General features: G+C 49.9%; 4 protein-coding genes, 3 long non-coding RNA genes and 2 other non-coding genes across 23 annotated transcripts in view; 4 read left to right on the top strand and 5 right to left on the bottom strand.

Annotated features, from left to right (window-relative positions):
* The window catches only part of GDPD5 (glycerophosphodiester phosphodiesterase domain containing 5), an 87,305-nt gene extending 85,820 nt beyond the window's left edge, over positions 1-1,485 (top strand). For 7 of the 10 annotated variants that reach the window (XM_019449849.2, XM_019449850.2, XM_019449854.2 and 4 more), the window contains one exon: positions 503-768. In XM_019449849.2, coding sequence (XP_019305394.1) covers positions 503-654 — 152 coding nt within the window. In that variant the 3' untranslated portion in view covers positions 655-768. Of the gene's footprint in view, positions 1-502 lie in introns of all 10 variants that reach the window. The other 3 variants (XM_019449853.2, XM_019449855.2, XM_019449856.2) reach the window with 2 other exon arrangements.
* The window catches only part of KLHL35 (kelch like family member 35), a 140,203-nt gene extending 125,102 nt beyond the window's left edge, over positions 1-15,101 (top strand). Inside the window, exons 1-7 of one of the 2 annotated variants that reach the window (XM_019449847.2) lie at positions 3,297-4,472; positions 7,367-8,248; positions 9,402-9,586; positions 11,258-11,376; positions 12,028-12,216; positions 13,559-13,747; positions 14,626-15,101. In XM_019449847.2, coding sequence (XP_019305392.2) covers positions 4,174-4,472; positions 7,367-8,248; positions 9,402-9,586; positions 11,258-11,376; positions 12,028-12,216; positions 13,559-13,747; positions 14,626-14,814 — 2,052 coding nt within the window. In that variant the 5' untranslated portion in view covers positions 3,297-4,173 and the 3' untranslated portion in view covers positions 14,815-15,101. Of the gene's footprint in view, positions 1-3,296; positions 4,473-6,906; positions 8,249-9,401; positions 9,587-11,257; positions 11,377-12,027; positions 12,217-13,558; positions 13,748-14,625 lie in introns of those variants that run through there. The other variant, XM_053900107.1, reaches the window with a different exon arrangement.
* Positions 15,102-22,381: 7,280 nt separating this feature from the next.
* On the bottom strand, positions 22,382-29,286 carry RPS3 (ribosomal protein S3). Its single transcript, XM_053900106.1, has 6 exons — positions 29,173-29,286; positions 27,828-27,958; positions 27,464-27,557; positions 26,908-27,002; positions 25,312-25,499; positions 22,382-24,850 (listed from the first exon to the last, which is right to left on the bottom strand). Exons 1-6 carry the CDS (start codon positions 29,200-29,202, stop codon positions 24,657-24,659), a joined length of 732 nt encoding a protein of 243 aa, XP_053756081.1. The 5' UTR covers positions 29,203-29,286; the 3' UTR covers positions 22,382-24,656.
* LOC128776309 (small nucleolar RNA SNORD15) lies at positions 24,958-25,102 on the bottom strand. Its single transcript, XR_008421386.1, has one exon. It is a non-coding gene; the product is annotated as a small nucleolar RNA SNORD15 (small nucleolar RNA).
* LOC128776310 (small nucleolar RNA SNORD15) lies at positions 28,115-28,263 on the bottom strand. Its single transcript, XR_008421387.1, has one exon. It is a non-coding gene; the product is annotated as a small nucleolar RNA SNORD15 (small nucleolar RNA).
* Positions 29,287-51,593: 22,307 nt separating the features above from the next.
* LOC109267098 (uncharacterized) lies at positions 51,594-53,766 on the bottom strand. The gene is made up of 2 exons (XR_002079949.2): positions 53,562-53,766; positions 51,594-52,264 (listed from the first exon to the last, which is right to left on the bottom strand). It is a non-coding gene; the product is annotated as an uncharacterized LOC109267098 (long non-coding RNA).
* Positions 53,767-63,863: 10,097 nt separating this feature from the next.
* ARRB1 (arrestin beta 1) lies at positions 63,864-139,824 on the top strand. 5 transcript variants are annotated; one of them, XM_053900103.1, is made up of 17 exons: positions 63,864-64,488; positions 94,174-94,321; positions 115,192-115,222; positions 116,672-116,732; positions 118,212-118,256; positions 119,056-119,252; positions 120,531-120,590; positions 121,438-121,505; positions 123,745-123,880; positions 124,743-124,827; positions 125,267-125,339; positions 126,420-126,557; positions 127,740-127,823; positions 129,064-129,087; positions 131,282-131,352; positions 132,092-132,143; positions 133,498-139,824. In XM_053900103.1, exons 2-17 carry the CDS (start codon positions 94,269-94,271, stop codon positions 133,607-133,609), a joined length of 1,290 nt encoding a protein of 429 aa, XP_053756078.1. In that variant the 5' UTR covers positions 63,864-64,488; positions 94,174-94,268; the 3' UTR covers positions 133,610-139,824. The 5 variants fall into 5 exon arrangements, with proteins under 5 accessions (XP_053756078.1, XP_053756079.1, XP_053756080.1 ...); XM_053900104.1 differs by lacking the exon at positions 129,064-129,087 and having other exon boundaries at positions 63,865-64,488; XM_053900105.1 differs by lacking the exon at positions 94,174-94,321 and having other exon boundaries at positions 63,866-64,488.
* LOC128776185 (uncharacterized) lies at positions 71,680-77,273 on the top strand. Its single transcript, XR_008421222.1, has 2 exons — positions 71,680-75,963; positions 76,047-77,273. It is a non-coding gene; the product is annotated as an uncharacterized LOC128776185 (long non-coding RNA).
* LOC109267209 (uncharacterized) lies at positions 87,118-96,269 on the bottom strand. Its single transcript, XR_002079981.2, has 3 exons — positions 95,630-96,269; positions 93,229-93,449; positions 87,118-87,373 (listed from the first exon to the last, which is right to left on the bottom strand). It is a non-coding gene; the product is annotated as an uncharacterized LOC109267209 (long non-coding RNA).
* Positions 139,825-140,450: the final 626 nt, after the last annotated feature.

The raw sequence follows: 140,450 nt of genomic DNA, 5'->3' as shown, positions 1-140,450 counted from the left end.
TGGGGCCCACAGATAGTGACAGTACAGGATGCGATGGGGCAGGGGGAAGCAGGGGCTAAGGTGGACATGAGGAGGTCCCATCCCAGCGTGGGGGGATCAGGGGAGGCTTTTAGGGAACCATAATAACAGAGATGAGAAAAATTGAGCCATATTTTAAGAAATAAAGTACCGATGGGGAAGTCACTCCCAGGAGAGGGACCAGTGTGTGCAAAGGCCCTGAGTAAACACATGAGCACCAAGCCCAGGAGGGTGCAGGTGGTTTTCTGTGGCTGGGAGGTGGAGTTCCAGGGGAGAGGTGAATGGGGTGTGGCCAGAGTGTTTGCAGAGTCCAAGGAGGGCCTTGAATACCAACCTCAATAGCACACCTGAACCCAGTGATTTCATCAGCCTCCAAGTGCCTGAACAGGAGCTGTGTGTTGCGAGTTACCCTTCCCCCTCATCTGCCAGCCATCCTCACTGAACTCTCTTCTCCCTACTCACGTTCTGCCTCCCTCTGGCCCAGCAGAGATCAGCGATGGCATGGAGGTTTCCGATGAGCTCTCTGTATGTTCAGACAACAGCTATGACACGTATGCCAACAGTGCTCCCACCCCTAAGGACAACCGAGGGAGTGGCAGCCGCACCAAGACTCTCACAGACCGGAGTGGGCGTTAGCCGAAGACCTGTTTGTCCCAGCCTGTACCTGTACGTGGAGACCAGGGGACCCAAGAGAGCGGGCAGAAGCATGTCTGGACCTGGAGTGCTCTGGGAGCTGGCTCCACGGCCTCCTCGTTGGCTCCGGCCCCCGTCAGCCATGGCCCCCCTTGAAGGGGACTCCCCTCTCTCCTGAGGCCCAGCCAGGTCAGAACTCCAGCCTCGCAGAGGCCCCTGCTGGCCTGGGGCCCCTTCTGGGAAGTCTGGGGCCCAGGGCCTGGTCCTCCCCCGGAGGCCTTCCCTTGCATCCTGATCTGGAAGCTCTGATGGCTCGCTGCTGGGCCGTGTGGCAGCTGAGGATGTGGGTGTCCGCGTGTGTCCATCCTCCCGTCTATGCTGAGGTAGCCGACTTCTCCGGTGTCTCCTGCCTTGAGGGCCTGGGCTGGGCCTCTGCCCCCAGCAGCTGTTCTTCACATCAGTCTCAAAGCACAAGGAGGTTCAGCCCAAGAAGAAAGCCTGCTGTGGTGGAGACACTCCTCCCTGACCAGCCTCCTACCACCACTGGCCCTGCCTCAGGAGAGGGACTGAGCCATGTCCCCAGGAACAGCTGGAGATGGCCAGGAGAATAGGCCTAAGGCTGCTTTATCCCTCGCCCTCGTGTCCAACAGACTTCTAGGGCAGAGTGGCACAGAGGCCCAAGAGATCTGCAGACTGATACAACCTCAGGTTTCCACATCAGTGGCCACAGGGCATTGGCCACCTAGGAAGAGTGTCCTAGGCATGGCCAAGGAGGCCTACAGCAGAGCAAGCCTGACGGCCTTGGCCAATATGATTAAAGCTGCCATCCTGACACATGCTGTCTCTGAATGGTCTGTGGGAGGATGGGGAGAGAACTTGCTGGGTTTGGGATTCAGTTTTGGCCAAAGGAGGAAGCATTTTCAGAAATGAGTAGAAGAGTGGCAGGGTACTTGGGCCCCTACCCAGTATCACCATGACACCAGGGGTTCCTTAATAACCCTGGGGTTGGGGACCAGCATCCCCATACTGTGGTGGGGAGATGATCTTGGAGAGAGAAAGTGACCATCCAAAGCCACATAGCTTAGAATGGGCAGAGGCAGAATCCTGCCCAAGCTCTGGCCCCAGAGCCTATGCGTGCGTGCCTTCCATAACCAGCCAGGAATGGCAAGGCAGATGGGGAGACCTCCTGGGTCCAGTGCAGGGCTGGGTGGTGGAACTAGCAGGTCCCCTCACAGCCATATGGAGGTGCTTCTAGGAGCCAAGGGATGTACCTCTTCTGGACAGAATTATTGGGGTCTAAGCAATTCTGGTACCTTCTTGGAAGAAAGGAAAAGAAACCCCTCCCAAAATCTGAAATCCAGACTGTGACCCCCACATTAACCTCTAGGGCCACCCTCTGGGAACTGTGAGGGGATTCATACTCCTTCCCTCCTACTGAACATATACCAAGTGCATCCCTTGAAGGGACAGAGGTCAGCTCCCACCTTTCCCTGGGCACAAAGTATAAGAGAAATCCTGAACAGCCAGGTCAGGGATGGGCTGCACTGCTCTACACAAAATGCCCCAGTAACCTCTCCAGCCTCTGGCAGGCCCACCCAGGAAAGTGGATTTGACCTTTCATTCCAGCCCTTTCCCGTCCAGCCAGTGCCCCTGGCCAGGATGTCCCAGGTTCATGGCCACACTTGGGCAACTTGAGACCTCCCAAAGTCTTCAGGAGCAGGTAGAGGGGGCTGGAAATTCAGAGTGGGACAGCTAGTCAGCATCCCTCACCGGGGCCCTACAATGTACCCACCTCCCCAGTGCACAGGCAGTCCAGCTGCCTCCCCTCATCCCCCAAAGCAGAGGGAGCATGGAGACCATTCCCTAGGTGGGCAGAGGGCCAGTCCTGTCTCCACCCTCAGCTGAACCTGCATCCTGTGGTCAATGCTGTCTCCTGTCCCTTGACTGAAGAATTACTGAGAACCCAACCTTCCTGATGTCATCCCCACATCCTCCCCTGGTCTGTGGAGGACAGACTGACTGCCCTGTTCACAGGGAAACCGGAGACAGGGTCCCTCCCCGTCCCACTCCTTCCCTTGGACCTCAGGGACACAGCCTCCCCCGGGTGAGCCTGCTCCAGGGCCATCCTTCCCAAGTACAGATAAAAAGTGACCAAGGGGTGCCTGAGTGGCTCAATCAGTTAAGTGTCCGACTCTTGGTTTCAGCTCAGGTCACCATCTAAGAGATGTGGGATCGAGCCCCATGTCAAGCCCCACGTCAAGCCCCATGTCAAGAATCTGCTTGAGATTCTTTCTCCTCTCTCTCTCTCTCTCTCTCTCTCTCTCTGCGCCTACCCCCTGCTCATGTTCTCTCTCTCAAAATAAATAAATAAAATTTAAAAAAGAATCTCCCATAACCTATGACACATCGCAACACATACTCCTTTCTTGGGGGGAAGGGAGATAGACCATTCCCTGGCATGGGGTTCTGGGAATAGACTCTGCCCCCAGGACGCCTACTTGGCCAGCATCATGGTGACTCCTGCCATCCCAGCTCCTTCCACAAACTCAGCCCCAGGCCTCACTGACTCCACATGGCACGTGGCTTTCACTTACAGACCCCCTCTTGAGTGTCACAGCAACCCAGTAAGAGTGGCAGAGCAGGAACTGTGAGCATCCCTACTGCCAAGATGAAGAGCTGGGCCAAGGGATGAGCAGGAGTCTGCCCCAGGCTGCATGGCAAGTCACAGCAGTTCCAGGACCAGACCCCAAGTGCCCTGGGCCTATCCGGGTTCTTGTCAAAGCAACCTCCTCCCAGTTGCTGACCTCTTCCATGAAGGCAAATCTCCTCACCCGCCTCTCAAACACTAGGCCCTGTGGTCCTTTGTGGAGGCAGCAAATGATCTGGGAGCAGCCTATGGGGTTGCCTCCTCGGGGTCCACGAGGCCAGGCCAGCCCAAACCTGCCTCCTCTTGTCCATGCCAACCAGGCCTGCTCAGTACCACCACGCCCCACCTCACTGGGTCCCCTCCGAGGTGGGTACATTGCTGAAAACTACCTCAACTCATACCGTGCCACACATATAGGACACACACGATCCACAAGGCACAGCTTCCTGTCCTTTACAGACAGACCCATGTCAAACACAGAAACAACCACTTAGAGATGGACACTAAGAGGGACACACCAGGCAGACAACCAGACACATGCAGTCCCTATAAGACAAAGTCTGCTGTCAAATAGGAACACAGATAAAGCAGAGCCACACAGAAGCAGGAGGAAAACGGGAGACCTCTAAGCTATGCAATCACATTCTTAGTCACACCTACAGCTATACAATCACACCCACCCCGGTGCTACACAGTCACCAGGTCCCCATGCACTCCCACACTCACAGGGACCCTGGAACACCTGTACACTCACAACCACCCGATTACACCCCAACTTCCTAGGGCAATCTCCCCTACACCTTCACATCCATGCATTTATTCAGGGGTACAACCAGTGCCAGGTCACCCCCAATCCAGGTACAACATTCCCTGAGATGTATGCACAGTCAATACCACGCTTACTCCCGCCTCCTTCCTTCCCCCCGTCCCTCCCAGTGCTGGTCCAGGAATGGAACAAAAGCCCAGCGTCCCCTCCTCCCCTTCTCCCCCTCTCCTCTCCCCTCCCCCCTGGCGTCCAGCCCCTTTGTCCTCCTGTAGCTGAGCCGGAGCGGGAGTCCAGGCAGAGCCGCAAGGACATTGGAGCCGGGACTGCCAGGGGTGCGGCAGCAGGACAGAGAGGAGTGGTCAGTGCCAGCGCAGCAGCGACAGAGCACCTGGGTGAGGGCATGGCCAGGTAAGTTCCAGGTACATCCGGGACTTAGACCCTCACACGGCAAGGCTGTGTGGTGTCTACAAGTCTGAATGTGTATTTGTGTGAGTGGCTGTGGATGTGAACAAGAAACAGGGTAGCATGTCAACTTCTAGAGGCTGGATTCCCCAGTTTGCATCAGGACCCTCGGCTGGAGGTGCCTAGATTCTTAGCTGGGATGGGAGAATGCCCAGCAGGGTCCTCCCTGGGAATCCCTACCTTCCATGTTGCAACCGGGTATCCTCCGGCCCCCAGACTGGGAATCTCCAGGGTGGAAACTGAGTCTGATGTCCCAGCATGACCACAGTGCCCAGTGCACTAGACGGCAGTTAGAACGAATGAAAAAGTGAAAAAGTATTTGTGCACTTCCAGGAGAAGACTCCCTCTCTGCCCCACCAAGCAGCCCCTGTGCTGCAGGGACAAGCCCCTCTTTACCCTGAGGAGGCCTGCCCTCTTGGATCTCAGCCCAGGAGGTGGCTGCTTTCTTAGCAAACAGCCTGCAGAGAATGGAATGGGGGCCGCGTGCTCTGCTGACCTCTCTCACCTCCCTCTGCTGATCCTGGGCTGCTCCTCAGAACATCCCCTAACCCTGGCAAGTGTGGCTGAGCAGCTAGGCATGCAGAGTCGGGAGCCAGGTGGATTCGGGGCCCAGCCCCTCTACTTGGGCATAGTTAGCTTCCTGGGACGCTGCCCACCGGGGAGCACATTTCTGTCATCCTGAGACAGGACGATCCAGCGCCAAGAATGACCGGAGCATGAGCAATGAAAGCCAGACTAACACTGGGCAAGATCTGACCTCCAGGGCAATGCAACCTCATGCAGTGAGCTCCCAGTCCCTGGAGGTGTGCAAGCGGAGACTGTATGTTCATAACGGCCAAATCGCAGCCAGCCCAGTACCACCCTTCAGTCTCTAGAGTGCTTTCGCGAACACCTTTCTTTTCATCCTCACAGCAACCACTGAAAGGCGGATTCCCTGTGTGCTTTTGCTTCCTTATGACAGACTCAAAGAAGGGCAGGGGCATCTAAAGAAACGTTCAGGGCTGTGAGGATCAAATGAAATTATGTACATAAAAGCAACTAACACACCTGGTGCGCTTCCTTCCTCTCGTGTAAAAACATGTAAAGAAATGTTAGCTGAGTTTGTACTATGTACCTAGCACTTTTCAAATTCCACTTGATAGTCCCAAAGTCACAACAATCCTTCTTCAGAGGAAGAAACTGAAGGGGAGTGACTTGTACAGCTCACACAGAGACTCAGTGACAGAGGCAGGGTTAGAACCCAGATCAGTCCTTAGAGCTAGCTCCATTTCCCCACCGTGCTTCTTGAAAACGCAGAGAGAACTCACTAGAGAGAGGGCCAACTACCCTCTCAGCGGGGCTCTAGCCTCCTGCACTCTTTCTCTCTGGGCCTTAGCAAAAGTTCTTCTCTAAATGGTGACAAGCTCCCTGCATTGCCTTCCCTTCCCCTGGCTAAGTCCACCTATGCTTCTCAGTCTGCACACCCCTCCTCAGGAACACCTTCCCTGACTCCCCTCCAACTGGGTTTAGTTGGCTATCGGCTCCCACACTCCCCCATGGGACCCCCACCAAGCTGTGAGATCCAGGAGGGCAGGGTCTATGACTATCTTGTTCACTGCCTGTCACAGAAAAGGCTCTAAATACATGCTAGCTTAATATATTCACTCAATCTTAAATAGGTATTAATTGAGCACCTACCACGGGCCAGATCCTGTACTGATGGGGGAAACATGGATATTAAATAGAAAAATCAAGGCTTGGGGACACTTGGGTGGCTCAGTTGGTTGAGCATCTGACTCTTGATTTCGGCTCAGGTCATGGTCCCAGGGTCATGGGATGGAGCCCCAAGTCAGGCTCTGTGCTGAACATGGAGCCTGCTAAGATTCTGTCCCTCTCCCTCTCTCTCTCTCTCCCCCTCCGCCCCATTCATGTGTGTTCTCTCTCTAAAAGAAAGAAAAAAAGAAAAATCAGGGTTTAGTCAGTGTGGAGCACCCACAGGAAATCAGGAGACAGGATGGGGTGACAAGTGGGAGCAGAGTTATACCTCCCTACACCACACTGGGTCTCTGTGGGGCAGTCTGAATCCCTTCTACAGCTCCTGTCAGGGGACCCCCGCCCCCTCCAACACACACACAGATATTTTGTGCAGGTTCCAGTAACCTCCCAGCCGTCCTGTTCCAGACCTTGGAGAGTTAAAGACTCCCTGCCGTTGGCAGCCACGTGGCACTGCTTCACCCCTTGTGAGAGGCCCTAAACACGATGTGTTTGTAAACCGTTCCCTTATTAGACTCTCCTCCAATTATCCCATTTGAGAGCTTACCATCTGTCTCCTGCTGTTATTAAGAAAAAGTTTAGTGGTACCTGGGTGGCTCAGTCGGTTGAGCGTCTGACTTCTGCCCAGGTCATGCTCCCACAGTTTATGAGTTCAAGCCCCACATCGGGCTCACCGCTGTCAGCACAGAGCCCGCTTTAGATCCTCTGTTCCCCTCTCTCTCTGCTCCTCCCCTGCTCGCTCGCTCTCAAAAATAAACATTAAAAAAAGAAAGAAAAAGCTTAACGAGTTTGAAGAAGAGAAAGAGTAAAATGGCTTAAGTGGGTAAGCGAGGGAGAGGTAATACAGCCGAGGCAGGGCCTAGCCCTTCAGGTAGGCAAGGACTAGATCACTATAGCCATTAGGGCTCTGGGTGGAGGAATGGAATGACGAGCAGCTGGATAAATGAAAGCACACGCGTTACATTCATGCACACCTGTGTGAGCAAACCGGACAAGGAACCAAGGATGAACGGACGAGGGGCCTCCGGCCCTCTCGCCAGGCCCAACCCGGTGGATTTCTGACGCCGTTTGTGCTCTTTACCTGGCAGGATGCTGGAGGGCCCGGTGCCAGAGGAGTCAGAGCACAGGTCCCAAGGGCCGTGCGCTGGGTCTTGCCACGCGCAGCGCCTTCTGCAGACCCTCAATGCGTACCGACTGAGCGGCACCTTCACCGACGTGGTGCTGCGCGCCGGTGGCCGAGACTTCCCGTGCCACCGCGCGGCACTCAGCGCGGGCAGTGCCTACTTCCGCAGCCTGTTCGCCGCGGGTCAGCCGGAGCGCGCCCTGGCTGTAGTGTCTGTGGCGCCCGTGGCCTCGGAAGCGCCGGGCGCGGGGCCGGGCGTGGCGGCGGCGGCTCTGGCCGTGGTGCTTGACTACGTCTACGGGGCGGGGGTGCGGCTGCGCGCTGAGGACGAGGCGGCCGCCGTGCTGGCGCTCGCCGAGCGGCTGGGCGTGGCGGGCCTGCGCGAGGCCTGCGCCAGCTTCCTCGAGGGTCGCCTGCGCGCCGCCAACAGCCTGGCGCTGCGTCGCGTGGCCGCCGCCTTCTCGCTCGCCTCGCTGGCCGAGCGCTGCGGCCGCGTGCTGCGCCAGGCCTTCGTCGAGGTGGCGCGCCACGCCGACTTCCTGGAGCTGGCGCCCGACGAGGTGGCGGCCCTGCTGGCCGACCCGGCGCTGGGCGTGGCACGCGAGGAGGCCGTGTTCGAGGCGGCCATGCGCTGGGTGCGCCACGACGCGCCAGCCCGCCGCGGGCAGCTGAGGCGCCTGCTGGAGCACGTGCGGCTGCCCCTGCTGGCGCCCGCCTACTTCCTGGAGAAGGTGGAGGCCGACGAGCTGCTGCAGGCCAACCGCGAGTGCCGACCGCTGCTGCTCGAGGCCCGCGCCTGCTTCATCCTCGGCCCCGAAGCTGGTGCGCTGCGGGCCCGGCCGCGGAGGTACGGCCCCCATTCCCTTGCCTTCCACCCTTCCGCATCCCCGGTTCTTCACTCATCCCTGTGGCATCCTTTAATCCAATCACTTAATCGTGCCTCTGGAATGAGATGCGGTCATGCATTCGGCACACATTTCATGGACTTGGTACTGGGAATGCTGCCCTTGAGTTCAGGATCCAGTGAGGGAGGGGTGGGGATCCACACCCTACACATATCCTTTGCCTTGCCCATCCATCCATCCATAATTCTGAGTGCTTCCCTGCGTGCAGGTCTTGTACTGGGTGCCTGGGACTTGGGAATAATTGGAAATAGCATTTACCTCGGAGAGCTCAGTTTAGTAAAGGCTATAAATAGGCAGGTCCTGGAAAAAAAGGAGAGGCTTAGGGCCAAACCAGGAGATTTTGCATGGAGTAGTCCAAGATTGTCTGTCACCCTCCCAAGGATAGAAGACAGGACGCCTCTGTCTTCCCACACTGTGTCTCCCAACACTAAGCTCAGGGCCTGGTACAAAGAAGATGCTCAATATTTGTCAAAGGAATTAGGTATGAAGCTGGTGGCTTGGCTTCGGAATTCTGGTATGGTCAAAAGCCTGAGGGGTTGGTTAGTGGAAGGGGAGAATGCTTTGCTGAAAGGGTGATGGAATTAGTAATTAGGGAATGGGTTTTGGAGATGATTACAGTAGGAGGGAGGCAGCAGAATTAGGCAGTCTTCATTAGGGATGAAGGGCAGAAAAGGGTGAAGAGAATGAGTTAGTGGCACCCAACCTGGGCTTGCATTCCAGCTCTCTCACTTACTGGCTCCATGACTTCTGGCAAGCCAAAGTCTGTGAGCCTCAGTTTCCTCCTCTGCCAAAGGAGTAGTAATCCCTGCCTAATAAACTATCATAAGGATTAAACAAGGTGACTTTTCTAGGCAAGGGCTCTGTAAAGATTCTTTCTCTGTAATTCAGAGGTCAGTAGATTGGGGTTAAGGATTAGTGTGACACTCTTCCCATCAAGAGCTGGAAAGGAGGTTGGAGGTGTCAGAGTCCAGCACGGGACTGGAGGACAAAAAGGCATGGAAGGGCAGCAAGTCAGTACAGTCTGGTCATCGGGAGGGTGAGGAGGGCCAAAAGTTGTGTGCGGGTTAACAGGCATTGGGCTTATCACCATGCCAGATTCATGGACCTAGCTGAAGTGATCGTGGTCATCGGCGGTTGTGACCGCAAGGGGCTCCTGAAGCTGCCCTTCACTGATGCCTACCATCCAGAGAGCCGGCGCTGGACCCCACTGCCCAGCCTCCCAGGATACATGCGCTCAGAGTTCGCCGCCTGTGCTCTGCGCAATGACATCTATGTTTCCGGTGAGGGCAGGTCCGCAGCGGGAGCCCCACAGGATTGGCTCTTTGCCTCTCTTGTGCAGGTCCCTTGTTTTAATCTTCAGTTGTGAAATGGGGGTGGGATATTCTTGATGACCTGTGGTTATTGGCTGAAGTGGCATGTAGTCCTGCAGAGCCCATCACTAGTGTGATTCCGACCTTTATTCACTAAAGTCCACTTCAGTTTGTAGTACTATTAATCACTTCTATTTAGCAGACCACATGCAGGATATTATGCTGGGCAGCTTACATTACTCACTCAATTTCCCCTCCAGCCCCATTTCACAGGGAGGTTAAGAATTTTCCCATTATCTCAAAAATGGCAAAGCTAGGAAGAACACAGATTGTTTTGATACCAATGGATTGTGCCCTCCCTGAGATTCAGGCCCCAGAGACTTAAATAAAATAGTCCCTGCCTCCCCAGGGGTGCCCTGGAGAGGCACTGAAGGCAGAGACACTTCACTTTACCACCAGACTTTTCAGCTGGATCTTGAAAATCTGGAGGGAACAGCATAGGACAGGAATGTGCAGAAAGGAACCCCAGGTACTCCGGTCTCCAAAGTGCAGGTTGAGTGCATCTGGGAGAAGAAGGGAGGTATTGTGGATGAGGCAGGAAAGGGAGTCGAGTCAGGTCAAGGAAGCTTTGATTCCAGGTCTAGGCAGACAGCACTGTGGTAGGGAGCTATGGGTGTCTAGGAAGGATAAGGAGAAGAATGAACCAGAAAGGTCTCAGGGACAATCCAGGCCACACTTTATTAGTGGATAACTTCTCTAAGGCTCCTGATGGCCTGTGAGCAACCACATGTTGCTGGGCCTCTGCTGGGAATACACAGAAGTAAGAGCTATAAAACAGAGTTGGGGCTTGAGTCATGGGCTCAGGCTAAGGGATGCAGTCAGGGTTGTCCCTGGGAAGGGTGCTCCTGACAGGTGAGTCCCTGGTCAGTAACCCCAGGAGGAATGGGGAAGGAGAGTCCACGGCCTGCATTCCAGGGCCTGGCCTCATAGGCCATACCAGTGCCCAGCTTCAGGGACTAGAAGTTCTGGATCTGGTCACTGATCTGGAGTGAAAGGCCATATGTGGTCTTCAGCGGTGCATTCTTGGTTTCTAAGCCGCATCTGGGTTTCCTATCTGTAAACTGGGTACAGTAACCCTAACACCTCATGGAGGGATAACAGACATGAAATTGTGAAGGTAAAGGCAGAAATGAGGCAGGGTTCCTAGGTCACTCTCTACCTTTACCCATTCCAGAGCAGGTGGCTCTGTTTTCCCTTTGCCCCCGTCACCTTCCTGATGCTTGTCTTGGGCACGCTTTGCACTCATATCTAGTTGAGTTCTAAGTGCCCCCCACTTTGCTTCCCTGAGCACAGAGCCTGGCATACCACCATAAAACACCCAGTGAAGATCAGCTTCTTCTCCCTGAGTCTTTCAGGCCTCTCTCCTCAAAACTCCTGCCCCTTGTCCTAACTCACACCTTCCCACCATTCAGTCAAAGCACACTGTCCAGGTGACAGGCCTAGAGCCTCACACCAGCACAGTGGGGGGAGTCTTTCCTGCTTAACACTTCCTTTGCATCTGGGGGCCCTTATTTCTGGGTCTTGAGGGGTGCTGGGGTTAGCAAGAGGGCCTGGGGTCAACAGCTGCTTCTCTTTCCCTAGGAGGCCACATCAACAGCCATGACGTGTGGATGTTTAGCTCCCCTCTGCACACTTGGATCAAGGTGGCCTCGCTGCTCAAGGGCAGGTGGAGGCATAAGATGGCAGTCATGCAGGGGCAGGTAGGCACACCCAGCAGCTGCTGCCCTGTGAACCAAGGTACAGATCAATGGACTTACTGGGGGAAGGCCCTCTAAGACACTGTCTTTGAAAGAAGGGATCTTAGGCACCAAAAAGCAAAGCTACTTGCCTGAAGTTAAAAATAATGCTAGTGCTAATACCAATCACCATAATAGTACAGTCTAGCGGTCAGGGGTCAAAGGTGTGGGCTCTGGGCCAAACAGACTAGTTTGAATTTTGACTCTGCCACTTAAAAAAAAAAAAAAAAATTGCTCATTATCTCTATAAGCTACATCCCAAACTCAGAAAATAGAAGTGCTTCTTAGGACCACTGAAGTGACCTGATAAACTCTCAAAAAATTACTAGCTATTATTATTAAGCATCAGCCTGGTGCCAGATATTTTACAGACAGATTTAATACCCACCCCAGAGACCGATATCATTATTCCCAGTTAACAGAGGAAACATGTTCAGGGAGGTTTGGTAAGTGGATGGAGGCCACCCAGGCACTGGCAGTGCCGAGATGCACATGATCTAGGTCTGGAGAAAGTTTCTCTGCACAGAGTGGAGCCCGTGGGGCTGGCACACACATGGCTCTGACTCCCGCTGGAAGTTGCCGCCACACCTCATCCTTGCCTGTCCTCACCCGCAGCTGTTCGCGGTGGGCGGCTTTGATGGCCTTCGGCGCCTGCGCAGCGTAGAACGCTATGACCCCTTCTCCAACACCTGGGCGGCGGCAACACCTCTCCCAGAGGCTGTGAGCTCAGCTGCAGTGGTGGCCTGCGCCGGCAGGATCTACGTGATCGGGGGAGCTGGGCAGGACGGTGTCAGCACCAACAAGGTGGGCACAGACAGGGCATTAGAGGTCTGCTGTGTGCCAGGCGCAGAACTGGCACCTTCATGTCCTCGTCCATTTTCTCACTCTCAACAACCCTGAGGAGTGACCTGCTGGTTGCAGGCAAGGAAGTGAGTTCAGAGAGATAGATGACCCCAAGGTCACACGGTGGGTCTGACGTGAATATTTTACCTGGTGCCATAGGGGTTTCAAATACATTTTAAAAATTAAGTGAGGGCAAGGATGGGATTACTTAAAATGTTTTTCCTCCATTTAAACAACCACCACCACGCAGTACTGAAAATTTAGAAAACAGAGAAACAGAAAAATATCACCCATGACCCCACCACCGAAGGATAACTACTATTAATATTTTGGTACATTCCCTTCCAAGCTTCTTCTGAATCTTTTGTGTTTTAGTTTTGTGTTTACCCTTAGTAAAATTTTGCATTCTTTTTATTCTCATCTAAATGTAAGCAACTTTCCACATGCTTACAAACTCTTCACAGCCATCATTTCAATAGTTCTCTGGGTGGGTGAACCATAGTCTATCAACCAAATTTTCAGTTGTTGAACATTTAAGCTGTGAATAAAAATTATTCCTCCTCTCCTGATGGCCTCACAAGTCTGTGGTCCTGGGACCTGAATCTTTCAAAAACTAGGATCCCTCACCCCTCCTTATTCTGACCCCATTCTCCGCCCCACACACACACACCTTCCTGGGGCTGGCTTGGGGAACTGCCCTTTAATACCCTTTTGTGCAGCACTGATGTATTATAGACCATTCCAGGGGTCTCCAAGGAAATAATTGAGGAAACGGAGTAAGGGTGAACACAGAGGTGGGATAAGCCCTCAGAAATTGTGGAAGGTGTTGTCAACACTGGTGGGGCTGGGAAGCCTGTGGGTAGCTGTAGGAATGGGGACTACAAGACAGCCCAGATGGAATCTTGTCATGAGCTCAGAGCACCAAGAGCAGGGAAGAGGGTTGACAACGTATGCAACAAGAAATGCATCTCTATTTGGGGGCCTGCTCTCTGAGACCTTCTCTAGCACTAATGAAGATGGTACTTCCATCTTCTGGGACACAGACCTTTCCCAGACCTTGAAAGATGAGGAGGCTTTGGACAAAGGGAGGAGTCCAGAGCTGGGGCTAGAATGTGGAACCAGACTCAGCACACTTGAGGGCAGGGACAGGGGGTCTCCTCTATTCTTGCAGATGCTAGCTCAGGCCTGGTGGACACAGGTAAATGTGTCGAATGAGTCCCCCCAGCCAGAGAGATGGGAGGATGTGGGTAGGAGGGCAGTTGGGGGGTGAAGCTTCACCACAGCCCCTCCTCCTGCCCCTCAGGTGCAGTGCTTTGACCCTGAGGAGGACCGGTGGAGCCTGCGATCACCGGCGCCCTTCTCACAGTGCTGTCTCGAGGCTGTCTCCCTTGAGGGCACCATCTATGTGGTTGGAGGCCTCATGAGCAAAATCTTCACTTATGACCCTGGCACAGATGTCTGGGGGGAGGCAGCTGTCCTCCCCAGCCCTGTGGTAAGTAGATGCTCCTGGGCACAGCCTTGGTACTGGTGGCAATCAGGAGAACAAGGTGCCATGTCTAAGGATGTGAATCTCAGAGTTTGGGAGTCTTATCTCTGACTTCATGCTAGGCAGTTATATATAATTCCTTAGCTTTGTCCTCGTTATGATAATCAGCCACGTGTTCCACAGATGAGGAGACCAGCCTTAGAGAGGTTGAGGCCTCATCCAAGGCCACCAGTTAGGCCGTATGAAGGCAGAGCATGGAACCTTAGTCCCAAGTGCTTTAGCCTTGAATGGGGGTCTTGGTCTAAATGACTCTGCAGTCTCTTCTGTTCTGAAGGCCACCAGCTGGTAGCCTATTGTGGGGAGATCAGGGTGAAGGGACTTGGTAAGTTCCCCTGCCCTAGTAATATTAGAGGAGGGAGGTCCAGGCCCTAGATGTTCTGGCCCCTGCATTCCTTGTCTCCCCCATCTCCTGTCCCCTTCCCTGAAACTCCAAAGAGACTACATAGCGGTGTGGTTGGATTGCTGGTCCCTGCCAGTTCTGACCTTCAGTGCTTCTAAAAGCCTGAGATTTCTGGCCTGAGTCTGAGATCCTAGAGCGGTCATGGTGGTTGTGATTGTTATCACTGTTACTGAAGTTCTTACTATCTTCCTGGAACTATGTAAAATGTTTTAATTGCTTAACCCCATTAACTGTTAAGGCAACCCTTAGTAAGGGTCAAGCCAGAGCTTGAACTCCGATTCATCCAGTCCCTGCCTTCCTGCCATCTAGACTGCCTGCTCATATTCTGTGGATCGGGGTTTTACTGTCTGGCCTGGCCAGCTAGGGACAGAGGGAGCTCCAGGCTGGACCCCATAGCTGATTATCTTTCTGTTTGTCCACCCAGGAGAGCTGTGGTGTGACTGCGTGTGATGGGAAGGTCCACATCCTTGGTGGGCGGGATGATCTTGGGGAGAGCACCGACAAGGTCTTCACCTTTGATCCCAGCAGTGGGCAGGTGGAGGCCCAGCCATCCCTACAGCGCTGTACCAGCTCCCATGGTTGCATCACCATCATTCAGAGCCTGAGCAGGTGACACAGATTTGAACAGCCTGAGCCAGGAAACAGAGAAAGGAAGGAGAACTTGGGTTCACCACTGCTCCCCTCATGGCTCCTCCATGTAAATAGCCCCTTAACTTATTGCCGCCCTCCCTTCTCATAGAAATAAAACCTTCAAAGGTTGGGTCTGTGTTCCAGCTCAAGCCTGCTTTGCCTGGAGAAGTAATGCCCAACATCTACTCCCTGATTTGACTCTTTACAAAGCACCTTCATATATCCACCTTCATGATGGCAGTATGGACATATTAAAAAAATTATGAAACATTTCATGCATAAAAAGAATATATTTTTGGGGCGCCTGGGTGGCTCAGTCGGTTAAGCGTCCGACTTCGGCTCAGGTCATGATCTCACGGTCCGTGAGTTCGACCCCCGCGTCGGGCTCTGTGCTGCCAGCTCAGAGCCTGGAGCCTGTTTCAGATTCTGTGTCTCCCTCTCTCTGACCCTCCCCTGTTCATGCTCTGTCTCTCCCTGTCTCAAAAATAAATAAAATGTTTAAAAAAAAAAATTTAAAAAAAATAAAAAATAAAAAAAAAAAAAGAATATATTTTTATACAGTTTAAGAATTATAATAAATATCTGTGTTTCCACCATCTAGCTTAAGAAACAGATCTTTACAAATGCCTTTGTAGACACCTCCATTCCTAAACCCATTCCTTCCCACATCTATCCCAAAGGTAATCACTGTCTTTACATTTGAGATTACTGGCATTTTTGAAACTTTTAATAAGCTAGTTATTAATATTTGTATTTTACAGAGAAGGAACTGCCTTAAAAGATGAGAATCACCCAAGATCATATACTTAGTAAGTGGCAGAGTCCATGACTCAAGATTTCGTGAAGCTTCAGGAATCCATGAAGCAGTTCTGGTCAGGATGGTTCTCTCTTTCTAAACCACCTTCTCCAATTCACTTAGCAATGACAGATAAATGCCAGACAACTAAAAAGACAGAGGCTTAATTGTTGGTGGGAATGCAAACTGGTGCAGCTATTCTGGAAAACATTGTGGAAGGTCTTCAAAAAATTAAAAATAGAATTACCCTAAGACCCAGCAGTAGCACTGCTAGGAATTTATCCAAAGGATACAGGAATGCTGATTCATAGGGGCACATGTACCCCAATGTTTAATAGCACTATCAACAATAGCCAAATTACAGAAAAAGCCCAAATGTCCACCAACTGATGAATGGATAAAGAAGATGTATATATATACAGTGGAATACTACCATTTGCAACAATGTGGATGGAACTGGACGGTATTATGCTAAGTGAAATCAGTCAGAGAAAGACAGACACCATGATTTCACTCACATGTGGAATTTGAGAAACTTAACAGATGATTATTGGGGAAGGGAAGGAAAAATAAGATAAAAAAGAGAGGGAGGCAAACCATAAGAGACTCTTAAATACAGAGAACAAACAGGGTTGATGGGGGTGGGGGGTTGGGAAAATGGGTGATGGGCACTGAGGAGGGTACTTGTTGGGATGAGCACTGGGTGTTGTATGTAAGTGATGAATCATGGGAATCTACTCCTGAAGCCAAGATTACACTGTATGTTAGCTAACTTGACAATAAATAAACAAGTAAACAAATAAATGTAAAATAAAATAAAGACAGAGGCTTAGGCTTATAAGTAAGTAAACATGTCTGAGGATCAGAAACAGAATTATAAAACCATGAGTAAGGGAGAAGCTTCAGCTTTAGGGTTCAGACTCTGGGATAAAGCTCTAAAAAGGATAACAAATAAGGCTCACTGTTAGATGCTAGGGCCAAGGTGGGGTGCCCCAACTCACAAACGCAGCAGAAACAGAACAAAAACCATCATGGTACCCTCAGCAGCTCTGAGGCCAAGCTCACAGCAAACCGCAGGCTCAGGGTGGCAGGCACCAGGGCCCCAGCCTGAGAACCCAGCCAGCCCAGCTCCACACCTGGACTTTCGAGTTCCCCAATGTCAACAGAGGGCACAAGCTCCTCGTACCATCATAAGCACCTGGGTGGCCTGGGGCTCTATGGGCAGCAAAATAAAACTGCTGGAGGGGGAAGGATGAGCTCAGAGCACAGACAGGGGACAAAAGATGTCACATATTCTGTGAGGCAGAGACCCAGTGGTTCTGGTCCTATGCCTGTGTTTCTGAGGCCCAGAGGAGCTGGCCAGGCCCCATCTGGGGCTCCCTCTCTCGTGCACTTAGATTGCCTTTTGAAGAGCTATCATCTGCTCTTTGCATCCCTTCCGGCACAGGGCCAGCCCCATTCCCCTCCCCATCTTCCAAAGCCCCAGGGCCCTATCTGTGGGGTCTCTCCAGCTGGGACTGGCCCATCACAAAGCCCTGGGTTCCAACTAAGCTGCTACCCTCTGATTATCCCAGATTAGGAAGCCTGTGACCATCTGGACCCAGCTGATAATGGCAGAGGGGAGGGGCAGGAGAGTGGAGACCCAGCCTCTCAGAGCCTGCTGGTCCCTACCCCACAGATAATACCCAGAACAAAGCAAAAAAGGTGCTGTACTGCTTGCCCACCCAGGCAAAAGTCTGAGTGGAAAAGGTAAGATCTTGACATGGGCACCTCACCTGGGCTGGGCAGTTCCTGTCCCAAGCAGACTGCCCCATTTCCCCAACAATGACCCTTCATGCCCCCAGTGCTCTCCTGTGCAAGCGCAATGCCCTTTCCTGCCCTCTCTGCCTGGGCAGATCTGATACCCTCCATTCCAGAGCTGATCACTCTCCTTATGCCCCTTCCTTATCAGCCCCTCTTTTTTATCACCAGGCATATAGCCAGGCCTATATATGTGATATCTCTAGTTTCCCTTGACATACCCACAGAATGCTTCTTGAGGCAGGAAAAGTGTCAGCTTTACCTCTGTATCCCCCAATGCTTGGAACAAGACCTCCCACTCAGTACCCTATACAAAGTTTCCTGGATTTCTGTATCATAACACCTGTGAGGTAGTACTATTTCCTCCCTTACCAATCAGGAAAGAGAGACTCAGAGTTATGAAGTGATTTATCTACTAATGTCACTGGTCTGGTGAGTGGTGACAGAGGCAGGATTCCACCCTGGGTCCAGCCATCTATAAAGTGTGCTCTCTCCATGCAGCCTTGCCCAGGCTCTGCTAAAAGAGTGTTGAGCATAGCACAGGAGTTGTTTAGAAGTGGAAGATAGAATAGTCCCCCCTTATCTGTGGGGGGATACATCCCAAGTTCCCCAGCAGATGCCTAAAACCAGTTGGTACCAAACTCTAGGTATGCTATGTTTTTCCTATACATACATACCTATGATAAAGTTTAATTTACAAATTAGGCACAAGTAATAGATTTAAAATTAACTAATAAAGATTATAATACACTATAACAAAAGTTGTGTGAATGTAGGCTCTTTTTGTACTAACTTACCTGTCTTGTGATGATGTGTGATGATAAAATGCCTACAGGATGAGATGAAGTGAAGTGAATGACACAGACATTGTGATGCAGCATTAGGCTACTATCGACCTAAATCAGAAGGAGAATCTGCTTCCAGAATACAGCTGGTCTTGGGTAACTGAAATCGCAGAAAGTGAAACCATGGATAAGCAGGGGTGGGGGTGGGGGTGGGGGGGACTATTGTGCATCATTTCCACCATGGGAAACCCCAGCCTGATGCGATACTGTCCCTGCCCTTAGGGGCTCCCAGTTGGATGAGGGGAGACGTGGTTCATCTCCCTCGTGAGTCAGGCTCACCAGAATACAAGCAAAAGATTTTACACTAGTGTCCTAATTTTCTAGGACTGCAGGTTAGACCAAGACCATATACAGAGGGCCTCCCTGGCTCCTAGCCCACTGCTTTTTGTGCCCCGCCCCCCACCCCAGGCTGCCTGCTGAATGGGACTGTTACTGCCCAGGAGGAAGCCAGACCAGGAGTCCTGAGTATGACTCCTTAGGTAAATGGGTTTGCCATCCTCTCCCCAGCTGAGAACAGACTTAACTTTCTGTATACCATCAGAAGCCACTGGACCCAGATTTAGTTTTTGAGTTTCGTTTTTTAAAAGTTCTAACTATTTGTAAGACTTAGTATTTTATGACTGTTATTCTTTCTTAGTGGGCTTCCAAAGAACAATGAGAAATTTACTCACTTTTTAAAAATAATAAAACTCATTCTATCTTGCACTGACCATACAGATTCATTAGATTCATCTATAAATCTAAAATACATTGAGATCATGATGAATTTATTTTTCCTGTATCTTGAAAAATTTTGCTGTTTAATCATCCTAAAAATTATTTCACATTACTCATCAGTTATTCCCAAACAAGACTACAATGATCAAATGGAAGAATGATGGTATTGCCTAGAAGGAAGACACAGTAGTGAATAAATCATTACTATTACATCATCTTTCAGTTTCCATACTAAATTTCCTATAGTGCATATCATCTTTCAAGAAGGTATAAAAGAAGTCGAGACGTCAGCTGAGAACTCAGGATCTTTCATTCTCTGCCCATAATGACAGAATGCCCAAGAGAAGGAAACTGACAGAGGACATTTCACACTTAATACAGACAAACCAGAAAGTAAATGCAGGGACACGGCAGCACTCTCATTTCTGGGGATGCAAACTGGTCAGTCACATAAGCAAAACCCCGCATAGATGAATTTTCTCAAACCCAAGAATTGGTGAGTGAACAACCTATTTCTAAAAACAGAAAAGACATATGGCATTTTAAGTCAATCAACAAGAAGGATTTCATCACACAGTATTTGACAAAGACCTGTACCATCCTATTTTGTACAATACTCATCTTTTATGATGCCTGTGCCCCAACATTTACTTGATATAGTTTGTTACAGTTCGTTAAGTGGAGACATGCTGAGGCAGTTGTGTACTAAGGTGACTATAGGGAAACAGATGCTGTAGATGTTTTAAAAATTCATTAGATTGGTCCTTCAAATTGATCTTTATAAACCTAAAATCAAAAATGTTTTAAAACTATGGAGCAAAGAAAATGTCTTTTCAACATTATGAGCCATCAAAAAATTGTAAAGTATTCCATGTAGACAATGCAAGTGCAAAACTGAACAAAACATAAACCAAAAACCCAGAAGCAAGAAGCTAGAGCCTACTAGAGATATATGTGAAATCTGGGATCAGTAGTTCCAAGATGAATACATTCCAGCTTCACACAGGGTGGTTGACGAGCATTTAACCACGTTTAAGAGATGGTGCTCATTTGGGGTATGTTGTCTCCCAGACAAGGAAAATAAAAAATTGTTTAATTCATTTATGTATATACATACATAAACATAAATACCTATTTTCATGAATATATGAATGAGTTTTATTGACATGTAATTCACATCCCATAAATTCCACCCATTTGAAGGGTAGAACTCAATGGTTTTCAGTATATTCAGAATTGTGCTAATACTTGCTAAAATTTTAGTATTTTTAGAGCCACCTGGGTGCCTCAGTTGATTAAGTGTCTGATTCTTGATTTCAGCTCAGGTCTATATCACTATTCTTGGGTTCAAGCCCTACACCAGGCTCCTTGCTGACAATGCAGAGCCTGCTTGGGATTCTCTCCTCTCAAAAATAAACTTTAAAATTTTAGTAAACACTTCAATACTTGTAAAATATATAACTGTTTCCCACTTTCCCTTTATTCTTCCGTAAATTACTTGTAAAGTGACTTAAAATTTAAAAGATACGGTGTCTATTGGACCTAGATGGTAAATAGCGATGGCTAGTCTTCCTGTCATATTGAAGGAAAACCAGTGAGGAAAGCTCCATCACCTCTGTTCCTCTGTCCCTGATGGGAAAGCGGTCCCATTGCTGGGTCTATGCTCTCCCTCTAAACAGCAAAAATATTCTCAAAGACAAGGGAAGCCCTCTACACTGTCAACAACTTACAATTCAACACTCCAGCTCCTCTGATTCACCACACAAGACTGGCAGGTACAGGCTGGTCATAGGGGCAGTCCATGGCCAGCCAGTGAGGATGGAGGGTGAGATGAACCCATCACAGCAGCACTCCTCCAACAGTGGACAAAGGCCCAGCTGCACCTGGCCAGCTGAGCTGCTAGTACAATACAGGACTGAGCAGCAAAGGTGTGGTCTCATTTCAATTTCAGAGCCACTGGAGCCTCTTACTTGTAAAAACTTGAGTTTAGAGTAAGTTGTTCCCAATCTAGGGCTTCATGTCACTTGTCAAACCCTAAGTAGGATCTTGAGATAGCCTAAGAATTTTCCAAAGCCGAAGAGAAATCATATATTCCTTCCTCTAATATGTATCATGTGGGCTAAAGTTGCTATAAAATGAAATTAGTGACAGAACTAGCCCATTGTAGGGATGTTCAGATTAATGGAATGTTTACAGCAAGCTCAGGGAATATAACAATTTTCTCACCAGTCATGCTGCTTAACAAGTTATACATGTAGTTTTTGATCAATAACAAATAGGGAAATGGTTTATTTCCTGGATAAAATAACATCAAAATCTCATGTCCCTGAGGAGGAAAAAAATAGTTAAGAAAAACTATTTTTTTAGGTTGAAAATGTTGACTCTAAATGATACTTAAATGACTTACTGCTCTGGTGTTGGCAGGCCCTAACACAGAACAGCTACATTTATACACAGCAAACTCAGGGCTCAGAAACAACCACTAGGTGGGATGTGGCATGGTAAAAGGCCAATTTCAGCACCTGCAGAATGTGGTAACACCTGATCAGCTATGCCCACTTCCCAGCAGAAGCAGAAAGCCGTCTCTATGGTCAAGGATCCAATACCATGAAGTTAAGCTACTAATCATTTCTAAGAGGATTTGCTTAAATACTAATAGTAACAACATCCAGTACACTCAGAGGACTTCCTATGGGTCAGGCACTGTGCTATGAAATCACATGCTCAAGGCTGAGATGACATTGATGTGCCCATGCTCATACTAAGAAGTTAACCTGGTTTTGAATGACTCTGGCTGGACGGCCTGGGCTCTCAGCTGTTGTCTCTAGAGATAGTACACTAGATGATATGCTACAGACAGGTATTGTTAGATCTTCAACTCCAACAGACTGGAGATACACTGATGGGAAAGATTCACCAGTGCCTGTGTCAAATTTGAATCCAAGTCTGACTGCAAAGCCCAGCATCTTCCCACGTCTCCTTTTTAAAGCACTCTGCAGAAAAAGGTTATCCCCATCCCCACCAGGCTTGTACATTCCTGTAAGCCTTTGTCTAATTTCCCAATTAGATGAGACTGGCTGACTGGACGTAGGGGCTGAAGGTAACCGACTCCACACATTATCACTCTGCTGTGGGATAGAGCAGCCTGTGACAACAGTGACCTTTCTGTCTGGATGCTGACCCCCCCCTCCCCCCAAGAAACCCCTTACCCATTGTCCTCTGGTGCCAACAGTTTTTGTACTTTCCCTGGTTCTCCATATTGAGTGTTGTCCATTGATCTGGGACCCTTGCTTGGCCCCTGGGCCTATTCTCAAATTCTCACATTCCAGTTTTCAGCCTCCCTTTCTTCACCTGAGTAACTCAAGCTTTACACATGCACACTAATAACCTGCTACTTTATTCAACGCATTTTATTCTTCCCCAAGCATCTACTTTGGTACTTATTTCCTGCTACAGCACCCCCTGGTGGGGTTACACAACAGCATGACTGAACCCCACACACCAACTTTCAGTTTTAAGTGGATTGGAAGTTAAGGAATTTAATCACCCCATCTAATATACAAAGACCTGTGACTGGCTGTGCCAGTACTAGATACTGAGGTCTTAGATGACCAGGACTGCCTTAATCTGTTTCTAGCACCAAATATTCTGGATGCTTATATTAGCTGAACTAGTTTCACAACAAAAATCCCCTCACAACCAAATTACAGAAGTCCAAAAATACAAGAATTAAATAGCCTGGCTCAACATTTTCAGTAAAATTGCAAAATGCCATTAGTTTTACGCATAAAGGATAAATAAGACTTTATGATAGCTGCCTATACTGCATTAGATTTGGGGGTGGGCACAGACTCACTTAATCAAGGCACTCAAATCTCACTTTACTTGTATATAGTTACTGAGGAGGCCCAATACCAGGCTTGCCTGCTCATAACCACCTCACCCTCAGCCCTTCCCAGAAAACTTTCATCAGCTTGAGAAACTGTCACCTCAAGTTGAGAAGCATGGGGAAATAAACATTCATTTTTGTATTTAGGCTCTGCTTCCTAATGATACAATACATTCCACTCCCTAGAACACAGTAAGCAGTCATTAGCACATTAGCTACCCTAGAGGTTAGAGACTTCCAAAGGGGAGTGTCTCTACTAAAAACTGAAAAAACAATGAGAGGTTACTTCTAGATAAAGTAAGGATCAACATCAAAGGCCCCTGAAAGGGGGAGGGCAGAGACACATTTGTCACTGCGTTCCCAATGTAACTCATGCACTAGTCACGTAGGATTTTCCTGCCAGCCTATCCTGCACTAGTTTCACCTGAAGAAACTAGAACTCAATTTGTTAAAGCCCATCAACAGAAAACGCTTCAAATATGACAAACTGTAGACATGTAAATGTTCTTCTAGAGTGTAACAGCTCAGAGGACTGAGCATAGAAATGTGGATTCTAATCACAGCTCTATGCTGCTTAGGAAAATGTATTTCAGCATTTTAGGCTCTTCAGTAGCACAAGCAAATTCCCTTTACACTTTAGAGAGACTCAGGATTAAATGAGAATAATGTAGAACACTACCTATAGTGTATAATGACCCAAAATATAATGGAATGGGCAAAATAAAACACACTCATTTTCTATGTGCAATACAGATTCCCTTATACATCAGAGGAAAAAAAGCCATCTTAAACATATCCCTCTTCTAAACCTGTAACACCAAACTGCAGGTGAATGAATCAAAGTGCTGTCCTATTAACCATCAGCCTTCAGCTTTCACCAGATTTATGGGATATTGGGTCTGGTTAACTCTGCTTGGCTCCTCCTGTTCTGGCTCCTGCCTCATAAGCACAGCTGAAACCAAGGATTTCCTGGCAGCCGAAAGAATCAATCAAGGAATATTCCCTTGGGGCAACAGAATTATCAGTCCAAATAGTGGACCTACAGTCCATTCAGGCCATGCGTCTTTTTCAAAGATTTTATTAGAGGTCTTTAGAGAGCAAAATCCAAACTCCAGATCCAGCTGCCAAGACCCTGAAACAGAATAAAGCACAACAATAAGAACAGAATCTTCACCTGAATATTGGGTTCTTTCATTTCCCATTTAGGGTTTGTGTGAATATATACACAGAGAACACCTAGAACACACAAGAGGTGCTGGGCATAGAAGAGGCTTGATGTTACTATTTTAACTGAAGAGGCTGCTGAAGAACAGGCAACTAATAACTAACAAGAGAGCCTTGATGATTTTAAGCAAATAAAGGAAAACTTATTTCAAACGCAGTAAACATAGGAATTTTTTGAGAGACCATGAGCAGGGGAGAGGGGCAGAGGGAGAAAGAGAATCTTAAGCAGGCTCCATGCTCAGCATGGAGCCCAACACGGGGCTCGATCCCACAACCCTGGGATCATGACCTGAGCTAAAACCAAGAGTCAGACACTCAAATGACTGAGGCTCCCAGGCACCCCAACAGAGGAACTTCGTTAAGAGATGAAAGGCAAATACTCCTAACAGAATCCCTGGGTAAACAGGCCTCTGGATCCAACCTGTGTCGTAAAGCAAGTATAATCTAATTTTTATGTATCAAGTGCTTACCACAGTGTGGGATATAGAATTATTAATAGGAAGACAGGGAATAGGGTCTTACTCTACCCCAAGAGGTCCCTGGAGACATACCTATTATGCTGTGGGTACTGGTTGAGGCATGGCAGGCGGCTCGGGTTTCCCACCTTTCTGTTCTGAGATGGGGGTGGTGGGAAGGATCTCATCTTTGGGTTCCACAATGCTCACATGATCTGGCAGGGGCTTCTTAGGGCCAATCTTACCACTTGGGTCCCAGGGAAGCATGATCTTCACTTTGATGCCCAGCACACCTAGAAGATGCCATAGTTAGAATCTAGCTGGGGCTGCACCGATCCCATGATAAGACAGGACAGAAAGAAGAGGACAGTAGGTTACTCAAGCACCCCTGAGTCTGGTCCCTTCTCAGACAAATGCCTCTAATCAATCAATGAACAGGACACTTTTGCAAAAGGAACCCATGCACAGCACCACAGAACGTGGCACTGACAAGGACCAAGAGCAGGATGTGACCTTTCTGACTCGTCATCGTATCATCACCGAAGGGTACACAGGTGGCTAAGAGCAAACCAACTCTCGGATCTGACTGATCTCAGTAATTCTCACAGTTCAATACAGCACATTAATCAGTAAACCCAAGGAGTATCAACATGCTCCACTACTCCCAAAATGAACTCCCCAAACACTGCAGTGTGCGTGGAAAGCACATCTATCTGCTAAAAGCCCTTTGCCCCAAGCACTCCCAGCTGCTTACCCTGTCTGAGCAGCACATGGCGCACAGCAGTATCAACATAGTAGTTAACAGGGTCCCCGCTGTGAATCATCAGGCCATCCACAAACTTCATGGATTTAGCCCTCTGTCCTCGGAGTTTCCCAGACACCACGACCTCACAGCCTTTGGCCCCACTCTCCATGATGAACCGCAGCACACCATAGCAGGCCCTTTGGGAGAACAAGAGACAGATACCCACCTATCATCACCAAAGACAGGGATTGTTCAAGCCCACCACACCCCACCATGTTAAAAAACAGATACAAAAAGCACAAGACTTATTAGTCTGCACTATCTTCAACTTTAATGGAGAATAAATTTGACCAGAGCCTGGCAATTCTCCTTCATTCCCATCACACCTCATCTTAGGCTAATTCCTTAGGGAATATTTACCAAATCCTTCTAACCACATGCTTCCCAGCCTTGGTTGCACATTAGGATCATCTCAACAAGATTAAAATAGAACAAAAAAACCTGTGAAGTCTAGACCTCACTCCAGGCCAATTAAATGGTGAGGGTGGTAAAACTCAGCATTTCACAATCGGGTAAGCACTCAGTTTAAGAACCCAGAAGTACCCCAGTCATTGAGTGGCCCCTTATCTCCAGAATTCACATTCATTAGGAACCCTAACTACTAATGTGGGTTCCTAGCCACCTTGACTAGAGTGCTGGAAAAAGAGGTTTCTAGGCCTATACATTGACAGTAAGCCTTAAAATATCATGCCCAACTCGTTTATCACCGCATACCCTGGGAAATACTAATTGGGAGAGCTAGATGCCACTTTAGACAGGGAAGGTAGGACCCGGCACTCTAGGATCTAGGCCCCTTTGCATCATCTCATGTAATCACCACAAAAAGGAGAGGTGGATGTAATGACCTCCATTTACAAATAGGAGATCCGAGGGTCAGAAACTCAGTAAGAGGCTCAGGTCTCAGAACTTCCAAGTCAAACTTCTCTGTGTACGAAAAATTACCTGGACCAGGTTGCTGGGCCACACCCCCACTTTCCACTTCAGTGGGTGGAGACTGACAAGTTTTATTTCTAACAGGTCCTCTGATGATGACAGTGACGCTGGCCCAGGGACCAAGCTTTTGAGGACCACGGTTCTAAGTGGAGTGGCTGGTATTCAAACCAGGCAGGCAGCCTTTTTTAGAAGTCCTGCGTACAGCCATTCCTGCTACCTATTTCCCCATCAGGTCAACGTTCCTAAAGCTCAGCTCTCATGCCCTTCCCCTGCTGAAAAACCTGCCAGGGCTCTGCATGACGTACTGACTGAATTTTAAACACCCAAGCAAGGCATTCCGACAACTTCACAAATAGTGAAACTACACAAAGAACTCCTACTGAAATTTTACCAGTAGGCCCAGCTCCAGAGCCATCTAGCCACCTCATGGCTTTACAGTCCATCCCTCCTCACAGCACTATCTACATACATACATACAGATAAGCTCTCCCATCAGGACTATGTCTCACCTCTTTATAATCCCTGCACTTAATGGATCTGAGTAACTTCACCAAGAATCTTAACTTACTCTCCCTGGAGTTCCCTAATCATTAAAAGGTTCAAGACACTTACCTCCGCACAGCGAGGCCTCCTAGGAGTTTGTAACGCAGAGACTCTGCCTGGGCAATAGCACACAGACCTCTTGTGGCCACTTTTTCAGCATAAAGCTTTAAGAAGGAAACAAGTCACAGCCTTAAACCAGTGTTTTCTACAAAAAACGAGTTCATTCATCATGCCAGCATGTATCACTGTTGGCATCCCTCAAGTACTAAACACTTCTGCTACCCACGAGTAACATGCACTGTGATATAGTTCGAACCTTTCCTTATTGCCCTCCCACCCCTAGCTCCTTCTACGGCTACACCAACTGACGGGGTAGCCAATCCATTATACCATTATCATACCCAAACTGAATGTAAAAATCCCTTAACCACCAGAAACAAGCAGAACAGGCCTATAAACTGAAGCCCACTGGATATTAAGAGACCTTCAACAAAATACCACTCCATTTATAAAATTTAGTGATCATAACTAAGATCTACATGACGTTAAGAGTTTATAGAAGTACCACCCTAAATAACCATTTCCAGGACCACAGTTATCTCTGGCGTAAGCCAAGATCACTCACCTCTACACTGCCCTCAGGAAAACCAAATCTCTTCTGAACCACAGCGGTCAATTCTCGGATCCGCCGGCCCTTCTCACCCAGAACATTCTGCGTCCTTAGGAAAATAAAGAGGGAGAATTTATAACTCTCACAAAATTCCGGACAGGACTTTAAATCTTATATGCATGTGGTAGTAAAGTCTCATTCATCTGACACAAGGATATATAAATTCTAGATAACAAGAACTAGAATTAGATTTAAAATGCCGTTAATAAAAACCGGACGTTTACTAAGGCCAACTCACTGGTTGTCCCCTTAAATTTATAGAATACACCGTCCTAGCATATACAACTACAGGTGATAACCAGGAAAACTGAGTCTTCACCTGGTGGCCAAGATGATGATTTCTGTCCTGGTTGGTGTAACTCGGACCTCAACCCCGGAGTAGCCATCTTCAGCCAGCTCCCGCGTGAGAAACTCGTTCAGTTCAGCTTTGAAGATGCCATCAGCGACAAACTAACCAAAAGATAAAACTTGCAATTAGAACATGGATGCAGGGTCACTTTTTCCTGCCTAGTCCTTCTGCCAGGGCCCCTCTCATCAAAATTCCACACCTCTAACAACCAGCCCATCACCTCTCTATTACCCTTGTTCCATCTGGAACGGGGCAACCCTTCTCAGACAAATGCCTCTAGGTCGTCCTTTGGAAGTTACTTTAACCCGAGGGCCCTTAAAACTGCCACAGAACGCGGCACGAAGTAGGGGCCCCCCGGACAAAGAGAAATCCTCCAGTCAGACTCGTCATCTTCTCTTCATTGAAGGGTTTTTAAGACGTGTTTATGTGGATGTACGTATACATGCTGAACGGAAAGCTGCCCCGAAAGGGCACATTTACCACTCACTCACTCAGAACAGCAGAGACACTAACTACCCTCGGAACTGGTGAAAATACAGTGACTTAAGCAGTCCCACATAGACACAACTTGGACCATCAGAAGAACCCCAGCCACGTTATCTTGCGGTCAAGTAAGTACCTGTGGTCTTACAAAACTGGCAAGTCCTAACTCGAAAAGAGTGTGGATCTACGAGATGTTATGCACACACAAAAACGACAAGCTGCCTCTTTCTAAAGCAAATGGGTCTTTACACAGTTCTCGCCCACGGAAAAGCGAAAAGTTAAAGCTCGAAAAGTTCAAGTTCTCCCCGGGTCTCCTTCCTCTCTTCCTCCAGGAGTTTCCTTTGGGCCCCAGACGTAGCAAGAAACTGACAGTAGCTTTTCCAATTGAGGTCTTTGGGGTCGGTCAGAAGGCGGCATCCTGCCACGAATAAAGCACGAATACGCTGCTCCCTCTCCTACCCAAAGCCACAGTGTGAGCCGTGGTGGGAAATGGCTCACGCTCCCCACATAGCATTCGTTTAGTAAAGCTATCTGTCGACCAAAAAATGCTCACAAGCGCTTTCTCCGGCGCAGGAGGGGCGCCCGGCGCTCATCTCTGCTCTCCGGCCAGAAGCGGCAGAAATGTCTCGCTGCCTGACTTCCGCCGCCGAACTGCGCTCGCCCGGCTCGGGCCCCGCGTTCCATCCGCCGCCATCCGCAGCCCGCGGGAACGCCACGCGGCCACGGCCGCTTCCCGACGCAGGACCCAAAGCCGCAAGTCTTGCGAAGGCATCGCCACCAGCCCCGACCCGCGCGGCGCCACGGTTCCCCGGACCGGCCCTCAGGGTCTCACCTTCCTCTTCTTGGAAATTTGCACCGCCATTTTACCGCCGCGCACCGCCGAAAGGAAAGGAAGTGGCTCGCCGGCGGAAGTACGTATAAAGGGCGCGGGCGACGACAAAGAACTGCGCGACGTCAACGCCTGTGGGCCCTCCTGGGAATTGTAGTTTTTAGGAAAGCGTTAAAGGGGAGGCGGGGAAGAAGGGTAATGGAGACCCCTATAGGCAGAAACAGGAAGAGTAGCAGATCAATCAGAACTTTGGAACTGCAGGGGAGCTTACAGTCCAACTCTCATTAGCTTAAAAGTGAGCAACGTGAGACACAGAGATGGAAATTACAGTTACAAGGTCATACAGCAACAGCATGGAATCCTGGTCCCTACACTATACACTGTAATAAAAAGTCAGCTGAAAGCCCTCCATGAAATCCGTTTAGGTGCCCAGCTCTTCCAATTTGTGACCATTTCCTGTTCCAAATGATGACACTAATAATATCTAATATTTATTAAATATTCTAGGGACCGTTCTATGCCCTTTATGTTATGAACTCATTTACCTGTACCTTGCTTTCATAAAGTCCGTTAAAACTTGTAATGGAAGTCGCAAAAATAATAGTTCGTGGACTCACAATTATTCTTCAACTAAAAAATTTTCCCCTTACATTTTGAAATTTTCAAATGTACAGAAAAGTGGAAAGGATTGTGCATATGTGCATCACCAAGGCGCTCCAATTGACCTTTGCGTATTTGCTTTATCAAGCATCTATCCATCCCTCTATCCACCCAAGAGTGCATCATTTGATGCATTTCAAAGTAGGGGCACCTGGGTGGCTCAGTCAGTTAAGCGTCTGACTGCGGCTCAGGTCATAATCTCACAGCTCGTGAGTTTGAGTCCCGCATCGGGCTCTGCGTTGACAGCTCGGAGACTGGAGCCTACTCTGGATTCTGTGTCTCCCTCTCTCTCTGCCCCTCCCCCGTTCACACCCTGTCTCTCTCTCTCTCTCTCTCTCTCTCTCTCTCTCTCTCTCTCTCTCTCTCTCTCTCTCAAAAAATAAACATTAAAAAAAATTCAAAGTAAATTGCAGACATCAGCACACTTCACTCCGAAACACCTCAACAACAGTTTTATTGAGAAATAATTGATACACATCACTGTATAAGTTTAAGGCATACAGTTTTATTTACAAATATTGTGGAATGATTGCCATTGTAGTTCAGCTAACACCTATCATGTCATATAGATACAATAAAAAGAAAAGGAAGAAGAAGAAAAAGTTTCTCTGTGATGAAGGTGGGTTTTTTTTTTTTTTTTGCAGATGCATTGCATTTTATTTAATTGTGTTTTTTTAATTTGAATTTTAGTTAGTTAACATACACTGCAATATCGGTTTCAGGAGGAGCAGTTTTATTTTAAATTTGAATAGTTTGCCTACACTTAAAATCAGGACATTTCTCTGTAAAGCTATTTTAGGCTTCTCTTAAAAATAGATCTAGCAGAATACTAGGCCCACATTTCCTCATGCAGCACTCTCCTTCCCTGTTAGATGGTGAAGGGCTTTCCAATGTGCCACAGCCCCTGGCAGCTTCGCTCATTTATTGTCTGGCCCTAGAAGCCATCTGAGATTTTCCCCAGCACTAAAACAACTCCGATGCAAAGATCTGTCCTATAATCACAGAATTACCAGAGTTCTGGGGGGGTGGGGGGAGTGGAGCAGAGAGACCAGGGAAAATGAAAAGAAGTAAATGAGCCAAAGAGATAGTTAGGCTGTGAACCCATGTATCTTGGTGATGGATTGCGGTTGAGGGGGAGTTGAGAATGATACCCCAATTTCTGATGCCAGCAGTGGGCGCTTGGTGACAACCCTCACTGAGATGAGGCACCCAGGATCAGGCTTTTTTCTCCCTGGGTCATCTCCCTCTGCTCCTCACTCCCTTCCTCATCCAGCTCCATGGTTTGTTGATTCGGTGGTGCCAGGCTGATAAAGCGTCCGCCCTGATGAGTCTGCCTACCTGACTTTTCTGTGCCCTCACACAGGACCTGGGTGCTGTGGGACAGCAGCAGCCTTGCATGCTGGGGTCAGAATATTTTCTCGTCCATATATGCCCCTCATGCTCCCATGGTGCCTGTTGTAAGCGTTGCCAGACCAGAGCCTCCCCTCACTCTCAGTGATCAGCTTCCCTCCTAACCCCTGCCCCTGGGTAGATTGTACAGGCAAGAACTGCCCCTCACCCATCCTGTGATTGTGTGTGCCCTCCTCCCTGCTCAGGAAAGAGACCCTCTTCTTGCCCAAGGTCGACCACCCCTCTGTGTTCTGGTTCAAGTTTAGTTCTGTTCCTTTGAGACCTTGCTCTAGCAGTCATGCCTTCTCTTTCCTGTGATACTGTTCTTTTACTGGCTCTTTCCTTCCCCGTGCTAAATATGTCACTTCTTCCTTGTCGATCCCATAACCACCACACCTCATTTCACTGGGTTGGAATGGCCTGCTTATGTCCCACTAGACCGTCAGGACCAAGCCTGTTTTGTTCGTTATAACCAGAGCTTGGGATATGGCCTGGCTCGAGCCCAGTGTCAGTAAACTTTGACGAGCAATCAAATCAATGCATGAATTCTGGTTTTAGATCCTTTCCTAGTAGCATGGTTCATACGAATTTGTTTGCAAGTGGCATTTCTGAACCAGGCTCTGGAGACTCAAAACTGAGCATCAGACCATGGCAAGTTCTTGGAGGTAAATCCACCCTGAGGCTCCACGGTAGCTCCTCAGCGACACTAGGAGAGGCTGCCTGCCTGGGTATTGCCCTCTGGTTCCAGAAGGAAGCCCGTGAAGGGAGCCTTTGTCTTTATCATGATGCCTTACATTTTATCTAAGACCATTATAAGAAGATAATGTATTACTCAAAATAACACCACAAGAATAATAGTGGCCACAATACCCTGAACTCTAATAGAAGCAGGGACTGTGAGGATGCCTTAATCTCCCCTGGGACATCCAAAGTATAACCAAGGCTCACTGTGTTGAGCCCCCAGTGCCACAGAAGTGTCCTCGGAACTTGGAAGAGGGAGCCATGGGCGGGAGAACACATATGGCCTTTTGGCCATGCAGGCAGGCCATGCCTGGGCTCTGTGAGTGCCACACAGATACCGTCCTGAAATTCCAGAAGACCAAAGGTGTGGTTTGCCCTGGCATATATCCATGGAGGTAGGTGCAAGAATGCTCATTATGGGCCACCTGGGTGGCTCAGTCAGTTGAGGGTCTGACTTCAGCTTAGGTCATGATCTCATGGTTCGTGAGTTTGAACCCACCATTGGGCTCACACTGCCAGTGCGGGGGGCCTGCTCAGGATTCTCTGTCTCTCTCTGTCTCTCTGTCTCTCTCTCTCTCTCTGCCCCTCCCCCACTTGCACCCTCTCCACCATCCCCCCTGTCAAAAATAAATAAACATAAAATAAAGAATGCTTGAGGTGGCTCAGTCGGTTGGATGTCCAGCTTGGGCTCAGGTCCTGATCTCAGGGTTCGTGGGTTCAAGCCCCACGTCAGGCTCTGTGCTTTCAGCTCAGAGACTGCAGCCTGCTTCGGATTCTGTCTCCAGCTCTCTCTGCCCCTCCTCCACTTGTGCTCTGTCTCTGTCTCTAAAATAAATAAACATCAAAAAAATTTAAAAAAACAAAATAAAGAATGCCCATTATAGCAGTGTTATTAATAGTGAAAACATGGGGCGCCTGGGTGGCTCAGTCGGTTAAGCGTCCGACTTCAGCTCAGGTCATGATCTCACAGTCTGTGAGTTCAAGCCCCGCATCAGGCTCTGTGCTGACAGCTCAGAGCCTGGAGCCTGTTTCGGATTCTGTGTCTCCCTCTCTCTCTGACCCTCCCCCGTTCATGCTCTGTCTCTCTCTGTCTCAAAAATAAATAAATAAATGTTAAAAAAAATTAAAAAAAAAAATAGTGAAAACATAAATTAAAAACAGCCCCGGGGCGCCTGGGTGGCTCAGTCGGTTGGGCGGCCGACTTCGGCTCAGGTCATGATCTCGCTGTTTGTGAGTTCGAGCCCCGCGTCAGGCTCTGTGCTGACCGCGCAGAGCCTGGAGCCTGTTTCGGATTCTGTGTCTCTCTCTCTCTCTGACCCTCCCCAGTTCATGCTTTCTCTCTGTCTCAAAAATAAATAAACGTTAAAAAAAAAATTAAAAAAAAAAAAAAAACAGCCCCAAAACTGTAGGGAAATGGCTGTGGAATATTATGTAGTCATTAAAGAGAATGAGGTGCACATATGAATAGAGCACCAAGAGATACTGCTACACCAGAAAAACAAATTGCAGAACAATATGGACTGTGCAATATCTTTGTATGGTAAAATAAAATATATATGCATATAGATACATCGAAGGATCTCTACCCAACTGATGGAGAACTAAACCTACTTCTGGGAATGGAACAGTATTGAGGGAGGTGAAAGGGCTATTTACTTTATTGCTTCCCTTATAATAAATATATATATTCATTACTTATGGACTTAAATACAAATAACAAAGAAAAAAAATGCAAGGGCCACATACATTTTGTATTTCTGACCACACGACCACTTGTGAAACAATGTGAATGCCCCAGCCTCCAGCACCAAATGCCATAATCCTTTCTTCTGATAGTTTAAGGTAAAGAAAAAAGTTTCTTTTCTTAAATTCTAAATCTGTACTGTCCCATACAGTAGCCACTGGCCTCACGGGGATGCTGAACATTCGAGATGTGGCTGGTCAGAGTGAACAGTAAGTATAAGTATACGATGCACACCAGACTTCAAGGTATATATAAACGAAGAAATTTCCATTAATAATTTTTATATTGATTATATGTTGAGACAATAACACTTTAGACACGTTGGGTTAAAATATACTATTAAAATTAAGTTCACCTGTTTCTTTTGCCCTTTGGGTGGCTCAGTCAGTTAAGTCGCCGACTTCAGCTCAGGTCATGATCTCACAGTTTGTGAGTTCGAGTCCCACGTCTGGCTCTGGTGCTGACAGCTCAGAGTCTGGAGACCGATTCAGATTCCGTGTCTCCCTCTCTCTCTGCCCCTTCTCTGCTCATGCTCAGTCTCTCTCTCTCTCTCTCTCTCTCTCTGTCTCAAAAATAAATAAACATTAAAAAAAGAAGAAAAACTGGAATTACATATATGGCTCCCATCTGAGACCCTCAACGTTTCCACTGGATAGTGCTGCTGTACTCTTTTCCATTGCAGAGATCAATGGTGTCTGTCTTCTTGTTTTCTTGGGATTGGGCACAGTGACTGGCAGGGCACGGGCAGTCAGCAACTGCCCACAGACTTACAGAACAGAGGAAAGCTCACTTGGAGTGTTGACGTACCAATCTTGTTTCTCTGTTTGCCTGGGGCGTTGGGAAGCTCAGAGCTAAATTTCATGCTCAGTTGAGGTCCTAACAATGTGGGAAACAAAGGCAGAAGAAAAAATTAAATTTCCTGACAACTTACAGTCCACTGACAAGTCCTCGAGACGGGCAGAGTGACCTTCCTCTGGGAACCCAGCTGCTTCCATGATGACACTTTGCGAAGGGCAAGATGTGATCTTAGCCCAACCCCCGGGATCCTGTAAGTCTACTTTAACATATAAAAATTCCTTTGGAAACTTCCTTTATCTCTACCCGCCCCCACCAACATATATGTTGGCAATCCTACTCCAAGCTTATGGCCCACTGATATGCATCTGAAGGATTTCATGACTGAGGTCAGTAATAAATGACCTTTTCCTAACACTGGCTAGCCCCCTCAAGGTCCTGGAAGCCTTGATTCCAAAATTCCTTGGAGACTTACGTTATCCCTAACCTCTCCCCACTTAAAGGTATGTAATCAATCACCCATCACAACCCCCATGCAGCTCTTTCTGCAGGACACGGGTCCTGTCCTTGTGCTTTAATGAAACCACCTTTTTGCACCGAAGATGTCTCAAGAATTCTTTCTGGGCCACTGGCTCCAAACCCCAACCTTTTCCACATCACTAGGACCCCACTCTGGCCTGGACCCACTCTAGACAGGTGGAAGAGACCCATCAGGGGGCATTCAGGATCGTTCCTGCAGCTCTAGCACCAGGAAAGTAAGACCATCACAGCCCTTCTTCCACATACATCTGCTCTCTCTCTTCCATAAACCGAGCCCACGTGATCCGGTGAATGAGTAAAGGTGAACTCAGCGTTCAGGTTTTTCTGAGCGAACTGCCTATGTGGCCCCTAGACCCACATGGCAGGCTGGGGTATGGATTTAAATCCTTGCCTTTGGGGTTAGGCAAAACATTTCTCAGGTTGAATGACACTTTGGAGAAATTCCAAGTTTTCTCATCCAGCAGAACTTTTCCAAGCAACTTTTCAGGGTGGCATAGTGTTTAAGTTCACACACTTGAGCCAGACAGTCTAGGTACCCACCCCTGGTCTGCTGGTTTACTAGCCACGTGGCCTCAAACAGGTTATGCCTGCATCAATTTCCTCCTCTATTAAATGGATGAAAATAATAGTAAACCCACCTCAACCTCATGGGGTGATTGTGGGGTGAAATGAATTAATACAGGCCAAATGCTTAGCACACAGTTAAGCACCCAGAACATAGTAAGTGCTCAATTAGCATTAGTTATTCCATGGATCCACGGCTTATGCCAGGTCCTGGGGAAACTGATGAATCTGACCCAGCCCCTGCTCAGATCTGGGATGAGGTGGAGGATACAGACAAATGAGTGTGATAAGCATCATAAGTGTCATGATGGGGGCAATAGAGTACTGAGAGGACAGGATATTTGAAAGGATGTCACAGGGGCGCCTGGGTGGCTCAGTCGGTTAAGCGTCCGACTTCAGCTTAGGTCATGATCTTGCGGTCCGTGAGTTCGAGCCCCGCGTGGGGCTCTGGGCTGATGACTCAGAGCCTGGAGCCTGCTTCGGATTCTGTGTCTCCCTCTCTCTCTGCCCCTCCCCCGTTCATGCTCTGTCTCTCTCTGTCTCAAAAATAAATAAAACGTTAAAAAAAATTAAAAAAAAAAAAGAAAGAAAGGATGTCACAGAGATCCAATCCTTAAGCTGAGGCTCACAAGACACGTAGGTGTTTGCCAGCCCAGTGGACACTTCGGGCAAAATGAAGGGGCTGACCTCCCTCATTACGAAAATAGCTTTCTTTTCTGATTCAAAAAATAAAATGCATTCATAAAAAACATGGAAAAGAATAAAGAAGGAAATAAAAATGATGCTGTACTGGTTAAGCAGTGTAAACATATCGGGGCACATTTCCCCAGATCTCTCCTCAGGCAGTGGGATATATTCTCACGAATAGATGTGCAACTGCAGCGTCACGCAAATGGTGTCACCACAATGCACGGGGGCCATGAAGGATGCTGGAGCCCTGCCAGAAGGATGCTGAGGGGATGGAAGCAGGGTTAGAGGGGGGCATTGGGGAAATAACGAAGCCTGCTCGATCTGTTTCATATCCCAATGCTGCCACTTACAGGCGTTATGATCTCAGGCAATTCATTAACCTTCTGAAGCTCAGATCCTTCATCTGGAAAGAGGAGACATCATCAGGCTTCCTGCAAGGGCATGGGATCAGCATGTGGTCTGGAGAGGTGGGGCCCAATGACAGCTGTAACAAGGACGAGTAAGGGGAGGGCAGGCAGGTATGAAAGACCAGCTAAAGCCTTTCTGAGAGGGTGTCACCAAACCCAGCTCGAGGATGGGGAACACAAGTGGGGCACTAGACTCTGTCTAGTTTCACTTTAGAAGGGGGAAATCTCACCTTTCTGAACCTGCTCTTCGAAGCAAAGCTTTGCTTACTTTGCCCTCTGGCGGCCACAATCTGCAACTACAGCGCTTTGCTCAAGCTCTTTCCCAGAAGGGCGCGGGGCTGGGGGTCTTCCCAGCGGGTACTCCTTACCTCTTCTCCTGGTCCACTAAGCAAGTGAGCATCTCAGGTAGCCAAATGCAGGGGGCTGAGAATGTGGGAGAGCACATAGCCAGGTAGGTGGGCATGCTCCACAAACAAGAGGCAGGAGGCTGGCTCCCCAGGATTGGACTAGTGAAACCACACATAAAAGACTGAACTTATGGACTCCACTGAGGTGATGGGAGGATAGGAACAGGATGGTAAGAAGCCAGTGCTACCAGCTGCCCAGTTCCCTGCCCACAGCAAAGCCGTGTGAACGGCGGCTGGTTAGCTTGGAGACAAAGAGGGAAGGCAAGAGCCAAGAGCTGGCATGTAGCCAGCGGTGCTCAGGGGCAGGAGCCAGGCCTGGGGTATGACAGGGCTGGCTGTGAGCAGAGAGAGCTCTTTCTCAGAGATGGGTGCTTTGGGCTTTTGTAGAGCGAAGCCATTAGAACCCTTTGATCTAGTTCTCCGGGCCCTGATCCTACAGGCACGGAAGGCCTGGAGTTCTGGCTGCAAGCAACCTCTGCTTAGCCTTGCACTTTCCCAGGGAGACAACGGACATAGTTGCTTCCTGAATGTTGCAGACTGCACACAGTCATCGAGCACGGGGGAGGATTGGCAGCAATGGCGTTGGCCCTGCGCTGCGGGGGGGGGGGGGGGGGGGGGGGGGCAATGTCAATTAGCACAGCTGCTTTGGAAAGTTCAGTATCCTTGAGGAATGTCGATCGTGCATCCCCAAACCTCAGCAATTCCACTCCTGGGTAGGCAGCCTAGACCCCGGTCTTGAAAATTTTGCGCTCACGTTCTCCCTACAAGAATTTGAAGGATGCGGTGATTCTTCGTACACTTCAAGTTATGTAGAACTTTAACATAGGTAGAACTTTTCGCTGTAAGTTTAAATAAACTTGCAAAGACTATAATTTCCATCATCATCAGAATGGCAGCACCTTAAAATATAGCAGTTAGTCACTCTTTTAATATTATCCATAGGCGGGGCACCTGGGTGGCTCAGTCGGTTGAGTGCCTGGCTCTTGATTTCCGCTCAGATCATGATCTCACGGGTTCGTGAGTTCGAACCCCGCGTTCGGCTCCTTGCACTGACGGTGCAGAGCCTGCTTGGGATTTTCTCTCTCTCCCTCTCTCTCTCCCTCTCTCTGTCCCTCTTGCATACACTGTCTCTCCCAAAATAAGTAAATAAACTTAAAAAAAATAAAATAAAATAATCCATAGGAATATGAATGCCACAGTGATTCGATACCCACAATTATCCACTTAAAAAATACACAAACAAGTTTTTCTTGAACAGCTGCATATTTTATATTGTTTCATCCTCTCTTTGAACTTATATTTTTATTGTGCACAACCCTGTGAATGCCTTCGTGCACCCTGACAAATCCAGAGTTCCCTCTGAGTGGATCCATGACCTCTTTCCGGCAACTCTCCTTGCCCTCATTGGCCAAGCTGACTCAGGTTTCATTTAGCTGGGTGGTTTTCCAGGAAGACCCCAAACCAGCTGGGTGTTTTCCTGGCTCAGTGACCTACTGAAATCCTTTCTTCCCATTACCCCCTGTTTATTCATCAAAAAACGTTTGAAATAAAGTCCTAGCATACAGGGACATAAGCATCTAGTGACAACAGTCAGAATATCTCTGCTTGTGTAAAGAACAAGTAATTTTTAAAAAATGTTTATTTATTTTGGGGTGCCTGGGCGCTCAGTTGGTTGAGCATCAGACTTCTGTTCAGGTTATGATCTTGCATTAGTGGGTTTGAGCCCCTCATTGGACTCTGTACTGACAGCTCAGAGCCTGGAGCCTGCTTTGGATTCTGTGGCTCCCTCTCTCTCTCTCTGCTCCTCCCCTGTTGGCGCTCTGTCTCTCAAAAAATAAAATAAAACAGTAAAAAATTTAAAAAATGAAATTTTAATTATTTTTTTAGAGAGAGGGCACACGCACAATTGGGGGGGGGGGGCAGGGAGAGGGGCAACAGAGGATCCAAAGTGGGCTCCGTGCTGATGGCAGAGAGCCCTCCATGGGGCTCGAACCCTTGAACCCCGAGATCATGACCTGAGAAGAAGTCGGAGGCTCAACTGACTGAGCCACCCAGGAGCCCCAACAAATAATTATGTATGCAATATCTCCACATGTTGAGAACTTATAAGAGAACCAGGCACTATGCTAAGTACTTTATATACATTTTCCCCCCAAATCCTCACAATGCACTTTATGACCTATTTGCCATGATGCTAACCCATTTTGCCAACCAAAGGAAACTGCCTTCTAAGACCAAAAACTCTAGCCTCCTCAAGAAAATTACTTATTAACATCCAGGAATTTAAAGGGTTATGCAATATTGATAATTTTCCACCAGCCAGAAGCCACGTTGGAGAAGGGATACCTGTGACATCCGAATTGTATGCAGACCTGTTGAGAAGATAGGAACTAGGGACCGGGACATTTCTTAAATTCTTTCTGTATGGCAACTTTGAATTAAAATCAAAACTAAAATGAGGGGCACTTGGGAGGCTCAGTCAGTTAAGCGTCCAACTTCGGCTCAGGTCACGATCTCATGGTTCGAGCCCTGCATCAGGCTCTGTGCTGACAGCTCAGAGCCTGGAGCCTGCTTCAGATTCTGTGTCTCCCTCTTTCTCTGCCCCTCCCTCACTCATGCTCTGTCCGTCTCTCTCTCTCTCAAAAACATAAAAAGTAAAAAGTAAAATCAAAGCAGGATAGTACGTGAGTGGAATAAATGGTTTGGGACCACAAAGAGTTTCAGCATCCCAAGTCCAGTCCAGCCCAGCCCAGCCCAATCCCACCACAAAAAGGTCAGCTTGGAAGAGGAACCGCTAGAGGGCGGCAGAGCGCAGCGAACGCACCCAGGTCGCGGGGAGTCGCAGCCTCTGTCCTGTTGTCTCAAATTAAGAACGCTGGTGGGGGCCGCGTGCACCTCTGGCTGACAGGTCCCCGTTAGACACCACCACGGCTTCTCAAGAAGCGGAAAAGAGGCGGGTGCCTGGGGGAAGGTTATGGATCAGCGCCGTCCAGTAGAAATACAATGTGAGCACATAGATAATTTCAAGCTTGTTGGTAACCACTTAAAAGGAGGAAGAAGGAACGGGTGATGTTAAATTTAAGAATATTTTTCATTTAGTCCTGTATGTCCAAGCTGGTATCATTTCAACGTGGTATTATCATAAACATTATTGAGATGTCTTACTTTTCTAATTATGCCTTTGAAATCCAACATGTATTTTCCATTTACAGCGCTCTGAACTTGGATGAGCCACATTTCAAGGGTTTAATAGCCGCTTGTAACTATAGACATTTAATTTCCATCGGGTAAGTACCTCTTAGAGGATAAGGGCCTCATGAAGATTTGAGTAGTTTCCCAGAGGGTCAGTCCAAGGACCTCTTGGCCTTGGCCTGCTGCCCCTCCCCCACCCCCCTACACCTGCCTGTAAATATTTCCCCTGGGGCACTATGGAACCTCTCCCTAAAATGCAAGTCAGGGATCCTGGGTGGCTCAGTCAGTTAAGCCTCAGACTCTTGGTTTCAGCTCAGGTCACGATCTCCCTGTTCGTGAATTTGGGCCCCACATCAGGCTGTGTGCTGACAGTGTGGAGCCTGCTTGGGATTCTCTCTCTCCCTCTCTCTCTACCCCTCCTGCTTGTGCTCTCTCTCTCTATCTTTCTCTCTCTCTCTCTCAAAATGAATTATTGAACTTAAAAAAATAAAATGAAATGCAAGCCAATGTGTCATGCCCCAGGTTAGGAGCCTTCTGTGGCTCCCCATCCCCTCCGTTCCCCTCTGCTCTGAGACCAGAGCTGTTCAGGCTTGAGGAGGTGTGACAGTTTCCGTAAATTCACTCCAAAAGAGTGCAGGGATTGAGAAGACGGCCACTTAATTCTAGATCCAGTTGCCCACTGAGAGAGACAGACCCTCAGAGAGGTAACAGGGGTGTTCCCTCATCTGTAACCTGGGGATAATAAGCCTCCAGTAGGCTTGTTGGGAGGTTTAAATGGTGGGCTTTTAACAGTGCTTGGCACATAGTAAGAGCTAAATCAACGTTAACTCTAAAAAACCCTACATTTGCATGACTGCATTTCAACATTCTTAAGCAATTCTTTTTTTGCCAAAATACGTAAACTTCTGGGAACTCTGTCAGCTGCTGTGCTGCCAGAGGGGCCTGGCATGGCTGTGATCAAACCTTGACAACCGTGGTCCCTGGATCAGGCTGTTCTGACCTTATCTCCTGTCACCTTCAGCTAAACGGACCGCATCATTACCAGTCTGCCAACTAAACTTTTTAAACAATGCGAAGGAAAAGATTACCCATTAAAATACCTCCAAACACGATTGACTGTGAGTTATGCTGGAGCCTAGTTCCTCATTCCAGGGTGTCAGCCTCCTGCCTGGTGACAAGGCCTAGGCCCAGCGGAGGCAGCCAAACAGGCCAAGGTTTGACTTCTGGCTCTGCCATCCACTCCATGGGTGCCTTAAACAAATGGCTTACTTCACTTTGCCTCACGGGTGTCACGAGTGTAGTTCCTGACACATAGTAGCTGTTTTATAAATCATGGTTTCTTATCATCAGAGACAATGATTGTAATATATTTTTTCTGTGAATTAAAAAGTAAGACAGTTTCTTTACAGTCATGAAATGACATGATCAGCAAACTGATGCGGAATGCAATTCGGTTACACGCTTAAATGCTTCAGGGGCGCCCAGGGTGGCTCAGTCGGTTAAGCGTCCGACTTCGGCTCAGGTCGTGATCTCGCGGTCCGTGAGTTCGAGCCCCGCGTCGGGCTCTGTGCTGACCGCTCGGAGCCTGGAGCCTGTTTCAGATTCTGTGTCTCCCTCTCTCTCTGACCCTCCCCCGTTCATGCTCTGTCTCTCTGTCCCAAAAATAAATAAACGTTAAAAAAAAATGCTTTAAATACACTTCCCCTTTGACCTAGCTCTTCTACTTCTGGCAAATTGCCTGCAAATGTATTCCTCTATGTGAGAAACTGCATATGCACCGGAATGCACACTGTGACAGAAGATTGGAAGCCACCAAAGTGTCCAGCGCTAGGGAACTGTTTAAACCAATTGTGATACCTCCAGCAGATGGGACTCTGTGAAATCATGAACAAGAATGAAATGGTTCTGTGTCTAGTGGAATGAACCACGTTCCAGATTAAAAAAAGAAAAGAACCAGGTGGGGAAACAGTGTGGAAAATGTTACGATTTGTGGAAAAATTAAAGAGAAAGGTTATATATGTGAGCACTTACAAGTGCATTGAATATCTTTGGATGGAGATGCCAGACCGCGCATCTGGATGTGGTCTCTGGATGGAGGGTTGCAGAGCGGGGCTTCAGACATGGAAAGGAGGCTGACTTTTCACTGAACACCCGTTTTGAATGTTGTAGGATGTGCATGCATATTGAGTAAATTTTTCATTAATTTGAAAACAGAGATGAACCCCTGAAGATATCCAAGCTCAGGTGTAACATTTTCTTCAAAGGTGATAAACACATGGCCAATGGACACATGAAAAGATGCTCATAATGTCATAATCTTGCGGTTCATGAGATCAAGCCCCACATCAGGCTCTGTGCTGACATCACGCATCATCAGAGAAACGCACAGCAAAACCACAAGAGATACAAGCAGCATCTCATGCCTGTTAGAATGGCTATTTGTAAAATAAATAAATAAATAAATAAATAAATAAAGACAAGAAATATGTGCTGGTGAGGATGTGGAAAAAAGGGAACCCTGTGCATGGTTGGTGAGAATGCAAACTGATGCAGCTAGTATGAAAAACAGTATGGAGCTTCCTCAAAAAATGGAAAAAAATTTTTAACTACCAGGGGCACCTGGATGACTCAGTGGGCTGAGTGTCTAACTCTTAAAAAAAATTTTTTTTAACGTTTATTTATTATTAAGAGACAGAGAGAGACAGAGCATGAGCATGGGAGGGGCAGAGAGAGGAGGAGACACAGAATCTGAAGCAGGCTCCAGGCTCTGAACTGTTAGCACAGAGCCCGACGTGGGGCTCAAACTCACAAACCGAGTGAGATCATGACTGAGCCGAAGTTGGACGCTTAATTGACTGAGCCACCCAGGTGCCCCTAACTCTTGATTTCAGCTCAGGTCATGATCCCAGGGTCGTGGAATCAAGCCCTATGTCAGGCTCCATGCTGAGCGTGGAACCTGCTTGGGATTCTCTCTCTCTCAAATAAAAAAATAGGGGTGCCTGGGCGGTTTAGTTGGTTAAGCGTCCAACTCTTGATATCAGCTCATGTCATAATCTTGCGGTTCATGAGATTGTGCCCCACATCAGGCTCTGTGCTGACAGCATAGAGCCTGCTTGGGATTCTCTCTCTCCCTCTCTCTCTACCCCTCCCCCATCTATGCTTTCTCTCTCTCTCAAAATAAATAAATAAACATTAAAAATTTTTAAATAAAAAAATAATACTAAAGAAAATACAACTACCACATGATCCAGTAATCCTACTTCTGGATATTCATCTGAAGGAAATGAAAACACTGTCTTGATGAGATATCTTCACCCCCATGTTTAATGCACATTATTTACAATAACCAAGACATTGAAGTCACCCAAGTGGTAGCTGATGAATGAATGGATAATGAAATGTGATATACACTTATATAATATATATACATATCCATACGTGTACATATATACACACATGTACATATACACATATACCTACACAAATATACATATATACATTCACATATGTACATATATAAACGTACATATCATTCAGCTGAAGGAAGGAAATTCTGCCATTTGTAACATGGATGGACTTCACAGGCATTATGCTAAGTCATAGGAAGGAAGTCAGAGGAAAACAATACTGGGTGATCTTACGTACTTTTATTTTTAAAGATTTTATTGTTAAGTAATCTGTATGTCCAATGTGGGGCTCAAACTTACAACTCTGAGATCAAGAGTTGCATGTCCTACCTACTGACCCAGCCAGGAACCCCTAGTGTGTGATCTTACTTATATGTAGAATCTTTTTAAAAAGAAAATAAAAAGCCAAACTCATAGAAACAGAGTAGAGTGGTGGTTATCAGAGACTGAGGGGTGGGGGAAATAGGTAGAGGCGGTCAAATACTTGGACTTCTAGTTATAAGATGAATAAGTTCTGGGCATCTAAGGACAGCATGGTGACTATAGTTAATAATACTGTATTGTACACTTGCAGTTGCTAAGAGTAGATCTTGGAAGTTCTCACTACACACACGCACACACACACACACACACACACACACAGAGGATAACTATATGAGGTGATGGATGTGTTAACTAACCTAATAGTGGTGATCACTTCAAATCATTACACTGTACACCTTAAACTTACACAATGTCATATGTCAATTATATCTCAGTAAAGCTGAATAAAATAGTTGTAATAAGGGAAGTGCAAATTAAAACAATGAGATTATACTTTTCACCCATCAGATCAGCTAGCATTTCCAAGTGTGGCATCAAGAGTTGGCTTACACCGGTCCTGTCATTCCTTGTTGGTGGCAAAGTAAATTGATAACAGCTAACTCTAAAACAACCTGGCAGTAACGAGTTGAATGTACTTGTCCTATGGCTGTATAATCCCATTTTCCAGCGTCCGTTCAAAGCCAAAGTTAGACCTGGGTCCCTCCAATGGCTCCGCATTAGCCCCGCAGGAGCAGTTCTCTCTGTGGGGGCTAGGCCCAGATTGGATGTGCAGGTCAAAGACACTGGCCTTGCTATATTATTTCCAGTGTTTTCTAATACAAGGAGAATGTACTCATACAATACTTATGTAATGAAAAGTTGAAAATTTTTGAAGTATTTTATAAACATGGTTTTCAAGAGGTGTGTGAGAAAAGAAAAAGAGATGAGGAGAGGGGGAAAAATATTTCCATTGCCTAAAGTAACCACCTTGACCTTTTACGTTTTCCCTCCATTGAATGTTTTTGTGCATAGTTTACTCTTGCACAGTGTCCAGAGGGAATACAATTTTGTATTCTGTTTTTCCCATTAACCTCATGACTTGGCATTGGTCAGCACCTGTGACAGCACCATGAGTTTCTCTCCACAACTTTTTTTTAAATGTTTATTTATTTACTTATTTTGAGAGAGAGAGAGAGAGAGAGAGAGCAAAGGAGGGGTAGAGAGAGGAGGAGAGAGAGAATTCCAAGCAGGCTCCGCACTGTCAGAGCAGAGCCCAATGGGGGTTTGATCCCACAGCCATGAGACCATGACCTGAGCCAAAATCAAGAGTTGGACGCTTAATCCACTGAGCCACCCAGGTGCCCCTCTCCACATCTCTTTTTTTTTTTTCAATATATGAAATTTATTGTCAAATTGGTTTCCATACAACACCCAGTGCTCATCCCAAAAGGTGCCCTCCTCAATACCCATCACCCACCCTCCCCTCCCTCCCACCCCCCTCCACATCTCTTAATGGCCTGAAGGAAGGAAAGCAGGTGGGCAGGGGTAAGAGGTGGAGGTAGAGTGGGGAGTTCTGTGTGCTCTGGGTACCCATAAGGAGAGGTCCATTGTGGTCTGGATAATTCTTTGTTGTGGGGAACTTTCCTCTGCACTGTGGGATGTTTGGCAGCATCCCTGACCTCCTCTCCAGTTGTGACAATCAAAAGTGTCTTCAGACATTGCCACTGTCACCCGGGAAGAGGGTTGCCAGATTTAACTAATAGAAATAAGGCAGCCTAGTGAAATTTGAATTTCAGATAAATAAGAAATAATTTTCTAGTATAAGTATACCCCAAAGACATACTGGGAGGGGACATACACTGAAAATCTACTTGTTTATCTGAAACTCAAATTAGCTGGGTGGCATGTATTTTACCTGGCAACCTAGGGGTGGGGATGGAGGGATAACCCTCTGTTAAAAGCCCCTGCCATAGGGTGCCAGACAGAAAGGAGCAGACAGAGGAGATCCTTGCTCTGTGGGGCTTACAATCTCATGCAGGATGCTGCTGAGAAGGCCACTAAAGTCCCTCAGGTGCCTGGCTGGACTGGGCCCTTAACTGTTGATTCTGCTTCTCCCTCCTCTTACTCAAACAGCTGTCTGCAAAGGGTTCCATGATCCATTCACACTCTGTCTCCTGCAGGGGGAATTCACTGAAACTCAAAGAATGACACTAAGCCTCCAGTGGACAAATGTAAAGGTCCAGTGCCTCCTGGGGTCTGAATCCACTCAGGAATGAGGCCAGACTCATGGGACCTCCCCTGCCCAGTGTTTGGGGAGGTGGGGACCTGGGGGGACCATCCACTGAACTTGGCAGGGGTCACTAGGAGAGGCAAGCAGACTCAGAACCTAGAAACAGAGGATGAGACTGTCCAGTCATTTGATAATGTTTATTTATCGAGTGCTCACTGTGTGCCAGGCACTGTGCTAGGTGCTAGGGAGGCAGCAGCCAACAGGCAGAGCTGGTCCCCATTCAGGTGGGCAGGAATGGGAGGCCTAGGCAGGGATTATGGTCAGTGTTGTCTGGGAGAGGGCATCGAGAGGACCAGCCTGAACTGGTCTGGGGGGCAGAAGAGTGATTAGTGGGTGGCGAGTCCAGCTCTGGATATATGTGGAGTCAATGGTACCGGAGACATTGAGGTCGAAGGAACAGAAGAACTGGGGGTCTGGGCTAGGAAGAGAAACGTGCTCAGAAGCCTTGGGTGAGGGTGGGATGGCAAGAGTTGGTAGGAGAGAGAGAAGAGGGTAGGGACAGAGCCTGGGAGCCTCTGTATGCAGGGGCAGTGAGGGGAAACAGTCAGAGGGCTGGGTAGGAGTTGAGTCCAGAGGGCCAGTGAAGCAGAGAAGAGAGGTCCCAGGAGGGAGCAGTGGGCAGCCAGCAGCACTGCTGAGGGGGCAGGTGGGCTGGAGGTGGGGGGGGGGCACTGGGGATACAAGCCAGGGCAGTTCTGGGCATCACACTTCAGGACGAACATTCATAGGAAGAGAAGATCCAGGGAAGGACCAGGTTACATTTGTGGAAATGTTAGAATGAACTGGGGAGGTCAGCATGAGAAAGGAGCTTCCCAGGGTCATGAGTACCCCATAGTTGCAGCCCCTCAGACTCAGGGTGCCTGGGGTTGCAACACTGACACACCCTCTGCCCCTGGCTCTCTCTGCTCCAATCCAGTTGGCCTCTTCGCTGCTCCTTTGATATCCCACCCCAGTGCCTTTGCACCTGTTGTTCCTTTTGCCTGGAATACTTCCCCAATACATCCTCACCTCCTTTAGGTTTTTACTCAAATGTTATCTTCCCCATTAGGGCTTCCCTGACCTTCAATTTAAAATAGTAACATCCCCTCCAAGTGTTACCTAATTTTCTTCCTCCCTTCTCTATTTTTCTCCATAACATATTTATCACCACCTAATAAAACCTATATTACATTAAAAATTTTTTGTTTTGATTTGAATGAGTAATATGTTCTCACAGTTCAAGATTAAAAGTTGTGTCCAGCCTTTCACTAGTACAAATCATACTGCAATGAATAACCTCATGCCAACATCATTTCACCCTGCAGATGAAGCACTGGGCTATAATCATAGAAGTGGGACGCCAGCTCAGGGAGTAAATACATTTCTTTTTTGAAAAAAAAATTTTAAGTTTATTTATTTTGAGAGAGACAGAGATAATGCGAGTGGGGGAGGGGCAGAGAGAGGGACAGAGAGAGAATCCCAAGCAGGCTCCGTGCTACCAGGACAGAGCCTGAGACGGAGTTCAAACTCACAAAACTGCGAGATTATGACCAGAGCCGAAACCAAGAGTCCAATGCCCAGCCTACTGAGCCGCTCAGCCGCCCCCGGGTAAATGCATTTCTAGTTTTATCTTACTTATTTTTTTTCACCTGCTCTCCCCACTAAAATGTAAGCTCCATGAGAGGGCAGGAATTTTGTTGGATCCCCAATGCCTCAAATAAGGTTTGCCACAGAGTAGATGCTCAATAAGTACAGTTGAATGAATGAGGAACACATTCCTAGAAGCCTGAAGATATGCCCCTGATGACCATCCCAACACCTGCTTTCTTCCCAACCTCAGGGCTATGGATCCTTAGATATCCTTGAACACAGCACCATAGTCTGCACCAGTCCCACACCCCCTTCAGATATCAAAAGCCTTTTCCTCAGCAAATGTTCTAAGCCTGCCTTTTCTCTCCCTCTGCTTCCCCTACTTTATCCAGGAAGGCATTTAAAAAATATGTCTACAAAGCAGCATGCATAATTTCACCTCTAAATTCCCTTCCCTGATGACAATTTTCTCTGTAAAATTTTAGAAAAAATTTACAAAATCACTGAATGCTGGAAGACTTATCTGGTGGCAGAGAGAGTAGGCTCATTTTCAAAAATGGAATTCATCCACACAGTGTTTATGTTGTGCCTGACCCCATACTGGCAATGAGAATGAACGAGAACATGATGAAAAGCATTTCTGCCATCAGAGGTTCATCATTCACAGGCAGAGAGCACTTAGGAAGCTTCCTTGAGGGCAGGGACTCAGTGTCTGGCATGTTCAAGCTAGACAGTCCCCACCCCCACCCCACCAAGCCCCCAACACACACACAGATTAGCTGGTTAATGTTTGAGTCCCCCAGGCCTCTAGCACAATAGTGAAGAAATCGACTTGATAATTCTCCAATTTTTCCTCACCTGTCGGAGAGACTGTTTTCTGTTGGTCGGTTGGTTGACTTTTGGTTTCGTGTTTCTGGGAGTGTCTGTTGACATTTGTCTGAGTCAACGGTTTAACTGCAGGAAACATGGCCATTCTGACCGTAGGCAATCCCCTTTGGGCCCCTCTGGGAACACCCAGGTCCCATTAGGACTTTTCCCTTTGGTTCCCAGATTTCACAGGGCTGGGGAAGGAGGAGAAGTGAGTACAATATGGACCTGGACTAACCTGGGGTCCAAACCCTGGTCCACCCGCAGGTCACTGTGAGGCCTTGGGCCACTGAGATCGAAACTCCCTTCCTCTTGTGTTCCCAGCACCACCTAGAATCAACCACTTGATACAGAGAAGGGAAGGGGTAAAGTCCAGCACCTAAGACCCCGGCATGGTTGGATTGGAGTCAGAAGCTTCCATGATGGCTATCTGTGTGTCCCAGGCTGGGCCACTCCTTCACCTTCCTGGTCAAGTGAGCAATTTATGACAAAAACTGGGACCCACGGGATCATTCCTGGGGGGATTTTCCACTTGTAGCTCCAAACACCTTTTGGCTCCTAACCTAGACTTTCTGAATTTTCTGAGAAGTCCAGATATAAATTAGAGCATTGTCTGGATCTCTTTAATCTCATCCGGCACTCAAGTGTCCATTGCATATTTATTTATTTATTAAGAGGAGCTCTTAATAAACTTCAGTGAACAGAAAAGTCCAGAAGATTTCTAGACATTAGACACCTGCCTCAGTGTTTATGCTAGAATGGGGAATCCCACATTTCCATGTGGACCGGATCACCAAGAAAAGTTCCTTTAAAACCTAAAGATAAAGCACCTGGATATTCTTTTGACTCTAAAGAAACTGAAGATTTGAGAAAGCTTGAAGCAGCCTGGACGTGAGGATGACCCAATGGTTATTTCAGGAGATGATATTGATTAAGACAAAGGATTTGGCCTTAAAACAAGAACAGAAAAACCCCTGCAGATTTTAGGTGGTGACTGGGTCAGTAGGGAAGGAAATGTCATTTCGGTCCCTAGACTGGTGTTGCCCAAGGCGGAGCAGCCCAGGGGGCATGTAGGAGACATAGCAACCAAATGCAGTATACAGACCTTGTCTGGATCCTCATTTAGACAAATCAACTGTAAAAGAGAAAACTCTAGGTATTTGAGATAGAGCAGATCTTGATAACCATTGAAGCTGAGGGATGGGTACAAGGGGCTGAATTTGCTATTCTTTCTGCCTCTGCATATATTTGAATTTTTCCATAAGTAAAAGTGAAATAAAATAAGGCCAAAAAAAAAAAAAAAGAGTATTTCAAATGTTAAGACCAAATAATTTTCTTTCCTTACATATCATCAATTGTTTAAAACCATGCCACATTTTTGTTTACTTCATATTTGAATCACAATTTTCTGGTACAGTTTTGTGCTTTTCCTGGAGTTTTTTGGCATCTTTCCCATTCCTTTCTGAGAGAAGAAACATGCGCCTTCTTTATCATATGATTAGGAGTTTTAAACTTCTTAATTGTACAATCTATTAACTGGAATTCACTTCATTGTTGAAGACATTTTTAAAATGCTGTTACCAGAACCTGTTTTCCTGTTCCAATTTAAATGAAATACTTCTAGGCAAACAGTTATTACCCATTCTTTTCAATGTGTGTATGAGTTAGTTCTGTTGTTTCTTGGCTATTAGATCAGGCTACCCAGAAGCAGAGCCTGAGGCAAGGATTCTGGTGAAACTGAGACCACTCCCACAGTTAATCACTATCACCAGGATAAAGCAGGGGAAGAAAGCTAAGCAAGGAAATATTCTTGGCTGAAGACTAGCTTCAGCAGGGTCCCGCGAAGACTCTGGAGTCTGTCTCGCCTTGAGACTGGGGTGAACGGGGAGTGAGGGGGGCATTTTATGCAGCAACTCACAGCAGCCGTGTGGTAGGTGCACCAGACTGCTGAAGATTTGGGAACACCATCCACCAATCCAGTGGTTCTCAAACTTGTTAAAACACAAATCTCGGAGCCCACACTCAGAGTTTCTGATTCAGTAGGTCAGAGGGGGGGGCCTGAGAATTTGCATTTTTAACAGCATACCAGACGCTGCCCTGGAGCTACACTTTGAGAATCAGATCACAACATTATATCTTCCTTTTTTTGGTTGTTTTCCTGGAAGACAAGCTCAAGTAACTTTTTTTTCAGCAAGAGTGCATGGGTGGTAAACATTATTCATTCTCACAACTCTATTTGGACCCTACACTTGTTTTTTAGTTTGGCTGCTTCAAAAACATCGGCCCCAATTTTGCAAGCCATTGTTTCATAGCTTCTAGCTCCAGAGAAGCCTGATGCTAACTTGATCTTTATACCTTTATAATCTGTTTGTTTTCAATTTCCAGGAGCTATTAGGCTTTCTGATACCTCATGAGACCCTAAGCATGCATGTTTTTTGTTTGTTTTTTATTCTCCTCTGTATTCAGTGTGTACTTTTAATCTTAAAGACGTGATGTTTCTTCTCTGGGAAAATTTTATTCTATCATTTCTAATTATTTTCCTGCTTCTATTTTCCCTTTTCTCTCTGGAATATTCATTATACAAATACCAGGACACTTGAAATGATCCTTTGTGATACGATTTTTCCCCCTCTCAAAAAAAAATTTTTTTTCTCTATTCTTGGAGAATTCCATGACTTTTGGTTCTAGATTTTTAAATTTTATTTTAGAGAGAGCACGCGCACATAAAGGGGGGAAGGGAAGAGGGAGAGAGAAAATCTTAAGCAGGATCCATGCTCAGTGCAGAGCCCAACATGGGGCTCAATCCCATGACTCTGGGATTATGATCTGAGCCTAAATCAAGAGTTGGATGCTTCCAGATATTTTTCAGGTAAACCTTTTATTTGGGGATAATTTTAGATTCACAGAGAAGTTGCCATGATGGCACAGGGAGTTCTCATATACCCTTCGCCCGATTTCCTCTAACATTAGCATCATACGTTCCCATATTACATCAAAACTAAGAAATGAACATTCATACATTACTATTATTGAAACTCCAGATTCTTCATTCAAATTTCAACAATTTTCCCACTAATATCTTTTTTCTCTTTCCGGACTTAATCCAGTATAGCGCATTGTATTTAGTCACGTCTCCTGAGTCTCTCCTGTGACAGTTTCTCAGTCTTTCCTTGTTGTTTTTTGTTTTTTGTTTTTGTTTTTGTTTTTTGGTCTTCTTTTTTAAATCACCTTGACAGTTTTGAAGAGTATTAGTCAGGTATTTTGTAGAACATCCCTCAGTTTGGACTTCTTCCCATGACCAGACTGGGGTGGGTTGCTTTGAGGGAGAATACCACATAGGTGAAGTTCCTCCTTCGTCACGTGATATCAGCTGGTGACTTGATACCCTGGTCACTTGATTAAAGCAGGTGTTTGTTTGTCAGATTTGTCTCCTGTAAAGTTACTATTTTTCCCCTTTCCATACTCTATTCTTTGGCAGTGAGTCACTCAGTGCAGCCACATTCAAGGGAGAAGAGACAATTAAGCTCCATCTGGAGGGGAGAGCAGCTACATATGTTATCTGGAATTCTTCCATAAGGAAGATTTTTCCCCCCAATTATTTATTTATTCAATCATTTAGGTCATCCTGGACTCAAGTATATTTGCTTTACACTTTGTGTTATTCTCCAATACTACACTATTTATTTTGTTACTCAGATTTTCCCAGGTTTGACCATTGAGAGCTCTTTCAGGTTGACTCTTGTGTCCCGCTGACATGTCCCATCCTGATTAATTTAAGCACTTCCGTACTTTCTGGCACAAGCTCCTAGACTTTGACATTATATTTTTTGCTTTGGCAATCGGAGTCGTAATTTCCCAGAACTCTGTCCTGATTTTTTTTAAAAGAGATGTATTTCTTGTTTGATGAATCCACAACATAACATTGTAATCATAACATTGTAAGGGCTATTTGTTTACTGGATTTAAATGCTCTAGATAAAGCATGAAAGACTTAATTATGGTTATAAAACATAGGTAACTATAACTCTTGGCAATGTAAAAGTAATAGTAGAAGTGTTGGGGCCAGAATAGGGTAGAGGAAAGGTAAAATAGAGTATGGATGCTAATTTCTTCATGTTACATGGTAGAACGTGTGAGATATAGCTAACGTGGATGAAACTGGAAATAAAGATTGTAAATGATTGTTGAGCTTGAGGAAATAATCAGTAGAAGAATAAGCTAACACTATAACCAATACAATGGGGAAGGGATTGGAAGATGAACAGTAGTATAAGGGAGCACATTTCTTCATTTTTTCATGAAGGGAGTCCATAATGATTCATCCAGTTGATCAAGCAAGACATGAAGGTAAATGCATACCAATCAGATTTGGGGTGAAAGTCACCACATCTAAAGTTAGAAAAGCTTGCTGGTTTCCTTAGAAGAGGGGACATAGGGTAGGGTGAGGTAGGGTGGAGCAAAACTGAGTTTTTCCTTAGTAACATTCTGTATTTAAACACTTAACAAAATGTAGTCCTTTTATGAAAATAACTTAAATGTATGTGAATGCTGAATGCAGAAACAAACGGGTGCTTGGTAGAAAATGTGGGGTAGGCAGGGATATGACAGGGTTGGATGAAGTGTGCTGTGTGCAGGGTGGTGGCTGCAAAAAACAGCCCACCTTGGGTAGGCGGGCTCCCCAAGGTAGGACCCCTTTGCTCCTTCGGCGTGTTCCTTCCTCCGGCAACATACCCAGGCCTTGCTGAGCTCCATCCAGAGCCCGTCTTGGGCTGAGAATGGAGGCATCTTTGCTCTTAACATCTAACCAAACCTTACAAGGTTGCTCACCTGGGAGCTGGCATTCTCCACTGTGGCCAGGATATAGTGCACTTACACTTTCCTTCTCAGAGTGAAGGTAGTTGTGGGGGGAGGATTCCCAGGAGGGATGGTGACCAACCATCCAGGTTTGCCCACCACCGTCCCCGTTTAAAACGGAAAGTGCTAGGTCTCAGGAAACTCCTCTGTCTAGGGCACATCTAGGTACTTGGTCACCCTTTCCAAGGGGACAATTCTAGCCCTGACTCTCACTCCTCCTCCATCTTTATTCTGCTGGAAGAGACCAAAGAACCCACGGCTTGTGGGTGTCACCTCTAGAGCCACTAGCATTATGCGCTTTCTGAATTCTAGAGGGTCTGCAATAGTTGGGGGGTGAGATGTAGGTCAGAAAGCTGGTGATGCTGATTTCTGGATGGAGAAGGGGAAGGGGAAGAGAGGACTCTGAGGAAGGGAACTAGGAGATGTGGGGCAAGATAGGTTAAGGTAGGGTAGTTGTTCCCCCTCCAGAAATTATGTCCAGGTGGGGGGCATATAGTTCAAACTTAGAAGCCCAGATTTTTTTTTTTAAGTTTATTTATTTATTTTGAGAGAGATCGAGCACATCGTATGCAAACAGGGGAGGGACAGAGAGAGAGGACAGAGAATCCCAAACAGGCTCCGCGCTGTCAGAGCAGAGCCCGATGCGGGGGCTTGAACCCACAAACCATAGTCCTTATTGCAGTGGCTAGGATCCCCGCTGTTGCATTCAGTAGAAGTGGTGAGAGCTATCTTTGCCTTGTTCCTGATCTTACGGGAGAAGTATTTAGTATTTAAAGGGGACGTACTTAGTATTTCAACTTTAGCATGTTAGTTGTAGGCTTTCCATAGTTTCCCTTTATTAAGCTAGAGGAAGTTCCCTTCCATAGCTAATTTACTGAGTGAGTTTTTATCATGAATGGATGTTAAATTTTGCCAAATGCTTTTTTCTGCATCTATTGAGATGGTCATATGGCGTTTCTCCTTTAATCCATTAATGCAGTAAATTACATTGATTTTAAAATGTTAAACCAACCTTATGTCCTGAGATAAATCCCACTTGATCATGATATAGTGTGTCTTTTCATCTGCAGTTGGATTCAATTTGCTAATACTTCAGGATTTTTTTTTTTGAGCACCTACTATGTATTATGCTCTGCTAATAAAACTACATTGCTTTCATGTATAATGAGGCTCATGTGGAATACTTAACTATAGTTTTGTGTTTTTTTTTTACTTGTAATATCTTTTAAGTTTTGGTATCAGGATGATTAGGGTCACTTAAAATAAGTTGGGAAGTGTTCCTTCATTTATTTTCTGAATATGTTTGAGTAAGATTAGTATTACTTCTTCCTTAAATATTTTTTATAGTTCACCATTGAAGTCCTTTAGACCAGGAGGTTTTTGGTGACAAGGTTTTTGATAATAAAGTCAGATTGGATTAGAATTCAGATGTTCTATTCTTTTTGTGCCAGTTTTGGTAATTTGTGTTTTTCAAGGAATTTGCCCATTTCATCTAAATTGTTGGATTATTGGTGTAAAGATCATAATAACCTTTATCATCTATATAATATCTGTAGGATCTGAGTGATATTCTTATATTCATTCTTAATGTTAGTAATTTGTATTTCCTTTTTTTAAAAAAATCAGTGTTGTAGGGATTTCATAATCTTTTTTTTTTTTTTTTACAGTGCCAACTTTTGGCTTTGTTGATTTTTCTCTATTCTTTTAATCTCATTGATTTATATTCTTATATTTATCATTTCCTTTCTTCCATTTGCTTCGGGTTTAATATGTTCTTTGTTTTCTTGGGTTTTTTTTTTTAAAGTTTATTTATTTTGAAAGAAAGAGAGAGCAAGCACAAGCAGGAGAGAGGCAGAGAGAGAGGGAGGGAGGGAGAGAGACAGAGACAGAGACAAAGAGACAGAGAGAATCTTAAGCAGCCTCCATGTTCATCACGGAGCCAGATGCTGGGCTCAATCTTGCTACCATGAGATCATTACCTGAGCCCAAATGAAGAGTCAGATGCTCAATCAACTGAGCTTTCCGGGCACTGCCCGCCCCCCCCCACCCCATCCCTTTATTTTCTATCCATCTATGTCTTTATATTTAAAGTGTGACTCTTGGGGTGCTTGGGTGGCTCAGCCGGTTGAGCACCTGACCTGGGCTCAGGTCATGATCTCACAGCTCGTGAGTTCGAGCCCTGCGTCAGGCTGTGTGCTGACAGCTTGGAGCCTGGAGCCTGTGTCTCCCTCTCTCTCTGCCCCCTGCCCCCACTTGCATTCTGTCTCTGTCTCTCTCAAAAATAAATAAAAATTAAAAAAAAATTTTTTAAGTGTGACTCTTGAAGGCAGCATGTAGTTGGATCTTATTTTTTTATTCTTTTAACTGAAATATTTATTCCATTTTTATTTAATGTGATTTTCTATATGGTAGGATTAGGTTTACTATTTTGCTATCGGTTTTCTTTTTCTGTTCCCTCTCTTTTTTTTGTTCCTCTGTTTCTCCTTTCCTGTTTTTTTTTTGGTTTAGTCAAATACTTTTAATACTTCATCTTCATTTATTTACTTTTTAAGTTTTAAGTGCTTGTTCTAGGGATCATAATATGCATCCTTAACTTATCACAGTCTACCTAGAATAAAATATATAACACTTGCAACAATATAATTCCATTTACTTCTGTCCTCTATGTCCTATTGTCCTAATGTTGTCATATATTTTACTTCTACATGCCTTAAAAATCCCATAGTAAAATGTTATTAATTTGGTATTTAACAGTTAAAAGTTAAGGAAAAAAATGCCTTCTATTTTGTCCATATATTTACCATTTCTGGTGTTCTTCATTCCTTTCAAAGGATCTACCTTTTCCATCTGGTGCCATTTTCCTTCAGCTCAAAGAACTTTCTTTAGCATTTCTTGTAATGCAACTCTGCTGGTGATGAATGCGGTCTGCTATCATGTATCTGAAAATATCTTTATTCTGCTTTCATTTTTTGAAATGAAATTTGGGGTTGACAACCCCCCCCCCCCTCCTCTAGCACTTTAAAAATGTTATTCCATTGTCTTCTGGCTTCTCTTGTTTCTGATGAGATGTCAATCTTCATTTGAATTGGTTTTCCCTATATAATTGTGTTTGTAACGTGTCTTTTCTCCTCTGGCCACGTTCAAGATTTTCTCTTTATTTTTGGTTTTCTGAAATTTGATTATGATGTACTTAGATATGATTCCTTTGTATTTATCTTACTTGGGTTTTGCTGAGCTCGTTGGATCTAGAGGTTGATTTTTTTCACCAACTTTGTGAAATTCCCAGTCATTATTTATTCAAATGTTTTTTCTGCCTCATTTTCACTTCCTTTAAAAAATTCTTATTCTTGGGACGCCTGGGTGGGTCAGTCGGTTAAGTGTCCAACTTCGGGTCAGGTCATGATTTCACAGCTCTTGAGTTGGAGCCCCGTGTCGGGCTCTGTGCTGACAGCTCAGAACCTGGAGCCTGCTTCAGATTCTGTGTCTCTCTCTCTCTCTCTCTCTGCCCCTCCTCCCACTTGCTCTGTCACGCTTTCAAAAATAAATAAAAAATTTTAAAAATTATTATTCTTTAAGATTTTTTAGAGTGATTTTAGGTTCACAGCAAAACCACAAAGTGGGTACAGAGATTTTCCACATCTGCCCCCCCACCCCCCACACATGCATATCCTTCCCCACTATCAACATTCCCTATCAGAGGAGTACATTTGTTACATTTGATGAACATATATTCATACATTATAATCACCCAAAGCCCATTATTTACATTAGGATGTCTTACATTTGAAGAGTTGGGACAAATATATAATAACATGTATCCACCATTATAGTATCATAGAGTATTTTCACTGCCCTAAAAATCATCAACCACTGCTCTTTTTACTGTCTCCATAGTTTTACCTTTTCCCGAAGGTTATATAGTTGGAATCATACGGTATGTAGCTTTTTCAGATTGGCTTCTTTCACCTAGCAATATGCATTTAAGGTTTCTCCCTGCATTTTCATGGCTTGATAACTCATTTATCTTTAGCACTTATGAATAATATTTCATTGGCTGGATGTATTCCAGTTTATTTATCCATTCATCTACTGAAAGACATTTTGGCTGTTTCCAACTTTGGGCAATTATGAATAAAGCTGCTACAGACATCTATGCAAGTTCTTGTGTAGACATACGTTTTCAGCTTATTTGGGTAAATCCCAAAAAGCATGATTTCTGGATCATATGGTAAGGGTATGTTTAGTTTTGTAAGAAACTATCTTCCAAAGAAGCTTGTCTTCCAAAGTTGTATTCCTACCAGCAATGAATGAGAGTTCCTGTTTCTCCACATCCTCACCAGCGTTTGATGTCTGTATTTCAAATTTCATCCATCCTAATGGGTGCATAGCAGTACCTCATCGCTGTTTTTTTTTTTTTTTTAAGTGAGCTCTATGCCCAAAGTGGGACTCTTCAAACTCATGACCCTGAGATCAAGAGTCACATGCTCTACTGACTGAGCCAGCCAGGCACCCCTCATTGCTGTTTTAATTTGCATTTCCCTCATGTCATAAGATGTGAATCATCTTTTCATTTACTTCTTGGCCTGCGTATATTTGCTTCGATGACCTGTCACTTCTTTTTCTGGGGCTGAAACTACATGATTTTGCCCATGTGTCAGAGAGGACTTGAGAACAATCTATATGAAGATTTGGGGTCTTGGCCCCTCTAGTTCCCTCCTTTCCAGGATTTTCCCCTCAATTTCCAGCCATTCTAGCAGCCCCAAATTCTTTCCTCTGATACCTCAAACAGCTTTCAGGTCCCTCCAGGTTTCTGCTTGATTTCAGCTTCCCTACACTGCCCAGACTGGGAAGTGCCCTCAGGGGAAGAACATATAAAAGCAGATTTCCCACAGTGTGGTTCCCATCTTTCAAGAGCAAAATCTCCTCCAGTTTTGGACAGTTTTTGTTTGCACTCCAGTACCTTTGAATTCTTTTGTTTTTTAAATTTTATTTTATTATTTATTTATTTACCTATTTACTTATTTACTTATTTATTTATGAAAGAGAGCACACATGCAAGGGCGGGGGGTCAGAGGGAGAGAGAGAATCCCAAGCAGGCTCCACACTCAGCACAGAGCCCGACGCAAGGCTCAATCCCATGATCCTGGGATCATGACCTGAGACAAAATCAAGAATCAGATGCTTAACCAACTGAACCACCCAGGAGCCCCCAAATTCTTGTTTTTATATTTTTTTCAAAGTTTATATTGCTATCTCCCGGGGGTTAGTCAACTATAAGATACTTTACCACTGCTACAATCATATCTGCTGTCTCTCTCTCTTTTTTTGAAATTTTTAATGTTTATTTTTGAGAAAGTTACAGAGCATGGGCGGGGAGGGACAGAGAGAGAGGTAAACACAGAATCCGAAGCAGGCTCTGAGTTGTCAGCATAGAGCCCCATGTGAGGCTCGAACCCATGGACCATGAGATCATGACCTGAGCTGAAGTTGGACACCCAACTGACTCTCTCTTTTTTTTTTTTAATGTTTATTTATTTTTGAGGGAGAGACAGAGTGCCAACGGGAGAGGGGCAGAGAGAGAGAGGAAGACGAGGATCTGAAGCAGGCTCCAGGCTCTGAGCTGTCAGCACAGAGCCTGGACGTTGAGACTTGACTCAGGAACCACGAGATCATGACCTGAGCCCAGGTTGGATGCTTGCTTAACTGACTGAGCCATCCAGGTGCCCCTCTCTTGTTTAGAAAGCGTACGATACTACCACAACCTGGCAAAGGCCTCTCTGTTAGCAAGGGTATCTGTCCCTTCCTGTCATCTTCTGGTTCTGAGCTGTTACTGTAACTCATTCAGCTGCATTTCACAGTAGAGTGGGTACTTGTAATTTTTGGCTACTCAGCCTCTAAACTCCCTCAAATCTTTTACCCTGTAAGTGTTGGAATAAGTTAAAGCCTGCCTCTCAGTATGGGAATCACAAATGCCAACAACACGGTTTCTCAGTAACCTTGCAGCAAAAGCTGCAAAAGGATCACATGACTAGGCTCAGCCAATCATGGGGGATTTTGATGCATGGAGGCCTTTGACTCTGAGATGTAGGGCCAGTGAAGAATCCTTTCTGGTGACAGAGGTGGCAGTGGCCATACCTAATTTCTGGGGCTAGGTTTGATGCTGGCAATAGTTGGCGATCCTCCCTCGGCAGTAACAGCGTCTGAATATCCTGCCAATAAGTTCTCTGTACGTTTAAGTCAGCTAGAATTGGTTTTGTTGATTACAAATGAGAACCTTGGATTGTCCACTTAGTGATAGTTTAATACCAACAATCCCACCATAAGGAAGTCTTGTTAGACAAACTGAAGACCTCTTTAAATTTTTTTAAAAAAATTTATTTATTTTTGAGAGATAAAGGGAAGCAGAGTGCAAGTAGGGGAGGAACAGAGAGAGAGAGGGAGACACGGAATCCGAAGCAGGCTCCAGGCTCTGAGCTGTCAGCACAGAGCCCGACACGGGACTCAAACTCACGAACTGTGAGATCATGACCTGAGCCGAAGTCAGACGCTTAACCGACTGAGCCACCCAAGTGCCCCTAGATCTCTTTAGATCCTGCCATATTGGGGAGCTGACCCAGCTATGAGCCTGCTTCCTCAAGATATAGCACCCATCGTCCTTTTCAACCCCTTTCAACCTGTCTCTGTGCTTTGGCCACAGATCCATCTGAATTCTTTCAGAGTTGTGCCCTTTCCTTCCTGCCTGGTTTTGCAGCTGTCGAATGTCCTCTCCCTGGAATGCGGTTATCATCCTTCCTCTAAACTGCCGACAAGGTCCCTCCCTTTTGCATCCCCTCTGGCTCATGTCCAGCCCATTCTTTACACAGCAGCCAGAGCCATCTTCTGAAAATGCATGTCTGAGCATGTCACCACTCTGCTTAAAATCTTTCAAAGCTTCTTCACTGATCTTTGGATTAAGACCAAATTCCTTAACATGACCATCCAGCCCTGGCATGGTCTGGCTCCTGCCTACCTCTTCAGCTCTACTGGGAGACACTAGGAGGTACATGTCTGAGACTGGCTTGATACTGACCAAGGGAGGCAAAGGGGAAGTCAAAGATGATACCTAGATTTCTGGTTGGGGCAGAAGTAGGGAAGCTCCTTAGTTTATTAATCTTTAACATCTCAAAGGCACGCATCAGTCAGCCTCACGTCCTTTGTTGAACAGGAAGCTAAAAACTTCTGCCCACCCACCTGCTCACTCCCTCTTCAATCTGACCTTCAACTACCTGACCAGCTAAACAGAAGCTTTAGGTTTGAGCTGCAACTCTACTTTTATTTGCTATGTCCTTGGCTTAAGCACTTTCCCTCTTAGAGCCTTCTTTTTTTTTTTTTTCCATCTATAAAGCAGGAGTAATACTTCGTTTCTCTTTCTCTTTTGCTAAGGAATTCTTTTTTTTTTAATGTTTTTATTTATTTTTGAGACACAGCATGAGCAGGGGAGGGGCAGAGAGAGAGGGAGACACAGAATCCAAAGCAGGCTCCAGGCTCTGAGCTGTCAGCACAGAGCCCAACGCAGGGCTTGAACTCAGATTGTGAGATCATGACCTGAGCTGAAGTCAGACTCTAAACCGACTGAGCCACGCAGGCGCCCCTTGCTAAGGAATTCTTACTGTGAGTGGTAAACCTCAGGCATGTGACTGGCCCAAGCTGGGTCATAGTTGGAGATGACCGTCTCCTATGAGCCTCAGCAGTAGAATCTATTTGCCTGTTAGAAAGGCCAGTCTGGATCTCAATGGATTGAGATAGGAAGGAGGGAGCCTCCAGGACTCTCAACCATCAGTGCCCTTGAAGGAAGGTGCAGGGAGGTGGCCTGCATAAAGGGTGGAAGAAAACAGACCTGTCCCAAACCTCAGAGTAATCCTGGGTCTTCCACCATCCACAGTCGATACCTCAGCAGGTGCTCTGCCTCCAAATATGTATGAACCCCTTTCTTCTCCTTTCTGCTGCCACCACCATAGTCCAAACCACCATCGGCTCTCTCTTGCCTACTTTGGTAAGGGGGTGCCCTGCCTCTGCTTGTCTGGATCGAGACATCTCCAGCCAACAGCCAGAGTGACCTTTAAAGATGTGTGCAGTTACCGTTTCTCCCCTCCTAAGTCCTCCACTGGCTCCCCAAATTCCTCAGCCCAACCACAAGCCCTGTATGATCTGCACCACTACGTCCCTGTTCACCAAAACCCAGGCACCCTCACCTTGTTCCTGGGCTTCAGAAAGGCCCAGCTAAGGACCGCCCATCACTGGGTCCTTACCTGCAGGTTTCACCCAGAGGTCAAGAGCCCATTTCTAAGTACCCTTGCCCCCATCACCCTGTTTCATTTCCTTCATGATACTTATTACTGCCTGAAATCAGATCGTTTATATTTATAGAGGTCTCAACATACCACTTTCACAATTTTGTTCATTTTAACTATACTAGGAATATAGTATTCCTAGTATATAGTATAGAGTATATATACTCTCTCTATATACACCCCTTCACTCCTCTTCCCCCATCCTAGACCCCTCACTTGAATGACAGCTCTGTTTGTCCTACTGATCACTGATTTGTGAGTTCCTAGAGCCATGCATGGCACATTTGACACAGAATTATTGAATGAAGAGTCGATCGAAGGTCAACGTCTAGCTCTACTACATACTAGCCTCCCTTGGGGGGGGCGGGGGCTGGAGAAGGGGAAGTCAGAGGCCAAGGTCCGCAGGAGGCTATGGATTGGGGCAAACTTCTTAGCTTCTCCAAGCATCAGTTTGCTTATTTATAAACCAGGGAAAAGAATTTATCAGTGGGGATGTACTTGAAATCCTGCGTATTGACCGCTCAGTCTACCAGTCTGTTCACTGTGCCCAAAACATTGGGACCATGCTTTACAAAATGGGCTGAGAAGAGCTGTGTTGGGGTCGGGGTTACCTGGTACCATCTGACGCGTCTTCCTGGACTGTTTGTTTTACTTGGAAGTGATTTACAACATTATGTTTTATAGTAAACTAAACACAAATTATTTATGGAATCAAACGAAGAATTTGTCTGCATTTTAAAATCCAGGTGCTTTGGTCATGACCGCAAGGAGCGCCATTGAAGATTATACAGTTGGGTTGCCCCTGTGTTTTCTAGGTGGGGAAACTGATGCAGAGAGTGGCAGGATCTGGTCTCTCCATCCCAGTTAGGGTCCTCTCCAGCTCACACAATGAGCCTCCTGTCATCACACAGGACTCTCAGGTGCCCCTCTCAAGATCCCTGGCCTCAGGAGAAACAGCAGGTGGCTTCCTCTCCTTCCCCTGTGGGAGTGAGGCTGAGGCCCAGTGGCCAAGGCCAAGAGGAAAGTCTTGGGTCTTAATCCACACTCTTTTAATTCCTAACATTGCCCAGACCCTGGACCACCCTGTCTGCCCATCAGCACACCCCTTCTCAACCACCCCTCTATCTGAACATAATTACAGTAATTATACTGGGATATCTTTACCCACCTATATATGACCAGCATAGGTAACTACTTCTGAGCATAATTACTGGAGATGTTTACAGACCCACAATCACAGAAGAGTAAATGATAGCTTCCTTTCCTCCCAATAGTATGCCAATATTAGGACTGTCTGGTCCAATTAGCCAAATCCCAGCACTGAGCGGGGTGGGAAAGACTTCACACTCTCCCACTGAGCATAGAGCAGGAAGAGGCCTCTGACAAAGCAGAATCCCAGCCAGGGTTTTCCAGGACACCAAGATGTCTGCAGAGGGATAAGCTAACATCTACTGGGCGCCTACTGAGTGTCAGGCACTCAGGGGAGGCCAGCAAACACCTGTGAACAATTGTGCAGGCTGGTATCTCACTCTCCGCCTTTGGAGCCCTTTTGAAGAGGGCTCGTGTCCAGTGTCACCCATAAACAAGCCATGAAGCTTGGTAGGGGCCTTTCCATTGTGCTAACCCGGCAAGGTCAGACTCCCAGTCCACAGCAGGCCAGCTCTAGGCTTCTTTCTTATCTCCTGTGCTCACTTCTTCCTCTTCCTGGGCAGCCACTGCCACCACCCCTGCTGGCCTCCGGTCCCCTCCCACCCTCATCAGTTCCCCAGCGTTGACTGCTGCCTCCTCCTGCCCCCTGGGCCCCTTCTTCCGGTCCCTGTTGGGTTGTTGGGTGTTATCTCTCCAGAAGGGCGGGGAGTTGGGGTGGGGGAGGGTGGAGCATAGCGCTAAGGTCGTTCCAGGCACCCGGGGTCTCCGACAGGCCCCCACCCCCACCCTACCAGGGGCGCCGCAGGGAGGGAGCTCTGCCTTGGGGTGGGCCGACCTTGGGCTTCCACCTTCCCGCACACACAAAGGCTGCCCCCGGCGTGCACGGGAGAGCGCTCCTGCACATAGACACAACTGCACAAAGACGTGCACACCGTTCCATCACACAAACACACTCCCTAATCTGCCGGCGCACACGGTCGTGCACACGCACCGGCACACTAGCGTGTCTACACGCGCACGTATAGACACCCCAGCGTGCACCCTCACGTACACCACACACACACACACACACACACACACAGCTGGGCGCACGACCGTGCGGACCCCCAATGCCGACCTCGGGGCCCTGACGCGCCAGCCGCCCTGCCCTGGCGCGCGACGCAGGCACACGCAGACACACGCGCAGGCACACGCACCCTCCCGCACTGTTCCACGCCCCTGGCCGCGGCCCGGGCGCTGTGCGGCGCGGCGGGCGGGCCCGGGGCGGGGGCGGCGGCGGCCGGGAGAGCGGAGGAGGCGGAGCAGGGAGCCGGGAGCCGGCTGGCCCGCGCTCCTCCTGCCGGCCGGGGATTTTCCAGCCTGGGCGCTGTCGCCTCGGACCTCCTGCAGCCGCGGCGGACCATGGGCGACAAAGGGACGCGGTGAGTGCGGGCGGCGGCCCGGCCCGGTGCGCGTGGGGGGCGACCTGGGCGAGGGCACGGGCGGGGGTTCCTGTGGGTCACGCCGGGGAGCGCTGACGCCTGGCCCCGCGGCAAGCAGCTCTCCCGTGCCCGAGGTCTCCTGTGCGGTCGCTGGCGGGGCGGTGGGGCGGTGGGGCGGTGGGGCGGTGGGGCCCGTGGGGCCGTGGGGCCGTGGGCGGGGGTACCGAGAGGCGAGGACCCGGGGCCGCCCTATCTGGCTCGCGGCTTCTCGCCACGGACACACACTCACACACACTCACTCGCTGCCGACACCCAGCAGTGGCCAGCAGACGCAGAGACACAAGGGGGCAGGTTGGCACACAATGGCACACGCGCTCACATGGACACACGGACACACTCATCCGCGGGCACACTCACGCAGGCACACACACTGACATTCACTGCCACACACCGATCGCGTACACACTGTCACGCTCACTGGTACCCACTTGTGAACACATTCTTACTGACAGGTTGGCACATACAGGTCACGCTCCAACACATATCAATTCTACGCCTTCATCCAGGCACACGCATGTTGGCCTACACTGATACACGCATACACTGTCCCTTGCACTCACTGTAATGAACACTCTCACTGAGGCGCACCCTCACGGACATGGACACTTGTGCTGGCACATGTCTCCCCAACACAGTGTTTGCAAGACCACCCCAGCCCCGACCCCCACAGAGACGTCAGGCTAATGCCTCCACAGACTGGTACCCCCTGGTCACAAGCCAGCAGGCCCTGGGGCTGCTGACACACACACTCCAGTCCCCACGTGGCAAGAAGTGGCACACACACATCACACGGGGTGGCAGGCCCCCCGGAGCCTAAGAAAAATGCATCCTGTCCACTCTGTTTCCTTTCCCTCTGACCTCTGGAGGCCTGGGGTGGCTGGCCAGGATCTCTTTCAGGCTGGGGTGGGAAGAGGGGTTCCTATCTTTGTAGGAGCTTGCCCTGGCTCAGAAAGGGAGAGGCTTTGCCTCTGAAATGGAAAACTGGGACCAAAAGGTGGAGGAGGCTGGGGTAGGGCAGCCCCTGGAGACAGCCCCTCCAGACCAAGACCAGCCCTGATCAGGCGCCCAGGTTTGTCACCCCATCTATATCCCTTCACTCTGTCCACTCCCTTAAGTGCTAGTAGAAGCTTCTCCCTCATCTCCCCCCCCTTACCCCTCTTACACCCCCCTTTTTCATCTTTTTCTTTCTTTACCTTCTATCCTTGTACCCCACTTCTCCCTCTTCTCTTCCCTCTCTCCGCCCTCCCGGTCTCCTTGCCTTCAATAATTATTTATTGAGTGTCTGCCGTGTACTAGGCATAGTGCGGGGATCAAAGATGTGTACGACCTATTCCTACCCCAAAGGAGCAAATAGACTAGGAAGAAATGACCCCAGTGGTCATCACGTTTTGTTACCGCGACCAAGCAATTTCACACTGACTGTCATCTGGCCCTCTTTCTCGACGGCATGAGAAAGATCCTCCAGGGATTATTTCCATGTTTCAGAAGAAGAAACTGAGGCTTGGAAGTAATTTAGAAACTGCTTCCTAGCCATCCTCCTGACGGCTCTTCAAAGAGGTTAATTTTCTTCTTCCTGTTTTCCAGAAGAGGAACCAGAGTGTTAGAGGTTACCTGACTTGCTTAAGGCCGAGAGGCACCGGAAGCAGGGCAGAGGCTGGAGTCTACTTGGTCCATTTCTCTGTGGCCTGCCCTTGGGCCTTGCCAAGCCCTTCATGGGGTAAAGGCCAGAGTGGGGTGCCCTGCTGTATGTGTGGAGGCCCAGGCTGGTGGGGGAGGCTGCAGGAGATAGAGAGGTGTCTGCATTCACCTTGATGACTAGTCCTCATTGCAGCTGGCTGGCCGGTGCTGTGGCCCAGGTCTCTGTCCTCGGCAGGAGGATGTGTGCCTCTGTCTTCTGTGTCCACGTACCCCAAAGCCAAGATCTTCCTCACCATTGAGGTTAGACTTTTCTCCCCGTGAGGGTTAGCAGCCCTGGGTCTTCTCCTTTATTCCTTGTATGCTGCTTCGCCATCAGGGTGACTCAGCCCCTCTTGGGCCCTGGTTTGCCTCTCTGTGATTAGAGGAGTGTCATTGCTCCCCTGCTGGTGTAGGTTGTCAGCGGGATGGGGACACCAGGAGCAGCCAGGTACCTGTTGGAGACCTTATCTTTGGGGTCAGGACCTTTTCCATGTCTCCCTCTGCTTGCCTCTAACTCATTGGGGGGACCTCGGGCAATTGTCTTCACCCTTCTGGACCTTAGTTTTCCTATCTGTAAATTGGAGCTGTCAATACTCAAAAAAATGTCAAGGCTCTCTTGAGTTTATGGAATTTGCTGGGCAGGGGAAGAGGTGCTGCCTGAAGCCTGGAGTCCAGGCTTGGCTAAACTCCACTCGGTGAATGGTGGCCCTGCTCCCTCCACCCCCTCCGCCCTCTCCCCCTCTCCCCAGTAGCCCCAGGAAGCCTCCCTCCCGCTTTCAGACAGGTTTCTTGAGTCATTTGGAAGAGAAGGGCAAAATCAGTAATGGGCTGTGCCTTGCCTTGTTCCAAAGGCCATGGGCTTTTACTTTGTCTCTGACCTAGAAGAAGAAACTGCAAATACCCAGGACTCTATCTAGATCAGGAGTCATGGCATCCATCTCTGTATCTGGGCTCACTCCCCATATGAAAGTGACAAAATTAGTCAGAAACTGTCACTGCCCCCTAGGAACTCCCAGGGTCAAGGAGACTCATCTGCCTGGATGGGATTAGTTACAAGGCAGATGTATGATGACTGCTCCAACAAGGTGCTCTGGGAGCAATCGTACATCCATTCAACAAATGTTGACTGAGTGTCAGGGGCTGGGGCTTCAGACAGAAATGGCCCCACTCTGTCCCCAAGGGACGTCAAGCAGAGCAGGTGATTATAATGCAGGGTGACATGTGCTGTGGCAGGCCTAAGGAGGAGTCCCCATGCCAGTCCCAGCAGGGGGCATGGTGAGGGAAGCTTTCCCAGGAACCAGGTGGCTTTGGAGCTACTGAACTTCACCTGGAAGGCCGAGGAGGCCCAGGTGGTGGCACTGGGGATGTCATTCCTGGCTGAGGGCAGAATGTGCGAAGCCTGGGAGGCATGAAGCAACGTGTACAGCCTGCGGGTTGGGCTGGCGATGATGGGTGAGCCTTAGAGATAAACACTGACTAGTCAGCCACAGCCTTGAATGTCAAGCTAAGGAGAGAGGATTTTCTCCTGAAGCACGTGGTGATTCAGAGGGGGTTGTGAGGGGAGGGATGGGAGCAGATTTCCCTTCCAGAGGGATGTGGCAGGGGGTGGATGGCAGAAACAGGGAAACCCGTGAGAAGGCTGAGGAGGAGCTGGAAGAGGGAGGGATCTGAGCTAAGGTTGTGGAGAGGAAGCAGCTGAGAAATAAGAATAAGGAGGTGGTGTCCATTAGCCTGACTGCTTGGGTGTCTGATATGTCAGGAGACCTACGTGCACGGTCTCATTTGGATCTCCCAGGGTTCCTGCTGCTGTAGGGACTGTTATTCCCTTTCACAGATGAGGAAAGAGACTAGGATGGATTAAGTAATCTGTCCCTTGCCGTGCAGCCAACAAGCTTCTGAACCCAGCCCTGTCTGTTCGCCGAGCCCTCTGCTGCACGGTGCTTTCACGCAGGGGGAGAGGGCTTGTCTGGCCCACGGTTGGCCTCCCCGCCTCCCCGGCAGCTCCATTCTCAAGTCGTGCATCCCTTCTGGTTCTTGATGTTTCTCCTAACTCAACTGGCAACAGGATCAATCAGAGTTGGGCAACAGGTGGGACTTCCTGAGCCACAATGCGATGGAATGGAATTCTCTTTCCTACAGATGTTTATGAAGTTTTCTTCGCTGGAAGGGGAGGAGGGTGGGTGTGATGGGGACACGTAATCACCAGCTCTCTGAACCTTGGCTGTCATCTCTCTTGGCGGTTAAGCTCTGTGTGACCTATCTTGGCTGGAAGATGGGGAAGTCCTGTGGCTTTGGCCAGGGATGCTTCTGGGGCTGCTGGGAGTGGGAGGGTTGAGCCTGACTTACCATCTCTGGGCCCTGATTCTAGGCTGGCTTCTGGGCTTCTCCACGCTCTCCTCCGTCCAAGTTTGGGCATCCTTGCCCGAGGCTGAAGCTTTCCATTGCCATTGGTTCAGGGGGCTTATTACCCCTCGGGGCTGTGACAGTGGAAAAACAGCAGGGGTGGGGGGGTGAGGGGGAGTCAACACAACCCAAGTGGCCCCCTGGCCTTGGCCAAGCCATCTTCTGCTGCTTTCGCAGTGACCTTGCTGGGCCATCTATCACTCTGAGGCCTGCAGGGAGGGGGCAGCTTGGCAGGGAGCCAGACTGGAAGTTGAGGAAGACACCTTCTGCATGGATGGGTCAGGCTCCTGGGGTAGGGATGGAGGAGGGAGCTGGGGATTTGAAAGTCTTGGGTTTAGAAGTGGTGCAGGGAAGACGTATGGTGTGTGAAGAGAGGAGAATTAGGGATAGCTGGGGCCTTGGAGAGCACTGATGTCTGAGGGGGGAGAGGGGACGGACCTTGGGAGAGACTCGTGGGAGTTGGCTAGAAGGCAGTGGCTGGTGACTTGGGGACAGGGCTTTGGATGGGGTGAGGGCAAAGCTGGGCCACAGGGGCACAGGGGCACAGCAGAGGGGAGGACTCTGCTATTCCTCATGCTTGGAGCTGGGGTGGGCCTCTTGGAGGAAAGCCCTGGGCCCCGGGTGGTGGGAACCAGAGGTGTGGGAACCTGGGGGCTCAGGCTCAGCTGGGAGTGGGAGGGACATTGCAGAAATGTGAGCTGGTCACAGGGGAAGCTGTCCGTGCTGGCTCTTGGCATCTGATTCGGGCTGGGGGTCTTGGGGAAGCCTTCCCGGAGGAAGTGCACTCTGAGCAGGTCCTGGGGCATGGGGAAGGCCAGGCGATCTAGAAAGAAAGTGCAGACCATGGGTGCAGGTGCAGTAGTGTATGGGGGTGTGGCCGCTAAGGGTCTTGGCAGCCCTGGTGAGTAGGCCTTGGGTGCTAGGGTGGGTGAGTTTCGTGGCACTCTCTCACAAATTTATTCATACCCCAGGTGTTTTTATTCCCCAGTTGGTGAGCTCCTTGTGGTTTGGGGCTATTTCTATTTTCTGTTTGCTGGACCATTTTCCACCCCTGGATCTGATTCATTGGAGATGCCTGGCAAGGATTTGTTGACTGGACTGAACTCCTTCCTCCCTTCTTGCCTCTACTCTCAGCCCAGGGGCATCCTAAGGGCTAATATTAGGTCTTTTCCATTAGAGAATTCTAAGGATGAAAGCCATGTTTCCCACGTTAGACTAGGTTGGGGGAGGGGGGAGGAACAGTTTCCTCCATCCGATTGTGAAGTCCTTAGGGAAGGGGATGTACCATCCCTATCAGAATGGGGTTCCTGGGAGTGAAGCCGGTTTCTCCCCCATCAGACGGGCTTCTGCGGGAGGAAGCCCTGTCTCCCACGGAGGATGGGGCGTGTCTCCAGTGTGAGCCCTGGGATTAGAATAGATATTATCTCTGATGGTTTCAGGCACCCTCTCTCTTTCCTGTGTGCAGGATTCGTCCTGCCCCAGGAATGGCTTGAGTCCTAGTAGGGGGGTGTACAACAGTAGGGGGGTGGGGCAGGACAGGGTGGCTGCTTTTGAGAGGGGAACAAAGGAGTCTGTTGTCCCAGCCCCCTCCCTCCCTCCCCAAGGGGCCCTGGCAGGGTCATCTCTCTGGAGACGTCTCCTCCTTTCTGGGACTGGCCCCATCTTTAGCCCACTTTAGAGGAACTGCTTGTTCCTTCCCAGGAGACCTGGTGCCAGATGAGGCCAGGCTCCAGGGACTGGACCAGACAGGTCCTGGTGTTCTGTGTGACTGAAGTCACGACAGCGACTGAGTCTCTGCCTAGGGCTGGGCTGGGCCTAGCAGCTGATTCCAAGGGACCCCCTCGTACCTGGAGAGGGATCTGTCTGTTGGTCTAAAGAGCGTGGAGCAAGGTGGGGTGCTGTGGCTGATGTCAGGCCAGCAGGAGACACGCTCCTCACTCAGGGTCTGAGCGTTCAGTCGCGGGACAGGGTGCAGCCTCTCTCCAGAGCGTATGCAGAGGTCCAGAAACTGAACCGATACAGACCTGGATGAGACTGAAGATCTCTCCCATAGTGGCCATGGGCCTCTGGCCCCACAGCGGGTCCTCCTGGTTGTTTTGCACCTTTACCCGCCCCCCCCCCCCTTCCAGTACCATTAGTGGGCAGGCACGGGGTGGGGGCAGGAGTGGGGAGTGGACAGCTGGGATGTACCATCTCAGGAGGGTCCCAGAGGTATGCTCTAATGCTTAATCATTGCTGTGTGACCTTGGGCACTACGTTCACCCTCTCTGGATCTTGATATCCCTTGGAAGTCAAATCAGCCATGATGGGCAAGGAGGTAACTCTCCTTGAGTTACTCCTTTCCTGTGTTCTGCTAGTGAGTGTAGGGGTGACCTTTCTTCCAGGGGGTGCCAGAAGTGGGGGACTGGGCAAAGCTCACGCCTCTGTCATAGGCCAGTGAGACTGAGACTTCAGGGGAGTTGGGTCTGGGTGGCTGTGGGTTGTGCCTTCAGCCTGATTAGCATAGATTGATTAGCATAATAGTGGGTAGCCTTTAGGAAGAACCAGGGTTCCTGGGTTCAAGCGCCTGCCCCCCCCCCCCAGCCACTTACTAACTCTGTGGCTTCCCCTATTATTTAACCCTTTCTTTGCTGTAGCAGAATGGGGTGCTCTGCACAATGGGGTGGTGATAGTGCCTGCACCAGGTTGTCTGGTGGATTAAATGAATTAAAATAGGTAAAGCTCAGAGACAAGTCTCCTGATGCAAGGGCAGTGTTATTTGAGGTTAGCTCTTAGCTGACCTCTCACTGGGTCTGCCTCCCTGGAGGCCTCAAAGGTCTCAGCACAAGCCTGTTTTGTCATTGGCCCTTAGTACACAGGTGGTGACCTGACCCAACACAGTGCTCTTCCTGTCTGTCCTTCAAGGCCTGGATCATATATGGCCTCCTCCTTCAGGAAGCCCTCACCGATTTCCAAGTGCTTTGTGACTTTTTTTTTGTTTTTGTTTTTTTGCCATTCTCTCTCTCTCTCTCTCTCTCTCATTCTTGGCATCGATCCCCTCCCTCCCACCCCCCATGGGTCCTGTTTATTTACACACTTGTGATGTCCTCTGTGTGAGACCAAGGACACCTGCCCTGTGTGTCTGTTGTCCCTGTTCCTGTGCAGACCTGGCATGGCACCGAACTCCATAAATATTTGCTCAGTGAAGGAGGCCGAATGTAGGCATTTCACTGGGAAAAGATATACTTGGGGGTGGGGGGTGGGCAATGTGGTTGATGAGGACAATGGGACATCTTTGCTGGTTTTGAAATGTCTACAAGTGACTTTGTGTGTTTGTGACCCAAAGGGCGGAGGTCAGTGGATGAGCAGCTTTACCTTGCTAGGTGAATGTGCTTTCTGGTAACCAGAGCTATCTGGCACGGGGATCGGTGGCTCATTCCAGCCTTCCTGCTTTTGCTTCTGCTGCTTTCCCCATTTAGAATGCCATCCTCGCTTCTCACGGCTTGTCCAAATCCTGCTTCCTCAATAAGTGCCCTGGCCACGAAGCCATCCCTTCCTGGCCCCCAGAGTGTGGCATCCGTTCATCATTCCCATCCTCAGACATTTCCTGAGCCTTCCTGGGTCTGGACTGTGGCATGGGTGAGTACGGAGTCTCTCTTTAGGATGGACATCTAGATCTAGCTACAGTATATCCAGTGTGGTTTGACCTGGCCTGAGGCAGGGACCATGGCTTCTGATGACCCACCAGGGATCAAGGAGCTCTTTATGCAGCTGGAGAGATCTACCCATTGGCTTCCCACTGGGCAAGTACTCAGAACCCACCTAATTACTGGGGACAAGCTTCTGGGCACTGGATCCAGCAGGCTGTGGTCATAATCAGCTAATTAAACCACCCAAGAATTGCTCATTGGCCCTGAGGAGGGGAAGGAAGGAGGGGGGGTGGGTAGGGAGGCTCAGAAGAGCGTGAGAAGGCGAGGGATGCTGTGAAGGAGGCTTCAGACACTGGGCCTGCAAGGAGAGCTGCGAAAAGAAAGCAGGAGGTGGGGAGAGAGGGTGGGGGAACAGGGAGAGAGGCAGACACACAGACAGATGAGAGAGAGTGCTATCTGGGGACAGCACCCAAGTGAGATAAATCAAGGACAGGGGCTCTGACGTTGGATACAGGGACCCCACTTCTTCACCATCCCTCTGATACCATGGATAAGCTGCTTTTCCTCTTTGGGCCTCAGTTTCTCCATGTGTCAAGCAGGAAGGAGAAAGGGCTTTGGCCTAGGAGGTCTGTAGGGTGCTTTCCTTCTCGGTTCTGCAGCCAGAACAGGAGAGAGCATAGAGGGCAGGCTGTGCTCTGTGCTTGATAGCTTGGCCGCTTGCAGCCCTGTCTTCTAGAAGGGGCAGGCAGTGTGTGGGTGTCTTCCAGCCTGAGATTGAGTGCCTGTAGCTTCATCAGGATGGAAGACTATTGGCAACAGGAAAGCCCTCGGCCTCTGTCATGCTCTTGTCCCTGTCCTCATGACTGTCCTGTGGTTCCCAAACTAGTGTCCTCAGCAAGTGACCAGTGAAGGCCGCACAGTGTCTCTCAACAGCCTAGGCCTTTCCCAAATAGCATCCCCCAAAGGTAGAGCCATGGGGTCAAGTCACACAGACTCGGCTTTGCTGTCCAGCAATATCGCACACTAGCTACGTGACTGTGGGTAAGGGTCTTAAACTCTCTGGGCTTCAGTGTTCTCCTTTGTGAAATAGGTGTGATAATATCACCTATTGCATGTGGTTGCTGTGGCTGAGAGGGTCAGGATTCAATGAAGTCGTTGCTATCATTCAAGACCAGGAGTGGATCTCTGCTGTCCTCTGTGCTCCCCTCTCTCCCACATCCCCTCCCTTCTCCTGTCCTGAACAGCGCTGTGCACATCGCTGACTATGCGGAGGTGGGGGGTTGCACTGGGCCCGAGAAGAAGTTCAGATGACTTCGCGAAAGGGAAGTGAGATTGCCCAGGGCCGGGGAGGGGCAGAGCAGCGTGGTGCTGGGGCAGCCTGAGCGTCCCCACCTTTTGGCCCCTCGCTCTTGCAGATTCTGTAGGAGGAAGCAGGGAGAATTTGGGGGGCAGGAAGCGGGGGGCAGGGGTGGGCCTCGTGGAGAGCCCCAGGCCTCTCTCCCTTACCCCATGCGCCCAGGTGCAGCGGTGGAGTCTAGAGTCAGGTTTTCTAGCAGGGAAGCCAGCAGGCCACTGTTTCACACATTCAGACAACAACACCCCTAGCAGGGGTGCCTGCTTGGAGCTGAGGCGCTTGGAAAGCAGCGCCTGCCTAGGAGGTCTGCTGAGGTCTGGAGGAGAGACAGCAAAGGAGGGAAGAAAGCCGCCTCCCCCTCCCCCAGCCTCTCCCTGCAACGCTAGGCTATGACAGACAAGCTAGGGCCTCTGACTCCAAGGAAGCTGGTTACATAACACAGCCCAACTCCCTGCTTCCTTCTTTCATTCCTCCCCAGAGGGGCCCAGGAGGAGGCAGGCGCTGCTTTGCTCAGGATTCCTGGGCCTGAGAGGTCAATGTGACCATCCCCTGCCTGGCTGGGTGGTACGTGCCTGCCCACACCATTTCGGGAGGAGGGCCGTGTGTACGGCCTTAGTGTGGGCCGTGGCCACTGAGGTTGGCTCTGTGTATCACCATCGCCCCCCCCTCCCACATTCCTGGGAGCAAAGCCGCAAAGGGGAGAAGCCTCATTAGAGGAATAGGCCGTGTCCTGAGATAATTTGCGTGTGAAGTGCCCCCAGAGGGGACCTGGCCTCTCTGCAGCCAGAAGAACAAATAGCAGCTTTTGGTCTGCTCCACTGGGTTCCACAGACATTTCTTGAGCACTCAACCTCCACTCAAGGCATGTCCCCAAGCCGCCTGGCCCACCCCAGTGGCCTGCCTGCCTCTCCTGGTGGGAGGCTGATTTAGGGAGCAGCTCTGCTCCTGTCTCCCACCGAAGACCCTTTCTCAGAAGCTGGGGCCTAGCCCTCCTGGGTTTGGGGTGGCAGGGAACTTCATGATAGAGAACACCGTGGGGGTTCCTCTGGGCTGCGCCTTTTCAGGCTTGGCTTATTTCTTTCACCCCCCCGCCTCCCGAGGAGGTACCTGTGGACAAATTCTGAGTATCTGCCACATTGCAGGCCCTGAGCCGGGTACCGGAGGCGTGAGGATGAAACAGGCGAGTCTCAGCACTGGTGCAGCTCCTGTCTTCTAGGGGAGAGGAAATAGATCATCACAGCACACTGTAAGAAGGGGGTGACGTGGATTAGTTTCTATCGGGGGCAGAGCGAGCCCGGTGGTTAAGGGTCAGAGGCGGCTCCTCGGAAGGGGGGCACCGGAGCAGGCTTTGGATGGTGAGGTAGAAGCGAGCCAGAGGCGTATCTGTGATGGCGGTTTTCAGCCAGGACTGACTTCCTTCGTCAGATACATGAGAACCCTCTATGTACCAGGCACGGTGTCAGACACTCACTTCCTCTGCTGTCGGTTAGGGGTGTCCTGGGGCTGCAGACTGCTTGAGGACACAAAATCTCGGGTGAAAGTCCACGTTCTGTTACATGGCATCACTGTGAGTGGGCCTGGACAGAAGAAACGGGACGGACATAGGAGGAGACACCAGGTCCGGCCACGAGGGTCTGCCCAGGTCTCTTCTGGTGGAAGGCCACTGGAGCAAAGGCTTTCCTCCGGTGGAGGAAACCCGGCAGAGAGGGTCTGATGACTTCCCAGATAAGCGGTGGCCGTGAAATAGGAAACCGTGTCATCATCTGAGAAACAGCTCTAGGCTCTGGGGCTGTGGGGTGGCGGTGGAGGTGGGGACACCTCTGAGCTCTGAGTGACGGCTGTTTCTGGGAACATGGAGGCCAGAGGCCAGTGGCTGCCTGGTGGAGAGAAGCGGTGGGCTGGGGGTTCTCACCTCCCCTCTACCAATAGCTTTGGGTGTCACGTCTCCTCTACCAAGAGCTTTGTGAAAAGCTACCAATAGATTTTCAGCCTCTGGGCATAAAGTTTCCATTCTTTCTCTGTTGTATCTGTGCTAATGAAAGCAGCTAGCACATTAGCAGGATGATTTTATTATGGGTCTTTATTGCCCCAGGGCTGTGGAAGAAACCTGGAAGCATTTTTAAGCTCAGTAATGAGAACTTTTTCTTTGCAAGGGATTTTTTTTTTAATATCCTAAAAATGACAAAGATGATCACATGGCATAATGGAGTGGTTAATATGCACATATTCATTTCTCATTTAGAGGGCTGACTTCAGCAGCAAGGCACTCAGTATGCACACTTGAAACAATCTGGTCATCTCTGATGTTCACTATTTTGCAGTCAGTTTTGCCCTCCTGCTCCCCCAGAAGAGGTAAAGTTTTTTGGTAAGGAAAACTTTCAGGGGCGCCTGGGTGGCTCAGTCGGTTAAGCGTCTGACTCCTGGTTTTGGTGCAGGTCATGATCTCACACTTCGTGGGATCGAGCCCCATGTCCGGACTCTGCCTGGGAGTGCGGAACCTGCTTGGGATTCTCTCTCTCCCTCTCTCTCTGCCCCTTCCCTGCTTGAGCGCGCGCTCTCTCTCTCTCTCAAAATAAACATCAAAAAGAAATAAAAATAAAAAAAGAACTTTCAAACAAAGAACCATGACTCAGTCTCAGATTGAGTCCTGTCCCAGGCCACACAGCAACCTGGCTCCCTCAAGCCTCAGTTTCTGTTGGAGTGTTTGGGGACAGGGGTGTGCCAAGCTCCATGGAGAAGAGAAACACCAACCCTAACCTTCAGGACACCCAACCAGATGCTGACGGATACGTGCCCCTATCACTGAAGTGCCTTTCTTCTCCCCATTCCACTGCCACTGGCCCAGGCCAAGCCCCGCTTCTGGCCTGGACTGTTACACTAGTCTTCTGACTGCTGTCCCTTTGCTCAGTCTAGACGCCCCCAAACCCTCCTCTTATTCTGAAATTCATATCTGACTCTGTTTCCCCCCCACCCCCCGGCTTAAAAACTGGCCAGTTTTGGGGTGCTCAGTCAGTTAAACGTCCGACTTCAGCTCAGGTCATGATCTCAAAGCTTGTTAGTTTGAGCCCCACATCAGGCTCTCTGCTCTCAGTGCACAGCCTCCTTCAGATCCTCTGTCTCCCTCTCTATCTGCCCCTTCCCTGCTCACACACACACTCTCTCTCTCAAAAATAAATAAACATAAAAAAAAACAACTGGGGAGCACCTGGGTGGCTCAGTCAGTTAAGGGTCCAACTCTTGATTTCGGCTTAGGTCATGATCTCAGGTTTGTGAGTTTGAGCCATACGTCAGGCTCCCCACTGGCAGTGCAGAGCCTGCTTAAGACTCTGTCTCCCTTTCTTTCTCTGCCCCTCCCCTGCTCGCTCTCTACCTCTCTTTCTCAAAATAAATAAATAAATAAAACAAACATTAAAAAAAAAAACCTGGGGGCGCCTGGGTGGCTCAGTCGGTTAAGCGTCCGACTTCGGCTCAGGTCATGATCTCACGGTCCGTGAGTTCGAGCCCTGCGTCAGGCTCTGGGCTGATGGCTCAGAGCCTGGAGCCTGTTCCAGATTCTGTGTCTCCCTCTCTCTGCCCCTCCCCCGTTCATGCTCTGTCTCTCTCTGTCTCAAAAATAAATAAACGTTAAAAAAAATTAAAAAACAAAAACAAAACAACAAAACCTGGCTTGTTTCTGTAGGATAGTCCACATTCGTGGGGTGCAGGGTGGGGTGCATTGGGGGGCCTTTCATGATCTTTGCCAAACTTCCTTCCAGTGCTCCTGTCTCAGCTCTCCCCACCACACAGCAAACACTCTGGCTGCACTGACTTTTTTTTTGGATGTTCCTCCACAGTCTTCACACTTTATCCACACTGTGCCTTTGTTCAAGCTGGTCTCTGTCTGGAATACCTTCTTCCTCTGACGATATCTCCCTTATATTTTCAGGTTGAACTTAACCTCAGTGCAGTTCAGTTGATCTGTTGTACGGAGCACCTACTGTACACTTAGGCATGACTCCTTCCCTTGACTTGGTGCTCCCTGCCCAGGCAATCAGTGCCCTCTTCCGTGCTCCCTTGCACCATGATGCATGGTGGCTCATTGATGCATGGTGGCATCATTCCATGATGGCTCATTGCATCATCATGGTTAGCTGCTGACATGTCAGTTTCCCATGTTAGAGTGCAGACAAGTGTTTGGTACCTCTTGGACCCCCAGTTCCTGATAGGGCTGGCCCAGCCAGGTGAGGCCTAGGTTTGTAGAAGTGAATTGAAGCAAGAATACAAGCACCACATGCATATTTGCACACACACGCCCATGTGTGCATGCACATGTGCACACACATACACACACTTGTGATACACGTGGCTGTTGTACTCAAATAAGGTAGGGCCAGAATTAGGTGGGGGTGTGAGTCACTTAAGATTCCCTGGAGGGAGGTGCCTGGGTGGCTCAGTCAGTTCAGCGTCCGACTTCGGCTCAGGTATGATCTTGTGGTTCATGAGTTTGAGCCTGCATTGGGCTCTGTGCTGACAGCTCAGAGGCTGGAGCCTGCTTCGGATTCTGTGTCTTCTTTTCTCTCTGCCCCTCCCCTGCTCGTGTTCTTGTCTCTCTCAAAAATAAATAAAAATATTTTTTAAAAAATTAAAAAAAAAATTCCCTGGAGGAAGTGAGCCCTGAGCTGCTGACCCAAAAGAGAAGCACTCTTTCCCTCTTCTCACTTCCTTCCTGGCCCTGCTGCTGAAAGAAAACAGCTGACACTGGCTATGAAAAGGGAAATATATGTATTTTGAATTGGGGGTTGGGATCTCCTAGCCTGAAGGTGATTAAATCAGGCGCGTGCTTCCCTCCCTTCCTGCCCTGCCCTCCCTCCCCCTCTCCCTCCCTCCCCTTAGTCCCTCCCCTTCCTCCCTCCTTTCCTTTCCTGTCTCCTTTATCTCCTCCCTCCGGTCTCTCCCCCCCATTCCTCCCCTCTGTCCTCCCTTCCTCCCCTCCCTGCCTACTCCCTCCCCTCCCTCCCTCTCTCCCTCCCTTCCTTCCACACACATTTTCTGAACCTCTAGGACATGCCAAATACCGGGGGCTACAAAATTGATTAAATAAAACATATCTTTATATTTTTCTGTCTTCTTAATGTTCATGCTAGAACAAACCTGCCCTTTCTTTTATCTGTCTCAATGGATCAGAGTTCAAGTCTTGGCATGTCACTGATAGCTCTGTAACTCTGGGCAAGTCAGGTCACTTTTCTGAGCCTCAGTTGTCTTATGTATACCATGGAGATGACAATACCTTCCTCCTAAGAGTGCAGTTGATAATGTGCGTGAGGTGCTAAGCAGGTGCCTTTGATAGTTCTTCATTGAGTGAGAGCCACTCTCCAACTGGAAGCTTCCCGAGGGCAGTGACCACGTCCAGTGTGTCCTCAGTGGCCAGCACAGGGCCAGGCACACAGTAACAGTACATCAGCGTGATCTGTTATCCCAGTTTTCCTGGGACTGTCTCAGTCCCACATCTTGGGAAACACCTTGGTCCTGGGTAAATGGGGACAGTGGGTCGCCCTACACTACGTTCTCCATGAGGGTTTGTAGAATGGATATAGGAGTGAATGAATCATGAAGGAAGGACCAAGGTAGGACTAGGGCAGGCAAGAGCAAGCACTGGGCAGCTGGCTTGTCAGGTGAGAGGTGGTCCTGTGAAGGGACTAGAAGACCTGGCAGGTGCAAGGTGGGAGGTGGGCATGGCGCCCTCTGCTGCGTGGCAGCATGAAAAAAGACACAGGTCCTGAGTCTGTGAGGCTATTGCCTTCGAGCAGGTTTCAGGCTTCCAGGGCCTATGCACTCTTCCTCTGACACAGCCAGAGAGAGGAAGGCAATCGCCGATCCACTTTTGCTAGAAAGGCCTGTGAGAAGCCACCAGCTGCTCCTCTGCTTTGGAAGCGGGAGGCCTCATGTTCCTCACTCAGCCCACTGTGATCCAGCCTGTCTGCCTTCTGAGCTAGCCACTCCAGACTGCGAAGAGACTGCACAGAGGTCTGGGCTGGGGGATGGGAGAGCAGGACTGCAGCCCCATTCTCAGGTCCTGGCCCAGAGACCGAGCTAGGCCTCAGTTCCCCACCTGTTGCCTGGGGATCAGCCCTTCCTGCCAGGGTGTCTGTGAGTTGTGACTTGTGGAAGGCCCCTTGGCACGTCTAGCACAGCATAGGTTCAGTGAGTGCCATTTGTTGTCCCTTTTTGTAAGTGGGAACAATAAAACTGGCTCTGCATACCTCCCAGGGCTGATGTGGGGGCCAAATGGGATGTGGGATGCGGGAACACTTGATAATCAGTGTTGTATCCTTTGAATATTTGCGGATGGGGCTCTTGCCAAGGCTGTTCCTGCTGGCCTGGGGTTCCAGGCACAGGTGGGGGATGACCCTGCCCACCCGGGCATAGAAGATCCTCCTGGCGATGTGCTCCAGGATCACAAAGAAAGCCAGCGGTGCTATCCGTGTGAGCGTACGTACTCTGTGGGTTGGCCCTGTGCTCAGATGATCTCCGCTTCTTCTGAAACCATGGCAAGAGGGAGACAGACAGACAGACGTGGCCCAATTGCAGGGAGGTTTTAGTAGCAGCAGGACGCGTGACAAGAAGAAGGAATGTCCTCCGGAGCCTCCTCTGTCTGCTGGGCTGGAGGCAGGGCCTTTGTGAAGGCGGGTGGTGTTCGGATCGCCTCTGGGCCCTTCCTCCAGCCCAGAGGCGGGTTCACCATGAGGCTGGTGCAGCTTCAGCTTCGGGCCCTTTGTGCTCCAGGGCCCGGTCCAAGGCCTAGCGCTGTCCACGTGCTTGGACGCTTTGTGAAAGGCGCCAAAGGAAGACATTTTTGTACTCTTCTCCTTCTCCTTCTCCTTCTCCTTCTCCTTCTCCTTCTCCTTCTCCTTCTCCTCCTCCTCCTCCTCCTTCTCCTTCTCCTTCTCCTTCTCCTTCTCCTTCTCCTTCTCCTTCTCCTTCTCCTTTTTTAAGAGGAGGATGAGATGAGCTCATCCAAGACTGGATCTGCCCCTGCTCAGGCCAGGTGGTCCTTTGTGCCAGGATGTGGGTGCCGCGTCCCTACGTGTGCTCAGAGCAGTCTCACCCCACGCGTGTGGACCTGGTCATCAGTTAGAGTCCTCACTGCTGAGGCAGGACCTGAAAGTCTCCCAGAGGGGAGCTGGTTCTGGGACAGGCCCAACTGCGGATCCTACTTGCTATGTAAAGAAGAGCCTGGAAAGGTCCTTCTGCCCTCAGTCTTCCTCATCTGCAACATGGACACAATACCTACCTGAAAAGGCTGTGGAAAGGTTTAAACAATGTACCCCAGATGAAACAGCCTGGTACAGCCCCAGGCTTGTCATGCGGGAGCTCAGTAAATGGTGGTGGAAGCTGGATGGAGATGGGCAGGGGTGCGGTGGGGAGGGTTAGGGCGCTGGGGGTGGGGTCGGGGGCATTGGGGTGGAGCCAGTCCACTGCCTGTCAAATTCACCTGCACCCTGCTGTGCCTCTTGCTGGGTGCTGGGGACATGAGCTGCTGGGGTGGGGTGGTGGTGGTCAGATGAGCTAAGACGTTGGAAAGTGTTTATAAGCTGTGAAATACAGTTCCCTGGGAAGGAACAGTTGTAAACTGAGTGGCCTTTTTGTGGGAGAGGTCAGAATAGAAGTCTGCTTCTGGGGGGGGGGGGGGAGGGAGGGGGGTTGGGTGGGAGGTAACCAGCCTGACTGGTTTTGTTGGAAAGCTCTGCTGCCCTGGCAGGCAAACTGACCTTTCTGGCTTAGGAAGGAAACCCGGCCAGCAGGGTGCGCTGTTTCCCACGTCCTCCACCCTCGCGCCGAGGTGGGGAGAGGTGAAGGGAGCTTACTGGTGGTTGCCTCGTCCCTCCCAACTTCGGTGCCCCCTTCAGAGAGGGAGGAGCAGTGGGGGTGGGGAGAAAAGAACATAGGCTTTGGTGTAAGGCCAGGTTTCAAACACTACCACTACTGCTTATGTCTGTGTGCTTGCGACAGTAGTGTAATCTTGCTGCGCCTCGGTTTTCTCATCTTTAAAATGGGTGTGATAATATTCTCTCCCCCTGCCCGGATTGTTGGAAGGCCTAAATGAGATAATGTAGGGCTTAGCACAGTGCCTGGCACATAGTATCGTGCTCAATAAATACTGATTATCCCTCTGTCTTGCCCCATGACCCTCATCAACCTGTCTTGCATTCTGTTCCTTTACCCATGTGTGCATACCCTCAGTTGGATTGGGCTCCCTGGTAGAGAAGGTCATGCTTTATTCACCCATCATTACACCCCCAGCCCTGACACAGTGTCTTCAAGACTCCCTGAACTGCTTGGCGACAAGCTCCATTGGCTCAAGGAGAAGAACGCGAAGTTTTAGCCAGAAACTCACTTATTGCACACCTACTACGTGTTTCTGCTGGAGGCATACTGGGTGGTCTCTTCCCCTCAGAGCTTGAATGGCCACTTGTAATTTGCTATCACCCTCTGTTACAGTGACTTTCTTTTCTTTCCTTCTGGTCCCAGTACCTGGCACGGGGGATTCACATACATTTTTGTTGAATGAATGACTGCCTTCCCCCCCACTATTCTGAAAGCAGGCTTGGTGTCCCTTCCAGCCCAGCCACTTTCTAGCTGGGGCAAGTCACCCTGCCTCTTTCAGCTTCAGTTTCCTCCCCTTTAAAATGGGGAGGGGCGCCTGGGTGGCACAATCGGTTGAGCGTCTGACTCTTGGTTTCTGCTCAGGTCATGATGTCACCGTTCTGAGTTCGAGCCCCACGTCAGGCTCTGTGCTTGGGATCCTTTCTCTCCTCTCTCTGCCCCTCCCCTTCTCCCTCTCTTTCTTGCAATAAATAAATAAACCTAAAAAATAAATAAATAAAATGGAGAAAATAGTGGTACCAAATAATCAGGGGCTCAACCGTGCCTAGGACAAGGTAAGCACCCAATAATGGCAGCTGCTGTTTTTCAAATGATCTCCAGGGGTCTTCCTCTTCTGGTTGGGAGAATATTCCATTCCTGCAGACCCTCTCTGCTGGCCTCACAAAGGATTTGGAGCTCTGTGCAAACTGTTTATGTTTTCCCGGCAGAGTTTATTACCCAGCCGGGCCTACTGCAATTAATTACAGGCAGAGCAAATAACTTGTCCCTGGGAGGCTGGGCTTGGCATAAACATTTACATCCAGCCAGGGGCCAGCTCAGGGGCTTGGCTCTTTCCTCCAGCCTTTAGAACACAGAGAGATCAGGGGATCAGAGATCAGAGGTGTGGGATGGGGTGGGGTGCCAGAGAGAAACAGCTTTCCTTCAACTGCTTTTCCTGGACTGTTCCTTAGCCCTTGAGGTGCTGGGCGAATGCTTTCTCTTTTCATCCTCCTCATTACCCACAAGCCGACTCCCTGTTTGCAGATGGAGAAATCGAGGCTCAGCGAAATGAAGCAGTCTGTTTAAAGCCACACAGCTCACAGGGGAGGCAGGAGCTGAAGGTTCACGTGGCAGCTGTGTAGAAAAACAGACTGGAAAAGAGAGGCCAGAAGTTGGGAAATCACCAAGGGATTGTGTGTTCGTGCGTTCACTCATTCATGCACTCGTCCATTCACTACATAGTTGTCAGGCCCCTGTCCTGTGTGAAGGGGGCCTAAGGAGACAGTGGTGACTATGAGTCACTGGGCTGAGTCCAGATTGTCTCCACATTGAATGCCAGAGACTCCCTCAGGATGGTCCCATTAACAGGCAAATGTGTGGCAGAGGCGGTTTCTTGGAGGGCCAGGCAGGAGATGGCCTCTCTGGGTGTCTACTGTTCATAGCCACACCGTCTTACACAGAGAGGTGGCCTGAGGGGAAGTTGTCAAAACGAAGGGCTGTCTGAAGTCAACTCACTCCTCCCAACCTAGAATCTGGAATTCTAGATTTCCAAGCCCCTACCTCTGTGCAGAGAAGGCTCAGACGAGGTTTGGCTCAAAGTTACAGCAGGGACGCATAGTGGGCATTCCTGGCAAAGGACTTTTTCTCGTGCATTTATGTCTGAGAGGTGAAATGACAGATTGGCAGGGCAGACCCTCATGGCTGTCCTGATCCACAGCTCCTCCCCACTCCATGCTGTGAGTCCTGTGTTTTCTGGAGGCCCTTCCAGCTCAGCAATTCCTGTTCTGCTCGACAGTCTCGCTGTGAAGCACTCTAGAACATTCTGCTAGGGGCCATCTTCCTTCTCTCCAGGGTAGAAAGCTAAGACCCAGGGGGGAAGGAGCAGGGTCCTCCTGCCCCTGTACTCATTTTGGACATGGTGTGCCTGGATCCTGGGACCTCTGGGCTGGGCAGGAGCCCATCCCTACAGCTTCAGGCCCTGGTGGACCCTGGGGCCTAGCCTGAATCATCCACTCTGGGTGGTCAGCACCTGGCCCGGAGCCTGGCATGTGCCTGGCACTGATGCCCAGGAAAAGTGTGACTTGCAGGGCGAGTGAGTGGCTGGTGGGAGACAAGGAAACTCTAGGGAAGAACACCTAGTTTGGCAGGCCGGGGCTTCCAATGCAAATCACCGGTCTACCACGTATGAACATCAGTGTTGCTTCTAGAAGCGAGATGGAACAATAGTCCTCACCCGCAGAGTCATGGTGGGGTCAAAAGGCAGCAGAAAGTGGAAACAGATGGTCCAAATATGCATCAGTGGATGAAGGGCTAAACCACCTGTGGTCTGTCCAAACCATAGAATAGTATTGAGTCATAAAAAGGAATCACATACTGATACATGCTACAGCATGGACAAGCCCTGAAAACATCGTTCTAAGCGAAAGAAGCCAGTCACAAAGGTCACGTGTGTATGAATCCATTTATATGAACTGTCCAGGACAGATCCATCTGTAGACACAGAGAGCCGACCTCGGTAGTTGCCAGGGGAAGGGGGAGAGGAGGATGGGGAGAAGAAACTACTTACGGGTGAAGCATTTTACTGTGGAGGGATGGAAATGTTTTGGAAATAGAGGAGGAAGTTTTGCATGCTGTGAATGCACTAAATGCCGCTAATTGTTGACTTTGGCATGGTACATTTTATGTTATGTGAATTTCACCTCAATGAATTATATTTTTTTAGTTGCTAAGAAGACAAGGCAGCATCGGTTAGGAGGGGATGCTGGAGGTGAGACAGGGGTGTGGGGGCGAGACTACTGCAGAAAGGATGGTGTGGGATTGAACGCCGTGACAGGTGCAGGTGTCCAGTGGGAAGCAGTATGGCGGACCGGTTAGGACCAAGGGTTCTAGAATAAGACTGACAGGATTCAAAGCTATGTGGCCTTGGGCAGGTTGTTTAACCCCTCTTTGTTTCATTTTCTCATCTGTGAGATGGGAATAATGAAGTTCGTATTATGGGGATCTTCATCTTTTATTATGGAAATTGTAAAATTTTCTGGAGCGTTAAATGAGTTAATATTTGTAAAGTGCTTAGAATAGCACTTGGCACAAAGTAAGTACTGCGTGAATGCTAGCTGCTGTTATTATGGCCCATTCACATTTTTATCTATGTGCTCGTTACTGAGCACCAGGCCTAGGCTGTTCTCCGAGGCTGGGGCCGTGAGCCGGACCCAGGGCCTGTTCTCTGGAGCGCCGTCTCGTCTTGGTGCAGGAATCAAGCCTCCTCCCACGCTGCTTGCAGCTCCAGCTGTTAATGAAATCACCTCACCTCCTGCTTTTCAGAGCTGCCTGAGTGGGCACTGTTTCCCCTATAGGACCTGGCAGGCCTCCTTCATGGCTTTTGAAAACACCCAGGTCTTGGGGGCTGGTGCCTTGGGCTCTCGGGAACCTTAGTAAGGCTATTGTTTGCCTGCTTGTCATGGAAGAAGTCAGGGGGCTGCGCTCTGGGGTTCTCAGTGTTTTCTAACCTCCAGGCCTCTGAGCCTGTGTTTGGGATGGGTCTGAGGTGTCACATCTGTCGCAATTTTATTTATAAAAAGCGGACGGTCTTTTTTGGGCTGGCACTCTGGACAACCAAAGTAGGGCATTGCAGTGGGAGTCGGGGTCCCTCCTGAGCCCCAGCCTTCAAGCTTCTGCTTCCTTTTGGGCCTGACCAGCCCCTGTCAGCCTCCCTGGCCCCGCCAGCAGTCATTCAGGCTCTGAGTCTCATGGACTGAAACAATCCGATTCCAGCCGCTGCCTACCCCCCCACCGCACCCCGCTCTGGCAAGCCCTCCACATTGGCACCCCTCCCAGGGCCATCCTCAGTCTGTCACTCGGGCACAGGCATGTGCCCCATCCCTTCACTGTGACAGTCAATACATACGGAGTCACCTGGTCATGGTCACTTCCATTCACCCCCAGCAAAGTCTCGCTCAGCTCTGGGGCCTCCCACCCAGCACTGCCCTCTCCAACACCTGCATCCCCCAGCTACCTCTGACCACCTGCCCTCCCATCCCCCAGAGCTCTGCCTTCACCTGCTGGCTTCCCTGCCAGATTCTTGTCCCAGAGGTTGCCCCAGGGCAGCCGAGCAGGAATGTCATTCCAGGAAGGCGCTTGCCTTCTCTCTTCTTGTAAAAACAAAACTACATCGTAAGTAGCTTGAGTCAGGCCTCCTGGAACTCCTCCCTGGGGGTGGGAGGATGGACAAAACAGGCAGTCGTGGATGAACTGGAGGGCCTCGGGAAGAAGGTAGAGCCAGAGTCAGGCCAGGCAGAGTTCTCTGGGTTCTCAGAGGGCCCCAGTGTATTCATATCCCCCCTTTTCTCTCCCAGGCACGCGCACCACACTCCTTCACATAGACTCTGGCCCTCGAGGGCTTGGCATGCCGTGATCAGGGAAGGTTCTTTTGGTAGAATACTCATTTATTCAGCCTTTCATTCATCCATGGGCCTTTGCTCAGTGCCAGGCCCTGTGCTGAACCCCAGGGAGAGTAAGACCAGACCAAGTCCCTGCCTGAGGGCTGGCGAGGGAGGCCCTTGGGCACTCAGAAGGATACAGTGCAGTCTGATAAGGGCCATGCATTCATTTGCTCGTTCAGCAAAGACTTGCCAAGCACCTGCTACGTACCAGGCACCATTCTAGCACTGGGCCACCAGCCGTGAACAAAGCAACAAAGCAGGCAGGAACCCTTCCCTTCACCAGGCTAACCTTCTAGTGTTGTGTCCTCTTAGAGACAGAGTGACCAGAGTTCTGATGCAGCATTTAAAAAGAACTAATACTTATCTTTCAGTGATTATTTTTAAAAACACAAAACCTTCCCACTTGGACAAGTAGAAGATAGCAATCACCCATAATCTCATCACTTTGGAAGGTCATCAAAAAAATTTTTTTGTGTGTCTTCCCTCTTTGCTTGTATGTGTACGTGTACGTGTGCATGTGCCTGTGCCTGTGTATTCAAACCCAGTTGTGCTTAAACTGTATGTGACATTTGGATTACTGTTTTTTTTTTTCCTCCAGCATTTCCCATGCCATTAACCCACCATTAATAAATCCGTATTTATTAATGACACATAGAGTTCCTCATTGCAAATGCTCCACAGTTTATTGAATCTTCTCCTTATTTGGCATTGATGTGACTTCTAGTTTTTTTTTTTTTTTTTTTTTGCTATTGTAAATAATGCTGAGATGATTAGCTTTGAAGCTCTCCGATGGCTCTCCGAAGGCAGAATCCTGGAAGTTGCAAACGTCCCAGGCCCAGCAGCTGCCTGCTGTACTCTGAGCACCTTTCTTGTGGCTAAGGTGCAGCTTCTTGGGGGAGGGGAAGTTCCTGCCAGGTAAATTTCAGTGAGTTGTTGCATTTGTCTTTTGCTGCATAAACAGTCGCCCAATAACTTAGTACCTGGAAATGACAACATTTGTTTTTTTATCTCTCCCCGTTGCTGTCGGTCAGGATGTGGGAAGGGCTCAGCTGGGCATTTCTGGCTCAGGGTGTCTCATGCCCTTGCGGCTGGCACAGGGGCTGGAGTAGCTGGGTGCTTGCAAGGAGACCTTATTGATATTATCCCTGGAGTCTGGCCATGTCTCCCTCTCTCTCACTGCTACCTCTCTAATGTGGGCCACCTTCATTTCTCCCCTGGATGAATGATCCCAGCTGAACACACACCGCACTCTATGGGCCAGGGGTCGTTCCAAGTTCCAAGTTCTTCACATGCGCGAAGTTGCTCATTTAATCCCCGCAGCAACTGAAAGAGGCAGGTGTTCTTGTGATCTCCCTTCCAGCTCATAAATGGCAGATCTGGGATTTGAACTCAAGAGCAGGCTTATTATTGATCCTGCCACCTAACTGGTCTCCCTGTGTCTACTCTCGCCTCTCTGTCCTTCCATTCACCACCCTGTGGCCAAAGTGAGCATATTAAAGTGTAACTACATTGTGTCCATCCCTTGCTGAAACCCTGCCAATGTCTTATCGTGGTGACAATAAAATCCCAACTGCTGACCGAGTCCACCTGGTGACTGGGCCCTGCTGCCCTGCCCTTGCTGGCCTCGCCTGCCCATACCCCTCAGGACCTTGAATGAATCCTGCTCCTTCCTCAGAGCCTTCCCACAGCAGCTTTTGTTTATTTTGCCTCAGTATAACATGCCCACACCTTGCCCCTGTCAGAGTTATTACCGCTTCTTCTTCAGCTCCTAGCTCAGATGTCACTTCTTGGGGAAGCCTTCTCCACTTCTCAGGCTGGTCAGTCACTTGTCCTGTGTTCTCGGAGCACTGTATTTGAGAGCACCTATTGTTAGAGTCACTGTGTACTATTGATTTCTTTGATATCCGTCTTGCAGGGGATGCTGTTGGCATTGGGGTCCGTGCCATGGAGCCCCCTGGTGCTGTGCAGTGTGGAACCCTGCTGTCTTCCTTGCTAGAGGGGAAACTTTGTATAGACAGGATCCATTACACATATCTGCCCATTTGTCCCTGGCGGCCAACAGCGTCTGACACAGAAAAGGCACTCAATAAATATTTGTGGAATATTATTTTTTTTAATTAAAAAAATTAATGTTTATTATTTTGAGAGAGAGAGAGAGGAGAAGATGAGCGGGGGAGGGGCAGAGAGAGGGAGACACAGAATCTGAAGCAGGTTCCAGGTTCTGAGCTGTCAGCACAGAGCCCAACATGGGGTTCGAACCCACCAACTGTGAGATTGTGACCCGAGCTGAAGTTGGACGCTTAACCCACTAAGCCACCTAGGTGCCCCATGGAATATTATTAATGATAGTAAGAATTAATAAGTATTACTAAGTGCTAGGCACTACATTTAGTTAATCCTCAGAATAACATTATGGGGTAGGCCCTATCGTCATCCCCTCTTTTTAGAAGAAGACACAGGCTGAGGAAGGGGAAGTCACTTGACTGCTGGACTGTTGTCCTCTAGCGAGTGGAAGGTTCAACCAAGCCAGACTGGTTCCCTATAAAAAAATAGATGAAAGAAGGACCCCTCAATTCTAGCAGCTTAAAGCCAGCCAGGTGAGGGAAAGCCCAGACAGAAGTTTCAATAAAGCTTCTCAAGCAGTGGTGAGGACGTGTTTGTGTGGGAAGGGTTGTTTTCCTCCGCTAGGGAGAGAGGAAGGAGAGAGAAGGCTCCTGGACAGGAAGTGGATTTGCTTTGGGGCCACTCTCCCATTTGGACACCAGGCCTGGCTGCCTACTCTCGTGACCACAACCTCTGTCTCCCAGGCTCGCTGCACCCAAATGGAGGCCTGAGGAAAGCAGGTAGCAGCCAGGGCAGGGATGGGGTGGGACTCTAATATGTGATGAAGTCATGCCCGGGGCCTTCGTTCTTACTTGTGTGGAAGCCTGTCCTTGACCTGATGTGTCTCCTGAGAGGCAAGGGGATAAGAGAGTTTCCATTATGGAGGTGAGGGAATGAAGAGACCCAGAGAAGTCAAGGGGTTTGTCTAAGTCCCAGAGCCGGGACCAGAATCCTGGTCTCTGGAAGCCCCTCAGCCTTCAGCACTCGTGTGTGTGTGTGTGTGTGTGTGTGTGTGTGTGTGTGTGTGGAGTGGGGGTGGGGGACAAAGATGATGCCTCCTTCTTCTTCAGTCCCCCCAGCTCCTCCTGACTCCTTATCCCAGCAGTGTGTCCTTCTAGAGGACAAGGCCCCCATCAAAGCTTTGTGGATGGTTCTGAAATGCCTGCCAGTCCTGGTTGTCTAGGAGTTCAGAGTCACCTCGGTGCCCACGCTCCAACCTTTGAATGCCTTGGCTTTCCTACCAGACTGTAGGCTTTCTAAGGGCTAGGCCTTGACTCCACCATCATCAGATCAGTTTTGCTGCACAGTATTTTCTGAGTCTGTGCTAATCCTGTGTTGGAGCCCAGCCCAGCCCAGCCCAGTGGTTGCTTCAGGTGCTTTGAGAAAAGCTGGTACCTGAGTGGGTCTTGGAGGAGCAGTAGGAGTGACCAGGTGGAGTCCACATCACCTTCCTCCCCGAGCCCCAGCTCTGTACCCACAGTACCTGTGGGTACAGAGCTGGGCGGGCCCTGCTGATTGATGGGGCCTCCCCACTAACCACCCCCCACCCAATCCTTAGCAGGGCTACCTAGTCCCTGAAGCTTCCAGAGGCTCCTGTCCTGGGTACCTTCCCAGCCACCCACCCCTCTGAGGCCCCAGCTTCTTTCCCTGTCTCCTTCCTCACAGGTCTGTCTGCTGGGGATTCTGTTTTGGTTGGAAAGAGGAGGCGGAGGTGTTTGCGTGTCTGGCTCTTTCCTCCTTTCTGATTCCTCCTCCCTTCCTCCCTCTTGCCTCTCAAGATGTTTCCTCCGCCAGCCTGGCCACACTCCAGCCTCTCTGCTCCTCAGTGGCCATCCTCTCCCGCCTAGGGCTTCCGTGGGCTGTGGCTTTCCCTTACTGCCTTATGTCTCCGGAGGAAGGGTCCACGGGGCACGTTTTTCAGGGTAAGGCACGTTGCCTTCTCCTTCCTCTGCTGTTTAAAACCCACATCTCCTGGGACAGCAGGTTGCAGGCCCATTCTAGGGCTGCTTCCTGCTCTGAGTGGTACTCTGGGCTCATCCCTTTCTGTCTCTGGGCCTTGGTTTCCTGGGGAGCCCATAACCTGCCCATCACATAACCTGCCTTGTGTTCATTCGGTAGTAGTTTTGTGCTCTTTGTCAAGGATCTGCACTCCAGGCGTGGGACACTGGGGAGCTGCTTCCTACAGCCTCACAGTGCCTGGAACATAGAATTTGTACTACCTTCCAGGCCCCCAACCATCTTTTCATATCCCCAGCTGTGGTCCCATCACTCCTTGACGACCCTCACCTACTCCTTCTCTGTCTGCCCCTCCTGGCAGAGGTTCACAGGGGGAAGCAGACCCACACCCAAGCCTGACGGAGCTCAGCTTGAGCTTTGTATCCTCAGCACCTTGCACTGTGTCTGGAGCAGGGCAGATAATAAGTATTTGTAGAATGATCTTTGGAGGTACAGCCAGGGAAGCTGACAGTGGCGTGATAGAGGGGTGAGGATGGTCAAGGTGCTGAGGGGGCACTTCCTAGTAGAGGTGATGTGGGGTGTTTAGGGATGGGTAAGAGTTGGACAGATAGCAGGGTGGGAAGGGCATTCCAGGCAGAAGGAACAGATGGCGTGTGATCTGGGGCTTAGAGCGTGTGTGAGTAAGTGGAAAGAAGGGAGGCTGGAGAGAAGGGCCTGGATTGGGAGGAACCTCTGATCTCAGAATGGGTGTCCTGGCCTGCTGGAATGGTGCCAGCACTTAGCCCCCTCAGCTGGGTCCCAGGTCTTTGTGCTGCAGGCTGGGGTTTGTGGGGGCAGGCAGGTGGTGGAGGGGCAGGGCCCTGGAGGCTTGCCAGGCTTTCCCAGGGCTTGGGACTGTGTGAACCCAAGGCTATTGGCTCTGCTTCCCCGGGCCGAGCAGGTCATGGGATTAGAACTTGACAGGGCCAGCTGGTTGAAACAGGCTTGTGGCAACACATAAGTTTGAACCAGGTTCAGTTGTGGTCTCCGTAATTTCCTGACTGTGACTCTGGGCAAATCATTGACTTGTGTATGCAGGGGTTTCTTCTACAATAAAGATAACAGAAGCTGCCTCTCAAGATTGTTACAAAAAATTAAGATAATTTGTGCAAAGTTTTCGTTTTTCCTCCCCGCTTCTCCCTGCCTCTCCCCTTCCTCTCCACCGCACCGCCGCCCCCTCCCCCCACTCCTTCTTAGTAGGGCTGGTCCTTTCCACTTGAGGCCTGGGTACGGTGGGACGGATGTGAGGCATCCTCAGCCCTGATAGCCTGCCCATAAATCTCTCCTTCCACAAAACCCTGGATTCAGAATGCCCCTGCTAAACATACGTTCCTCTGGGAAGTGGTTCTCAGTGTCTTAGGGCCATTGTATCAACCTCACCTTAGAAATGCAGCCGTTGGAAATGCATATTCCCAGGTCCACCTCACCCCTACTAAATGGGAAGACTGAAGGTGGGGCCCAGCAAGCTGGGTTGTAACAGGCCTCCCATGCGATTCTTTTTTTTTCTTTTTTAATGTTTATTTATTTATTTATTTATTTATTTATTTATTTATTTATTTTGAGAGAGAGAGAGAGCATGCAAACAAGCTGGGAGGGGCAGAGAGAGAGAGAGAGAGAGAGAGAGGGAATCCCAAGCAAGCTCTGCATTACCAGTGCAGAGCCTGATGCGTGGCTCAATCCACAGTTCCTGAGATCATGACCTGAGCTGAAATCAAAACTCGGATGCTTAACTGACTGAGCCACTCAGGCGCCCCTCCTCCCATGTGATTCTGACCTATGCTCAGTGTGAGAACCACCGCCATAGGGCACTGATGCCCAAGGGCCTCTCAGAGGAGCCTGGGTTTGGGCCGGGAGTCAGAACACATGGGTGCCCAAGGGGGCTGGCTTCAGGGGTGGGCGACCTGTGCGGTCACCTAGGGCCCCAAGCTCAGGAGGACCTCTCGATTGGTTAAATGCTCTTAGGGGCCCCGCATCCTGCACTGGGCCCACAGATCATATAGCCGGTGCTAGGTGCTGGTCCCAGCCATGTACCAGGTTAACTGGGTATCCTCGGGGAAGTCACTGTCTGTCCTGGTCTCATGTGCTTATCTGTCCAGGAGGATGATAACCCCCACCTCCTAGAGTAATCGTGGGGATTAAATGTGCAGCTTGGGATCAGCAGTTGGCACAGTGCCTGGCCCAGGCAAGTGGAGAGTGGCTTCCTGAGGCTGCGTGCCAGTACTGGGCATACCTCTGGGGAAACCATGGCAGCAAACAGACACTATCCTTGGCTTCATGGGGCTATTGGTCTGGAGCAGGGGGACAGCCAGAGTGCCCACTGTGAGGGATACCCTGAGAGTGCCTAGGAGGGGGCCTGACCTCATCAGGGGTCACCAAAGACTTTCTGAGGAAGTGCCCAATGAGCAAATATCTGAGATAAAGTGGATGTGAACTTGGTGTGGGGGTGGACAGCCTTGTCCAGACGGAGGCAACGGCGTTACCATGTGTTTTTTTCATAGTTATTAATAATGGATCTCTGGGGAGCCGAGGGGAGGTGAGAGGGCCTGGAGGGAGGAGATGGGCTGCTGGGGCTGCAGGCAATTAGGAGGCTGCCTCAGGGCCTCATGGCAGCTCTGGGCTCCTCCTCTAGAACCAAGGCTTTAGAATAGGAACAGCCCTTGCCCAGAGACCTTCTGGAGCTGTAAGAATGTGGCCTTGCCAGCTGGTGTGGCAGGCAGGTCACTTACTTTCCACAGACCTCAGCTTCCCCTTCAGCAGGATGGGTCTCCCGGTCCCCTCAAGTGGCTGCGCAGAGGTAGAAGTCATTGCACAGAAGCCCAGCACAGTGTCGCCTGCAGGAAGAGTGCTCAGCGCCCAGTGGCTCCTCTTGCCTCCGTCAGTGTGGAAGTGGAGAGCTCAGGTTTTGATCAGGAACCCCTCTAGCCCAGGCTTGATCCCTTAGAGGAGTCCGTTCTTTAACTGGAAGGAAAATCAGACTGGTAATTTCTTTACTAGAGATGACCGCTGAGATTAAGGACTCACCAGCTGTGGGGGCCCAGAAGCAGTGGCTTTGCAGACAGCCGAGTGTCCATCTTTCTGGGTGTCCCTCCCACCCCGGCCTCAGGGCCCAGCGTGGGGGTGAAATTAAACCCGCTATATCACACAGAGGGATGAGCTCCCCCATCCAGTGCCTTGAGTTCAGGCCGTGCTCTCTCAGTGGTGACAGTGGCTCTCACTTACCGAAGGCTTCCCTGCACCCGGTCCTCTCCAGGCATTCACCAAGAAAAGCACTGTTATTATTTCCACTTTATCAGTGAGGATCAGAACGGTTTTCTCTTTGCCCAAGGTCACCCAGCTAGTGAGTGGCAGAGCCCAAAACACTGCCCCAAACTGACCTTCCTAGTGACATGCTTGGGGCCAGGGGTGAGTCACGTCCTTCTCTGGGCCTCAGTGCCACCACACATGCCCTGAGGACTGGAATCCAATGTTCTCGGAGGCCCCCTCAGCCCCAGTACCCTAGGATCTGCATTTCTGGGAGGGCCCATCCCCCTGAGAAGTTACCCCACCACACCCTGTCCCACGTCCAGGCTGCTCTTCCTTTACTGTGTAGGAAATGATCGATTCACTCAGGCCCTCTCAGTTCCGGCCTGCCAGGCCTCCTGCCACCTAGGGCTGACCTCTGGCCCTTTTCCCTCCCCCTTAGCCACAAGAAGGAATGGGTGTGGCCAAGACCTATGGTTTCTCCACCGTGAGTGCCGTGAGTGCCGTGTGGCCTGGAGCTGGCGAGGTGGGAGCCCCATGGGAGAGTCCATAGTTGCAAAGAGTTTGATGTTTCCAGGGAAACAACCAAGGTCAGTGGGGCTAGAGCGTATGGGGGGCAGGGGAGTGTAGTGGGAGGGGAGATCAGAGGGGTGGGTGGGCCCAGATTGTGAAGAGCTTGTGGGGAGCAGTGAATGGGTTTGAGGCAGAGGAGGGACTTGACCAGGTCTGCCTCAAGAATGACTGAGAAAATGCCAGGGACAGCAGGTGCACACAGCTCAATAGCTATTAGTCATGTTTTCCTTATGTTGATCATCATGAACACCCAGATTCCACTTCTTGCCGGCTGTGAAAACTTGGGCCAGCTACTGACCCCCAGGGCCTCATCCTGCTCACCGGTCATGTGGGAAGAAGGATGAGGAGCCTTCCTCTCAGGGATTTTATCAGGAGCAAAGAGAGATAATGGGAAAATTTCACCTAATTTTGATAAATCCTGCAAGTTCTTGGCCCGCTGAGCCCAGCTACATGGCCAGCACCCCTTGTCCCTGTCCCGTGCCTCCCTGTGTCAAGTTGGGGCAGGGTAGGACTCAGTCACTGGCTCCAGAAGGCCCTAGCCACAATCCACAATCCAAGTCCTTGCAGGCAGAGCTTTAACCTTCCCCAGATCCCATCCCTACTCCTGTCCTCAACCTTGGCCCTGCAGTGGCAGACCCCTACCTCCTCCTCACACTCCCCCCTCCTCCCGCCTTGAAGCTCTGGCTGAGGGGCTCCCAGCCTTGACAGCCCGTGGAGATTCCCAGTAAGCCCAGTGTGGTGTGGAGGGGAGCGTGTAGGACCTGAGGAAGTCACGTGCTTTCCCTGAGGCTGTTTCCTCATCTGCAAAACAGGAATGGGAATACTTCCTTTATTAGTCTCCTATTGCTCCTGTAACAAATCACCACAAATTTAGCGGCCTGAAACAGCCCAGATTTATTCTCTGACGGTTCTGGAGGCCCAAAGTCCTAAAGTAAGTTGGAGGGCTGTGTTCCTTCTGAGGACTCTAGGAGAGAATCCATCCCATTGCCTTTTCTAGCTTCTAGAAGCTGCCTACGTTCTTTAGCTCCTGGTTCCACTCTCCATCTTAAAGCCAGCAGCATAGCATCTTCTAATTTCTCTCCTGATGCCTCTATCAGCACGTCCTTGCCTTTTCTGTCTCTGACCCTCCTGCCTCCCTCTTATAAGGACCTTTGTGATGGCCCTGGGTCTACCCAGGTAATGCAGGGGAAGCTCCCTATCCCCAGAACCTTAACTAAATCTCATCTGCCAAGTCCCTTTTCCCACGTAGGGTAGCATATTCACGGTTCCAGGGATTGGGGGATGTGGGCATCTTAGGGGGGCATTCTTCAGCGTGCCACACATACCTTGCAGGGTAGTGGTAAGGATCCAATGAGACAAAGGACGTGAAAGGCTCCAACAGTGCCTGGGATGTGGCAGTCAGCTCCCAGACATACTTCCTTTCCCTCCTCTCTCTGGACCTCTGTCTCCCCATCCAGAAAAAGAGGCCCATCCCAGCTCCAGCAGTTGGATCCCACCTTATTTAGAGCCAGTGGTAAGGACAGGCAGACTGTGCTCTTACCGCAGCCTGGGCTTCATCGCAAGCAGCAGAATGGAGCCCTGCCCCCAAGACGCCCCCAGTGGCCCTCAGAAAAGCCCGTGTTCTCCTCCTCCCTCTCTGGGGCAGGCCTCTGCTGGTTCCTGGCCTGCCTCGCATTTCCCATCATTCCCAGGGATGGCTGATGGGAAAGGCTGAGCTCACTGCTCCCTGGGGATGGCGAGGGGTGGAGGGAGGAGAGGGAGAGGCTGGCGGCAGCTGCAGCTGCGAGAGAAGGGGAGAGGACAGGCTAGGAGAGGAGATTTGCAGTGGGAGAGGTCGGGGTTATCAGTGCCCTGGGGGGAGTGGGGGAGGGTAGGGCACGGCCTCCAAGCTGGGCCTCATGAAAGTTCAGATCTTTCTTGGTCTCCTTGGAAGGCTGCTCTGTCCCTCTGCTGGCCACCCTTCTGAAAGGCCCTGGGGCCCGGAGGAGGATGCATGTATGTCGGGGATGGGAGGAGGGCATCACAGACCAGCAGGGGCAGGAAATGAGGGATCACTGACCTATGAGAATACCGCCCCCTTCAAGACAAGAGAGCCATCTCAGCCAGTGTCCCTCCCTCACTCCTACCCTCTCCAGAGAAATCAGTCACTGTTTCCCCTTGGGCTCATCATTTGTCTTCACTGGCCCTTACTTTTCTTACTTGCGCGCATGCGTGTGTGTGTGTGTGTGTGTGTGTGTGTGTGTGTGTGTGTGTGGCAGGGCAGGTAACCCCATTGTGGTATTTGAGAGTATCAATTGGGATGGTGATTTTGAAATGATTTTGAAATGTACACTCTGCTATTTAGGTTTGCGTCATTCCATGCATTTGCACGTCACTTTAATGTCCTCTCTTCTGCACCTTGATGACCTGGCAAACTCTGAATCATCCTTCCGGTCCCACCTCAGATGTCGCCTGTTCTCTGTAACTTTCAAGCCACTCCCTCTCTGGAGTTACGGTCACCTTCTTTATAACGCTCCCTCATAGTGCCTTTTGCAGATAGTTTTTGGTTTGTGCATCTGTCTCCTTTACCTGTTTCAGTTTTGGTCATGTATATGTTTCTAGGAATTTGTCCATTTCTTCCAGATTGCCCATTTTATTGGCATATGATTGCTCATAACATTCTCTTACTATTTATATTTCTGCTGTGTTGGTTGTGATCTCTCCTCTTTCATTCTTGATTTTATTTATTTGGGTCCTTTCCTTTTTCTTTTTGATCGAACTGGCTACGGGATTATCAGTTTTGTTAATTCTTTCAAAGAACCAGATTCTGGTTTCATTGATCTGTTCTACTGTTTTTTCGGTTTCGATAGCATTAATTTCTGCTCTGATCCCTATTATTTCCTATCTTCTTCTGGTTTTGGGTTTTATTTGCTGTTCTTTTTCCAGCTCCTTAAGGCGTAAGGTTAGGTTGTGTATCCGAGATCTTTCTTCCTTCTTTAGGAAGGCCTGGATTGCTATATACTTTCGTCTTATGACCACCTTTGCTGTGTCTCAGAGGTTTTGGGTTGTGGTATTATCATTTTCATTGACTTCCATATACTTTTTAATTTCCTCTTTACTGCTTGGTTAGCCCATTCATTCTTTAGTAGGATGTTCTTCAGTCTCCAAGTATTTGTTACCTTTCCAAATTTTTTCCTGTGGTTGATTTCAAGTTTCGTAGTGTTGTGGTCTGAAAATATGCACGGTATGATCTCGATCTTTTTGTACTTACTTAGGGCTGATTTGTGTCCCAGTATATGATCTACTCTGGAAAACGTTCCATGTGCACTGGAGAAGAATGTATATTCTGCTGCTTTAGGATGAAATGTTCTGAATATATCTGTTAAGTTCATCTGGTCCAGTGTGTCATTCAAAGCCATTGTTTCCTTGTTGATTTTTTGATTAGATGATCTGTCCATTGCTGTGAGTGGGTTGTTGAAGTCTCCTACTATTATGGTGTTACTATCATTGAGTTTCTTTATGTTTGTGATTAATTGATTTATATATTTGGGTGCTCCCACACGTGGTGCATGAATGTTTACAATTGTTAGGCCTTCTTGGTGGATAGACCCTTTAAGTATAATATAATGTCTGTCTCCCCTACCATATGTGGGCAATACATTCACTACAGACCCCTCTGCTTGTCAAGGTCCCTGGAGTTGTGGTAGAACAGAGGCAGGCTAGCAGAGGCACTAAGGGAGCTGGCCTCCTGGGATCTGACCTGGGCAAGGTCTCCATGTGTCAGTCCAGTCCTTAGAATTGAGCAGGCCCCCATGACCCTTTCCGTCAGATGTACAAGCATCTAGGTTGGGCGGGTGGAGCTGGTTGGGAAGTTGTCAGTGCAGACAGATCGGTGGCTAAAGAACGGGCCAGCACTGTTCCTCCTGGCAGGCTTCTCAAAATTCCCCAGACAACGGAGGGGAATCAGCATGAGGAGTGGGTGGAGAATTTGGGGTGGGTGTGAGGGTGTGGATTACCAAGCCCCAGGGTGTGGTTTGGGGAGAAGTTCAGAGACACCCCCAGTGCTCCTTCCTGCTTCTGCCTCGCGGAGGACAGCTGCTCTTGGCTGGCCTTGCCATGCCCACCTTATCCGTAGGCCTCTGTGTTCTTGGAAATAATGGAAATTCATTTCTTAAAAATGCTTGATATTTCAGCCTTGTTCTCCTAACATGCCTTTGTCTCTGACCTCCAAGGAGCTCCTCATACCCATTATCTCCTCTCAGCTGCCCGGGCCCATCAAGGTAACGTGACCCCCATTGAGAGCTGGTGAGCCAGCTGAGGCCAAGATGGGCTGAAACCTGCCCAAGACCACCCAGTGAGTCTGATTATTGTGGTGGTGGTGGTGGTGGTTAGTGTTTACACCCCTTGTACAGAGCTCTTGGTGCCAGGGCCTCATTTAACACTCCAGACAGCTGAAGTGCAGGCTGATGAAGCAACAGTCGCCTGACCCCAAGCCCTGAACTCCGTTGTGAGGCCCCTTCTCTGGGCCAAACACAGCCCCACCCTGGAACAGCTCCCAACCTGGGCAGGGCAGACATCTGATAGACCAGGCCCACCAAGGAGGTGTAGGAGATAGGCACCCTCAAGGGAGAAAAATGCCTTTTCTTCCTTGAGTTGGCCTCAAGATTAAGCAGGATAAATATGCGAAGTCCCTAGCACCTAACACATAAATGATAAATCTTAAAACCATTGCCATTGTCAGTTTTTCTTGTTTTCTAAGTTTTAATAAAACTACTCAAAGTTTCTAAAGAACTATGATTTTGAGATAACCGAGAAGCACATGTTTTACCTTTGTCATACTACTCTTTGAGAGAACTTCTTACCTCCTGACCATACCACGATAAGTCTGATAATGAATGTATTTGGTTTGGAACACAGGATAAATTGTATCTTTCAAAACGATCGAATTCTTTTAAAATTCAGAAGCATTGGGGCGCCTTGGTGGCTCAGTTGGCTGAGTGGCTGACTTTGGCTCGGGTCACGATCTCACGATTCATGAGTTCGAGCCCCGCATCAGGCTCAGATCCTCTGTCCTTCTTTCTCTGCCCCTCCCCTGCTCGCTCGCTCTCTCTCTCTCTCTCTCTCTCTCTCAAAAATAAATAAATAAATAAATAAATACACAAACATTTAAAAAACTTCAGAGGCATTGTTATTATATTTTTACTTCTTAATTTATCAAGCAGATGGTTTGACCTGCTTCCATTTCTTTTCTGCTCTGTGACTTTGGGCAAGTTACTTACTACCCTTTCTGTGTCTAAGTTTCTTCCTATGTAGAGTGTGAAGAGGAAGAGTATCTACCTTACAGGGTTCTTGTGAGGATTAAATGAGTTGATACAGTGTTTAGAAAAGTGCTGGGCTTGTATTAAACATGATAAACATCACTTATAACAACAATAATAGTTCTTAATAAGAAAATATACCCAGATTAAGTTACCAGATTAAGGTAGCTTTTCAGTGAACATGTATTCAGCTAACATTTACTGAGTGCTGGCCCTGGGCTTGTTTGGGCCTTGGTCTTGGGGCTCCAGTGTTCTGTCACTCTGCTCAGTGGCCTGGGTCCCCAGCTCCATTTCCACCCCTTGCTCCTAGCCCCGAGGGCCCTGGGTGTGAAGCTCATAGACAGTGTCATCAAAGCACTTTGTGGATCAATGCTAACTAATAGCAGCTCCCTGGAGCTGGCACACGTAGGGAAAAGGATTGTGAAGGCAGCTTGGACCAGGCTCAGGGACGGCACCCGGCACTCAGGGCGGCCAGTGATGTCCTCTGGGCGGGACCTGGGAAGGGCCCTGCTGTCCTTCCTCTCCTGTGCCTCCTGCCACTTCAGCCAGCAGTAGGTGATGGTAGAGTTTGGAGATTGGGGGTGGGAGGGGTGATAGTGGCCACAGGGGGAAGAGGTTTGCCCAGCTGGTGGCAGAGCCAGGAGCAGAGACCCATCCAGCCCACATGTCTGGTCACATCCAGGCCAGGGCTGGCCTGACCGGGCGTCCTCTTCTCAGGGCTCTCCTAGTCGCCCCCTTCAAAATTTCTTGAGAAGTCTACATTCCTGGGTTGGGACAGACGGCCAGTGGCCTCTGCCCAGACACGTGGCCATCTTAAGTATGGCAAGGCAGCTTTGGTTCAGTTGAGGGCATGAATGGGAACTTGGCATGGGACCCTGTGCAAGGAGGATTGGGCAAGACTCCCCCCAGTTCTGCCCCAGAGGGAAGCCCTTCTCTGTGTCTTAGACTGAGCTAAAGTCTGTTCTGAGGACTGTTGTGGGGGCAGCAGGTGGGAGTGTGCCCTCTGAGAGCTCCTAGTCTAATGGAGGAGGCATGGCCCCATCCCCCTGGAAAGAGACTCCTGTCGGATGGGGGGAATGTGGCTTCTATTTCCTGGGGCTCCCTATTTAAAATGGAGGGAACTAGCCCTCTTATCCTCTGGCAGCTCCATGTTTAAGGAAAGAGGCATGATCTTTGTCCTGCAGGAACTCCTGTGATGGAAAGTCATAGCCATTTCCCTAAGGGAAATCTTTATCTGATAGAGGAGATCTGCCCTCTGCCCTCAGGAAGGCCTCTGTCTGATGGGGTAGGCTCATCTTGTCCTTTCACTCAAGAAGCCCCATTTTATGGCCTCTGCCTTTGTCTCTCTCCTCCCTGCTTCCCACCCCCTGCCTGATTTATGGGGAGCCCAGATCTACAGGCACCAGCCACAGAAAGCTGGGCAGAGTAATGGGCTCAACTGCTGTGGGGCAGGGAGGAAGGGGAGAAGGGGGACTATAGAAGGACTCCATAGCAAGTGAGGGTGACATGGAAGGCTTCCCAGTGGAGGTGCCTTTATGGGACAGTCTTATGGACAGGAGGTGCCTGGCTGTGATGAGACTCCACTGGAGATAGAGGGTTGAGGCTCTTCCAGGCTGGGAAGGGACACTTGAGAGGTCACTCCAGAGAGCCCCTGTCTTCATGCAGGCCTGACTGCTTGGCGTGGGGGGGAAGAGTCCCAGGGAGACCCTCACCCTCTGACTGCACAGTCTGAGTGTTGCCAGCCCAGAGACATCCGCCCTCCAAGGCCTGACTGAGAAGCCCAGAGGAGGAGAGGAAACAGGACGCGTATCAGGAACGCCTTTTCCTTTTCTTTGTAACTAACCCCCTCACTCGGGGCCGGCAAGAGCTGATCCTGAAGGGCCTGCCCTGGCCTGGCTGCTGCTGCCTGCAGCCCCCTGCTCTGGGTCTAACACAGCCTTACCTGTCTGTGCCCACCCCCCCCACCCCGCCCTCCTTGGCTGCAGCTTCTGGGCCAGTCCCTTAACTTCGCCAAAACTCAGGACTCTCATCTGTAAAATGGGGTAAGACTTCCTCTCTGCCTCACAGGGAAGTTTGGGTGTTTTGGGGTTTTTTTTTTGTCTCTTTGTAGGATTTACATAATTTTTTCCTTTATTCATGAGATGTGCATTGAGCACCTCTGATCTTTGCGGTGGGCAGGGGCAGAGAACCTAGGCAAGGAACAGGTGTGGACAGACAGAAAGTCTGTTTGGGACTTGTCTGAGGAGTTGAGGGACATCTGAGTAGAGATGTCACAAGGCTGGCGGGTGTGGGGGCAGAGAGGGTCTGGCTGGAGGTAGAGGTTTGGACTTAACCAGCATCTAGTAGCAGCCAAGTGACTGAGTGGGTGGAGTCACCCAGGGACTGCTTGTCATGAGCTCTGGGAAGGGGTGGAGGCCAGACCCTGGAGGCCACAGCCAGCTGGGCTCAGCTGACAGAGAGCTGGGCACAGAGCAGGGGTAGGGAACCACTCAGCCGGGGTTCCAGAGGCCAAGAGGAATGGGCACCGAGACAGGACCACTGGATGGTATTCCTGGGGTGGGGGGGGGGGGGGTTGAGCCATTCACCTTAGCAGGCTGGTAGGGAGGTGGTGTGTGGGGGAGGGGGGGCCACAGAGGCTGAGGAGGGAGTAAAGGTGAAGGTACTGAGACATCGAAGACTGTGGTCAGTCAGGTTGGCATTCTTTTACTGTTCTCATTCTATAAGTTCTCTGCTAGCTAGAAGGCTACTTACATGTGTATTTCTGTGGTGTGTATTTGGCATGGGGGGGGGTGTTGTGCGTGAGTTGTGTGTTTCAGTTGCACATTGTGCTTATATTTGTGTGAGTGATCTGTCTGCAGTGTGTATAAGTGTCTGTGGGGTACATGGGCGCCTGAGGTGTAAAGCAGGTATGGTATGTGTGTGCGGTGTAGGTGAGTGTGATGTGTGTGTGTTTTCTACGCGTGTGGTGTGTGTGATGTCTGTAGGTATAATGTGGAGGATGTGCGGTGTGTGTGTGGTATCTCTGGATATGTGTGGAGTGTGTGTGTCTGTGCGTGTGTGTACGATGTGCATGGTGTGTGTCCGTGTATGAGATGTGTACTTTGTGCATTTTGCCACGTTTAGATCCTTGTTCCACACCGTGTATAGCAGGCTGGTGCTGAGCCACCTACCTGGGTTGGAAACTTAGAGGCATTTACCAGGCTTGTGAATTCCCTTCTCTGTTTAGGGCTCTGCCCAGTGGCGTACTGGTAACAAGTGGCTGTTCAGGAAAAAAACGGGGGGTGGGGGTGGGGATGGTGTAGTAATTGCCAATTTCTGTGGTGTAAATTCTCCCACCAAGGATTTCACACTATTAAAGTGGTGTCATCGAACACGGACTTGGGAAGAGATGCACGGTAGGGCACCATTATACGTTAGTCCCACCGTACGGATCTAGTGGGCATCAATAGCCTCAAGAGCATCGTAGGGAAATTTAGTGAAATAGTAGCAAGTGGTAAGCTTTGATTATGTCTTCCCTTTGTTTTTCATATCGTTTTTTTTAACTTACATAAGCTTAGATCTGGATTTCTCACCATCAGTACCACAAACATTTGGGCTGCCGATTCCTTGTTGGAGATGGGAAGGCGGGTGACCTGTGCATTGTGCAGGCAGCGTCCCTGACCTCCACCCACTGGATGCCAGTAGCACCCCTCCTCCAAGTTGTGACCACCCAAAATGTCTCCAGACATTTCAAGTTGTCCCCCACGGGGCACATTCACCCTCAGTGGCGAGCCTTGGCGATGGCTGTGTTTAACCACCAGCTCACAAAATCTACAAACACGGCAGTAGGCTCTTATGAGCCTATAGGAGCCCCCTTCAGCACATCAAGGACACTATGTCTGGCTAAATGTAGGGCATGGGCTTTTCCCCCTAGAATTCTTTCTCAGAAAAGAGCCGCCACCTTAGGGCATAGCTTACGGTCTGAACAGAGCCCCAGACCCCAGAGGGCTCTCAGCCTTTGACCCGCCCCCAAGGTGGTCGACAGAGTGGGTGAGGCATTGCCATGGTGATCTGTTCTGATGTTTAATGAAGTGTAAGAGGAGGAAAAAAGTAATGCTTCTGAATTAATATCTCATTTTCATATGTTATTCTATAACCCTGGAAGTCTGTATGTTCAGACTGCCTAAAACAAAACACCAAACCCAGACAAATGAAACTTTAAATGAAGTCTTCCGCTGGGACAATCTGACCCCCTGTGCCTGGGGCCACCCTGTGTGGCCCGGGCCCCTGCTGAGGCCCATGCGGCGCGTCCCATCCTGCAGGCCAGGCTGCCCACCTCTGACTGGCCACTTGGCCCAAGTCCTATTTTTCCCCAGCTTCAAGCTCAGGGTTTGGCTCTCCTCGATTCATTCATTCAAAATATTTACTTAGCACTGACTATGTACCAAGGAAAATGAATGACTGAAGGAAGAGGTTTCTGCTCTCTGCATTTTTTCAGCATTCCGTGACTGTCACTGAGGCGAGGAGAGGCGTAGGCCCATGTGGATGCTGAGGGGACACGGGCGCTGGAGAGAGGAGAAGAGGGGAGGGGCGGTAATGTGTGTGGGTGGCTGTCTTATGCCTGGAACCGAGCTAGACATCGTCCATCGTCTCATCCCACCTGCCCGCCGTGCTTCTGAGGGAGGGTCTGTGTATTTATGGAATGTCTGCCTCCCTGCTCCAGAGTGTAGGTGCCCTGAGGACAGGGTGCAGGGGCCTGTACCTGCAGGAGATAAGAACAGTGCCAGGCCCAGAGACTGGAAGATAAAAGGGAGAAAAGAAAGGAGGGAAGTCAGAAAGATGGATGGAAAGAGGAGAGAAGGGAAGGAGGGAGGGGAGAGGCGCAAGCAAAGCCCCTCTGGAGATGAGAGGACTCAGGGCAAAGGCACTGACTGAAGCAGTCAGGAAAGGCTTCTTGGATGAGGTGACATAGGGAAGAAAGGATTGCCGTTGGGAGAACCGAAGGAGAAGCTTCTATAGAAAGAAGAAATAGGGCATGTCCCCAGAGGTATATGAAATGTGAGGGTCTAAACTGGGAAGAGAACATTATATTATAAACTATTGTTTTCCATCTGAGACTGGGAGGAAGACAAAAAACTTCCCTGTCTCCAGCAAGGGTAACATAACCATCTCTTCCCACCCCAAGGCCTTCTCACTTGAGGGACATTTAGGCAGGAACTGTCCCCTGGGCACCAAAAGCAAGGCACAGTGTTGGCCAGTGGAAAGGTGGTAACAATAATCATATTACCAATGATGTTGGCTTCATTTGATCAATTCCCTACTGTGTACCAAGTCTTTCTATGTGCCTTCAACCTGTGAGGTAGATATCACCCCAATATTCCAGATGAGGGAAAGTATGCCTCAGAGAGGTATTAAACTGGCCTGAGGTCACACAGGACTCAGGCAGGGTCTGCTTGCTTTTAGGGTCTGCACTGTTTCCTGCGCCAGCAGCCCTCCCTTCCCTCTCTCAACCTTAGAGAAGACTGGAGAATGTTCAGGTGCTGTCTGCGGGCTCTTTGGGGTCCAGCTGCCAGCCCACTCATTGAAATTTTTATTAGCCCTTGACTTTCAAGTCTCCAGCTTCTTAGGTTACCAGCAAATGGGCCATGCTCCTCCGTTAAGAAACTCTCCCTCAGTTCACGGCCACCTGCTGGCTCCCCTCCTTCCTCACCCTGCACCCCCTGGAAATCTCCACGAGTATGGATCATGGCCGGAAAAGCGAACATGTGAATGCAGACAGGGGACTGGAAGAATTGCTGTGTGCCCAGAAGCCAATGTGAAGCCCAGAGCCTGGGAGCTTGACTTGGTCAGGGCCCCCGTCCACCACCCCTCGCCTCTCAGCCCTGCCAGGCATGCCACCCTGTGCCCAGAGAGCCATGCAGAAGCCCAAAGGAGCCGTGCTTGGTTTTGAGCTGCAGTACAACAGGAGCACCGACAACCGGGGGCTCTCTCCTCCCTGTGACTCTGCACTCCAGGCCCCGGCACAAGACTCTTCCCTCCCTTGGGGTGTGATTTCTCCATTTGGCAAATGGAGCAGCCTGTAGCGTGCTCCCTCAGGCTCTCCAAATCTGTGAAATGAGGGTGACATTTCCTGTCTTCCTGTCTTCTTCCCCCTTCCGGGCTGTCCTGACAAGCAGGTGCACTAATGGTGGGTAAACAGGCAGGCAATGTTCTGACACAGGGAGGGCTTTTCAATTCTGGCAGAGCAGACAAGCTCGTACACAAATAACTCTGCTACCAGGGAGTGTGTGATAAGGGCCCTAGAAACCTCTTTGCTGCCATAGCCACCTGCTCCTCACGCCTCCCTGCTCCCTGATGACTGCTCTCACACCCAAAAAGTGGGTCAAAATGTAGGGCAGAAGGAATGCCCCCTTGTGTGGTCCCCACCCTACCCAACTGAGTCATGATTGCTATTGGGGCAGAGGTGGAGGAAACTTATGGGGTTAGGGCACGTCTTCGTCCAAAATACAGCCCTGGCCAGTCATTCTCCCTCCCCCAAATGCCCATGGCTCCCTGTTGCCTTCTGGTTATGGTCCAAGTCCCTTAGCTTGGCATTGTCAAGACCCTTCACACCTAGCCCAGGGCCTGGCGCGTAGAAGTGCTCTGTGAGTATCTGGGCGGGGAATGGACCCTTCTCTGGCCCATCCTCCTCCCTGGTGCTCATCCCAGGCGCACAGGACACACTTCAGCCACACTAGGCTGCCTGCTGTCTCCCAAGCACCCCGTGGACTCAGCCACCTCTTCATCCCTGAATGTTCTTCAAGGCCTTTCTCATTGCTGCCTCCTCCCTTGAAGACCTTCCTGCCTTGCCAGACAGAACCACACAATCCCACTTACAAGGTACTATTATTGTGTGAATGGTTAGAAGTGTGGTCTCTAGAGCCAGACCGCCTCGGCTCCAGTGTCTAGCCCTGCCCCTTACTGGCTGTGTGACCTTGGGAAAATTTGACTCTCTCTCTGTGCCTCGGTTTCCCCATTGCTGAAACGGGGATGTAGTCGCACCTCCTCTTAAGGTTGTTGGAGGAACAAATGAGTTCATCTTTATGACACGCTTACTTAGAGCAGCAACTGGCACCTGGTTTCTCTCCTGTGTGAGTTTTCTGATGTTGACTGAAGACTGAGTAATATTTGAAGGTCTTCCCACATTCACTGTATTCATAGCATTTTTCCCCACCACGAACTTTCCGATGCTCATAAAGGAATGAACTGTTCCCAGCGCTTCCTCAGTTCACTGGTCGTGAATGCACACTCGTGAATAGTCTCTCCAGGATGAGGTTCCCGCTGTTGAGTAAGATGCGTTTCGTTTAAATGATTTCCCATAGGCGGCTCATTCATGGGCTTTCTCTCCTATGTGTATTTTCTGACACTGACTTCATGACTTTGGATAAGTTATTTATTGGAGTCTTAGGTCTAAAAAATGGGAATATTCAGATGGAATAACATAGTATCTCAAAGCGTGTGAATTGCTTAGCACTGTACCTGACTCCTAAGGAGAGCTTAGTACACCGTGGTCATCGTGCTTGGTGGCTTTCTCTAACTGGGCTGTATACCAGGGTCATTCATCAGCAGGGACAATGAATTGTTCACCTTAGTGCCCCCAGAGCCTGGCAGCAGTAGGGGCAGTGTGCATGTGGGTAGGTGAGTGGTAAGTGGGAGAACTTTATCAAAGCTGAGCAGGGGCCCATTTTAGATACATCGGTTGTATTCCTGACTCAGCCTGACGGGGGCTGGGACACTGCCCCTGTGAAGCATTTTCTAAGCCTGGTGCCCATTGATCCTGACAGCCAAAGAGAAGTATAGACAGAAGAAGAAATCTCTAGAGTCTGCTCACCTAGAGCAAAGGATCATCACCAACCACCATCTTTTTAAACCTTCTCCATCCTCACTGTTGACAGTGTTCTCTTAGAGCATTTGTTCATTCAGCAACATTCAACCCATATTTATTTACAGAGCCCCTACTGTGCTCCAAGAACCATGCTGTGCCCTGGGGATCCAGTGTCAATAACACAAATGAGATCTGTGCTCTCATTCATGTTAAGTGAAGCAGAAAGTGAGCAAACAAACCATCACAAAGTGTGGGAGATGCTGTGACTCCCCACTGGGTGTGGGACTTAGAGGGAGTCAGGGAAGGCTTCCTGGAGAAAGAAATAGCTGAGCAGAAGACAGCACAGCAGGCCTGGGAGGGATCATATCACAGATTTATGGACTCTGGATTGTAAAATTGCAGAAGGAGAGACTCTAACATCAAAGGATTCAGAGTAATAGGATCCATATTTCTCTACTTTACTAGCAATGTTTTTTTTTTTCCAGCCTCTCCTTTCACCAAGACCTGAGACATATCTTGTTAGGGAAAACCTGGCGTCTTTGCAAAGTAATTTATGCTTATTATACAACATAGAAAAATAAGATGTATCAAGGAGTGGGTTGGTGGGTGGAGGGAGTCTCCTTCAACCCCTGTTAATATTTAGTATTAGGGTTTGTTTTAGTATTATTTAGTATTATTTTTTATTTTAGTATTTTATTTTATTTTATTATTTATTTATTATTTATTATTTTATTATTTATTTTAGTATTATTTAGTATTATTTTTTAATTGACATAAAATTAATTTATATACCATCATATTCCGAATTTTTGCATAAAATGTAGTGGTGTGGTTTTTAGTATATTCACAAGATTGAACAACTGTCTAATTCCAGGACATTTAAAAAAATGTCTATTTTGGGCGAGAAAGAGAGAGAGAGAGACAGCAAGAGCAAGCACACACATGCATGTGCAGGGGAGGAGCCGAGAGGGAATGAGAGAGAGTCCCAAGCAGGCTCCACGCTATCGGCCCAGAGCCAGTGACTTGGGGCTTGGCCACTTCACACCATGAGATCATGACCTGAGCCAAAATCAAGAGTTAGATGCTTAACTGACTGAGCCACCCAGGCGCCCCGAATTTCAGGACATTTTCATCACCCCAGAGAGAAACCCCATACCCATTAGCTGCCACTCCTCATTTCCCCCTCACACCAACCCCGGCAACCACTGATCCGCTTTCTGTCTCTATGTGCTTGTCTGTTCTGGACATTTCCTGTCAATGGAACCACACAAATAGGTGGTCTTTTGTGTCTGACTTCTTTCATGTGACATGTTTTTAAGGTTTGTCCATGTTGTAGCAGGAATCTGTATGCTATCTCCTTTTATAGCTAAATAATATTTCTTTGTATGGATATACCACATTAAAAATACATTCATCAATTGCTGCACATTTGATTTTCTTCCTCACCCTTTATGACTGTTATGAACAGTGTGTGCTACGAACATTTCTGCACTAGTTTTTGTGTGGGCATCTATTTTCAATTCTTTCAGGTATGTACCTAGGGATAGAATTGCTGGGTCATATGGTAACTGTGTTTCACTTTCGGAGAAACTGCCAAACTGTTTTCCAAAGTGATCCCACCGGGTTGCATTACCACCAACGATGCATGAGGAGGGTTTCAATTTCTCCACATCCTTGATAACACTGTTACTGTCTTCTTTTGGATTGTAGGTATCATAGTGGGTGTGAAGTGACTTTGATTTGCATTTCTCCGATGACTAATAATGTTGAACATCTTTGCATGTGCTTATTGGCCACTTGTTATATCCTCTTTGGAAAAAGGTCTATTCCAATCCATTGCCCATTTTTTTTTTAATTTAAAAAAATTTAATGTTTGTTTATTTTTGAGAGAGAGCGAGAGAGTGGGAGAGAGTGGGAGCTGGGTAGGGGCAGAGAGAGAGGGAGACAGAGGATCCAATGCAGGCTCTGTACTTTCAATTCAGAGCCCGAGGTGGGGCTCAAACTCACGAATTGTGAGATCATGACCTGAGCCGGTCACTTAACCGACTGAGCCACCCGGGTGCCCCTGCCCATTTTTAATTGGATTATTTGCCTGTTTATTGTTGAATTATAATAGGGTTTTTATATATCCTGCATACTAAACCCTTATCAGATACATGATTTGAGAATATCTTGTCTATTCTAGGCGCTGTCTTTTCACTTTCTTGATAGTGACCTTTGAAGCTTAGAAGGTTTTAGTTTCAATAAAAGCAAGTTTATCTCTTTTTTGTAAGTTGCCTATGCTTTTGGTGTCATATCTAAGGTTATCATTGCTTGATCCAAGGTCATGTTGATTTACACTTAAGTTTTCTTCTAAGAGTTGCATAGTTTTAACTCTTACATTAAGGGCTTTGATCCATTTTGAGTTAATTTTTATATATGGTGTGAGGTGGGGGCTAACTTTATTTTATTCTTTCATGTGGATATATAGTTGTCCCTGCATCATTTGTTGAAAGACTGCTTTGCGTTTTTTTCCCCCATTGACTCGTCTTGGCTCCTGTGTCAAAAATCAATTGACCATAATTATATGGGTTTATTTCTAGACTTTCAATTCTGTTCCATTGATTTATGTGTCTATCGTTATGCCAACATCACACACTTTTGATTACTGTAGCTTTGTAGTGACTTTTGAAGTTGGGAGTGTGAGTCCTCCGACTTTATTCTATTTTGTTTTTTCAAGATCGTTTTGGCTATCCTGGGCCTTTGCATTTCCATATGAATTTTAGGGCCAGCCTGTTCATTTCTGGAAAAAAAAAAAAAAGTCCGGCTGAGATTTTAATAGGGATTGCACTGAATCTGTGGATCAATTTTGGAAGTATTGCCACCTTAACATTAAGTCTTCCCATTGTTTCTTTTGGTATTTGTTGAGTATAGGGTTGAGCTCGTGCCAGATATATTGTTTTGAATCCTGACTTGTTCTGCTTAATATTCTATCATAGGCACTTCCCTGTGTTACAAAAGATGCAAGAATAATTTCAGTGCTATGTAATATTCCATTGTTTGGCTGTACCAAAACCTGTTGGTTTTTGGGTAACCTATCATGGAAAGTACTTTGTTCTGGTACCTTCGTGGCGCAGGCACAGATGGACACTGGGAGGACAGGTGGCTCCCAGAAGGGCAGCAGAATATTAAAATTGATCAGCAAGTATCCCATGCTGCAGGTAGGGAGTGGGACTCATTGGAAAAGCCAACGTGCTGGTTACTGGAGAGCTGACCTGCCTCCCTGCGTGGTAGCACCAGCCTGAGGGAATTAAATCAGGAAACAGGATCCAACCAACTGCACAGGCATTGATAGAACATGTTCATTTTAGACGTGTTTCTCTAGAACAGTGGATTAAAACATTAAAACATTTGCAACATGAAATTCATCTAACATTGTAACTCAGCTGACCTAAAATGAAAGTTTCACTAAATAATACTTTTTGTATCAGCCCAGAGAAGTGCAGTAACAAACAGCACCCATTTCTTAGCGGTGCGAGAGCTTTCTTTTTCTGTCACGTTACACACCTATCATGTAACAGGAGAGCCCTGGTATTCAGTTGACAGAATCCACTCGTTGCTGGTTTCAGTGGCAGTGGAAGGAGGGCAGGGTAGGCAAAAGAAATGGCTCCCCAAATATGTCTACATACTAATGCTTGACACCTTTGAACATGTTATAAATCCTGGCAAAAGGGAAATTACGCGTGCAGATGGAATTAAGGTTGCTAAACCAGTTCACCTCAAATTAGGGAGTCAAATGTACTCATAAAGGTCTTTAAAAATAGAAGAAGGGGGGCAGAAGAGGTCAGAATGAGGCAATATAATAAGAACGCAACCTGCTGCTGTTGGCCTTGAAGACGGAGGAAGAGGCCGTGAGACAAATGTGGGTGGTCTCCAGAGGCTGGAAAGGGTGAGGAAAGAGATTCAGCCCTGGAGTCTCCGGAAAAGAATGTGGCCCAGCCAACATCTTGATTTTAACCCAGTGGGGTACATTTTGAACCTCTGAACTACAAAGCTGTAAGCTAAGTATATGTTGTTTTAAGCCACTAAATTTGTGGCCACTTGTTACAGGCTCCACAGAAAACGAATACACGCACTAGCCCTTAAATGCTTCTGCCCGGAAGTGACATGGGGGCACTTCTAGTCCTATCTCATTGGCCAGAGCAAGCCACATGGGCATGTCTAATTTCACAGGGCTGGAGAAATTTGCCCAGCCTTAGAGGGAAATGGAATATTGGTAAATATAGTAATATCTACTACGCCCTTGTTATCTGTGTCTCATGCTTTTATCTTCTATTCTGTAAGTGCTGGTGGCAACTCTTTAAGTTGATTTCATTATCAGCTAATGGGTTGTGACCCCCGATTCGTAAAACACCGCTCTATAAGCCCTCCTCTGCTCAAGCCTCGTGGAACACATGACACACCCTAGACAGAGCTGATTGGTCCGGGCATGGGGCACCTGACCCAAGCTGATCAATCAGATTCCTTTCCTGGGAATTTGGAATTGGGCCATTCAGCCAGTTAACAGTGAGAAGCTGAGCGAGAGGCAGAGTAGAAACAGGGTCGGAGTGAGAGCCACATGCAAGCCAAAATGATGGAGGAGCAGAAAAGCCCTGAGTAAGCAGAGAGAGTTGGTCCCCAGAGACCATGGAGCAGCCGACCGGAGAGCAGCGTGAGAACATGCAGCCCCAGGGGGAGAGGTGGAGAGAGAGCAACCGCCTCGAGGGCTGATGGCTTCCCCGTTCCTGACTCCAGCACTCCTGCGTTCTGCCTGCACATCTTTCCCGTGAGATTTTTGTCTCCTTCTCATACTCCCTCCTCCTTTCCTCCAGCCACCCTTGTTGGGTTTCTGTTCTTTGTCTCCAGTGAGCTTTAATTAGTGAGGACACCACTGGTATTTCTCTTAGGAGACCCGGCTTTGACTCTGAGAATCAGGCTGGCGGGGCATGGATGGGTCTCAGGGGTGAGGCAGAGCCAGCCATTCCACAATCCGGAAGTTTGGTTTCGACCACGGTCTTGCACATTTTGTGCTTGCGCTTCGCAGTAGACCAGCAGAAGCCATCCATATGGTGCTGCACAAGGGCAGGGCCCGGTGAACTGGAAGCACCCCCCTCCCTGCCCCGGGGTGGGGTCAGGAAGCCGGTGGGTTGTTTCACGGAGGGCTTGGCTGGGCAGCAAAGTGGAAAGGATGTGGATTTTGGAGACAGAGTTCACCTCTCAGAGCCTGAATTTCCTCATCTCTGAAATGGGATTGTTGAGTGGTCAGCAGTGTTCTGGGAAAAATACTCAGAGGCATGACTAGGGCGGAACAGGTGCTCAGGGTATGGGAAGCTGCTGTTGTTGTTTGAAGAAACCGTCAGAGTCCCAGCTTCCTGAGCAGGTGGCCCCAGGGACTGATTGAGTTATCGGGACATTCCCCACCACTGGCCACGTTTCCTGCCCTTGTTGCCCTCGTTCTCCTTCTTGATCCTTACTCACCCTTTCATCTCTCCCCCCTCCCCTCCCCAGTTCTCATTTCTCCTCTTTTCTGCTTTTCCCCAAAGCTGATGAAAAACACTTGCTTTAGGAAAGCAGCAGTGTTGGCTATAAAGGGCCCAGCCTCTAGACGCAGACGGAATCGGGTCTGAATCCTGACTAGCCTCTTGCTTGCTGTGTGTTCCTGGACAAATGATCAGATGTCTCTGAACCTCAAGTTCATTATCAGTAAAGTGGGAGTTATAATGCCCATTTCACAGTGTGTTGTAAGAAACAAGTAGGCACTCAGCAAATGCTAGTTCTGTCTTACTGCCCTTTCTCTTTCTGTCCCTCCCTTCTTGACTGTCACTCCTCCCAGCCTGGCCCTCAGCCCCCTCCCATGGTGAGGGTGCCCCTTGGCCCTCTCAAGGATCACTAGAATGGCCTGCCCTGACTCAGTTATTTCCCTGATTCAGTTATAACTCAGGCATTTGTGATCTCTCCTTTCTGTATGACCCCAGGCTCTTGAGTTAGACTGAGGTTTCTGAAAGCAGTTGGGGGTCCCTGTGGCCCTTCTCTGGTCTCCTCCGCAGGTCCACTTGGGAGCTGCTGGTTCAAACCATGTGATCTGTATTGTTTCTCACTTTAGCAACTATTACACCCCAGCTGACTGTGGCATTTTCACACTCCAAACACTGCTAAATATTTATAAGGAGGAGAAAAGCCCAGAACCAGGGGAGGTGGGGGAGAGATGCACCAGGCCCTCCTTACAAGCCAGGCTCAGACCTGTCTGTGGTCCCTTGAGCCCCAGAAGTTGGAGGGGATGCTGTGGAGGCAGCACGGGGCCACCCCCTGACACCCCCCTGGGAGGAGCAACTGTCACTGTGGCACTGTGGGCCTCACCCTGCCTTGCCCTGGATACCTGCTGCGCCCCCTGCCCCTGGGGACCCATGTGGGTTGTGTGGATCCTCTGGGCCTCTTGTGGGCCTGCTCCGTCCCTCCACTCCATTGCTCTGTTTGTGAGTTTCTCTTTGTGTTCGTTTGTTTGTTTTTTCATCTCTCGTTCCATCTGTTATTTTCATGCCTGCAGGACAGCATCCCTCTCCCCTCCTCTCCCTTCTCCCCTCCCTCCCTGCTCCCTCCTCCAACACCTTCTCTAGTCTCTGAGGCTCTGCCTCTTTCATTTTTCTTCTCTCCTCCCAACAGTGTTGTGAGCAATTCTGGGGCTAGATGATGGGGGCTAGGTGAGGGGGTCTCAAGCTCCCAGGCCCAGCGGGGAGAGAGGATGGGGTGGGGGCGCTGATGGGGACCATAGTGTGCTCTAGAAGGCCCAGCAAGCACTTTGCAAGGGTTGGGGGCCGCGGGTCTGCTTGATGCACATCCAGTGCTCTGCTGTGTGGCCATGGGAACATCTCCTACCTTTCCTGGGCCTCAGTTTTTCATTTGATTCCTTCACTCATTCATTCATTTACTCACTCTATTAATATTTGTTGACTGCTTGCTACCTGCCATGCATGAACACAGATTTATTAAACACCTACCAGGGACGCTGTTCTAGATGCTCAGGTCAGGATATTTCAGTGGAGAAGAAAGACCCCAGACCTCTGCCTCGTGGACCTGACATGTTAGCAGTGCAGACAAGCGTAAATTAGCAAGTCGCTCGTGTAGTAGGTTGGCCAGTGGTGAGTGCTGTGGGAAAGAAAATAGAGCCAGAGGAGGAGAGATGGTGAGAGGGGAGGCCACAGTGAAGCCACGTCACAGAAAGGCATGGGGCTGGCAAGCAGATCTGTTGTGGGGACCATGCCCGGGGGAGTGGACTGCCAGAGCAAAGGCCCTGAGGCAGGTCCCACCCTGGTGTGTTGGAGGCAGTGTGAATGGAGGGGTGAGGGAGAGTGGGAGGTGAGCCCAAGGGTAAAGGAGGCAGGGGACACCACACACAGAAGCTTTTCCGCTGCCTGAGCTGGGAGGACTTTGAGCAAATGAGTGGTATTCTATGACATGTCTTTAGAGACTCCCTCAGCCTGCTGCGTGAGGAGGAGGCCGAGGGGCCATGGCCAGATCCCACAAAAGCTGTGACGGCAATAAGGGAGGTTTGGGTGGGCGCCGGAGGTGCTGGGATCTGATTATGCCAGACACTGTTCTGGCTTTCAAGGCTTGGATGGTGCCTGGAAAGCCCTCCAGGCCCTTGCCCTCTGTCCTGCCCAGGGATGGCCCGCAGGAGCCTTCCCCTGGTGGGATGCGCTAATCCTGGCTTTCTCTTGCTTTCTGTCCGCAGGGTGTTCAAGAAGGCCAGCCCAAATGGAAAGGTGAGTCTGTAACAACCGCACCCCAGCTCCTCCCTGGCCCCAAATGTTTGTCCTGCCTTGGCCACTTCTGTTGCCCATGCAGGACCCCACACTCCCCGGTCTGTCCTTAGGAGCTATCCACCTCAGGGAGAGGGGCCTTTCGGGAAACTTTTCTGTCTGTGGGGGGTAGTTCAACTCTCCCGGACTTTAGGGAGCCACTGCTCTGGTTTGAGATACAGCCTATCATAGACTTCAGTGTGAGTGTGATAATTAGACTAAGCGTCAAGGGCCTCGGGGGCACTGATTCCCCTGGTGTGAGAGGTGCCTGCAGCCTCTCTACTGAACCCTGCCATCACCTAGTTATCCAGGGCAGCTCCCAGGGTCTGTCCTGCTTTCTTTCTTCCCACAGGCCGCAGGCTCCATCCTGCTTTCCTTTCGGTTCAGCAAGTAGATATAACTGACATCATTCCTTGTCGGGTGCAGGCCAAGCCGGCGGGGACTGGGCTAGGGTGTTCCAAGACAAATAAGGCACACCCCGTGCCACTCACGGTCAGATGGGGGAGGCAGGCACAGAAACCGGTCATTTCAATAGGAAATGGCAGGTGTGGGATAAAGTGATGCCCAGGGGCTACGGGACCCAGCCTGGGCAGTCAGGGATGGCTTCTCTAAAAGGGATGGCTTGTTTTCCAGGCAAGACAGGGTGAAAAAGGGCATTGTAGGCATGAACATAATTCACAGGGAGTGTGGGGGAATGAACAGCAATTGAATCTGAGTGCCAGGAGGAGGCAGGGGGAGCGGGAGCCAAGGTGGGACAGGTTGTAGGGCTCAGGAGCCTGGACTCCTGGGCTGGCAGATAGTACCACGCGTGCTCCCTTGTCTCCCTTCGTGCCCACAGCAGACATCGCCAGTCACTGCTCACCCTTTCCTGCTGAGCCAGGATTCCGCCTTGGAGTCCTTCTCCACCCAGAGCCCCAGGCAGCCCCCATCTATCAGAGTTGGCATTTAGAATGAAATCCATTTGTCATCTTACCTCTGGGCCCTGGGAGCCATTAGAGGGTTTTTAGACGGGAGTGGCATCATTAGATTTGCATTTTAGGATGACTGGTCTGGCCTAAGGAGAGGAGAAGGGCCTGGAGCTTGCGAGGTTGCAGGCCACAGACCATCACGGGGGCTGGTGCGTCTGGTGTGCCGTCCTCAGTGTTCTCATCTATAAACCAGGAACACTGATAACTTCTTCATTGGGGTTTAGGATAAGCAGGTACTTTCAAAATTGTACAAGGGTTTGTTGATATTAGGGCTGGAGCTCGGGTCCAAGTCCAGTTAGGACTTTAATGTGTGTTAAGGATGGATGGGTGTAGGTGTTTCACAGGCAGCTCCCAGGTTCTCCTCCAGAGCAAGGGCCAGTGGCTTTTCAGGGATGTGTCCCCCGGGCCCACAGCTGCTGACACCCCCTGTGCTTATCTTCCCCAGCTCACAGTGTATCTGGGAAAGCGGGACTTTGTGGACCACATCGACCTCGTGGACCCTGTCGGTGAGTCCCTGCAGAGGCCAGGGAGGAAGGCGGGGGAAGGTGGGGCCGATCCGGCCGCTTCTAAAGAGGGTTTGTTAGAGCCACCTAGGAATAGCTCTCAGGTCTCCAGAGGGGCCTGGTTTCAAGAACAGGGTGTAAGCGGTTTCCTGTGTCAGTTGGCAAACATTGACCACATTTACCGAGCAGCCCCGTTCCCTTCAGTGAGGACCATGTGAGGGGAAAGTGTGGGCGGGTTGAGGGGAGAAGCAGGGAGGGTGGCCTGACGATGACGATAGCAGCCGCCACTCAGTATAAGGCTTCTTACACGCCAGACACCTTTAAGTCCTGGCTCCCACTTCCCTCCCCCAAGAAGCCTTCCCTGACTGATACCTCTGGTTGGGGGAGTGCCCTCTCCACTGATTTGTTTATGGAGTCCCTGGTGCTCAGGCACAGAGGGAATACCCATGGTAAAAGGAGGGGAGATGCCCAGCAGGTTCTGGAATGGGGTGGGCATCCCCTGGCCAGGTATCCCTTGGACCTGCCCAGGACCAGGATAGGACCAGGAGCCCTCTGGCACTGACTTCCAGATGTGGCCTCTGAGATTCCCAGAGAGATTGCTGTAAGGCAGCATTGGGAGAGGGTGGCAGTGGGCTAGAGTTGGGGAGAGAGAATTTTCTTGCTCAGTGGGTATGCGTATGGTTGAGTAAAGTTTGACCAGACGTGACCAGGAATGCCAGGCAAGGAGGTGACCCCTGAGCCAGAGTTTCTGGCTTCCTGGGGTTCTGTGCAGAGAAAATGTCCTTTGTGTCCAGCTGGACTCTACTGGGTCAGGGCCAGGCCATGGGACATTTTCCGTGGTAGCGCATGAGCCAGGCACCAACTAACCCTTTAAACATATCAACTCACTTAGTCTTCGCAGGAGCCCTGTGAGTTTGGTCCTACAGGATCACAAGTCCCAATCTGCAAATCCCAAGTCCAAGAAACTCTGGAAATCTAAACTTGCTCATACGTTTGACGTGGGATTCACTTAGACGCAAAACCTGACCTGAACCCATAGGGAGCTCTTTACACTTTAGCCTCTTGATGAAGATATCCATGTTTCCCTGCTGAGGTGTTAAGGGATTTGATCATGGGGCCCCAGATCCTGCAGAGGGTATTACAGAACATATGGAAGGTATACCATGGGGCCTTTCCACAGTTCAGAACCTCTCAATTCTGAAGTATACCTGATCGTAGGGGTTTCGGACCCACATCGTCATCCTTATTAACAGAGAAGAAGCAGAGAGGTAACGTGCCCCAGGCTACCAACTGGATCTGTAAGGCCGGCCTGAGGGCAGGGGTTGGGACATGGTAGTGCTGTCCCCTAGGTGCAGGCCTCCCCATTTCTCTCATGATTCCCAGCAGACAGAAGGTTGGGTTTGGGTTTGGCGTGGTCTTTGGGGCTCAGGAATGTGAGAGGTCAAGTTGGGAGGGTGTGCTCACTCTGTGTCCTTCTTCCAGATGGTGTGGTCCTGGTGGATCCTGAGTATCTCAAGGAGAGGAGAGGTGAGGTGGTGGTCCCCACCTCCAGCCCGTCAAGGGGCCTCCTGTTCCTCACCAACTTCTAGCCCAGGGCTTCCCTGAGTCCCAGGCAGGACATCAACTAATTTTACAGCCCTTCCCTGCCCAGCCCCCCTGGCTCTTCCCTTTACAGCTCCAACAAGCATCAGAGCAGGTGCCCTGGCCTCCTCTGGCCTGGGGCGGCCCACTTAGGCCCATTTTGGGAGAACCTTTTCAGTGCCCTGAGCACTCTCAACGTCAGTATATCATGACTGCTGCAAGGCTGGGGCTGCCCAACAGGGCAGGAGTTAGGGTCTCATTACAGGAGAGAAAATGGAATCCCAGGGAGGTGAAGGGTTTGTCCAAGGGAGACACTGGGTGGGGGTTGGGCTGGGACAAGACCCCGTGCCTTCCAGATACCACCCAGCCCTTGTTTCCCCCTCCCTCTGCTCTCTCCAGCCAGTCCCTTCATCGGCCCCACCCTCCCAGTCCTGCCAGCCTGTGCCATCCCTCACCAACCCTGTCAGTCTCCTGTGCTCCTCCTCACTTCCGCTGGCCAGAGTTGGGGGTGGGGAAAGACAGAGCTGGTCCAGCAGTCAGCCCCCACATCCTCCCAGGGGCCAGACCCGAATGGCTCTCCCAGGTACCCAGTACCCCCATCCCAAGGGCAGCACAGCCCTCCCCACAGGAGCTTCGGGACAGACCTATGAGCTCCAGCTGGGCCGATCCCAGGGCTCAGCTGGTGCTCTGGGGGGCTTGCTCGCTGCCCTCCTGGGCCCGTCCTCAGTGCCCCCTGCTCCCACAGTCTATGTGACACTGACCTGCGCCTTCCGCTATGGCCGGGAGGACCTGGATGTCCTGGGCCTGACCTTTCGCAAGGACCTGTTTGTGGCCAACGTGCAGTCCTTCCCGCCGGCCCCTGAGGACAAGAAGCCCCTGACACGGCTGCAGGAGCGCCTCATCAAGAAGCTGGGCGAGCACGCCTACCCTTTCACCTTTGAGGTTAGGGACTGCCAGCCCTCTGGGCAGGCACATGGGGGCAGCTGGGGCGGCAGCTCCATGGCACTCAGTTTCTCAGTGCACATTGGGACCTGGGGCACTGTCACTTACACTACCTGGTAAGTGTCTCTTCTCTGGCCACCACCAGGGGCGGCACCTTACCTCTGGGCTACTCCTTGGACCCTCCTGTGTCCAGGTCATTGGCGGGAGAGAGTGGGGTGGGGAGAGACTATAGAGAAAGAAGGAGCCCTTTCTCGCCCCTGAGTTATTACAAAGACTGTCTCCTCCCTCAGACCAGCTGCCCACATGGCCCGGCTTCAGCCCGGCTCACAAACCAGGGGTGGCACATAGTGATTTCCCTGCTCTGCCACTTTGCTGAATGGGAAGACTCCCAGATGCTGGATTTTCAAATCTCCTGTTTCTCAGACTCCGATTCTGTGATTCAGTGAAATCCCCTGGCTTGCTGGGAGGTTAGAGCAGGAGAGAGGAAACAGTCTTCCTCTCCATGGTAGATGTATTGGTTTCCCGTAGCCATGTGACAAACCACCGCCAACCTGGTGGGAATTAAACACGGAATTAAAACACAAGTTACCGTCTTACAGTTTGGGAGGTTAGAGATCAAAAATGGGTCTCACTGGGCTGACATCAAGGTGTCAGCAGGGCTGCGTTCTTTTGGGGGCTCTAGGCCTTGCCTTTTCCAGCTTCTGCAGACCACTCACGTTCCTGGGCTCAAAGCCCGCCCCCCTGTCTTCAAAGCCACCAGGAGCCGGCCAGTCTTTCTCACAGCCCGACACTCTGACACTGGCTCTCTTGCTTCCTGCTTCCCCTGCCAAGGTCCCTTGTGACCATATCGGACACACCTGGATAATCCCCGATGCTCTCCCCATCTCAAGATCCTTAACGTAACCATATTTGTAAAGTCCCTTTTGCCGTGTAAGGTAGCACAGTCACAGGTTTTAGGGATTAGGATGTGGACATCTTTGGAGGGGGGTGGGTATTATTCTACCTATTACAGTCTAGGTGAAACCCTTTAGGTGAAGAAAGACCCTGAAATCCTTGGCTTTACTGGAGGGGCCTCTGGCCCCATGTGGGGCATCCTTGTCATGGTCTGATGGGGGAGACATGGTCTGTCCTCTGGAGCCCCGAGTCTGATGGAAGAGACATGGCCTGTTGCTAGGGCCCCCCGATCTGCTGAATGTGCATGGGGGTGATGGGTGGGTGACATGGGGAGGTCAGTGGTGAATGTGACAGGAGACCTATTCTCGTCTGTTCCCTTAACAGATCCCTCCGAACCTCCCATGCTCTGTGACATTGCAGCCGGGGCCTGAAGACACAGGGAAGGTGGGTCACCTCTCTCGGAGCATTTCTTTGGGTGTAGGACGTTTGTATCCCCAGGGCCCTGGCTTTCTCTCTGCTAGGTGCTGGAACCCTCTGTGTGGAAGCCTCCTCGTGTCTAGGCCACTTCAATACCACCTCAGATAAGCAGCCCCTTCATACAGGGTGGCTGATACTGTGTCATCCTCACCCCCACGTTCAGTTACGTGCAGTCTGTCCCGGGCTTGTTGGCTGTAGCAGAACCAAAATATTCTCCGGACTACCACCCTGCCTCACAACCTCACATGGGGGAGGTGCCTTCGTGGTGGCTTCACAAGTGGGGGAACTGGGGCTCAGAGAGAAGGGACACCTCCAGTGTCACAGGCCCCAGATCTCTGAGCCCCAGTTTCCTCATCTGCAAAATGGAGACAATAGGATGCACCTCCTCATGGGGTTGGGAGGGTGGAGTGAGACACTGAAGCACTGTAGGGTCTGCACACAGTACGTGCTCCCCAAACAGGGGGGCTGAGGCACCCGCTGTTATTGCCGGGTGGCTGCCTTGGTGAGGACAGCCGCCCAGACCAGGCAGGTGTCTGGAGAGTGGAGCCCAGTGAGGGCAGTTTGGGATGTCCAGTGTCGGGGGAGCTGGGAGAGCTCTGCGGGAAGGTCAGATGGGGGAGGCCGCCGCAGAGGGAGGCGGCACTGCACTGGGGCTGAGCACAGGGCCCCTGAGTCAGGCTGAGGGGTGGCCGGGCTGTGGGAGTCTGGTGTTCCCATCCAGCGTCCTTGTTTGTAAAATGAGAGGGTGGGATGGCTGTGCTGTCGGGACCCTGCCCGCTCCAAGGCCCTGTGGTCAGCAGCCCCTTCCCCTCAGGCCTGTGGTGTGGACTATGAAGTCAAAGCCTTCTGTGCTGAGAACCTGGAGGAGAAGATCCACAAGCGGTGAGAAGGGCACAGCTTCCTCCCCGGTGTGGGCTGCCTGCTGGCAGAGGGAGGGAGACAGGAGCAGCAAAGTCTGAAGAAGAGATAAGTAACAATACCTGGAAGTGTGAGAGGAGGGGCCACACATTCCAGCCTCAGGAACTCTGAGAAGGGCACTCTGGAAGGCCGGCAAGTCATGGAGGGTTTCCTGGGGGTGGTGGCTCAGTAGCCCTGGCTCAGGCCTCATCATTTTTTCCTTTACACCACTGTACCTGCCTCCTCCATCTTCCTCCCTGCCTCTAGTCTTGCCCCGCCAGACTGCATGGCTTTTTATTTTGTTTTGGAAAGAAACACAAGATTCAGATTGTTTTTAACAGTGGACGAGATTTTTCCCAGCCACCCTGGAACCCCCCCCCCCCGCCCCCACTTCCCAGTTCTCCTCCTGGGAGGCCATCAGCAGGTGGTGGTTGGGGTGGGTGGGGGGATAGGGGGATGTGGGGTCAGTGGAGGCTTCTAAGCAAGGGAGGGAAGTGGAGTAAGTGAAGCCCCCCCCACCTGGGGAAAGTGAGGGGGGTGGTCAGCCCACGTGTCAGAGAAGGTAGTGCTCTCCCAGCCAGGCACAGCCCTGGGCAGACAATCTAGGCTGGCAGGCGGAAACAGCTGGCCCTGACTTCTGAGCCGGACTGCCCAGCCCTGCTGTCATGCCTGCTCCTCCTCCAGGCAGGCCCTGCCCACCCTCCTGGTGAGGCTGGTCTCAGCCCCCAACTCTGATGTGCTCTGCCTCCCGGGGCACAATTCCTCCCGGAGGCTGGCTGAGGGAGGGGCTGCAGCTTCCTAGGGCATGGGCTGAGTTTGCCATCTGGTGGCCGAAGGGTGTATTGCAGGCATCTCTATCTTCAGCCTGGGAAACTCCTGAGTTTGGGGAGATGGGACCCTTCTCCCTGGCTTCTGTCTTCCTTTTCTTCTTAAGACCCGAGACCAGGGGAAAGAAAGGAGGTTGTGGGTTTTTGAAGGGGCCTCACCAGACCAAGGAAGAGGAACAACACTGAAGGCCACCACCCTCACCCCACCACCAATGGGACATTTTATATCCATACTACTACTAACTGCTATTACTAATGATATAACAACTGTCATTTATCAAGGGCCAATTAAGGGCCAGACACTATTCAGAGTGATGAACGTGTATGAACTAATTTAATCCTCACAGCAACCCTGTGAGGTGGGTGTGGCTATTATTACCATTTTCCAGATGAGGAAGCTGAGACCCAGAGGTTAATTTTCTCAAGGTCATACAGCTAATAAAGGGAGAGCTAAGACCTCAACCCTGGCTATCCAGTTCCAGGGAGTGGAGGTGAGAAACGGGGGGTGCTGCTGGCATACCCAGCACGCCACAGACGCTGCCTCACCGGGTCCCATCCCTTCCCAACTCTTGAGCCCTCCCTCATTTCCTCCCTGAGTGCCTGTCACCTTCATTGAGCACCATCTCTTCTCTGGGCCTCCATCTTCCCACTGAGTCTCTGTCCTCTTCACTGGCCAGCATCCCCCTGACTGAATCCATACCCCCCCACTAAAGCCCATCACCTCTCTGAGCCCCCATTTCTTCATGGGGCCCCTCTGTGTATTTTGATTTAATGGATATTTGGCGGACGTTTGTTAGATGGCAGGCACTGTCGTAGGTGGTGAGAACACAGCAGTGAACACTTTAGATACAAAATGTTGTCCTTAAGGAGCTTATGCTATTAGGTGACATAAGGGATGCAGGAAGTGAAAACATAGTCCCTTTCTTGCCATCCTGCTGGCTACCAAGACACAGACCCACATGAAGGGCTTCCATGGGGTAGTTCATTTTGATGGTGTGGGAGTTCAGACCAGGAGATCAAGTGAGCTGATCCAGGAAGGCTTCTTGGAAGAAGAAGTATTGAGCTGGACCTTGAAGAAGGAAGCAAATGAGAGCAGAAGTGGGAAGAGGGTGTTGCAGGCAGGGGCTCAGTGTAAGTGAAGTTGCAGAGAAAAGACTAGATAGACCATCAAGGATGATAGTGAGGAAGTGGGGGTGGCTGCGGACACTGGGGGAGGATGGAGTGGGGCCAGGTGGCGACTCTGAACACAGGTGGCCTGTGTTAACCTCTGTGGTTTGGACGGATTCTAAGGCCATGGGGAGCCGTGGCAGTCTCTTGAGCAGGAAAGGGAGGATCCCAAGGGAAGTGGATGGAGGCAGGTGACTCTGGCTATCTTTCGCTCTGCCCATCTCCATTAGGAATTCCGTGCGCCTGGTTATCAGGAAGGTTCAGTACGCCCCGGAGAGGCCTGGCCCCCAGCCCACAGCTGAGACCACCAGGCAGTTCCTCATGTCGGACAAGCCCCTGCATCTAGAGGCCTCCCTGGATAAGGAGGTAGGAGGTTTAGACTTGGCAGGGGGTGGGGGCTGCTCTACTGGGGCTGGGACCTCAGATCCCAGGTCTTTCATGGCCTCTTGGGCTCCTTGGGTAGGAGCTTCCGCCCCCAGTCCTAAGGCCACAGGGTTAAGGGAATCTGAGACCTCCCTTGGGGGATTTGGGGAAGCCTCTGGGGGTCCAAAGGAGCGGCAGAGTGGGGCATGAGCCTGAAGGGTGCGATTCACTTTAGAAGTCAGGGTACCTCCCAAAGGGACCTGGGTTCTGGCCATCTCCCCTCACCCCTTCCCCCTTTTGAGGTGTGGACACTGCCCTTTCATCTCTGGGACAGCCAAAGGCAGGTGCTGGGGGCATGATTTGAGATGAGGTCCTTCAGTGAGCTCTTAGAGCCGGTTCCCTCAGTGAGCAGGTCAGCTCTTCCCCACCTTTCTCCTGCTTCTTTTAGACCCTCCTGTGTCTAAAATTCCTGGCACCCATTGTGAGCAGGGACTTGATACATCACTTAGTCCAACCCCTCCATTGAATAGAGGGGGAAGCCGAGGCTTAGACCGGTCCAAGGTCACGCTGCGCTCATCCTTCATTACCATTGTTTTATTGCTCTCATTATTTCTGGTGACCACGTCAGGACTGTAGCCAGGACTATCACCTTCTAATTCAATCATCTTTCAAAAATCCCACAAAGGAACTGAACATGCCCAGTGACTTAGCATCAGTGGGAAGTGGCTGATGAACTTGAGGCCAATGTCAGAGTGGACAAAGTCTGGGGAACCCCAGGAAGTGTGTGTGGGGCCTCTTCTCTCTCTCCCTATCTAGAGCTTTAATACTCTCTGGTCCAACCCTTCTCCCTTCTTACCCCTCCCAGATCTATTACCATGGAGAACCCATCAGCGTTAATGTTCACGTCACCAACAACACCAACAAGACAGTGAAGAAGATCAAGATCTCGGGTACTCTGGGCACAGGGCCAGCCCAGGGGGGCAGGCAAGAGGGAATCCACCCAAGGGTTGGGGGTAGCTGAAGCTTCTCCCCTTGTGAACTTCTGGCCTGCAGAGAAGCCCAGGGCCTGCTCTAAGCCAAAGGGTAAGGCTTTTGAGGCTAGTAACACAGGCTGCTCGTTGGCCAGGTAATGAGTTTACTGTTTAAGCCACCTACTGTTAGGTTCCCTAGGTTCTGGGCAAAGCTGTCCTTGAGGGAGATGTTTGGTAATGGAAGGAAATGGGTGAGTTTGGGCTACCTCTTAGGTAGAAGACGGGGGTGGTCTCTTGCAGAATCCCCCAGTGCATTCTGGCCATTCCTGGGGCTGAACATCCTCAACTCAAGGGAGCCTGGCTTGCCTGGGAGCTGCACCCCTGGCTCACACCAGCTTGTTTCCCTCTTCCTCCCCAGTGCGCCAGTATGCGGACATCTGCCTTTTCAACACAGCCCAGTACAAGTGCCCTGTGGCCATGGAAGAGGCTGAGTAAGTGAGCACAAGCCCAGCCTTGGATGTGTGGGACTGGGTGGGAAATGAGAAGTCCTGGCTCCAGTTACAGGTGCAGATGGCTCTTTTCCACCTGGTAGAGGGCTGGACCTCAGATTTTCTTGCCACTCACAGCAGCCTTTTAGAAAACATCCACTTGATTTAGCTACAGGAAAATGCATGTGACAGTCAAGGGAAAGACCTACTTAAACTAGAATGACCAAATTAAAGCTAATGAATCTAAGGGGACTAGGGTCATGACTACACTGTACCAGAAACCTAGATTGAAGGCGATACTTTGCTCTGAGCTTCCTGGCAGCCACAGCAAAGAGGGGAAGGCACTAGGTACATAGCATTTCTTGTCTGATAAAGGAATAATCCAGCTCATTGGGTAAAAGGGGTTGTATGTGGGAGGGTAGAGAATAATTATATTTAAAAAATTTAGGTTTAACTTAACAGAAGACTATGGGGGAGGGGAAGGGGAAAAGAAGATACAGAGAAGGAGGGAGGCAAACCATAAGAGACTCTTAAATACTGAGAACAAACTGAGGGTTGATGGGGGGTGGGGGAGAGGGGAAAGTAGGTGATGGGCATTGAGGAAGGCACCTGTTGGAATGAGCACTGGGTGTTGTATGGAAACCAATTTGACAATAAATTATATTTAATTTAAAAAAATTTAGGTTTGAGGACAGCATGGAATCTTGTCCCAAACCTGTTAGCAGCTAAGCCAAGAGGAGAGATCTCAAGTGAAACATCTTTTCTTACCTAAAGGAAGTAGATGCTCCCAGTAGAAGACACATCTGTTTAGTTTAGTTTTGTTTATTTTTTTTTCCTAGCCCTGCCTCCTTTTGGGAGGCAAGTGCATTTCATGTAATTTTTCATGCTTGTGTGTGTGTGTGTGTGTGTGTGTGTGTGTGTGTGTGTTTACATGTAATAGCAATCGGTACTTTTGAAAATTAAAAACGTGTTTTAATGTTACTATGTGATCTTGGAGCTGTTCTGGCTGGGCTGGGGGTGATGGCTGGGGATTGGCTCTTGGTGGGGGGGCGGTATTTCCACACCCGCCTCCCTTCTTCCCAGTGACACAGTGGCACCCAGTTCGACATTCTGCAAGGTCTACACACTGACCCCCTTCCTGGCCAACAACCGAGAGAAGCGGGGCCTCGCCTTGGACGGGAAGCTCAAGCATGAAGACACGAACCTGGCCTCCAGCACCCTGTGAGGACCCACCCTCCCTACTCCCTGCCCCCAGTGGGTCCACACCCACCTATTCCCACCAGTGCCAGTACATGGTGTGGTTACCTTCTCCCCAGGCATTGTCCCTGGCCCATCCTCAGGAGCTTGAACTATAAGGAAGCTGTCCCCTTACTCCCATCCCTATCCAGGGGTGACCAGAGAGCAAGCTGGGCCCCTAGACCCAGCTCTCTTAGTCAGTGCTGGGATCTGCTGGCTTGCCTAGGGGAGGGCAACCTGGAGAGACTTCCTGCAGGAGGCAGCAGCTCCTGACCTAGGGTCTACAGTCATATGGGGTGTGTCCCTGAGGCAGAGTAAGGCTGGATTCATCCAGCAGGACAGGATGAATCAGAAGAGGGGTGGGGAGTCTGGGAAAATGTGGACAGTGAGCTGGGCAAGACCAGATGGAAGTATGGCCCTCAAAGGCAGGGATCCCAGGGCCATATGATCACTCTTGCCTCATGGTCATCACTGACTCTGAGGCTACCTGCTTTAGTGGAGACCTGGGGTGTGGAGAACTCAGCTTGCCCTATCTGCTGAGGTCTGGCCCTTCAGTGGGGCTTTGGCCTGCCTCTGCAGCAGCCCTGCCCGTGACTCCCAGTACAGACCCTGTGCTCCAGCCACACAGTTGCTCACATGCACGTGCTAGCCACTCACCTCCAAGCTTTTGCCCTCTTCCCCTTCTTCCACCCTGGCTCAAATCCTAACTGACTTCAAGACTTCCAGACTTGAGGGGCCACCTCCTTCAGGGTATTCCCCGCTACCTCTGCCCCACTGCCTTGCCAACCTCCCTCTTTCTCTCTGAATCCCCTGCCTGGCGAGCCCTTTGTGTCCCACGGGTTGCTGAACAGTGAGAGAAGCAGACTCCGTCTATCTAAGGGTAGAAAGAACCTACTGCGCTGCTGGGAGTCAGGCCCAGGGAGGAAAGGGGCTTGCCAGGTGTGCACAGGGAGTGAATTTCACAACCAGATGTGGGACCCAGGGCTCTAGGTTCCTATCCGCTCAGGGCAAAGCTTACCTTTCTCACATACAGAGCTCTGTTTGCACATGGTGGCTGAGTGGCCCAGGAGAGGGATGGATGGCTGCTGCCCCCACTGCACCCTACCCTACCTTGTCTCATCTACCCAGCCATTCTCCATGGACCTGCTTCCCTATGTCACCTTGCAGGTTGAGGGAAGGCGCCAACCGGGAGGTCCTGGGCATCATTGTTTCCTACAAGGTGAAAGTGAAGCTGGTGGTATCTCGGGGCGGGTAAGTGTTCTAGCCCAGCCCAAGACTCTAAGCGCAGAAGGGGGCATCCCTGACCACCCACAGCCCACTGCCCCATTCTGCCTGTTTGTCGGACCTTTTAGCTGCAGCCACCAAGAGGGTGAACCGAGCTGGAGGACTTCCTGTTTTTTCTCTTCCCCCTTCATGTTCCTTTTTCTCCTCTTCTGCCCCCTTTCCCTCTCCTACTTCAGAGACTTTCAATCCCTTGCCTGCCCTCTCCATGTTTCTCTCTTCCTCCTCCCCCTCCTCCTCTTCTCTATCCCTGTCTGGGCACATGGGGTTGTTGTGTGGGGGAAGATTCCTCAGAGTCTGTGCTGTGGGATCTCCAGAGAGTTCTGTCCCCTCATCACATGTTGGGGCACAGCACCCACCCCTGCTCATGCACATGCTGATCTGCTGAGGACATGGCTAAAGGGGCTCAGAATCCCAGAGCTGGATTAGGGATGTTCTGACTCCCATTTGACAGATGGGGAAACAGAGGCCCAAACCGTTCTCCACACATTTCCTGAAATCTCCTCCCCTAATCTTAGGTTGTAGGCTGGGTGCTGGGGTCACTGCAGTAGACCAGACACATTCCCTGCCCCAGAGCACAGTCTAGTGGAGGCTCAGACACAACTTCTCCCCACTGAATGGGCCTGCATGTTGTTAGAAACCTAGAATTAGGATTTATAATTTGTCATAGGGTTTTTTTTTCTTGTTCATAAATGTCTATGAAAAGATTTGAATGCTAATAGCATTAGACATTGAATCCCCTTTATTACTAGAATGTGCCCACATATTACAGGACATCTCAGAACTGCAAATCCCAAGTCCTGTGCCCTGTGGCTCTTGCAGGATCCACAGTCTGCCTCAAGCTCTTCCTTGAGGAATCCTCGGTGAATCCCAGATTGATTTCTTCTGCCATCAGAGAGGCCTCCCCAGGGCGGGCAGCACAGGGGTCAGTTTTTTTGTCTCCTTTGCAGAAGAGGATCCTCGGGCTTAGTGAGGCCTCCTGTGAGGAGATTTGGCTGAGCTGGGCCTGGATTTCAGTCCCCCAGGCAAGGCTAATGCCATTTCTGTGTATCTCTGAATGAGGTTACAGCCATGCAGTGGTGGGTGGGAGTGCCTCTCAGGGTCTTCCCTACCCCTGTGGGCAGCAAGGTGATGAATGAACGTACTTTCTGTTTTCTTCCTCTCTGAACTCTCTCCTGACCACTTCTCCCGCCTCCTCTGACCCACCCAGCCTGTTGGGAGATCTTGCATCCAGGTAAACTCCCTCCCTTCAACCTGATCGACCCACCTTCCTGGAGGGCCCAGAGATCCAGAAGTGCAGGGCACTGGGTTGGAAGGAATCTTAGCAGTCAGTTTCGATTGCCAGTCATGTGCTGGGACTAGAACCCTCCCCAAAGGGACTAGGGAGATGCAGTTTCTCCTTTAAAAACCTTGCCCTGTTCTTCATTCCACCCAAGAGATAAGAACCTCTGCAGACAGCAAGGTCAGCTTCGTTGATCTGGGGAATAGCCCCGTAAAAGTCTGGCATTTTGGAGAAATGCGGGTTTCGTGGCTTCCAAACTTGTACACTAATGGGAATTAACTGCTGGCCATGCACTGCTAAGGAGAGGTCCTGGGGAGATCTGCTCTCCTTGTCGCCAGCTGGATCCATGAGCATTCCCCAAATGGCACATGCTCCACATGCAGTGGTTTTGCCTCCTCCTGTCACAAGATGGCAGTATTGTTCATCCCAAGAAATCATCTATTTGGAGAAGTGAAATTAATTCAATTCAGTTCAGTACAATTCAGCAAAGATTTTCTGAACCCAGGTTTGTGCTCAGCTTTGTGCTACATGCTGAGATCCCACGGAGGAATCAGACACATCCCCTGCCCTTGATCACTCAAGGCCTGCTGGAGTTAATGTCTAGATTCTTCCACCCACATCCTGTATGGCTTTAATGAAGGTTGGCAAACTCATTCTTCCATTCTGATAGTTCACTCTTCCAAGTGAATCTGGAAAAGCAATCCTCTTTGCATTGAAAAAAGAAAGAAAGAAAGAAAGAAAGAAAGAAAGAAAGAAAGAAAGAAAGAAAAGCCAGACTATTGTAATAGCCTGTGAATCGCCCATGTTCCCATTGAGGGGAAGTAATGATTCTGGCAGGTACCAGTGTCACAGTTCAGTCAAACCTTTGACCTGTATCATCTCCTAGAAGTTCTAGTGGTTCTAGAAGGTAAGCATTGCTCTCCCCATTTTCCAGATGAGCTCAGTGAGACTTGAAGATGTAAAAGTGTCCCTCCCAGACAGTGCTGGGGCTTGGAACAGACATTTCTGGTTGCACAGCCGGTGTCCCTGCCCACTCTGTTCCACTCTCCCTTCCTCCCCACCAGCTGGGCTCTGGGCAGCAAGGTCAGTGAGATGAGGCTGTGCCTGAAGGTGCTCACTGTTGGCAGGGCCTCCAAGGTGACACCATCCCAAGCTGAGAGGAGAAGCTTTCATGGCTCCTTCTGTAGGAGTGGAGAGCAGAAGATGGATAGGAATCACCACCTCAATTCTGAGCAGTTATCACTCATTGGGCAAGGATGTCAATTATGGAGTCAGAATCTTGTCACTTCCCATTAATAGCTGTGTGGCCTTATGCAGTATTATTTTTCCTCCTTGTGCCTCGGTTTCCTAGTCTGTATATATGCTATACGAATGGGGTTGTTGTGGAGATTAAAGGAGCTACTCTAGAATAGTCCTTAGCACAGAGTCAGCACCATGTGTCTGCTCTTGTTACTATTCTGTTCATCAGGGCCAAGGGGAGGGAGGTCCTGGTCAGAAGCACTGGGTGTTGGTGGCACCTCCCCCTGTTCTTCCCCACCACCCAGACCCTCCGCCCCTACAGGGCTTCAAGGCTCTATGCACAGTGTAGATAGCCCTGGGGCCTGGGCCAATACAATTTGAATTCGATTAATTGACCTCAGCAGTGCATCATCCAGATGGGGGGGGGGGGGCGCGGCTAGGACCACAGGAGCACTTTTATAAGAGTCTCATGGAGATGTTGGGAGGTGGGACTGAGTTGGCAGGAAGGATTGTGTTAGGGAAGGCTGGGCTGGCTGTGGTGATTTGAGGCCTGCATGGTCCCAGGACACCTCTGGGACCACCCAGGGACCAATGTGCACACTGCTCTGGGCAGTCCTTTCCCCACCCCTGTGCCTCCTCCCAGCTCATGAGAATCCAAGGATCCTTCTCAGGAAAAGGGGAGGTTTCCTTTTTTTTTTTTTTTTTTTTGGAGCCAGCAGAAAAGGGCTTCTAATTCACCTCCTAGAGAGAGTAAAGCTCAGAGAGTGGCAGAACTGGGGCCTGAGCAGATTTCCTGCCTTAGCTGAGACCTACCTCCTCTGACCATAAAATAGGGCATTGATAGGGCATTGAGTCTTACAGCCCAAGACTGGGCTCAGGGCTCACTGGGTCTGGGTCTCTGTTTCAGTGATGTGGCTGTGGAACTGCCCTTCACCCTAATGCACCCCAAGCCCAAAGAGGAACCCCCACATCGTGAAGGTGAGCAGGATCTGTGGGTCACTGGAGTGGGAATTTGCAGGTTGCTGACCCCATTCTCCACCAGTGCTGTGTTTCCCCATCATCCCATCTCACTCTGGGTTAGCCTTCAGGCCTGGGTTACCTTTTTCCTCAGCTCCCCAGGATCTGTTGTGAGGCCCACACTCCTCTATTTGCATCTGACTCCCCCAAGAGACAAAGAGGTCTGACTCCTTTGTCCATGGAGAGGCAGGCTGGGAGTGGAAGGGTCAATGACCAGATTGGTCATATTTCCTTAAATCAAAGGCTGTTTGAGTTGAAAGAGACAACTCTATAGTATGTACCACAAAGAAAGAAAAATGTTCTCACAATTAAAGTATCAAATGCCATCGGTTGTAAAACATACCCCAAGTTCAGAGATGTGAAATTGTGAGGAAAAAAAAAAAAAGGGTTGTCGTAACACTTCGTGAAACCCCCGTACTTAAGAAAAGAATCTAAGTCATGTGGGAGACATGCCAAAGGAGTAGGGTCCAGAGGTTTTTCTGTTCTTCTAGAACTACAAGGGGCCTCCTTGGACCCTCCTGGACCTTCCTTCCTGCCTTTAGGATGATTTGGGGGTGTTTTTGAGATCAAGGAGCAACGCTTCTTCCCCACTTCCCTTCTTCCGTAGCCCTCCCCTTTGCCCTGGAGTGGGGAGCTGTACCCACCTGCTCCTGTGCCCACTCACCACTAACCCACGGGCGCCTGCCCACCCTGTGTTTAGTTCCAGAGAACGAGGCGCCAGTAGATACCAATCTCATAGAACTTGACACAAAGTAAGCCAAACCCTGCCTGCAGACGTCCGGGGGACGGGCCTTGGGTGGTGGGCGGGGCGATGGGATTATTTGCATATATGCTTATTAACCTCTGAGGAACAGCTGATCTAACCCCGTCTGCTGAGAGCCGCCTCTGCTCGCCTCTTCAGCAACCCGCTTGCCTGCATGTGACTTGAAGGACCCTCCGTGCCTGTTCCTCTTCCTCCTGCCTTGGTGGGGTCTGTCTTCCTCCCTCGTCCTTGCACGTCCGTCCGTCAATCCGTTCGTCCGTCCACAGCGCCTGCTCGGCTCTCACAGGGCTGGTTCGGTTCGCGGCCCTGGGCTGGGGCTCTCCTGCCCTGCCAGCGCCCAGCCGGTGGAATCAGGCTGCGGGGTGGGGAAGGTTCTGGGGCTCTTGTTGCTTCTGCCTCCTGAGGACCGATGCGGATTTCCCTGCGGTCAAAGGCCATCGCCTCACCGGACAGTGGCCCGAGGGGGAGGACCTAGGCCGACAGGATGAACCACCTCCAGAGCCAAGCAGCTTTCTATCTCCAGCTCCAAATTCACCTTTTCCTTGTCCCCCAGGGGATATTTGGGATGTGGTGTCTCAAGCCACCCCATGAGGACACCTCATGAGGCTGGCTGAGTTCTGTGGGGCGGGGGACTTGGGTGGGCCTAAGTGTACATGTTATGTGATAGGACAGAACTCACTGTTCTTAAAAGCGGTCCTCAGTCCAGAAACCCCATTCAGGCACCTCCTTTCCCCACCCACCCTTCCCTCTGCCCCACTATTTAGATTTACTGCCCCCAGACCCCATCCTATCCAAGATCCCTCAGGATAGAGTGTGAGCTGACAGCTCCCTGGAGAAAGGGCTCTTGTGGTTTTTTCTTCCACTAAGCCAAGCCCACACCATCCTGTGCAGATATAGGAATGCTTCCTGAGGGTAGTTCTTTGGATGGGTGGTGGGGTTTCTTGGGCCTGTTCTGAGGGATTCAGCATAGGCTATGAAACTACTGGGCCTGGCATCTCACAGTGGGAATAAGTTCTTCCTCTGGCCCCAGCCCGGCCACACTGCACCTCCATCCCCATTTGATATCCGCCTCGCACCCCCAAATCCTTAAGAACTGGGTCACTTCCCAGCCCTTAGGCAGGAAAGTCAAACCCACGCCTCCCTTTGGTAATTCCACGACTAGCTGGAGTCCAGATACGACCAGTCCCACTGTCCCTGGAGGGCATCTAGCTGTGCCAGCCTGGCAGGCCTTTCTGCCCAAGGTCAACCCTAGGGGCCAGCCTCTGAGTCCCATCTGACCCTGTGGATAAGCCTACCCTCCCTGCCATGCAAACACATCCCGTTTTGCTTGTCTTTTCCACCAGCGATGATGACATCGTGTTTGAGGATTTTGCCCGCCAGAGACTGAAAGGCATGAAGGATGACAAGGAGGAAGAGGAGGATGGCACTGGTTCTCCACAGCTCAACGACAGATAGACTGGGGCCAGCCCTCCCTCCGGGCAGCTCCGGGTCTGCTCTCCTGCACTAAGATGCTTATTCGTCTTCTTCCTGTTCTCGTTCCCCCCTCCCCTTTGTTCTTCTAGTTTCTACCAGGGGGCCCAGTGTTCTTCCAGGTCACGGTGGTGAACCTCTGGCCTCAGGATTGGCCCCACATCACCATGCCAACAAGGGTCACATGGGCCACCTTCACCCCTCTCACCCCTGTCGCGGGGCACCCCTCCAGCCCCTCTCTTTTCCTGCTGACCCCCCAGAAAGTCCATCCTGGCTCTGGCCTTGGAATTTGACTTGGGATGGGGAGCAGAACAGGGAGTGTGGGGCATAGGGCTTGGAGGGGTGAGGTTGAGGGCTCAAGACGTGTGAGAGGGTGCCCACGGTCCTAGGTGGCTAACACAGTTCTGGCAGCTAAAAGATGACTATGCTGAGGGCCACCCTCTTCTGGCTGGGAGGGGCACACCTGTGGATAGATTCTTACTGCCTTCAGGCAGTTGAGACCCATGAAACACCTCTCTGCATCCACCCCTCCGTCCCCACCCTACATGCCTCTGTGTCTGACAGTGACCCTCTGTGTCTGTGGTGATGGTTTGCAGACCCCAGGAGTAGAGAAAAGCCACCAGACTGGCTTTCTCACCAGCAGTTACTCAGTCTAAGGCAAGCTGTGTGAACTAGCCCATCTATTTCAGTACTGTCAGGATGTAACATCCTAGCCACCTTGTATCTTATGTGTGTGTCCTGTCTGTACACATGCACAGAGAAATAAGGGAGGGGTCTTCAGAAAGCACCAACCGGAGGTAGAGTGAGCCCAAGCTCTTGGGGAGGTTTCCCGAAGGGTGGCTCTGAGAGATGGGGTCGGAGCAAGAAGATGAGAATCTGCTCTGTTCCCTCCTTTGCGGACCTAAGAGCAATCGGTGATCCCTCAGGAAGTAAGGCTGGCGGTCCAGATAGGGCTGGGGACACCGGTATCCTCCGGCTTTCCCTTGCGGTTCATCCGGGCTGAGCTGGGCTGGCCCTGCAGGCTGGGAGAGAGCGCTCAAGGCCACTATGCCCACAGTCAAAGAGGCTTCTTCGCAGAAGGTGGCATGGTCCATCAAGATGCCGTCACCTGAAAGGAAGGGGACTGCCAGGTAGCAAAGAACCCTTCGTTTCCTTAGGGAGCTGATGACCCTCCGCCAGTTCCCAGTGTCATGGATACTCACTACCCATTGGCTGGTGTTTTGTGTGATTGAGACCTGGGGTATTTTTAAGCAATAGAGTGGGCAGATGATGAGGTAGAAAGTGTTAAAAGGTATTCGTTCTTGTCTGACCTTTAAGGCCCACTTACTGTGTGACCTTGGGCAAGTTCCTTTCCTTCTCTGGGCCTGAGTTCTTCACCTGGGGTTTGACCAGATAATCACAAAGGGACCTCCCAGCTCTGGCCTCTAAGAATCTGTAAACCTTAGAGCTTCTGGTATGGTAGGTGGAACCAGAGCCAGACCACTGACTCTCGTTTGTCTGCCGCCAGAGGTGATTCATTGGTAGTGGGGCCCTGGAGAGCTTCTAGCCACCGCCTCCCCAGGCCTGAGAAGGGCCCTTCTTGGGCCTCTGGAGGGTCATCTGATGTCAAGCTGTGGCCATAGCTAGCATGAGCTGCTTGGCCCTAGGGCCTGAGTATTACAGAAGGCCAAGCTCGGATTTGCTTATGACAGGGCTTCTGGTGCCTCACAGCTCCCTGTGGATGGCAGACCCCCTGAGGTTTACCTTATACCCAAGCAAATATATTGCTTAGCAGGGCAAGGGGATCTCTCCTCCATCCCTGCTCCCTTTTATCTCTGTCCCATGCTTGCCTGAAAAAGGAGACAACAAACTTTTATTATGCTAGTTGGGTCTCAAACTCTCCAGCCCCTCCTGGGGTGGGCTGCGTAACCATTATCTATGGCGAGATTACCCAGTTCACAGGCCTGGCACTGCACCTCAGCCCTTCCACTTCTGAATCTCATGAGGATATGAGGCTAGGGACTCCCTGCCCCAGGTCAGGACCAAGTCAGCTTGGGGCAGCTCTACTCTCCTGGCCATCCCTGGGGTCCTAGCTGTGGATGCCCCAGGCATCCAGCCTCTACCAGAGATTGCTGGCAGTCCGCACCTCATTGGACAGCTGAAGAGTTGACGAAGGGCTGGAACAGCATGGGCCAAGCATATGCTCTCCAGTGTCTTCCTCTGGAACCTTTGAGGCTGGTACGAGACCCTTTAGGATTTGAGGTGATCGATCACTCCCCTACAAACCTCTTCCTCTATCCCTCACCTACACACATGAAAGATTTGTCAGCCTGGTTACTTGAGCTTCTTCACCTCAATATCACACTCACCCTTTGGGCTTTATCCCAGTATTTTAATGGAAATTTCTCCAGCTGTGGGAAGTATCATAGCCCCATCTAGACTTTCACTCTTTGGGCCCAGGGCTGCAGAAGGGCAGTGGTCAAGTTCATTTGAATTTGGCTTCAACGCTCTTGGCTGATGACTTCTGCTCAGTGCTGGGCACTCGACACACAGAGATAGGTCAGTCCCAGCCCCTGTCCTCAGAAAGCTTATGGTCAGGTGAAAGTTATAGTGGGAATAGGTAATAAGAGCCAAGTGCTTTCAGGGCTCCTTGGCTGCTGCTAGTTCGTATGGTGCCTTGCTGTGAATTAGAAGCAGTGCCCCTTCCAGGTAGATTCAGCCCATGTTAGAATGCAAAACTTTGTGAATGGTGCATAGATTGGAGTTCAGCCCCACCTGCCCAGCCCAGGTGCCATGCTCAGGCCAGAGTGTTTCCTTTGGCCTCTTCCTGGGAGAAAGACCTAGATCATCTTTCAAAGCTTCCACTCCAGACCCCACTCCACCTGCGGCCCCCAACCATGACCAAGTCCTTCTATGCAGGGCCCCTCTCTATCTGGAGTTTAGCCTGTCTGGAATCAGGTGAGACCTTGGAGTGAAATTGGGGGTGTAGGAGCCCCACTGGGCCCCAGGCGCCAGCCCACGGTATTGGCTCTTTCTGTACACACATTTGGGCTCTATGCTGACCACACAGCTCCACACTGGTACCTTCCAGTGGGTCTTGTGGATGGCATATACATAGCAATCTGGGCAGGAGGAAAGAGCATGGCCCCAGGTGAAAATCTACAGGCAGAGGGCCAGTGGGGCATCCTCAGCACTACAACTGTGAGAAGAGTTCAGTCCCCATGAAGATAAGGACTGAGTTATTTGGCTGGACTCCATGGGCCACCTCAGCCTCAAGGCGCAGACAGGTGAGCGTGGGCCCACCAAGGGCTGGTTCAGCTGGGTGTATTGCTAATAAGCTGGTTCCCACATGGTGCCATGAAAAGAATGCTGGCCTGGAAGTCCACAGTGCCTCCTGCCCAACTGTCACCAACCAGCTGAGTAGCCTTGAGCAAGTCACTTGACCTCTTGGGCCTGGTGTCCCTAACTGTAAACTAAGATCGTAATCCCTTCCCCACCTGACTTAAGGAATTGGGAGGCCCAGAGGAGATGGAAGTCAGCTCTGGAAGTTGCAAATGGCTGCACAGGCCGTGGCACTGCCACTGCAGGGGAGCAACCCAGAGTCACGTGGGAAGGTCACTGTGGGCAGAGTCCTCCTCCCAGCAGTCTTCATCTCTTGCCCCCTTCTCACTTAGGCAGATGTCAGCCAGAATGAGTGCAGTTTGGCTTTGGTGCCTCAGCTGAAAGAAAAATCCAGACGCAATTCAGGAATGCCTCGCCCACAGATAGTGGTCCCAGAGATCCTGACAGAAAGGATATCAGCCATGGATATCAGTGATTGAGCTGGGGGGGCATCTGGACCATCCCAGGCCTTGTGCCACCCACACCTCCTATCTTTAAGATCCCACAGAGGCCAGGAAGCCTTGGCTCTGATCCCAGGTTAGGGAGAGCCCCTAACCCCCAGGCCCAAGGAGGGCTGAACCACTATTCCATCTAAGAACCCCCAGGGTGAGGTGGAATAGAAGTTGCCCTTCAAAATAGAAGGTCCTCTCCAGCATCAGACACAGCTGCTAATGCTTGGTGACAGGAGGGATTTGGGCCCAGGGAAAACCCAGGCCTCTTTCCCTGAGAGCTGAGCCCTGATGACCTGTACCCAGTGGCTCCAGTATCCCACAAAGGCAGCTTCTCTCCTGCCAGTGACTGGGGACCAGACATCCTCCACCCATCCCAGAGGAAGTCATTGGCCCCAATCTTGAACTGTTATTGGGTCTCGTGGGCAAAGGCCTATATCTGTTCTGATGTTTTTAAAGTCAGCAGGGACCAAAACAGACCCCCCTGACCCTCATGCATATGCCTGCACTGAGCTTGGCATTTTGCTTTTCTTGTCCAGGCAGGTCCATTGCTTCTGTCCTCCCTCCAGGACTGAAATGGCCTACCTGTGGGGCAGGATCCCCACCTCTCCCACTCCCCTGCAGTGTCCCTGCACAGTGGCTTCAAAGGCCCATTGAAGGGGGAGCATCCCCCCTCCCCCTGCCCGCAGGACTCTCTCCCAACTCCTCACTCTGAATGAGAAATCAAAGCACAGGTCCCCAGGACCCATGATCTATAGACACTCTGACACAGTGGTTTTCAAACCAGGTGCTGTGGAACCCCTGGGTTTCACAGAGCTTTGTCAGGGGCTGCTAAGGTGGGAAGATGGGGGGTGGAGGCAAAGGCTAGATCTCCAGCTCTCCCCCCATCCCCACTTCCACCAGGACAACTCTGCTTTTATCTGTCTTGCCTATTGAGGTTTCACCTTCAAACTTGTGAAGGAAAACTTCTTCAAACCACCATTCTAAGGTTTGATCTTCAACCAGCAAGCATAGGTTCTATTCTTGCTCTTCATGTTGGAATGGCTCTAGCATTCCAATACAAAGTGTCTTTGTATTGGAACTTGGGTCGCAGACCCAGGCCCAAGCATTTGCTCACACACACACACACACACACACACACACACACACGTGTGTGTGTACACATTTGATGGTTTTGTTGCTCACCCACCCTGAAGCTCTGGCCTGAGTTTAATTTGGGCAGGGGCCTGGTGCTCAGTGAGGGTGAGTCTTACCTTGATATCAGCCCGTGCAGTGTGAGGGACTGCGGAACAAGGACTTAGGCCCAGCCCCCACCCCATGACTCGTGTCAGCACCCCAACTCCCTGCCCCAGGCCACATGGTGGGAGAAGGAGAAACTAGACTCAGGTTCCTCTTTACATACAGCCAGATGGATGGATGTCCAGATTTTTTACAAAACAAATGCTGAGGGAGGGCTTCATGACAGAAGTCCCTCCTGTGAGAGCATTCCCCTCCAGAGACTTTTAAAGCAGCAAGTTTCCCTTGAGCAATTCTAGTAGGATTCCACTCCCACATCTGTGGACAAGCAAGTGTGTGGGCAACAGAAAGGTGACTGAAGAGATGCTGGTCTCCCACCCACAGTCTCCCATATTCTTTCTCTGCCAGCCTGCCTCTCTGCTTGGGCCCACGACCAGGGCTAAGGGGTGGGTACACTGGTGAGACCTGGACCAGCCCTTGACACAGAATCCTGTCTGGGCCCACTGCTGAGGGAATTCTATGGGGAAAATGTGAAGGTCAGGGCATAGCCAACCATGTGGCATGGGAGAAAGTGTTCTATGTTCAGTCTAAGCATGCCCTTGGAACCCCACTGACCTCAGTCTCCCCATGTGTAAGATGGGGCTAGTGCCAGGCTCTGCCTTCCTCACAGGGATTACAGCAAGGAAGGGTCATAGGTGGGCATGATAGGTAGTGTCATATGAGAGGGGATCTGCACAAACTTGGGGTGTGGTCATGGCTTACACTGCAGGTCAGCAGACTGCTTGGGGGAATGATTATGAGATGTACCATCTTCCTGGGGCATCTCTGCTTGGTGTTAAGGTCTAGCCACAGACACTATGGGAGACGTGTCTCTTCCTATCCAATGGGAGCCAGCATTGAGCCTGGCACAGTGACTGTGTGGATCCTGGATGCAGGGAGTGACAGGTAGCTGGGACAGGTCTCCAGGGCTGTGGCTCTTCTGTTAAGTGATTATTTTGTTACACCCTCATTCCTGGGCCACCTGCCAGGTTTATCTGTTGTACCTGTGGCATTCCTTATAACGTCAGATAAGTTATTACAGTTTATTCAACTCTAACAGGACAAATGAACAAAAGAACCATAAATAAGAGACCATTAAAGGTCTTTTGTGACAGATCCTGGATGTGCTTTCATTTCTGTCTCATTAGCTCCTAGTAAGACACAGACCAGTAAATTCTCTCCCTGCTGCCCTGGAATGGTGGACAGGACCTGTGACTGGGTCAGGTGTTTTCTGTGGCCCGAACTCCAACCTGGTTCCTGCACCCTTTTTTGGAAACTGCCAAAGAGCTTTTTCCCCGCTCTGCCATTTACCAGTATTATGGTCTTGGGGAAGTTGCCAAACTTCTTTTCCCTCTCAGGCATCACTAGATCCCATGACCCCTGGTATGCTCCTCAGGTAAAGTTATCCCATATTCTTTTTGGCAACACCAACCACTTCAGCTGGAATCCTACCCCAACCCCAGACCTGGTTCTTATTCAGTTCTCATCTCCTGCTCTACTGGGTCTCCCTGAAGTCACTTCACTTTCCATGACTTACCCACTGTCTGTTCCAAAAGAACACATGGGAGGAGTGGGGATATATGTGAGGAAGATTCAAAGTTCTACATGATAATGTGCTGTATTAACACAAAAGAAAAACGCTGATGAATGTAAGATGACTTTCCCAGAAAACTGATTATGTATGAAAAAAAATTTTTTTTTACATTCCTCCAAAATAATGTGCAACCTAGGTCAAAGCATTG

This window comes from Panthera pardus, unplaced genomic scaffold (assembly GCF_024362965.1).
Source record: "Panthera pardus isolate Hobbes unplaced genomic scaffold, ASM2436296v1 HiC_scaffold_12, whole genome shotgun sequence".
Classification (NCBI taxonomy): domain Eukaryota; kingdom Metazoa; phylum Chordata; class Mammalia; order Carnivora; family Felidae; genus Panthera; species Panthera pardus.
This window is presented reverse-complemented; position numbering and strand designations above follow the sequence as displayed.

What these genes read in the sequence shown, in the direction of transcription:
- RPS3 (XM_053900106.1), bottom strand. Translation starts at nt 29,202, where the DNA reads ATGGCGGTGCAAATTTCCAAGAAGAGGAAG. An exon ending in TTCCTGAGGGCAGTGTAGAG is followed by an intron (nt 27,003 to 27,463) that starts GTGAGTGATCTT and finishes TCCTTCTTAAAG; the next exon opens with CTTTATGCTGAAAAAGTGGC. An exon ending in GGAGGCCTCGCTGTGCGGAG is followed by an intron (nt 25,500 to 26,907) that starts GTAAGTGTCTTG and finishes GTTCTCCCAAAG; the next exon opens with GGCCTGCTATGGTGTGCTGC.
- ARRB1 (XM_019449841.2), top strand. Translation starts at nt 112,193, where the DNA reads ATGGCTTCCCCGTTCCTGACTCCAGCACTCCTGCGTTCTGCCTGCACA. An exon ending in GAGGAGAAGATCCACAAGCG is followed by an intron (nt 121,506 to 123,744) that starts GTGAGAAGGGCA and finishes CATCTCCATTAG; the next exon opens with GAATTCCGTGCGCCTGGTTA. An exon ending in CTGGTGGTATCTCGGGGCGG is followed by an intron (nt 127,824 to 129,063) that starts GTAAGTGTTCTA and finishes TGACCCACCCAG; the next exon opens with CCTGTTGGGAGATCTTGCAT.